Source organism: Pelobates fuscus, chromosome 2 (assembly GCF_036172605.1).
Source record: "Pelobates fuscus isolate aPelFus1 chromosome 2, aPelFus1.pri, whole genome shotgun sequence".
NCBI classification, from domain to species: Eukaryota; Metazoa; Chordata; class Amphibia; order Anura; family Pelobatidae; genus Pelobates; species Pelobates fuscus.
Window position 1 is genome coordinate 365,741,607 of NC_086318.1, and position 144,179 is coordinate 365,885,785.

General features: G+C 40.7%; 1 protein-coding gene across 1 annotated transcript; it reads right to left on the reverse strand.

The window, feature by feature from the left end:
- Positions 1 to 48,034: 48,034 nt before the first annotated feature.
- Positions 48,035 to 104,839, reverse strand: LOC134586350 (protein kinase C-like). Its single transcript, XM_063441822.1, has 10 exons — positions 104,552 to 104,839; positions 99,053 to 99,214; positions 97,805 to 97,926; positions 96,188 to 96,250; positions 95,501 to 95,636; positions 94,839 to 95,015; positions 94,097 to 94,225; positions 54,037 to 54,207; positions 52,462 to 52,553; positions 48,035 to 48,062 (listed from the first exon to the last, which is right to left on the reverse strand). The coding sequence occupies exons 1-10, from the start codon at positions 104,837 to 104,839 to the stop codon at positions 48,035 to 48,037; spliced, it is 1,368 nt and encodes a 455-aa protein (XP_063297892.1).
- Between the last annotated feature and the right edge of the window lie 39,340 nt (positions 104,840 to 144,179).

Consider the following 144,179-nt stretch of genomic DNA (forward strand, 5'->3'; position numbering starts at 1 on the left):
TGCAGCCGCCTGAGGCTCTCTGCAGAGCGCTCGGGCGGCTGCAGCAGAAGGGGGGCCGGCGGAGCTGGGGGGGATTTCCCCATTACCTGTCCCCCCCGCATGATTTGCTGGGGGGGATGCGTCCCCCCCATCCCCCCCGGTTCCTACGCCCATGCTCTTTTCCAAAAAAAAATCTTTAAATGTGACTCTTTCCTCAGCCCTTGTCATATTTCTTCCTGTTAAATCTTCTCATTGCTCTGACCCATATTTCCCCTCTCATCGTCCGGTCTCCATTTTAAGCATCGTCTTTTAAGACTTACATTGCAATGCAAGGTTCCAGTCTGAGGTTTCTTTTCAGGAAGCTGTCAAGATCACCACCATGCAGATACTCCAACACGTAGCATAGATGGGTCTGGTTGACAATAAAATACAATGGGATATACTTCACAACACAAACACTTAAACATCAAACAGAAAACTTGTTAAAACATAATTTCTCGTACTTTGCAATTATTTTTTCGATGGCAATCTAAATCCTAGAGCTGTGAAAACAAACAAACGATGGTCTGTTTAAGGAACCAACTGTAATGGAGTGCCTTTGATCACTGTGTTTATGCCATTTTGAGAAGAAAAAAAAACAGGCGGAAACATGAATGCCTTGATTTATAATCCTTAAAACCTATTAAGATTGGAATATATATATATTTAAAAAAAAAAATAACAGATAAATCAGAATGTAACCCAAAACTAACACTAGATGTTTTCTAAGAGTAAATTTGGTGATACCACTGATCACTCCTGAATAGGCAAATTCGCAATAATTTTTTGCTTCCCGTTAGCCTTGAAATATCGGAAATTCAATTCTTCACCTAAGTTTTGAAATATCGAAACTTCAATCAAACAGAGATTTTTACCTGTTAGCTGAAGACAGGAAGGTGAATTTGTAGTGTAGGATTATTCACCTAAGAGGTTTGCCTTAACGTGGCAGGTGAGTTTATAGTAGGCATAGTGCACAAGTAAAATTTAAAGCAAACATCTGCAGATATATTGCTGGTTGGTTTGTTAATGGAAAGTTGATTCATGACCATTAAGGAATTACCGGGATCTGAAACGCTCCATAGGCTTTGGTTAGGTAAGGACTTCCGGCTGCCATCTCCAGCACTCGACGTTCAGTGAGTGTCCTCTCGGAGGCTTCAGTGAGAAGGTCTTTCTTTCTCACTATTTTCAAAGCCACCACCTTCTTCGTTGTTTTATCCGATGCCAGGAAGACCTGAATGACACATAAATAAAAAGGCTTTCAGAATGTTGTGTCAATCCTTGTGTGATAACATATCTATTAGCATGATGTATTTGAAGGAAAACTGACACAAATGTTTTAAATGTAGCAAGCTATATTTACCTTAAAGGACACTATAGGCACCCTGACCAGTTCAGCTCATTGAAGTGATTTGGGTGCATAGTTCAAGGCTCCTTGACCCTGCAAAGGTAATTATTGCAGTCTTTAATAAACTACGATAATTACCTTTGAGGGTAAACTCCAACTCTAGTGGTTTTCTACCAAACAGCCACTAGAGGGACTTCCGGGTTATTAGGTGACATTTGGTCGCCTAACTGACGCTGGACGCCCACACGCTATGCATGAGGACATCCAGTGTCATGTTAAACCCCCTATGGTAGAAATACTAATGCAAGCATGGCCATTGCCGTGCATACGCATTAGGTCTTCCCTGCCGGATGACGTCAGCAGGGGAGGAGCAGAGGCAAACCCAAACCAGCGCCGACAGGGCTTTAACTCCTTCTGCAGCACGGGGGTGAGGGCTGTGAGGCAGGGGGAAGCTATGGTGCCAGAAAAACAACTTTGATTTCCTGGCACTATATTTTCCCTTTAAGAAACCTACGGTGTCGTTATTATATTATAGACATATCTTGTAAAATACATTACTATTTTGTTTTTTAGCCTTTCTCCTTTAAACTATCTTTAATATGCCCTATGATCTCATTACACCTAAGTTGATCAACAACACAACAGAGTAGCTGTGCACAAATCCAATCCCTGCCCTGTTTATATACTGAAGTCTGTACCAGATATGGCTGATTGAAGCTAATGTATCAGATAGATTGTGATAAAAGCATATTTATTCACAGTGTTTAGCATTCTAATGGTATACCTAAACCATTGGCACCACTTATAATTTATAGCAGCGATGGCGAACCTATGGCAGGCGTGCCACAGATGGCACGCTGAGCCCTCTCTGTGGGCATGCTACCATAGATCACTGCTAGGGTGCCCAGCGGTGTATTCACCGCGAGGCACTGCCTTATGGGCAGCACTGCCTTATGTTCTGGGGGACCCAAGAGCTGGCCGGCTGGCCACCTTTGGGCCCCCCCATGAGGCGGGCGGCAGCTTCTATTGCGCAGCAACCTCGCGCTGCTTAGTGATGCCGGGAGCCAGAATATGATGTCAGACCACTCACAAATCCACTCACTCTTTACTTGCTAAGGTGCTCCTCCAGCCTTTTAACAATACATACACTCATAGAAGGGCACTTACTGGTCATCTTAATTTGCAAACTTTATTCACCAATTGATTGATTTATTCACCAATTAATTATCTTGCGTATCTGCCCCCTGCCAAATTAAGAAGTAATGCGTGCACGCTCCAGACACAGACACAGGTTTCGGGTTAATGAAAAACTTGAGGAATGTTTATTCTGAGGGGACGTTATGCCCCTTATAAAGCAAAATTACATCATATGCATTGTCAGAGATAACATGGAATAATACATCAATAATTGGAGGTCTCCCCCAGATTCCAGCGCCATCTTGTTAATAAGGGTGTTAGTCGATGTCAAGGGGAAACTCCCTAGCGGCCATTTTAGGTAAATCACATATAAAGTTGAATAATGCTGATTGTAGTTATGCTGAGTAAATAGGCATTTTACTAACATAAATTGGGTTAATATTTTTGTCCACAACACCAATGTTCAGTAACTTTACAGTATCATCAACGTTTCAGTCCTAGTCCGGATGAGGACCGAAACTTTGATGGTATGGTAAAGTTACCGAACATTGGTGAATAAAGTTTGCAAATTAAGAAGACCAGTGAGTGCACTACTTTGAGTGTGTATATATATATATATTATTTTTTTTACCACACACGGAGAATATTGCTGTAATTGAACAGAATATTTTATTATAGTAGCGCACATCAGCTTTAGAAAATACACAGCAAAAATACAAATATCAGCACAAACAATAGCACAAACAAAAAGAGAATCCAGTGCATTGGTTCTTAACAGAGACCCAAATGTTACAAATGATACAGTATTAGCTGGATGACCCATTGTACATTCACATAATTAACACAGTAACTTCCTGTGTATTGTAGTATGTAAGGAAGTATACTCTATAAAGCTTTATTAAATCTTCAAAATGTGAAAATATCCTCTATTGCACTTCTATTTATTCAATCCATAAAACATAAGCATAGTAAATGTTTTCTTAAGTAGAAATGATTAAGTTTTCATAACAATAGACTGTGATACAGTTTCCATTGACATTTAGTAGAAATGTATCTCTCTCGCTATCCTACTGTATCTTTGAGAATGTCCATCATTCCTATCAGGTCATGTGACCAGGAAGTAGCAATTGTAGTGACAGTTGGAGTGGATTAAACTGGCCATAATTACAGTGAAAAATCACAACAAACACTATCAATTTCCAGTACTACTAACTAAATGACAATTAAATATCCAACAGAGGAACATGTAAGAAATATGGAATTTATTCACCAAAGAGTATGTTGATGTCAATTGAGAAGGCAATATTATTTGGGTTAAAATGGGTGAAGGCCTACTTTAAGCTAATTTTTTTCTTCCCATTACATACTGTTTAGTGAATTAACCCTCATCTACCTATTGTTCCTGTGTCACTGTGTAATTGTCTCATTTATTGTACATTTCCCCCCTTTCATAATATTGTAAAGTGATGCAGAATTAGTTGGTGCTATATAAATGCCAATAATAATAATAATAATGATAACCTTGTTTGGTTTTTAATACTGTGCACTGCCCATAGAACTAATCTTAAAATAAAGTAGAGACAAAATGGGAAGGTGGGACCTCCCACTTGAAAAGTGGGGGGAGGCAGGTTTCACTGAGATTACAACCTATTAAAAAATCATTCTTAAATAGAAGATATTTTAAATACAATTTTATTAGAAAAATGGTTAAAGGATTTATACCAAGTAATAATGGATGAAAAAATTATCTAAAATAAAAATGTGTAACAAAAAACAAACAATAAATGAAAGAAAGGGGGGCAGGTCTGGTCTTAATTATACCAGTGCTAGTCTAATTTGTAACGTTACACAGAGTTATGCCTGTATTACTCACCTAACCCTATCTAAACAACAGAATAGGTTTTATAACCTATCTCTGAATCTAATTTTTCAATAAATTTTCTCATTGATGCTAAAATAAATTGACATAAAGTTCAATCTTACAGGGGAGCAAACAGAATATATTAATATATTTTCAAGTTAAAACCAGCAATAGATTAAACAAAGTGACCACAATCAGAGACAAATCACATGTTTAAGCTTTTGAATATAAATCTTTAAATGATTTGATAAGGGTGTACATCCTATAACCAATTATTGAGAATTATATTAATCAATAATGTGTTACATCACCCCTAAAAATTCAGTTTCTTTTGTAAAAAATATATCTGCTGTGTAAATGGATATTTCACAAATTGCGTACCTTTCCATAGCCACCCTTGCCAAGCAGTCGGTGGAATGTAAATCTCTCCAGCGAAAGAGATGAATCCAAAGATGGACCTGGATCTTCTGGAGAGTTGCTGATTTCTCCATTAATTTCCTCTTCACTCGCGCGTTGTTTTCCTTCTTCATCTTTAGGTTCTTCTTTCTTCCTTTTCTTCACCTGTAGCTCTTTCCTGATGTCACTGTCCTTGTTGTCTTCTTTTTGTTGTGTTCTTCCTCTGCTCTCTACGTCTTCAGCGGTCCTCTTCTTTGTCTTCTTACCATCCATGTTTGAGTTTGATTATTTTAATCCACGAATTGTCGAATAAAATTTTTGCCAACTGTCACCAATCAAAATCGCTCTCAAAAGGTTTGAAGTGAAGTGGCAGGTGCATGAGCCAAGTTCTATGTCATGAGTTCTAAAGTGCTCTGATTGGTCAGAAACTGCATCGTGTTGTTTATTTTGTTTATTTTTAAATCCCAATGATTATTATTTTTATTTTCTATTCATCTTTTATAATAAATAATTCATATTTCTTAAAACTTTTTGTAAATGTATAATTTCAAATATATTTTAGGTTTAGTGTTTAGCTTCTCATCTATGTCATTTGTGCAGAGCTGGCAGTAAATATGGCCACCTCAGTAGAGATCTACATGTCCATTTTCTTACTCGGTGTCTGAGTGCGGCACACTAGGCCTTGTTACTGCACCAGGTTGTGTGCGTGCATCCTTTTGACATCTATATTTAATCTGTACAGTTGCTGCTCACTTAATTAGGAAATTGTATAGAGGTTTAATATGTACTTAAAAAGGACCTTGTCACCCACGCATTTTGTGAATGAAAGCTCCATTTTGAGTACTCGCTTTTTGTCCGACAGTCTCTTTGGTTATTACTGACCGATGCAGTATATCAGTTCATTCTGATTTGCGGCAGTGCATTTAGGTAACGTATTGCCCCACACAAAGTCCTCTATGCTGTTAGCATGTAGCAAATTACCACTTATAGGTATCAGCAATTTAGGGCAAGAACAGGCAATTAATGCCCTAAAAAAATTATCTTTTGTTTTTTTCTTGTTTTAGGTAAAGGGGCACCCTGAGCACCAATACTATTGCAGCTTAATATAGTGGTTTTGGTGCCTTGGTGCTCTCTTTGTATGGTGACAAGTATAACCATTGCCATTTATGAGAAAAAGTGGTGTTTATGTTTGTCAATCAGTGTGCCTCTAGTGACTGTTAATCGCATTGCGTTTAGAGGCATTTCCATGTAAAAACGTGTGAAGTTTTCTTTGTTTGACATCATGATGATGTCAAACTCAGTCAAGTCTCTCCATAGAGAAATACCGTAATGCATCTCTATGAAAAGAATCCTATAGCCAATTGCCATGCATGCACAGTAGGATCCTCAATGCTTTTCTATTGAGGGGTGTCCTGAATGTAAAAACCAATAAGAACATTTTAATGTTAAAAGTACTATATGTAATCATAAATGCTGCCTGAGCCACTATTTATTAGAGATTATAAATGAGGCAAAATATAGTATACAGGATCTGGACGCCTTGCCTGACAGTCCAGCTTAGTGCTAGCATTGGCACATGCCCCTTATCATTATAAATACTGGCCCCACAGGCAGGGGATTTCAGTAAATGGATTGTCTTGCTGGCCCTAATCCTAACTTGAACCCTAATCTTTTCAAATAGTGTTTTATTATTATTATTTTTTTGTAAAGAAAATAACGGTAAAAAAGTCAAAACAATTCATCCACAACTGTATATATAGTTAATGTTAGGGCCACCCAGAACTTCTTGCGGTAGTAATATCACTGCAAATTTGTGATCTCTATGGGAAAAGCAAGTCTTATGGCTTGACTGGTGTGCAGTTTTATGTTTAACATTTAACACAATGTTAAACAAAAATCTGCACACCAGTCACACAGACTTAAGGTGGAAGGGGTTTTCACTCACAATTTTCTCCCCACCATAACCTTTTTGGTTTTTGCAATATATAAGTAAATAGGACTCTAAGCCGTTATAGGACCGGGTCCGTCATGCTGGGGAAGCACTTAATGCCGGACCCAGTCCGTCATGCGCTCAAATTAACCCTAGATCGCTGCGGTGCTGGCGACCGCGGGTTTAACGCTGTTGCTAGGTGCCTGTGAGTCAGGGGCAGACCACCAACAGCAAATTGCGATGTCCCAGCCCACGTTGTCACAATGCTGCTGGGATATCAGATCCGCTTCCCTCCACCTCTTGTGGGTTTTTGAAGTGTAGAGAGATGGATCGTTGTTACATTGTGTCCCTGAAGTGAATTAATTTGTTTGAAGAGTTTCCAAATCCCATTTACCATGTTCTTTTAAAACAAAAAAATACATTTTCCCTGCTGATTGATCACTGGCAGCAGTGATCAAAATACAGATAACAGTACTTTACTGTGATTTTTTTGTTTTTTTTTACTCTCAGGGGTTAAATTAGATTTTTTAGTAACCCTAAGGGATTTAGTTAGTTGATGTGGGTGGAATTTAGTGGGAATTGGGGAATTTAGTTATAAGCTGATAAAAAATAAAAAATAAATAAAAAGTAAAAAAATAATGAAAGTTTAGTTATTTAGTTAAAGCTTATTCCCTTAATCCAAAATGCTTAGGAAGTATAGTGCAGAGGAGGCTTATGCCATGTTAGCGGTCGACTCAGAGGCGACTGACACTGCCTCCGAGAGTGATGCAGGGGACAGGCACTTTGTGCTAGATACTGCAGGACCATACATGGCGCAGATGACTGGGTACCCCCTATTAATTTTTCACCAGACATCCCAGAGTTCACTGCCAATCCTGGCATACAGGCTGACCTGTCTGGTTATAATATGCTGGATTTCAAGATCAGAGACAACATGGGTTTACTTCAGGGAGATCATGCCAAACTAATCTGATTGATTTTTTTGATTAGGTAACTAAAATAATAGATCAGGGTGGGGCACTAGACATTGCTTACCTAGATTTCAGTAAGGCTTTTGACATTGTTGCACATTGAAGGCTATCAATAAACTGCAATCTTTAAGTTTGGATTCCAATATTGTTGAATGAGTAAGGCAGTGGCTGAGTGATAGGCAACAGAGGGTTGTAGTCAATGAAGTATATTAGAAGCATGGTCATGTCACCAGTGGGGTACCTCAGGGATCTGTACTTGGACCCATTCCCTTTAATATTTTTATTAGTGATATTGCAGAACGTCTTGATGGTAAGGTATGTCTTTTTGCTGATGATACGAAGATATGTGACAGGGTTGATGTTCCAGGAGGGATAAGCCAAATGGCAAATGATTTAGGTAAACTAGAAAAATGGTCAGAGTTGTGGCAACTGACATTTAATGTGGATAAATGCAAAATAATGCATCTTGGACGTAAAAACCCAAGGGCACAGTACAGAATATTTGATAGAGTCCTAACCTCAGCATCCGAGGAAAGGGATTTAAGGGTGATTATTTCTGATGACTTAAAGGCAGACAATGTAATAGGAAGGAAATGCTAGCAGAATGTTTGGTTGTATAGGGAGAGGTATTAGCAGTAGAAAGAGGGAAGTGCTCATGCCATTGTACAGAACACTGGTGAGACCTCACTTGGAGTATTGTACGCAGTACTGGAGACCGTATCTTCAGAAGGATATTGCTACTTCAGAGAGAGTTCAGAGAATGGCTACTAAACTGGTTCATGGATTGCAGGATACAACTTACAAGGAAAGGTTAAAGGAACTTAACATGGAGGAAAGACGAGACAGGGAGGATATGATAGAAACATTTAAATATATAAAGGGAATCAACACAGTAAAGGAGGAGACTATATTTAAAAGAAAAAAAAAACTACCACAACAAGAGGACATAGTCTTAAATTAGAGGGGCAAAGGTTTAGAAATAATATCTGGAAGTATTACTTTACTGAGAGGGTAGTGGATGCATGGAATAGCCTTCCAGCTGAAGTGGTAGAGGTTAACACAGTAAAGGAGTTTAAGCATGCGTGGGATATGCATAAGGCTATCCTAATTATAAGATAAGGCCAGGGACTAATGAAAGTATTTTTAAAAATTGGGCAGACTAGATGGGCTGAATGGTTCTTATCTGCCGTCACATTCTATGTTTCTATGATTATATGCAGCTGTTCTTGGGAGTTGAGATTTTTGTGGAGGTAGTCACCCAGACTACTCCATACGCTGAGCAGTATCTGGCACACAATCAAGAGTCTCTTATCGCCAGGAAAGAGAGATGGAACCCAACCAGTGTGCCAGAATTGAAACAGTTCTGGGCACTGACAATGCTAATGGGCATAATTAAAAAGCCCACAATTAGAATGTATTGGTCTGAAAACCCAATTTGCAATACCCCCATTTTTTCCCCAGACCTCGAGTAGTAGGGACAGATATGAAGACATACTGTGAATTATCCCAAAGGTCATCCACAGTATGATTTTCTATATAAAATACACCCTCTAATTGCCCACTTTAATTGCCACTATCTATAACTCAAAAAATATATATTTCTATTGATGAATCCCTCATGAAGTTTAGGAGGAAGACTGGGGTTTAAACAGTACATCCCATCCAAAAGATCCCTATATGGGATCAAATTTTATAAACTGTGTGAAAGTAGCAGTGGCTATATGTAAACTTTCTGTGTATACAAAGAAAGGGATAGCCACCTTGATCCCCCAGGTTGCCCAAATATAGTAGGGACAAGTGGAAAAATTGTCTGGGACCTCATCATGCCGTAACTAAACAAGGGATATCACTTGTATATTGATAATTTTTATAATAGTATCCAAATTCTAAAAATGTTGCTTTGAGACTGTGGCCTGTGGCACTATTCGGAAGAGTCGCACAGGTTTCCCAAAGGCTCTAGAAGAAAGAAAAATAAAAAGGGGGGAAACAGCAGCTCTCTGCCAGAATGAACTGCTGGCACTAAGGTACCGTGATAAAAGGAGGTGTTCATCCTAATGCTGTGTCGCATGTCGTGGAAAAGGGGAAATTAAACGGGTGCCAGTCTGCATAACACATTACAATCCGCATATAGGGGAGTTGACCTGTCCGATCAACTGATGCAGCTGTATTTGATCATGTGAAAGACCAGGGCATGGTATGAAAAAGTGGGCCTATATATAATATAGACGGCAATCCACAATGCCTTTGTAATTTTTAAAAAGGTAAATGCTGAGCTGAAATGCACATTTCTATAATTTCCGTTTTAGCTCATTTCTGGGTTGCTTGAGTGCCACAGAGGGGGACCATCAGTGGAGCCTAGCAGAAGAAATGAGGCAGGTCACTTCTGGTTCAGTATTCCATCAATCCCCAGAAAGAAATCCCCCCAGAAAAGGTGTCGGGTGTGTTACAAGAGGGGCGTAATAGCGGAGACCAGATATTACTGCCCTGATTGCCCCTCTCAGCCCGGCCAATGTATTGGTTACTGTTTTAAAATTAACCACACCCAGGGCGAATAAGTAGAGCGGTTTTGGGGTGGGATTTTAGTCATCTGTTTGGTTACCGAATCTTGGCTTTGTCTCCCATTAATCCTGTCTTCTCTGATCCTTGACCTCGGCTTGTCCTATCGTTGTCCATTTTTCTTTACTCCTTTGACCTCGGCTTGTAACTTGACTATTCTCTGCTTGTATAGCCCGGCCATTCTAAGGACCGGTATTACAAGTTTCTCTCTCTGTGTTCTCTCTCTTTGTGGTCTGTCTGGGTTTTGGTTCCGGGATCCGTGACAGCGTTGCCAGGATGCAGATAAATGGGTACTACCCCCTGATAAGTTTACTCCAAATATTCTCACTTTCACAGCAAATAGTATGCACGTGTTCATAATTTGAATTGATGAGCTGCTTATATTTAAAAATAGATGCGGCCTTTGAGAGGTAATTTGCAATCATGAGCTGCTAAAATGAGACTTAGGCCCAGCATCCACTTTTTAAAAATATGAAATTGGTGTGTCTCAAATGTGCCCGTTCAACATCCACATATCCCTGAAAAAGGTACACATGGGGGTATTGTTGTACTAAGACGACATAGCTGAGCAACATATTAGGTGTTATGCTGCCGTAGCACACATAAGGATTGCAAAATATACAGTAACATCTCGAAGTGTGTATCAACAAGGCAGAAAAAATGCTAATTGCTACTAGTCTTGGTAAACTAACTAAAAATTATCCTACACCAAGGTTTCAAATATGAATGGTAGGCCTTTGAATGGTAGGCATTTGTGAGTTGTTGTTTTTAACAGTCAAACTGCTATAATGCCCCATATTGAAACATGGGCCCATCAAATGCGTCTCTCAAAATTCTACTGTAAATACTGAAATGGACAGGTCTCCAATATGGCACTGTAGCTTCACAAAATAGTGCCAAAGACATTCATTGGGAGTATCATTTTACTCAGAAGACTTAGATGAGCATAATTTTGGGGATTTGATCATAGTGGCACTTATCAAATATACAAAATGCCCAGCAAAAATGTAATCTGTATATAAAAAATGGCAAAATAATTTTTTACCACATACTTTGACATATATTGGTGAAAAAATGGGGGCATGTCAAGGCACAATATGCACCATATGAGATACCCTGGGGTGTCTACTTTTACAAATGGTACGCCTTTGTGTTTTTTGTTTTTTTTTACAGTTCTACTGCTATAATGTCCCATATTGAAACATGGGCCCATCAAATGCGCCTCTCAAAATTCTAGTGTAAATACTGAAATTAACAAGTCTCCTATATGGCAATGTAGCTTCACAAAATAGTGCCAAAGACATTCATTGGGGGTATCATTTTACTCAGAAGACTTAGCTGAGCATAATTCTGGGGATTTGATCATAGTGGCACTTATCAAAAATACAAAATGCCCAGCAAAAATGAAATCCGTATGTAAAAAAGGCAAAAAATAATAATTATTTTTTATTTTTTTTAAATTCTTTATTTTTGTGTGCATGAGTTAACACAGCAGCTTACATTACCACAATAGATTTTGTAACATTGTGACATTTCAGCATTCCACAAATACGGCATGGATGAAGAGCACATTTAAAAAAAAAAAAGAAAAAAGGGTATATCGATTAACATGCAAGGTTTAAATGGTTAACAATTATGCGGAACAATTAAACCGGAAACATAGTGGTCTAGGCTCGGTTATTACAAGGTTAAGCCGTGGTATGGCCGGTGTAAAGGTATGTGTGACGTGTGTGGGGTACCACGTGTGAGCTAAGTGCGTCTGGTGTAGTTTAACATATGTGCATACCCTCTGGATGCATTGTGAGGTTTTAGCGTTGTACTGAACGTTTCATATGTAGGTAAGTACCGTGGTGGTTAAGGCTCTTATCCTGTTTGCAGGGTGTTCTTTGTTAGTCGGGGAGCCTGACTGCTCGGTGTGTCATAGAGGGGCCTGTTGTAATTTCGCCACTCATGTGAGTGAGAGGATGAGCTTTGGCCTGTGAAGCTCTTGTATTGCTTGTGGTGTCTCGCTGAGAGTAAGGTGTGCGCGACAGGACACCGAATTACATGCTAGCCTAGTTATATAGCAGTAGGCTTATTGGTATCGTTGGCCCTCTAAACTATATGGGATGTGTAGGGTGAGTGTAGCCCCTGTGTGTTATCCCCTAGATTTAAGACAGGCAGTAGTGTAGTCGGTGCTTCAGTTTTAGATGCAGGTATGCCACATAAACAGGAGTAGGTCATGCGAGAACCAGGTTGGTAGCAACAACGTAGTACCAATAATGCAGTTTTAACATTATAGTAACGACACCTGGCTAATGAGCGAGTTGCCCCGCTGTGTCACTAGACAGCATAAGGAGAGACAGCAGAAATGAACAAGCTAAATGTGAAAAAACAGATTGCACGGAGTATGGCATTTAAAAGCAAAATTAGCTACTCAGGTCATCAAGTGAAGTTACCAGCCCGTTGTCAGTCCCATCAGCTAGCTCACCCGAGAACGAGCTGTCCCGGCTCCAGTTTTGCACGCTAGAAGGGTCTGGTTTTGCAGAGGTCTGTGATCTGGCATGTTGCAGGCTTGTCTCTGAGCGCTTGATCTCTGGGTACAAAGTCACAAGTCGCCCCGGGGTCCCAGCCGTGAGGGTTTGTCGGGCCCAGCAAGTCCGATGGCAGTCCTAGTGCTTGCAAGTGGCGTGATGCCTCCGGCAGGTCACGTATGGTGATGATGGTGTCCCCACGTGGGATCTGTAAAGAACGAGACTGACTCCAGCGATAGTTGATGGTTTTCTTGCGTAGGAGGGAGGTTAGAGGTCGGAGCGACCGTCGCCAAGCAAGGGTGCCCCCCGACAGATCAGCAAAGAGGGTTAAGGACATTCCTTCAAAATTGTAGGGGGTTTGCCCTCTGGCGGCCGCCATTACTGCTGCCTTGTCTCTGAGGGTCTGGAACTGTAGTATTATGTCCCCGGAGGCCGCGGTTGGTGCCTTGAGTGGTTTCGGGAGTCGAAATATGCCCTCTAGTAATATTGTTTTAGCCTGCTTCGGCCTGAGTATGGCTGCCAGAAGGCGCCTTGCGAAGTGTGGGAGTTCTTCTGGCGGCACCGTCTCCCCAACACCCCTGAGTTTGATGTTCCTTTGTCTCCATTTATCTTCTAGGGTGTCAAATCTGCTCTCGTGCTTTGCGCTCTGTTTCGTGAGCTCTTCCACCCGTTGTGTTACCACTTTAATTTGCTGTGTGTGGGTTTGCGTTGTGCGTTCCATCTCTCCGAGGCGGCCTATCAGGCCCCGCATGTCCTCTCGAATCAAGGCCACATCCGCCGAGATTTTAGTGTGGAAATCCGCCATGACCTCCCTGATGGCTGCTAGGGTGACTGGGGCGGCATCCGGAGATCCATTCGGAGGCGCTGCTCGCGTTGCCGGTTGCTGCATCATTGCCAACGCGTGGACTTCGTCTCCGTCCTCCGACATCCCATCGGAGAAGTCAGGGCAGCCGCCATGGAGGGACGCCATCGCAGACTCCTGGGCGCCATGCGCCTGCCGCCATAGGTCCCCAATGCTTCTCCCCTGCTGGGGTCGGTCGGGCTTCAGTTTTTTTGTTTTTTTGCCCATCAGGTGAGTGTTGGGAGCCGTTTGGGAGCCTTTTGGGCGTCTTTTGTTCGTGGGCCACCTCTATTTTAAGGGTTTTTTCCCGTTTTTATCCGGAGCTCTGAGGCCGTGCGTCTGTCCGCTTCGGTGGTTAGGCCACGCCCCCCCCCAAAATAATTTATTACCATATACTTTAACATATATCGGTAAAAAAAATGGGGGCATGTTAAAGCACAATATGCACAAATTAGATACACTGGAGTGTCTACTTTTACAAATGGTAGGCCTTTGTGGGGTTTTTTTTTTTTTTGAACAGTCAAACTGCTATAATACCCCAAATTGAAGCATAGGCCCATCAAATCCGCCTCTCAAAATGCTACTGTAAATACTGAAATGGACAGGTCCCCTATATGGCACTGTAGCTTCACAAAATAGTGTCAAAGATATACAATGGGGGTATTGTTGTAACCAGCAGATGTAGTTGAACACAAAATAAAGTTTTGTACAGGAATAGCACACACCAACTTTACGAAATCCACATGAGAAGATCTTTGTTATAAGTTTGAGTGTAAAAAAAACAAAAAAATCACAATTTTACTCCAATATTTAGCAGAGATTGGCGCTGAAAAAGTGTCAAAATAACCTTAGGTAAATACCCTGTGATGTGAACTTTATATAAATATATACTTTTGTGTGGCCATTTTGTTTTCTTTTATGGCTATTAAGCTTACAAGACAAACATACCAAATTCTAAAATCGCTCCAAATTAAAAGTTTATTTTACTCCTTGTGTTTTGTGACCTGTAACTACCAAAAAAACTTAAAATCCTAGACACATTATATATTCTGTAAATCAGAACAACTAAATTAATTTATTTTAATTACTTTCCTTAACCTGCACTGATTATGCACACATTATCATTGCAAAAACTGTAAAAAAAAATATTTTTAATTTGTTTGCATTTTTTATTTAAAAAAAAATTTAAAATGGGGGGCGGAGCCTGGCAGCCATCCTGTTCAGACGCCATCTAAACTTGCTCTCCCATAGCCAGAAACAATCCGTCGAATATCCCCTACACCAAGCACCATCAAGCAGCGAAAAATACCTGACGTTGAACAGCGTTCCTTGCTGCATCGATTGATGCCTTTTTTCCAACCACCCAAGCAGCACAGGCAACGGCGCAAATCCGCGGCCTACCGCGCATCGCCCATCCAGAGCCTGGAGGCCTACCTAGACGGAAGCCTACTCGGGTACCACGCACCCAACCTGAACCCGGACACCACGGGTATGGGCCGCCGATCAAACAAACCTGCAACAAGCGCGACCACACAAGCCAGGGATATTGGCGAGATGTGGCTCCGACCGGTGCAAACCGAAACGGCGCGCACCACACACCGCCCTCCTCCCGGGCAACCGTCCGAGCCTGACCGCGAGGAGCCGAATACAAACAGGACTCCCCTGGCGGAGCACACACCGCCGCAAGAGGCCCAGGACGACTCGGCCCCCACGACTAAAGGCGACTTGAAAACCCTCTGGACCAACATACAACAGCTGCTGGCGGCTGATGTCGCTATAGTCAAAAAAGACATACAGTCGGTCACAGAGAGAGTGACAACAGTGGAAGCTGACATTACCACCGTACAGGACACCGTGTCCACCCTCCAGGACTCGATTCAACGCCTACAGGCAGAGCAACATGTACTCGCCGGCCAAATTATGTCATTGGAAGACAAACAACGCCGGAATCATATCAAAATCCGGGGCATCCCAAACGCTGTCACGACAGAGGAAGTGCCGCAATATGTAAGGCGGCTACTTACAACACTGCTAGCCGCTAAAAAGATAACCCCGGACGGGATTTACAGAGTGACCAGCTCTACCCGCATACCACCCAACATGCCAAGGGATGTTATCATGCGCCTGGCGACAACATCAGACAAGATCCAAATAATGATCGCTATAAAAGGCAAAACACCTCTGGCCTTTGAGGGCTCTCAGCTCTCTTTTTTCCAGGATGTCACAAGAGCCACATTGTTAAGGAGAAAGTCATTCGAACCTGTGACAACGTCCCTGCGCAAGGCCGGCATCGCTTACAGATGGGGAAACACAGGCGCACTACTTGTCCATCACAACGGGACAGCACACCATCTCACAACCCCAACCGGAGCGCCCACCTTCCTGCGGACACTGGGACTACAATCCCCACAACTCACCTCCATGACCGCGAGCCAACCAGAAAGCTGGGAACAGGACGACGGCTCCACACACGACCAATCAACCACCGAGTCACCGACACCTACCACCTGACCCCGACCAGGGACTGAAACCAGGGGTAACGTTCACTACAGAGCAGGGACTGCCAGTGTGAAGACCTGATACCCGTGAGAGAGATGGGGTATCCCCCAATGAACACTCACACCCGTGACTTTGTCCCCATATAAATGGCACTGCTGCATCTCCCTGGTTTTCTTTTTCTTTTTCTTCCCCTTATTTTTTCTTATTTTTCCAAGTTCTCTCTTTATCTTAATGTTTTTCATGTTTTGCTGTACTGTATACGAGCCTCGGTGCTCCCATGCAATTATTCTTTCTTTACCTTGCAATGATAATCCATATGTATTGGCTCAGCACGTATTCATCCTCTACACATATGTCACTGAGGCACATCTAGACTGCAGCGACACACGATAGAGAGTTTATAGGCGCTTATTGTAGAATCTAGCCACTCCGCCTAACCCCCCCCCCCCCCTCATCCCCAGGGTTACAGGGGACACACAAGATGCCACACAGGGTGCATCGCTCTCCGGAACCACTTCCACACTAGCCAGACCACGAAAATCTACTATGTTCCGCTAGCGAGCACGCACGAGCATCCAAACCCACATACCTGCACTAACCTGGATTACACTCATACCACCCACACACCTGGAGTATCCCCTAGGGAAAGTAAATACACCCTACCAGACCAACCACAACACTACTCACCCTGGGCATGTCACTATACCTATTTGTTAAGAGAAAATGTGCTTACAAACTTGAAATATGAACGCTAACTCTAAATCATGTACCTGCTTGCTCCCATTTTACAAATATGCTCCGAACTGTACTTTGTACCCATGTTCTACCAAGCACAAAAAAATAAAGAATTAAAAAAAAATAAAAAAAATTACACATTTATATATGTATATTTTACATCAAATAATGACCCTTTTGTCCTTTAAAAACGGTATATAATATGTGTTGTTGCAATAAATTAGTAAAATGCAAATTACAGTTGAACGCAAACAACAAAAATATTCAAAAATTGCTTGTATCATTAAAGGGACACTCCAGGCACCCAGACCACTTCAGCTCATTGGAGTGGTCTGGGTGCCAACTCCCACTACCCTTAACCCTGCAAGTGTAATTATTGCAGTTTTTTTAAAACTGCAATATTTACCTTGCAGGGTTAAGTCCTCCCCTAGTGGCTGTCTATTAGACAGCCACTAGAGGACACTTCCTGCTTCATAGCACAGGTTTTCTGTGCTAGAGCGTCGCTGGACGTCCTCACGCTGTGTGAGGACCTCCAGCGTCGCTCTATTCCCCATAGGGAAGCATTGAAATTCATTTTCAATGCTTTCCTATGGGGTGCGCTAATGCGCATGCGCGGCATTGCCGCGCATGCGCATTAGGTCTCCTCGGCCGGCGGGCGAGATCAGTCTCGCCCACCGGCCGACGTAACCAGAAGGAGGAGCGGCGGGGGAGGAGGAAGCAGCGACGTGGGACCTGTCGCTGCCCCTGGTAAGTGACTGAAGGGGTTTTCACCCCTTCAGCAACTGGGGATTGGGGGGTGGGAGGGAGAGGGACCCTCCAGTGCCAGGAAAACGGATTGTTTTCCTGGCACTGGAGTTTCCCTTTAAGTGCAAAACACATTTTTAAAGCTGTGTTCTTAAGGGTTTAAAAACAAACATGAAACATAATCATTAACCTATAGAAAATAAAGTTATACTAATAATACACACATGATTAAATCTAACGGCCCATCGAGAAGAGTATAACAAATATTATATTGAAATTTTAATCTCCAGAAATCTCAGCATTACCCTTCGGTAAGGCACCCATCCCCTTTACAGATACCTAATCCTAAAATTAATCCTCAAACTTATCCTAAACATAAACCTAATATTTATCCTAATCCTAGTCCTTAATCCTACTCTAATCCTAAACAGAGGTTGATATAGAAACATAGAATGTGACAGTAGATAAGAACCATTCGGCCCATCTAGTCTGCCCAATTTTCTAAATACTTTCATTAGCCCCTGCCTTATCTTATAGTTAGGATAGCCTTATGCCTATCCCACGCATTCTTAAACTCCTTTACTGTGTTAACCTCTACCACTTCAGCTGGAAGGCTATTCCATGCATCCACTACCATCTCAGGAAAGTAATACTTCCTGATATTATTTTTAAACCAAAAGATGTTACCATATGTTGGTTGTTTTCAGTATGAAAGACTGATAGATTCCTGTTACACTGAAAATAGCACGCTCAATACATTGCAATTGATACTGAGCAACTAAGAAAGCCCAGCACAGATTAAAATAGCATTGGGACATAGCAAGGAGTCACTCCTCCAGGGTATGTTCAGATTTTCAAGGTCTCCCAAGCACCAGCTGCACCAGCTGCACCAGCTGTGCAATTGCTCAATCACATTGTTCTCAATAGATTTAAAGTGCTGTATGCAGAGCTGATTCTCACTAATTGTGGCCCAGCTGCGGAGCTGATAAACCACCTCCAGAGAAGGGACTCAATGCAGTGGACTACCCTTATCAGCCTTAAAAGTCAATAGGCTATTTGTGCCACAGTGCCCCCACGGGCAAAAGTTGAGTGTTAGGCTCTATTGCTTAATTTATAGCCGAACAGCGGCATCATAAGGGGAATGCTAACATGCATAGGTTATTTGTGTCACAGTTTGAGTCCTAGGGTCCAAGCCCGGAGGCGGCATAACACAAATGGTCTGCTGAAATTGTTCACATATTATATTTGATCTTTACCCTAATTTCTTGAGAACAGTTCAGCTCTGTTGTGGTTAAAAGCATCAAAGATATTAATATTACAGTCTTACGTTAACTGAACTGTACTGAAATCAGCATGATATCCGTTATATTAGTTTAAACAATCTTATTCTTTTACACATATTCTAGGCATGCTGCTTAGATACCAGCAGACGTTGCATACACTGTCGCTTACAGTATAGCCTAACTGCTGCAACATATGAAGGATAAACGCATAAGCTAACACTGGCTAAATGTACCTGATTTAATAATGCCCATATCGTTAACCGTAAACATACTAGACGCAACCTCAAGATACGCACGCTGATACGGAAAATAAATGCTTAGTTATCAGCAGAAATTGCACAATTTGATTTGCTTAGAAATGCTAAAATGCTTCGACAGGGACTAAAGTTTACTATTAATAGCTTACACACTAACAGCTAGCGTAACGCACTAGTTAATATATTTGATTTGATTAAAACTACGCAAAATAGATTGATAAGACCCAGACCAGGCAGCTAGGACTTAATGCTATGTTTATACTCCTTACCAAATGATTACAGGATTCTGCGTGCATGCATCTTCTAGTTGTTGCCTGAGTAACTCACCGGATAAATGCTACTAATGGCCTACGTATAGTTATAATGGTTAATATACAGCGCTAGTATACTGCTTTCTCACGCTTGGTCTGAAATCTGGACATTTCCGCAAAGTTAATATACGCTTAGCCTACAACATGGAATGATTGCTGAGAATTATTGGCCTCTGCACAGGCAACCATAGGATACCTTTAATAATCTATGCCATGACAGCCTCATACGACTAGGTATGACTAGGAGGAATTTATAGCCAGCACAATGCATACATATGCCGATTGAATACGTATGGCATCTTAACTGCCGCAAAGTTTAGGTACATTACATTTACTTAACTGCCTATTTATTTTGATGTCTATGCCTCTGAGCAGGCAACCAAATGTTATTTCTATGAATCCACAATGTGCCTGCTCACACTTTATTGCGACTCCAATAAAAATATAAAAAATAAAATTAAAAAAAACTGGCTCTAGCTGACAGAGGGGAGCCCAGATATGGACAGGTACCTGGGACTCCCTGGTGTGAGCAGGACTTTTAACCTCACACCACATTTTATTAACAGGAATTTAAAACCCCATTAAAATGCCCGTATGCAGCGCTCACTATGAGATCAGAAACCAGAGCATTGGTCAGTCAGGATCCACTAATTATAACCTCAGGTATCAAGTGATAAAAACATACAAAAATGTTGTATGTTTGTATTTACTTTTGTATTACACAATCATGTTACAGTGCTGCCGGCCACCTCAGGTGTTCCCTATTAAGGGTTGATAAGAGATTTAGAGAAATACCCCTCTCTGTCTCTTCAGAGATTTTGCCTTTTAGCTTAAAGCTGCAAGGTGAATTGTTAGTGTAGGACTCACCTAAGGGGGTTTACCTTGTTGTGGCAGATTAGCTTTCACTTTAATGGCCATTAAACTGATACTAAAAAAAACACTAGTTATGTAAATGTGCATAGAGATTTGGGATAGTGCGCAAGGAACTTTCTCTTTGGCCGTTATGCCAGGTATCAAATAATACTTGGGTTCTCAATTACCAGCAGAGAAATGATCCGTGCTGGTATAATATCGCATGATGTGATTATTTTTTCCTGACATTAAATACTTTAAATGTGACCGATGGACACAGACACATTGATACAGAGATACACTCCTAGAGATACACATGGACACGGACACAGACTGACACACATGCACAGATATACTGACACACATACACAGAAGCACAAACTGACACACATAGACATACACAGATACATGGACACTAGAACACTGCAACACGTGCAATACATACACTGACACAGAGACACAACTCTCACACGTACATGTGGTTCACCTTTCAAATGTCTTTTCTGTGGTCCGGTGAACCTTCCAGCAGCCCTGTCTCCCTCTTTTTTATGGCGGGAACTACCTGTGGTTCCAGTGCAGCCAGGAAGGGCTCTATAGCTCTTGCAAGAAAGACATGTGCTGGCAGGCCCCATGACCTGGTGAGGCCCTGGTGCATTTGCTTGGGAGTGAGAAGGTTTGCACTTTGTTTTGTAAAGCTCACCATCTTTACCTTATGGACTTTCACAAGGAAGGACAAGCCAGTTCGTGGAATAATCACTTTATAATTGCAAAAGCCAAGTTCTTAATTAAACCATAAGCAACCTCTTTTATAATGGATGATCTTAAGTAGGATGTATTTTGGAATGAATAGGTATTCTGTTTTAATATATAACTCGTAATATCATACCTTCTTTTAGCCTTAAAGTTCTGAGCTGGTAGAGATATTTTTTTTGTTTCTATATTTCAATGATGGCCCTTTATCACTATGGGAGGTTTTGTACATGTAAAATGCTGTACACTATGTTATTATTGCACCACAAACGGCTGTTAAAGGGATAATATTAGGCCTTCTTTAACCAATTAGATCATGGTATATATAAGTTTAAATTTCAACCCTCCGATGATTTACTTTTTAATAAAGTATTACTCAAGTATACTACGTGTAACAGTGAGATATATTACAATGTATTTGATATTTAAGATCTTTAATGACAACCCAGGCATGAGCGTTAATGATGCTGATGCGGTCATAAGCTCTCCATGTTGATGTTTTTAAGTATTAAGGCAATTGTGCAGCTCAGGAGTAGCTGTACTGGAGGAATATGCTCCTTCTAACAGCTGAAGGAACATCTCATCTGGTACTGATGGGGTTGAGAATGTAAGAAAGACTAGCCAGGTCATGGTGATAGGGGACTCTATTATTAAGAGAGTATCTAGGGTAGTTTGCTGCTCTGATCGTCTCAACCAGGCAGTTTGCTGTCTCCCGGGTGCTAGGATCCAGCATGTTTCTGACAGCGTGGATGGAATATTGGGAGGGGCTGGTGATGACCCTGCTGTCTTGTTCCATATTGGTACAAATGAAAAAGTCAGAGAATAATGGTGGGTCCTAAAGAACAAGTTCAGGGAAGTAGAAAGTAAACTGAAGAAAATGATCTCCAAGGTAGTATGTTACATGTTCAGTGCACTACAGTAAAAAGGCAATGGGTTATTCGAGAGGTTGATGCTTGGCTAAAGTCATGGTGTAAGAAGGTTGTTTTAGGCTTTTTAGAGCACTGGACGGATTTTGTGCTTGGTTACAATCTTTATTGTCATGGATATATTTTTGTTAAATAAACCATATCATTGTCTAATATGTCCTGTGTTGATGTTCATCTCAGGTTGAATTTACGTAATTTTAGGACCTGCTAAGGAACAGATGAATGTTATTATTTCCTGATATGTAAAACCATAGAATTGAGAGGACGTACTTTATTTTTCCCATGACTGTATATGTTAGTATCAAAATACACTTAGAATGAAAATGTTTATACGTAAATTATATTATATATATATATACATATATATATATATATATATAGAATATGATGGCAGATAAGAACCAATTGCCCAATCTAGTCTGCCCAATTTTCTAAATACTTTCATTAGTCCCTGGTCTTATCTTATAGTGTCAGGGTACCTGTGGTCTCTACCTCCGAAAGAGGTAGAGACTTAGCTGTTCCTCCATCCAGACGGACTGATGGCTCCCTTCCCCGCGGTCTATCCGGTCATGCTAGGCCGGCCGCGAGGGAGTGACTGCCTTTTACAGCATCTAGGCAGGAAGTAGTCATCAGGACACTCCCCCGGAACGACCTGTCAGTCAATTGCTGCAGGACCAATCAGGACGCCTCGGAGGCGTGGTTACTGCTCTGAACAGGGTATTTAACAGAGCTTCTTTCATTAGCTCATTGCCCTGTCGTGGTTCTAGCTTGTTCTAGTCACTCAGTGCTTGTGTATTCTATTATCCCTTTTGGTTTTGACCCGGCTTGTTTACCTTACTCTGCTTATCTCTGTTACCCTTGATTCGGCTTGTCTCTCGCTTACCTGTCTTCTGTTACCCTCGACCTCGGCTTGTCTTTGACCATTCTATACTGTACTACTTACGTTAGTCCGGCCATTCTAAGGTCCGGTATACGTATCTGGCTACTGTTTGTACTCTGCGTGTTGGATCCCTGTCCCGATCCTGACATATAGTTAGGATAACCTTATGCCTATCCCACGCATGCTTAAACTCCTTCACTGTGTTAACCTCTACCACTTCAGCTGGAAGGCTATTCCATGCATCCACTACCCTCTCTTTAAACTAATACTTCCTGAAATTATTTTTAAACTTTTGCCTCTCTAATTTAAAATGATGTCCTCTTGTTGTGGTAGTTTTGCTTCGAATATACTCCACTGACTACAAACATCTGTTGCCTGTCACTCAGCCATTGCCTAACCTATTCAACAATATTGGAATTCAAAAAGATAGTAGTTTATTGATGAGCCTGTTATGTGCAACAGTGTTAAAAACCTTACTGAAATCTAGGTAAGCAATGTCTACTGCATCACCCTGATCTATTATTTCAGTTACCCAATCAAAAAACTCAATAAGATTAATTTGGCATGATCTTCTTGAAGTAAACCCATGTTGTCTCTGATCTTGAAGTCCATGTGATTTTAGATGTTCAACAATCCTATCCTTTAATATGGTTTTTATCACTTTTCCCACTAAAAAAGTAAGGCTTACTGGCCTATAATTGCCCGACTCCTCCCTACTACCTTTCTTGTGAATTGGCACAGCATAATTTAATTTCCAAACTTTTGGAACTATTCCTGCTCTTTTAATAACTTTGGGTGTATCCCATCAGGCCCCATCGACTTATTTGTCTTTTTTATTTATTTATAGATATATACACCACATTTTTTTTCAATAATAAATATATATACATGTCAAAAATGACTATAAGGGTATATATAATGTAATTCTAAGTTTATATGTACATGTTATTTTTACATAATTAAGTGTTATTTTATTAATTATAAGTTGTGGGATCTTCCTGACAACTCAGGCAGTCTCGCTGCAGCTAGTGATATAAATTGCCAAACCATGTCATGTGATTGCGGTGTACAGGTACTCCTCATTTACCGACCGGGTTCCGTTCCTGCGACACGTTCGTAGAACGAATTGGTCGGTAAGTGAGGAGTCAAGGGATTCCCTGCTCTGTTGCGTTCTTCTATGCTCGGGGAAATATACTTGAACAATGACGAACGCAACAGAGCAGGGAACCACTCTAATCTATGCTCTGGGAAATCCTGCCCATCTCCATCATGTGATCGTAATTACAGGAGGTCCTCGTTTTGCGACCTACCTGTTTAACGATGGCTCGCACTTACGACCAGCTCTCTCGCCGGTAGTAATTGTGAGCCGTCGTGGGAATTAGACGAATTCCCTGCTCTGCTGCGTTCTTCTATGTTCGGGGACATTTCCCTGAGCATAGATTTAAGGGAGTCCCTGCTCTGGTCGAATGTCTGTGTTCAGGGACATTTTCCCGAACATAGACGAACGCACAAGAACAGGGAATCCCTTTAATCTATGCTCAGGGAAATATCCCCGAACATAGAAGAATGCAGCAGAGCAGGGAAACCGTCTAATTCCCACGACGGCTCGCACTTACCTGGCGAGAGAGCTGGTCTTAAGTGCGAGCCATCGTAAAACAGGTAGGTTGCAAAACGAGGACCTCCTGTAATCGCGATCACGTGATGGAGATTGGCAGGATTTACTGAAGGGAGACTGCCTATGTTTACAAGAGTGCAGACAGTTGTTTGATAGAATATTTAAGAAACAGCTTGGTTCGGTAGAGGATATTCACTGAAATTGTGCATTGTTGCAGTATGCCATACATATTGTCATAACAGAGGTTGCTGTAACATTTCATATTAACAAAAATGAACAATAACAGAAGAATAAGAAAGATTGCTGATATGCAATGAAATGATTGGTCTAGTTTTGAGTATAGATTAATGAGCTTTGTTTCACACCATCACCAATGACCCCATACCTACACAACGGAGCTTTTGAGCCGGGGCTGTGCGCCCGGGACTTCCAGGGCTTCGAGAACACAGGGGTGCAGAGATATGTCCATCTCTATGACAAAGGGACCGTTAAAACGAACACTTGAAAACACTAGCTCCACTAACTACAAAAGACGTATTTTGATACATACAGCTCAAAGACTTTGCCACAAGCCCCGAAGTCAAGAGAGCAGCACAAACCTCTATGACATTCTATGAACAAATGTGCAACGCAGAATCGGACCAGAAGGGACTGATTACAAACATATATGCACATCTGAGTGCACCAGACAAAAATTGCCAAAGACCCTATCTATATTGGCCAATGGGAGAGGGACCTGGGAGGTGATCTTGAGGGGGAGGACTGGGTGGACATATGGGAGGCGACGGCCAAGACATCGATCTGTGTGCTCCACCAGGAGCAATCATACAAAATGCTATTGAGGTGGTACACCACACCAGCCCAGCTATACAGGATGGGGAAAACCACGACGGACACATGTTTGAAGGGATGTGGGAGCAAGGGAACCTTTATACACATGTGGTGGGAATGCCCCGTGGTAGACGGATACTGGAAACGTGTGCAGACTTTACTGACAAACGTGATGGGAGGTCCGATAGACATGGACGCATGGTCCATCCTGATGTCTAGGCCTATAGACGGTCTCCCCAGAAAAGAACAACAGCTCCTTAACAAAATTACACTAGCAGCCAGACGGGCACTAGCCCAGAAGTGGCTGACACCCGCAGTTCCCACGGAAAATGACATTATAATGAAGTTAAAAGATACCTATTTGATGGACAAACTCACAGCCCAAATCAGGAACACTGAGAAAACATTCCAAAAAGTATGGCAACCTTGGGAAGAGTACATGACTGACTGAGGCTCACAGGAGCACACAAACACAGGGTGCTGGAGTGGACAGGGACAGGACCCGCCGCGCGCCCCTTCCCAACAGACCACTATTTACTTTATTTTCATTAAATTCCCTACTCCTCAAAAAATAATAATTATTTTTTTTTCTCTCCCTCTTCTCTTTCCCCACTCCCGCTTCCCGCCCCCCCCCCGCCCGCCTCACTATTGAAGTGAACAAGGTAATAGCGATCGCACAATATACTACACAGAGTGCGACCCCAACCCAGCCACATGGAATAGACTCCACTTCAAAACAGATAGAAGACAAGGCCCCGCCAGGCCGCAACAGCAAGGTACACCTATGTAAATGAACCAGTCAATAACAACCACTAGCGGGCCAATTGAGAAGGGAGGAGACGCAGGCCTACACCACAAAATAGGCAAACACAATGGTAACCGGCTAAAGAAACTTAGAATAAATGGGTTACCGAATAGTATACATACCACCTGCACTCTCATACACACCCACCTGGTGGGAAATAAGTACAGTCATATGCTCGTTCAACCTTCAGGCACCGACAGGAAATTGAAGGTTGTCTTAGACATTGCTATTTCTGTTCAGGATATGTTAGTTATTTCTGTTATAAGGATGAAATGAAAATTGGCTATGATCAGCCTGACAACTGTTAAACGGTAAACAACAACACTGTCCTCCTATGGAAATATGCACAATATACCTATGTTCCAAATTGATCAACTTACCTGCCAATGTAAACTGTAACGCTGTTTCATATGTCAAACTGAAAATAAAGAATTAAAAAAAAAAAAAAAGGCAGCCGGGAGGTGCCGAAACATTGGGGGCATTAGGGGCTCGTGTTTCTGCCATACTAGGCTTGTGAGAATTGTGGTAATTAATACGGTTTGCTTTCTTTTGCATTTATATTTTCACTTTGTATTTTTGCTTTATGCTTGTTGTACCGTTTATTGGTCTGATTTAAGTATTTGCATAACTCTATATAGTGATTGTAGTGTGCACTCTCTTTTTGTTATATAAGACATATGTTCACACACTCTGATATCCCTAATGGTATCTAATATCCCAGTCACGTTGTGTATTTTCTTCCAATATGTGACTATGGTTTTCTTGGTCTCGAGAAATACAAAGCATAGCAATTGTTTCTGGAGTTTGGCCATGTATGGTTGGAACACATGAAGTAATGCCATTTGTGAATTAGGGGTTATTTGGATCACTGTCAAGGTATGTACCATACCAAAGACCTCACTCCATAAGGGCATAAGATGTGGACAGGTCTACCACACATGCAGCATAGTTCCCCTCTCTCCGCATGCCCTCCAGTACACGCCTCTCGTCTTTTGTCCAGGGTGGTGTAATCTTGCTGGCACCATGTACCATCCTGCTATAATACATGTAATATCTGTAGCCAGCACTTTATTAGTACAAGGATCAAGATATACACTTGGGAAGAGTCATCTCACAAATTGACACTAGGTGCATAACCTTAGAACCAAGGACCTAGAGGCTTTAAATAAGGCGAGCATCCATTTTTTATTATATCCATATTAGATATAAAACTATGTCAGACATACTGCCCTATTGTGGTATTCCTGTGTTTTCTCTGAGTGACAAGTCTCTAGATAGAAGAGAGGTGGGGTGCAACCTGGAAAGGCACAAATATGCATTAAGTGAGCCTACATCTTGTGGCTCCATTACATGTGAGTGTGTTTACAGCCCATTATTCACAGTTACCAAGGACTGTAACCATTTGAATTATTTGATGTTTTCTCTGTTTTTATCTTTTAAATGCTGCTGTTTTAACATAGCCATTGTACTGCATAATATAAGGGGGTACGATTCTCCTTCCCAAACAGTGAGGTATGGAACTAGACTCTTGGAGAATGTTTTATAGTAAAGGGCAAAAAAGCTGTCCAGGTCTGGAATTTTCAAAGTAGGGAGTTTTACAAACAATTTCTTCCTCTGTAATATGTCCCTCTAGTGCAGGGCTGCCTAACAGGTAGCTTCCCAGATGTTGCGGAACTACAACTCCCATGATGCTTTGCATTCCTTTAGAATGCATTTAGCATGACAAAGCATCATGGTAGTTGTGTGTGAGTGTTTGACTGTCAGTGTGTGAGTGTCTGTGTGTGTCAGTGAGTGAGTATATGTCTGTCAGTGAGTGTGTGTCTGTCAGTGAGTGAGTGTATGCCCGTCAGTGAGTGTCTGTGTGTGTCAGTGAGTGAGTATATGTCTGTCAGTGAGTGTGTGTCTGTCAGTGAGAGTCTGTGTGTGTTTATGTGTGTCTGTCAGTGAGTGTGTATGTCTGTCAGTGAGTGTGTGTCGTTAGTGAGTGTGTGTGTCTGACAATGTATGTCTATCAGTGAGTGAGTGACATGAGGGGGTGGCAAAATGGATCTTTTTCCTGGGGCAGCAGAAATCTTTGCACCGACCCTGTTTGGATTGCTGCTAAAATTTCAGTATTGGCTATGTTTGATATTGCTTTGAGTTTATAACCATACAAACATTTTAAAAGCAATTGTGTATGAATATTGTTTTCCTATTTTTTTTAACTTAATTGAGTCTGACTTTTCTTTTCAGCCAGTGTGTATGCTTGATCTTTTGTGTGTTTGTTAATGAGAGTTTATTTGTGTACATTTATATATGTATATCCTGCTCTTTGCATATGAGATTACTTCTATGTAAGGTTAATATTGATACCGAAGAAACTGACGGAAGCCGAGCACAGAGAGATGGACACAGGTTTCTTCAGGAAGGAAGAGATACTTTATTCGATTCACCGACCGGGACTCAGAGGGATTAATAGAACCATACGGTACCATGATGGGGAAATTAGGGAGGCATGTACTGTAAGGGATTAGGCAGGTTAGGGTGCAGACTGATGAGTAAGATGATCATGTGGCGGTCTGGAGATTAATATATTCTAATGTGAGGAGCTCCCACTTTAAGATTCAATATTTATAATATTATTATTATTTTTTTTTATATAGCACCAACAAATTCCGCAGCAATGTACAATATACAATATATATATTGTATTATATAAAGTATGCAGCTGTCCTCAAAATCCTCTTGCCAATTCCCACATGTATTCAGTTATAGAAAAAATATGAGTTTGCACAAAATTAATTAACAGCATAACCGTAGAATCTCAATAAATAATACTTGATAATAAACAATATTAATCTGCTTCCAAGTCCAGTATAAATGTTGTGATCTCTGTGACTCTGTCCTCTCTTGGTTTTCCTCCTATCTCTCCCAACGCTCATTTAGTGTCTCCTTTTCCAAGGATACCTCCTCCCCTCGCCCTGTCTCGGTTGGAGTTCCCCAAGGCTCTGTCCTTGGTCCCCTTCTATTTTCTCTTTATACTGCCTCTCTTGGAAAACTTATTGCCTCTTTTGGATTCAACTACCACCTGTACGCTGATGACACTCAGATATACCTCTCCTCACCGGACCTCTCCCCGGCCGTCCTGCAACGTGTCACTGCTTGCCTCTCTTCCATCTCTGACTGGATGTCGTCACGCTTTCTCAAACTTAACCTCTCTAAAACTGAACTCCTTGTCTTTCCTCCTCCTAATACTGATCCTCCTCTCTCACTCTCCCTTCAAGTCAGTGATATCCACATAAGTCCATCCCTACAAGCGCGCTGTCTTGGCGTCATACTTGACTCTGGTCTCACCTTTGAGTCTCACATCCAGTTTGTTGCCAAGTCCTGTAGGTTCCAACTCAAAAACATAGCCCGCATCCGCCCCTTTCTTACGCAAGATGCTACCAAGGAGCTTGTCCATGCTCTAGTAATTTCCCGCATGGATTACTGTAACCCTCTCCTGATTGGTCTCCCCAAAAGCCATACTGCCCCGCTACAGTCTGTAATGAATGCTGCAGCTAGACTGATTTTCCTATCCAGTCGGTCCTCTCACACCTCGCCCCTCTGCCAGTCCTTACATTGGCTCCCTGTATCCTATAGGAGTCAATTCAAAGTGCTAACCCATACATTTAAAGCACTGAACAATTCCAGCCCCTCTTATATCTCTTCACTGATCCAGAGGTATGCCCCTCCTCGTACCCTCCGCTCTGCCCGCGACCACCTCCTGACCGCTGCTCGCACCCGTACGGCCAACTCACGCTTGCAGGACTTCTCACGGGCGGCTCCTCTCCTATGGAATAACTTGCCTACTGCCATCAGACTCTCCCCTAGTCTTCAATCATTTAAGAAGGGCCTTAAATCCCATCTCTTCAGGAAAGCGTATGGCCTCCCAGAGTAATCTCTCCCTTACATACCTGTCCCTATGGGATAGTGCTTTGCTCTCTCCTCCAGCTCTGCTTCACTCCTACTTGATATTTCCTATCCTAATGTTTCTAATACCCCACCTCCTATAGACTGTAAGCTCATTTGAGCAGGGTCCTCTTCAACCTATTATTCCTGTAAGTTTTCTTGTAATTGTCTTATTTATTGTTACATCCCCCCCTCTCAAAATATTGTAAAGCGCTACGGAATCTGTTGGCGCTATATAAATGGCAATAATAATAATAATAATAATAATAATAATAATCTGAATTGTTTTAGTTTTAGACTAGTTTTAGTTGACTAAATCTAAAAAAATTTAGTCGACAAAATGAACACTGGTTCCAGCACTTGATAGGTTAAATTCAAATTTAAAATAAACAACCAAATAATCCTCTTTCCAGTATTCCAGCACTTAAGGAGTTAAGTACCATATCAATAATCTCTACAAGCAAAAACGGCTTAAATATAGCTGGATAAAAGCCACCACCATAAACCTCTAAAAAATATTGTTGTGGACCAAACCAAGTGTTTGATGATTTGAATATCTGCCCCTAACCAAATTATTTATATTTAATGCGTGCACGCTCCTAAAGTAAATTCACACCGGACACAAGTTTCTGGTTGCTGAAAGAACTTCAGGAATGTTTATTCAGGGGGCCGGCATGCCCCTTATAAAGCAAGAATACATCATATGCAAAACTATAGATAACAGAGAAAATACATCAATAATTGGTTAGGCGTTAAGTGTTTTATCTAATGCACATTCTACAAGGCGTGATGTCACTGTCATCACAGGATTTTACTCCGGATTCCAGCGCCATCTTGTTACACAAGGTAGTTAGTCGATGGGAGGGGTTGCCTCTAGTAGCCATTTTGAGTAAATATTGAATATGAGTATGAGTAATTAGGCATTTTACTAATTCTAATTTGTGTCCATAACAAGATATGTTCACCTTATCTGGGGCTCACTCTCAGTCCCTCATATAGAAAAGTATATGTAGTGGTTTTATTCTGCTTCGGGGTTTCCTATTGAAAAATAAAAATCCAATATTGATGAAGTGAGCCCGGCACACACACCCTTAAGTGCCGACTCTCACCTGCTATCGGAAATATAACCCACCCCAGGTTATTTTAGAGGCTGGGGAGGAATTAGAGAGGCTAGGAAACAGGTTTGAGGAATTAAAGAGGCGCTAAATGTTTTCGATACAGATACACTGATTCAATGAATCTCTGTGAGGAGATGCTGACTGGCACAGCGCAGCGTTTTGCTGTTAATGCAGAATAGCTTCCCAATGATTTCCTATGGAAAAAGATCATCAAGAATCATCAATAAAAGTAATGAAGGCTGTGCCAGGTGGGCCAGGCGCGGCGAGACCAGGATGGCATGGGAGAAAAGGTGAGTAAAATATGTTTTTATTTTCCACAGAGAGGGGGCCGTTTACCTAAACAGCCACTTTAGCAGGAATGCATGTTTCCCTTGTCCTTCATTAACAACCCGTCCGTAGCTTCTGCTGATATATACTTGTTCAAACCTGACTTATAAGTGGAGCATTAAGGAACACTCCAAGCTCTCTCTATTGGTGCTTGCAACACCCAACATTAAAGCTGAAGGGTCCTGAGAGAGCGTGCCTGCCGCATGCTCCACCACTTCCTTGTCAATTGGCAATATCACTTTACAAACAATAATCTGCTATTTCTGCTCACATATGGGTAGGCAAGTTCAGCCTGTTGATCTGTATGTATCTATTCAAAAATATTCCTCTCACTTTCTTTCTCTCTAGCAGAAACTGAACATTACATTCAGAAAAGTGGTTGAATTAGCACATGGGTGTCCATGTGAGCAGTAACGCCGCGCCAAGGCTTCAACCCTTGTTACTGGACATTCACACACCTTTCACATCTCTTTTCACTCACTGAATCACACACCTTTCATTTCTCAGTCATAACCAATACAAGATGCACACACAAACTCTTACACAGCCATCAATTTCTGTCTCTCTCTAGCAGAAGCAGGACATTACAGTGAGAAAAATGGTTGAATTGGCACATGGGTGTCCATGTGAGCAGTAACGCCACACCAAGGCTTCAAACGCTGTTACTGAACATTCACACACCTTTCGCATCTCTTTTCACTCACAGAATCACACACCATTTATTCCAAATTCATCAACAATGCAACACATACACACAAACACACTTTCATCAATCCATCCAACCACCAGGCATCAATTCATCCATGCATCCACCCCCTCTCAAACATATCTCTTCACTCACTTAATCACCTATAATTCTTTTTTCTTTAAATTAGTGGTGGAACTAATGTAGAGAGGACTGTGGTGCAAGAAATTGTTTTGGACAGGTGACAAAAATAATTCTTGCACCACAGTCCTCTCTACATTAGGGGAGCCTTCCCCCAGCACAAGGGTGGCTGAAAGGTAGATTCCCATCTGTCATGCATCTCCCACAGCAACAATTTGACCATCCTTGCTGGGTTTACTTTGTGGAAATGTTGTGTGTGTTTGAATGTACGCTTATTTTTTGTATGGAGTGTGTGTAAAGTGTTGGTATTTGAATGCAGTTGTGTATTTGTATATATTATTGCCTCTTGGAAGCAGTGGCATACTTGTGTGTAGAGTGTTTGAATACAGGGGTGTGTGTGAGGTGTTTGTGTTTGAATGATGGGGTATATTTGTGTGTAGATTTGGTGTTTGAATGTAAAGGTGTGTTTGTAGACAATGGTGGTGTTTTAATACAGGGGTATGTTTGTATGCAGTGTTGATGTTTGATTGCAGGGGTGTGTTTGTATGTAGTGTTGATGTTTAGATCTGAATGTTTGATATATACACAAATACTAAAGCACAGATACACGTATACACTGATATGTACATATACACATAAACATTGACACACATATGCACTCATATACCATCACTGTTACACACACAAATACAGCCACACACAGATAAACAAACATACTGGCACACCCATACAGACAGGGCTGACCTTATTCCCATTCCCCCTCCCACAGTGTGTATACGAATACAAAAAATATATTTAATCTTACTATGTGTGTGTCAATGTGTTTGAATGCTGGGCAGGGGAGGGCTGGCAGCCTTAGGCCTGGGGGGCAAATCCAGTCAAGTGGCCCATTGCACCAAGAGGAGAGTAAAAACACCTTTCCCATGTGATTGAAAGTGTGTGTGTGTGTGGGGGGGGGGGGGGGGGGAGCCGTCACCTAAACAGACAATCAATTACAGGCACACACACTTGCTGATTTGGCACACACTAAAAAACACACACTCACTGACAGGCACACGCACACACTCACTGACAGGCACACAGACACACACAGAAAGACACATTGTTACAGACATAATGACATACACAGGCATACTGGCTGACACAGACAAATTGGCACACACACAGAGACATACTTGCACACAGACATACTGACACACACACAGAGATACATACTGTTACTCACACAGAAAGACACACTGTTACAGGCATACTGGTACTCACACAGACAGACATACTGACACACACACACACAGGCATACTGGCTGACACACAGAGACATACTTGCACACACATAGACATACATACTGACATACACACAGACAGACATACTGATGCACACACACACAGACATAATGATGCACACACACAGACATAATGATGTGCACACACAGACATAATGATGTGCACACACACAGACATACTGACGCGCACACACACACTGACATACTGACATACTGACACACACAGACATACTCATACAAACACACTCAAACTTTACACTTTTAAAACCAGTGGACAGGGGCTGAGTAAGGGGACAGGGCTGTGGGGGACAGGGGGTGGTAGTGGAGGGTATAAGCTGTAATTGGGGGTTTAGGAAATGTATGGGGGGATAGGGGCTGAAGCAAGTCGATGGCTACAATTTGGGAAAGGAGCTGTGGTGTGCGTAATATGGGTTGCAATTGGGGGAGAGGAGCTGTAGTGGAGATGTTATGGGGCTGTGGTGGGGGGCATGGGGCTGAGGAAGGGGACAGGAGCTGAAAGGGGGGAAAGGAGCAGGGAAAGGGTGGGACAGGGGCTGACCAAGGGGACAGGGTCTGAGGTAGGGGACATGGGCTGACTTAGGGGACAGGGGCTGAGGAGGGTGGACAGGGGCTGAGGTAGGGGACAAGGGCTGAGGTAGGGGACAGGGGCTGAGGTAGGGGACAGGGGCTGAGGAGGGGGACAGGGGCTGAGGAGGGGGGACAGGGGCTGAGGAGGGGGGACAGGGGCTGAGGTAGGAGCTGACTAAGGGGACAGGGGCTGACGAAGGGGAGGTGGGGACAGGGGCTGAGGTGGGGACAGGGGCTGACTAAGGCTGAGGTGGGGGCAGGGGCTGAGGTGGGGACAGGGGCTGAGGAGGGGACAGGGGCTGAGGAGGGGACAGGGGCTGAGGAGGGGACAGGGGCTGAGGTGGGGACAGGGGCTGAGGAGGGGACAGGGGCTGAGGAGGGGACAGGGGCTGAGGTGGGGACAGGGGCTGAGGAGGGGACAGGGGCTGAGGAGGGGACAGGGGCTGAGGAGGGGACAGGGGCTGAGGAGGGGACGGGGCTGAGGTGGGGACGGGGCTGAGGAGGGGACAGGGGCTGAGGAGGGGACAGGGGCTGAGGAGGGGACATGGGCTGAGGAGAGGGCAGGGCTGAGGAGGGGGCAGGGCTGAGAAGGGGGAAGGGCTGAGGAGGGGTGGCAGGGGCTGACTAAGGGGACAGGGGCTGAGGAGGGTTGACAGGGGCTGAGGAGGGGTGACAGTATGTGTGTCAGTATTTCTCAGTGTATGAGGAGAGGGCAGGGCTGGGGAGGGGGGGACAGGGGCTGACTAAGGGGACAGGGCTGAGGAGGGGGGGCAGGGGCTGAGGTAGGGGACAGGGGCTGAGGTAGGCGCTGACTATGGGGACAGGGGCTGACGAAGGGGAGGTGGGGACAGGGGCTGAGGTGGGGACAGGGGCTGACTAAGGCTGAGGTGGGGACAGGGGCTGAGGTGGGGACAGGGGCTGAGGAGGGGACAGGGGCTGAGGAGGGGACAGGGGCTGAGGAGGGGACAGGGGCTGAGGAGAGGGCAGGGCTGAGGAGGGGGCAGGGCTGAGGAGGGGGAAGGGCTGAGGAGGGGTGGCAGGGGCTGACTAAGGGGACAGGGGCTGAGGAGGGTTGACAGGGGCTGAGGAGGGGTGACAGTATGTGTGTCAGTATTTCTCAGTGTATGAGGAGAGGGCAGGGCTGGGGAGGGGGGGACAGGGGCTGACTAAGGGGACAGGGCTGAGGAGGGGGGGCAGGGGCTGAGGTAGGGGACAGGGGCTGAGGTAGGCGCTGACTATGGGGACAGGGGCTGACGAAGGGGAGGTGGGGACAGGGGCTGAGGTGGGGACAGGGGCTGACTAAGGCTGAGGTGGGGACAGGGGCTGAGGTGGGGACAGGGGCTGAGGAGGGGACAGGGGCTGAGGAGGGGACAGGGGCTGAGGAGGGGACAGGGGCTGAGGTGGGGACAGGGGCTGAGGTGGGGACAGGGGCTGAGGAGGGGACAGGGGCTGAGGAGGGGACAGGGGCTGAGGTGGGGACAGGGGCTGAGGTGGGGACAGGGGCTGAGGAGGGGACAGGGGCTGAGGAGGGGACAGGGGCTGAGGAGGGGACAGGGGCTGAGGAGAGGGCAGGGCTGAGGAGGAGGCAGGGCTGAGGAGGGGGCAGGGGCTGACTAAGGGGACAGGGGCTGAGGAGGGGTGACAGGGGCTGAGGAGGGGTGACAGTATGTGTGTCAGTATTTCTCAGTGTATGAGGAGGGGGCAGGGCTGGGGAGGGGGGGACAGGGGCTGAGGAGGGGAATAAAAAATAACACTAAAGTGTATTTCCCCCGTCCCTGAGTCTTACCTTAGGCCAGGGAGGGGTGGACAGCAGCCAACAGGAGCAGCAACCAGCAGCAGCAGCCAGTGAAGGGGGGGACAGGGGCTGAGGTAGGGGACAGGGGCTGAGGAGGGGACAGGGGCTGAGGAGGGGACAGGGGCTGAGGAGGGGACATGGGCTGAGGAGGGGACATGGGCTGAGGAGGGGACATGGGCTGAGGAGGGGACATGGGCTGAGGAGGGGACATGGGCTGAGGAGAGGGCAGGGCTGAGGAGGGGGGCAGGGGCTGACTAAGGGGACAGGGGCTGAGGAGGGGTGACAGGGGCTGAGGAGGGGTGACAGTATGTGTGTCAGTATTTCTCAGTGTATGAGGAGGGGGCAGGGCTGGGCAGGGGGGGACAGGGGCTGAGGAGGGGAATAAAAAATAACACTAAAGTGTATTTCCCCCGTCCCTGAGTCTTACCTTAGGCCAGGGAGGGGTGGACAGCAGCCAACAGGAGCAGCAACCAGCAGCAGCAGCCAGTGAAGTCAGCCTTTCCTGATGATGTCAGGAGGAGGGGCCGTGACTTCCTCTGCTCTTCTCCCAGACTCCCCAGCGGTCCTGTGAGAAGAGCAGTGGAAGTCACGCCCCCTCCTCCTGACATCATCAGGAGAGGCCGGCCGACTCCACTGGCTGCAGACTGCAGGAAGAGTGAGGTAAGTTGAAAAATCTAAGTCCTCAGCCAGAGGCAGGGGATTCAGATTTTTCCTTTTTTTGCTGGGTGTGGGCGGCCCTGGGTTTAGGGTGGCCTGGGGGGCAATTGCCTCCCTGCCCCCCTTCCCAGCCCGCCCCTGATGCTGGGGCATATGTGTGTCTAGAGTTTTTGTGTGTAAATGTAGAGACTAGTGTGTGAAGGGTTAACATTCTTAAAAGGGTGTGTGTGTGTGTGAATGCAGGGGTGTTTTGTACGGTGTGGCACTGTCTGTAGGAACTAAATGGCAAATTTGTACCCCTCATGGTCTGTAGCCCATTCCAAACTCCCAATAGTTGGTAGCCCATTAATGTCCATCAATGTCCCATAGCGAGTAGCCCTTTCTTCTCCCCTACTTGTAACTGGTAGATGTCTATTCTTTGCTCTCGGTAGTTAGTAGCCAATTTCCCCTCCCTTATAGTTGATAGCCTATGCTCCCCCTTCCCATAGTTAATAGCTAATTCAAAGCCTCTTCCTCCAAATAGCTGGATCCCATTCTCCTCACACCCATTAGTAGTATCCCTTTCTCTCCAGCATAGATAATACCCGCATTCTATCCTCCATAAATAGTACTCCATTCTCCTCCTCTCCCCCATAAATATTACCCCACCCCCCCATAGGTAGTATCCTATCTTCTCCCCCATAGGTAGTATCCCATCCTCTCCCCCATAGGTAATATCCCACCCTCTCCCCCGTAGGTAGTATCCCACCCTCTCCCCCGTAGGTTTTATCCCACCCTCTCCCCCGTAGGTAGTATCCCACCCTCTCCCCCATAGGGAGTAACCTATCCTCTCCCCCATAGGTAGTATCCTATCCTCTCCCCTATAGGTAGTATCCTATCCTCCCCCCATAGGTAGTATCCCACCCTCTCCCCTGTAGGTAGTATCCCACCCTCTCCCTATAGGTAGTATCCCATCCTCTCCCCTGTAGGTAGTATCCTATCTTCTCCCCCATAGGTAGTATCCTATCCTCTCCCCCATAGGTAGTATCCTATCCTCTCCCCCATAGTTAGTACACCACTCTCTTCACCATAGGTATTACAGCTTTCTACTCTAATCACACCTATAGATAGTCACTGATTCTCCTCCTTTCTCCCACCCCAGCCATTGAGGATGAAGCTATCCCCTGTACCTGCTTGAGAGCCTCCTGAAGTTTGTGCAGTCCTTCTTAGGGAAACTCTGCGCGGCTCGAGCTACCGTTTGACTGATGACATCAATTCCGTCTGCCACACGGAGCTGCCCTGATCAGGTACCGCAACCATTTCCCCGGCACAGGCTCTGCTCCTGGAACCTCTGCCGGCTTCATTACAGCCCCAAGAGCTGTGTCAGCCGCTGGAGTGTTCGTTTTGCCATGGCGCCATGTGCGGCCACACAGCTCGAACACGCCAAAGACCAGCCCTGCACACAGATACTCACATAGGCACACACACACAAACACACTGGTAAACATTGACATACACAGATATCGATACATATCTATCGTCTTCATTCTCCCGCACGGTATGTAAGCTGGGTGAAGCTGGGTAATAATTTTCTCCCAGCGCTGGACACCGACATTAAAGGGGCCGGGTCACGCTGCTAAATGGGTGGACTACCCGATGGACCCCCCAAACCCTGCAGGCACTGGTGCAGCCACACCAGCTACAGTGGCGGTAATTTTGCCACTTTTTTTAAGCCCATTTCTGGGCTATCTTTAATTTAAAAGTTACTGGCTGGGTTATTGGAAATGTCATGCTTTTCATTTGTTTAAGAGCAGTGGCTTGTATGATTCTACAACTCATATTATCACATTACTTCCAAATTGAGTGAGGGGCAAGACAAGCATTACATATTTACTAGACCTGGGCATCCCTAGTAGTGTAAATTTAAGATGGATGTGAGATACTACGGAGCACATTACTATTAAGGAAAAGTATCTCCACTGGCACATAGTGCTGGTGGCGAAGAACTCCTGGTAGTTTAATTATTTGAACAGGCACCTACATACAGGGCCAGACTAGGACAATAATTCGGCCCTAGCATTTTAAGGCAGAGCAGCTCAATACTAGTCATCATTGGCACACACTGACCCCAAAGTGTGCATGTCAGGACATTTCCCTTACAGGGCAGCCCATTTGCAGGGCTCTTATAAAGAGCACTCACATGGGAAAAAATGTCCTGTGTTTGACACAGTGAAAGCTATTCTTATGATACACGTCTTTTGTGTTTGCTGGTGACTTGTGTCTGGTTTCTCCATGAGTGGGACACAAACCAGAGATCATAAGAGTGACAGTGTTAAAACAGGGTAGAGTGTGTGTGTGTGTATGTGTATACGGAAGAGACTACATGTGATGTTGTATCCATATGGAGGTTGCTTGTGTTAATGTGTGTTGGTTAGGCTGCATATGGTGCAATGTGCATGTGGGATTGTGTGTATGTCAGTGTGGATGGGGCTGTTCGCAGTCTAGTGTGTGTCTGGATAGTGCAGCAGTGTGTACCGGTTGTGTGGGGAATGGGGTTGTAGTGTATTTGTAGATAGGGATTATACAGAATTTGTAGCGGGGATAGGGAATGTAATGTGTATGTGTGTGTGTGTGTAGAGAGACTCTAGTATATGGGAGGATATGGGCTATACTATGTCTGTGGTGGATAGGGGGTGCACTGTGAGGGAGTAAGGGACTTTGCTGTATAGGGTAAGGCTGCACAATGAGAGGTAAGGAGTAGTAAAGGGGTGTACAGTAAGGGTTATGGGTGCTGCAATGTGTAGGGTAAGGGGCTGCACTGTGGGGTGGTAAGGGACTGGGTGTTGCACTGTGGGGTCTGCACTGTGGGGATAATGGGCTTTATTGTGTGGGTAAGGGGCTGCACAGTGGGTTGGTAAAGGGCTGTATAGTGGGGGGGGTAGGGGATTGCACTCAGGGCTAAGGGGCTACACAGTGAGTGGGTAAAGGGCTGTACTGTGGAGGGCTCTGTGGGGGTGGTTAGTGGCTGCATTGTGGGGGTATAAAGGGCTGTACAGTGGGGGGGATGGAGAATGTACTGTGAGGGATAAGGGCCTGGACAGTGGGGTGATACAGGGTTTTATAGTAGTGGGAAAGTGGCTGCACTGTGGGGTTTAGGGGCTGTACTGTGGAGAGGTGCTCATAATATTGGCATACAGTAGTAAATAATTATATTAATTTGTTACGATCCCTTCTCTTTGACTTACCTTGGGCCAGGAAGGGGAATGACCCCAGGGGTCCTCTTGGGCGCACTGCACCAGCAGCGGTGCTCTATCATTGCTTCGGTAACCCACAGATATGCTCTGATCACTTCAGGGAGCATTTCACTGCATGCTCCCCATCAGTGCAGAGGCTTGATCTCCCTGACTACTGTGGAACCCTTTCTTTGCCGACCGCGCAATGTTCTCCTTGCACTCAGCCCTGGAGGGGCCGGCAGGGAGATGATGTGATCTCCCTGGTCAGCCCCAGTCCATGGCCATCGTGAACCATCAGCATTCGCCCTGTTTGCCCGATGGCCAGTCTGGGCCTGCCTACTTACTGAAGTTTATGGAAATGGAGACTGTGCAAAAACTTTTTTTTTTATTTTAAAAATTAGAATGAAAAGAAATGTGGGGCATTTTAAATTAACGTTGACCTAGTATTAAAAAAAGCAGTGCGGCAGCTAGCTTTGTGCAGCTTCTTTCCACCACAGTCAGTTTGTAAGAAAAAATGCAAAATGAAATAAAATTCACAGCAGCCAGTTACTTTCACTATTTGCTGCTAAAACCAAATTAAATGAAATCTCACTCACAGCAGTTTAATTCACTGCTGGTTGTGAATGAAAAAAAAATAACACAACCAGTTAATTCACTGCCTGTGCAAAAAATAAAACCTAATACTGACAGAGCAGTTACCCCACTGCCTGTATAGTTAAAATAAAATAAAAAGAAAAACACTGACAGAGCAGTTACATCACTGCCTGTACAGACAAACACAATCCAAATCTCACTGACACAGCCAGTTACTTCACTGACTGCACAAATCATAGTTTAAAAGAAAGTAAACACTGACTGTGATATTGATGTTACAGCACTATCGCTTTCTAGGTAAACGAAAGGTGACTGGAGTACAACTAAAACGCTGGGCAGGTCTACCCTCATCCCTTTCAGCTTGGAGCTCTCTACCCACAGCCCAGGAGACAACGTAACGCTGTAACTTTACCTTTTCTTCACGGTCCCTCGTTGTCAGGGAAAGAGATGTTGAAGAAAATTCACAATGCTGCAGTAGGCTAGGAGAGGGTGTTAAAAGAAAATCCAAGAAACAACTGCCGCTGCTCTGGTGGAATAGATGGAGTAAATGCTTCGTATTGAGATGTTAGGGTCTCCTGTATTACTCGTGATATTAAGCTCTCCAGTGGTGGCTATAAAGAGAAGACATAAGAAGTTACTGTAGTATTTACACATTGTACAACAACTCCAATAAGAGTTACCATTCCTAGAAAGCAGTATAAGAACACCAATACGGATGTAAAAGATGGCGGAGTGAGATTGCAGAATGCCAAAAGCTATATGGATAAACTGGTGTAATTTTCCTATTATCACAGTGTTCTAGCCATAGTGCCAATGAACAAAAGGAAAAATTAAAGGCTAGATTGCTTCAAGAAACACTATAGTGTTAGGAATGCAAAACTGTTTTCCTGACACTACAGTCTCCCTATGCTTCCACTGCACCCAGGCCATGAGCACTTACCTGATTCCAGCGCTAGGGTCCCTGGGTGCTGGATCGGGGTCCTCTTTCTTCAACCTTCCACACCGTGCTTTCCTATGAGGTTTTTCAAGATAGTTGGGTACAAAGGGACAGGCACAGCTGTTTGGTTAGGGACAGCGGTGTATGGATATGGCTGGAGTGGACACTTTAGAGCTTGCAGTGCTGCCAAGTTTAGATATTGTTTGTGTTTCTGGGCCAATTACCCCATAATACTCAGATATACATAGTCCCAATCACAACCAGTAATCCACGATCACACCATATTAGCCCTTTGATCGTCCCTCTTATCTTTTCATAAACTAGTCACTCATTTTGTTACATTGATTTTTCTGGTCTCTGTTTGAAGTTTCCGTATACTTACTGTTCTTAGCACAAAGGGGGGATCTAGCCTGCCAGCCTCCAGCTCATCCCAGTCAATGGACTGGAACAAAGGATGGAATCGGATGCTGCTAGCTGCCCCCAAGCGCTGAGATGGATTTTTGCACAGGAGCTGCAAATGGAAGAGTAGAATGTCAACAATAAAACTGCCACTGCCTTTGTTCATTTACTAAAACACATGCAAACACAATATAGATATCTGTAAATCTGTATGCAGTATCACAAGGTTAAAGGGACATTCTAAGAATCAAAGGTGCAAGATTATTACTAGTACACTCGCTTTTATCTCCACTCGACTTCATATGTTGAATGCAGTGTTTAAGGTTCTCCTGCTCTCAATAGGAGACACTACCTAACCCAGCATCAGTTCCCGATTCTCTCTAGTTTTAGTCATTTTATCACTGTGTTCTTCTTGATTGTTTAGTTGTGTATATATTTCATTCCCTGAAATCCCCTCCTTAAATATTATCCTGTCTTATACGACTTTAAGGAATCTTTCCAGCTATGGACTGCTGGTATGAGCTATAAGCATTTGACTGAATTAATATATCTTTTATCTTTTTTTTTCGATATTACCATATATAGACACCATTGTCATGTATGGCCATTCCGTGTCACTCTTTGTTAATAGTTTTCTATAAATATATGTTCTTTTTTTTTTTAGCTGTGCAAAGAGTAAGTTTTTCATAGAATTGTTATCTTTTTCAGGACATTAATCTAGACTGCCGGATCATACACACCTTTTTCACGAGATCTTTGACCTGTTTTCTTTGACACTCAGGGTGGTCTGTGGTGTCATGAAGCATTGTTTGGGCAGCATTTGGATTTTTTGGAAATGCTCTCTTGGCCAGTTTATGAAGGATTAGACCATAGGCCCACCAATCTACTGCAGCATTGTATTTTCTTCCTTTCCGCATCTGCCAACATAATTTCAGAAATTATTAGTCAAGTGTTTCCTTACAGGAAAGAAGGTATAACTGTCAAATATCATGCTGTTCTTATCGTCTGCCTATTAAAATAGGCAACTTATAAAAAATATATATTTCACTACAAATGTGCAATGATTCGGAGCAATATGACTGGTTGGGAAAGAATAGACAATCACTGAAGGTGTTTTTCAATTTAAAAAAAATGTCTTTAAAGTTTGGAGGACCAAGCCAAGCACTATTGCCATCAGCCATAATAAATAAAGATGTTAACCCATGCTTATTATAATATCAACCATAATACCTTATTACAAAGGAGAATAACATGAGCATTGATAGAAATGTTGAATTCTAGTTCTTCATCTTCATAGCTATAAAGATCTGTTTAGCTACAGAGTGATTGTTGCTCTTGGTGAGGTGTAATATGATCAAGTCATGTAGCCTCAAACCCAAACAGTAGCCATGGTCAATCCTACCTCTGGAGCCATATAATCTACAGTGCCTGCGTAACCCTTTGCTTTCCTCTTGCCGTGCATCTCCAGCGCCAGTCCAAAGTCGCCTATCCTGATGTGACCCGCTTCATCCAGCATGATGTTCCTTGGCTTTATGTCTCTGTAGAGAGAAATATCATAAGATTTATAGTTTATTGAAGATCTGTCATAAACAGGTCGTTTACATGGCTTACTAATAGTAAAATACTGGAAGTATGTACAAATCTATTTATGAGCTATAGCCAATCAATGAAATAATGCCCCATCAATTCACAGATAAATGAAACAGGCTGCTTATACCTGAATTTAGGAGACAATTGAAAAAAGGATTTTGTAATTAAGTTGTAATTAATGCAGTTTTCTACGTTTCTCTTAACCCCTTAAGGACCAAACTTCTGGAATAAAAGGGAATCATGACGTGTCACACGTCATGTGTCCTTAAGGGGTTAATCAGGTGGACTAGAAATGACCATTCTGCTTCTTTCTTTCTTATCCTGCCCTTCCTTTTTTCTGCTCTGCCCAACACGAGTACATGTTTTTATCAAACGTAAGTAAAAGGAAAGGTAAAAATGTAGCTAAACAATATGGATAAAAAAAGGACAGCACAGTGTAGAGAGAGCAAGATTATAAATATATCGCTTAACGAAGATGTGTTTACCGATGCACAATGTCGTGTTGGTGGAGATATTGGAGTCCACACGCAATCTCCGCAGCGAGGAATCTAATAAACAAGAATTCAAATATTAATCAACAAAGTATTTAATATAAAATGAACTTACTTCTTAAAATTAGATCTTCCTAAATGAGCTGACCTAGGGAAAATCCACTGTAATAATTTATATATATATAAAATCAGAGCTCTCTCCTGCCTACATTATTCACTTTTCTTACTGTCACATATACTTTTTCTAGTGTTACTGGTGTGAATACTTTTTATTATCAAATATGTTTCTATTGCAAACTTCAATAATATTTATCTGTATAACACGTGTATACCTTGTTAGGACATCTATACCATACATAGCAGGCATCTTCTTATCCCTTTTATTGACTAGCTTCCTTTATATTTGCTATTACTCATTGTGGCAATTTTCCATCCATTTACATAGCTCTTACATGTTCGGTTGTATGCAAAATGTCTTGTGCTTATCTGTTGTTCATATTGTTGCCTAGTTGGAAAGATACGGCGGGGTTATGACGTGCTGACGTGCTCTGCGTGCGGCGTCGTTGTGACGGAGGAGGAGGGGCAGCCACCAGGGATGGCGGGCGTCGAGGCGGCCGTTCCGAGATGAGCCGTCCGTGCTCCCGCTGCAGCCTTGAGGAGTCATTACGGTTTGCCGACGGGGAATAAACTCTGCCTGATTCCCCCCTGTCTCCAGCCTTGACAGAGAACTATCCGCTCCCTTCTCTAACTAAAAGATAAAGGCAATCTACCGGAGGAAACACTCTCCCTATATGCCCTCACAAGGTTGCGGTGGCCGCTTCCCACGTGGCAAACGCTGCTCCTCTGACCAAGGATTTGTGTTTTTCTCTAATTTCTCTATTTGTCTACTGATACATCCTGAATGGGAATGCACACTATTAGTGTATTAGTGTACAACTAAACCCCACCAAAAGGCAGCCAAATTATTTCATATATCTGAGTTTGTGGGGCATATTCATATTTTTCTTTTTTCTCAACACATTTTTTACATACATATTTTTGTGTGCCAATGTATATATAAACGGGGTAATTGTATACCACTGTGTAATCTCAAACGCAACGCTAAGTTTGTCTATACAATCATAATTAAAGAGCAACCATACTTACTGGTGTGCAACCTTAACCCGGATTTATTTTTTCTTCAATATGGCTTCAAGAAAACCTAATGACACTAAGATCTCATCAAGAAAAGATAAAAAAGATCTTTCTCAAGACAAATCAATGAGCATTTATTTTTCGCCGCAACAGAATAAAAAGCCTAAATTGACAGTGAATGATACAGACACTAGCCTTGATATTCCCGAGGCTGAGGGCAGAAAATCCGTTGAAACAGATTTACAAACTATATTACAAACTACCCTCAGAGCGAACTTGGATGAAATAAAGACCGAATTAGCTACAACTGCAACAGCAATTAAAACAGAAATTAAACAAGAAATAAATGCTCTTGCTGCTAATATGCACAGAATAGAGGATCAATTCAAAGCAATGGATTTTCAAGTTAAAAGTCTTATGCAAGAAAGTACGAATGCCCAAATCAAGATTTCGGCATTAGAACTTAAAATAATTGACTTGGAAGATCGCAGTCGGCGTAAAAACTTACGTTTCAGGAATATACCTGAGAAAGACTCTCAAGAAGATCTAAAAAAAAACTTGCTGGATTTCGTAGAAGTTCTGGGTATTGTGTTTGATCCACACGATCAAATAATAGATAGTTGCCATAGATTATCTAAACCCCAATCAATTCAGAAAAATCTTCCACGGGACATCATTGCCTGTTTTGTTTCATATGAATTTAAAGAATCTATTCTGCGGTCAGCCCGAACAAATCAAATCAATTCTGGCTGTTATCAAAATGTACAGGTGTTTCGGGATCTCTCCTTTGAAACCAGACAGAAAAGGAAAACCTTTAGTTCTGCAACCCAAATACTTAGATCTCACAACATAAGATACAGGTGGCTACACCCCTTGAAACTTTCGCTGACATATGAAGACAAAAGAGAGACTTTTGATACCAATATGGACTTGGTTGAATGGCTTAAGGGCAAGAAATTAATGCAGCAGCACCATTAAGTGGTTAAAAATACAACGCATATGGGGAGAAATGAAGTGTTACGCTGGGGAAGGGGGGGGGGGGAAGGGTGGGGAGAGGGGATAAGGGCATCAGGGAAAAAAAAAAAAAACAAGAAAAAAAAAGAGAAACTAGGAGAGTGATTATTATTCAGGGAAAAAGCAGAAAGTAGAAAGTAAGAGAAAAAAAAAAAAGAAAAAACTCCCTTAAACAATTGCTCAATGGTACTATAATACGGATAATGTCCCACTCCTCGAATACAACAGCCTATATATATTATAAGTGATATACTTACGGTAGTCTGTTTTACTACCATTGGATAATACTGTATGATACGTTAACTTACCTATACTCATTATTATTAGATAATACTGTATGATACGTTAACTTACCTATACTCACTATTATTAGAACGTCTAGGCTGACGGCCCCATAGGGGATCAGACTACAGAGCTATCACAATTAGCCATGGTTACTCAATAGCTTACTCAATAGTTATAAACAGGGGGGATGATAAGGTGACTGGGATTTTATTTTTTTAAGACGATTCACTAGATGAGAAGAAAAGTATGATTTAAATGTTTGATCCAATATAGATTCACTATTTACTTTTTAGTACTTGTCTGTATGTGCAGATTAATAATTACTCTGCTAATGCAGATTCACATGGGAAACTGTAAACTCACAGATAAACTTAAGATGTCACGGTATATTGGTATAGGCAAGTTGATATACATTAGCACTCTATAAGCCATTTGCAAATTAAACTGCTATGGCCTATATATATTTAGACACGGTATTCTATAATATAAATAATTGTTATAGTCATTGAATTTTGTTTTACTACCATAAGACAACACTGGGTGTAAATATGAAAATGGGTAAAGGGAAAAGAATGTTAATTTGTCAAAGTTTAAATTTATCACTATTCGGAAACAACTATGGAAGGATGTTCGCCGGGATAGATTAGATAGAAATCTGCTATGCATACTCATATAAATGTGCACAAACAATCTGCATGGGCACAATGGTATTATATCTGTATGATAACTTCATTCTTTAAAATGTTAATGCTGGTGGGGATACACGAATTAAGGTAAAATAAGACATTTTTTTTTTTTTTTTTTTGAAGCATGTAATTTATACCCATCGCTATTTTACTTTATTAGGATGTGGGGGCAGATGGGTAAGCAGCCGATTAGAATATGAAGTTGAGAAATCATGGCACGATTACCTAATGGTGATATATATTGGGAGGTGATAAGTCGACTCTTAAAGGATCGTACCCAGAAATGGGGAGGGGACAAGTTTCCCACCATTGTTCATGCCTCATTAACGAATAACAAAAAAAGAGGGGTTGCAGTTATTTTTAATAGTAATCTCAATGTTGAAATTAAGTATATTGAACAGGATACAGAAGCTAGATTTATAATTATTGTCTGTGCCATTGATAATACGGTCTATACTTTAGTCAATGTGTATCTGCCGAATGTAGATCCTATGGCTAAATTTTTGTCTATAATGAGCCAAGTTGATAAAGTGCACAAAGGCCATCTAATTATAGCTGGGGACTTCAACTGTGTCAGTGACCCTAAAATGGATAAGTTGTATACATTTGGCACTCTAACTGATAAAAGAACTATTAAGCAGGCCAAAAAACTCCATACTATCTGCAAACAATACAACCTGCATGATATATGGAGAATATTGCATCCAACCGACAAAGATTACTCTCATCAATCTTGTGTACATGGATCATATTCTAGGATTGATTTTTGTCTATTGGATGCAAATTCGATTTCTTTATGCAACACAAGTGAAATTAAAGATAGTATTTGGTCAGATCATAGTTTTATATTAATGGAGCTCGGAAATAAATCTCCCCCAGTCCGAAATATTCGGAGACTGAACGATGCTCTTATTAATGATCCAAAGAGCAAGGAGGAACTAACCCAATTATTAAAATATTTTTGGCAGGAGAACAGCTCCTCCGATACATCTCCAGCAAACAATTGGTGTACACATAAATCAGTTATGCGCGGATATTTAATTAAATTAGCCCACATTATGAAGATCAATACTGGAAAGACCTTAAGTGATTTGTATATTGAGTTTTATAATCTATCGAAACTTAATAAACAGAATCCCTCTGCAGAAATAAACACAAAGTTAAAAGGGTTACAAAAACAAATAAATCTAAGGTTGAACAGAAAATTAGAACAAATATTCATAAATTAAAACTAAATAATTACTATACGGGGAATAGAGCAAATAAAAATCTGTCCAAACGATTACAAAATTTCAACGCAAAAAATAGAGTCGAACAACTGACAGACGGTCAAAAGGTTTACTCGACCCCTTCTTCAATAGGGGAAAGATTTAACCAATTCTATGAGGATTTGTATAATTTAAAACTGTCCCCTAAGGTTAATGATATTAAAAAGTATTTACTTGACACGCAAATACCAAAAGTTACATATCAGGATTTATTCAACTTAAATAAAACCATTTCGGAGGACGAAGTTCAGTTCCAAATAAATAGATTACCCATAAATAAAACTCCGGGTCCGGATGGTTTTACAAATTTATATTATAAACATATGCAGTTTTTATTGATTAAACCTCTAACGGATATGTTCAATCAAATAGCCATAAACGAGTCTTTTCCAACGGAACTACTACAAGCAAATATCATTCCTATATTAAAACAAAATAAAAGTAGTACCGATCCCAGCAACTACAGACCTATAGCGTTAATTAACGTAGACATGAAGCTATACGCGGCTATAATCGCGGAGAGAATCAAGTCTATAATTACGACCCTGATCCATCCGGACCAGATTGGGTTTGTACCGGGTAGGTTAGCATCCAGTAATACTAGGAGAATAATAGATATTGTAGATTTGGCCAATAGAGATCAGTTGCCCCTCCTGGCCCTGTCTTTAGATGCTGAAAAAGCATTTGACAGGGTCGGGTGGGGTTACTTAGCTGAAGTTCTTACTGCTTTCGGGCTTACAGGTTGGATACACAATGCCATAATGGCTTTGTATTCTGCTCCTTCTGCACGCACTGTGGGCCCCAACATTACTGCAGGGTGGTTTGCTCTTAAAAATGGTACGCGACAAGGGTGCCCACTCTCCCCCTTGTTGTATATTTTGTCCATTGAGCCTTTGGCTATTAATATCAGGAACAACCCACGAATTAGAGGTGTTCAAATGGATACTCTGGATGTCAAAATATCTCTCTATGCGGATGATGCGTTACTTACGCTCTCCGCTCCAGAGTCGTCTCTGAAATTCTTAATGTTTGAAATTGACAGATATTCCATTATTTCAAATTTTAAATTAAATATTAATAAATCCACAGTAATGTTCATGAATATGAGCAGTGAACAAGTCACTACCTTAGCCGACACTTACAAATTCATATGGACAGATTCAGAAATAAACTATTTGGGACTAGTTATAACTGCTAACCCAGCCGGAATAATGGAGAGGAATATTTTGATTTTCATTCGCAACATGAATCTTAAACTTAAAAAATGGAGAAATTTAGAAACTTCATGGCAGGGTAAAATCAATATTATAAATTCATACATTTTACCTAAATGGCTATATTTGTTCTCCATGATACCACTCAAAGTCCCTCTACCCTGGTTGGCAATGATTCAATCTAGTTTTAACAATTTTATCTGGAACTATAAAAAACCCAGAATTACTCAAAAGATCCTAACTAAAAAGTTGAGCAATGGCGGTCTAAATTTCCCTAGCATTGTATATAGTTACCAAGTGAATATTATTAGGCATATTTATCTTCTCCAGGATCCTAAACAGGTCTTTGAGCCCTGGTATATTATAGAATCCAAAGTGGCTCATTTGGATAAATTACAACATTCTTTGTGGACAACTACAAAGACTTCCCTTAAAAACTCTCCTCTAACTAGCTCGTTGATATTATCCCAGATGCTGGGAGAATGGCTAAATATTAAGAAAAAACTAAGCATAAATAATTCCATCCCGAAAACATGTACGCTGGACATATTGGAAATATTGATAGAAGATTTCTCGTTAAAGCACTGGAATAATGTTGACAAACTGAGGATTGCAGACATTATGCAGGGAGATAAGATCGTACCTTTCCAAAGCATTATAGATACTCACCATATTCCAGGTGGAGAAATCTTTACTTATCTTCGCTTAAAAAATTTTATCCACAAAAATGTTATCAAATCATCTAATATATTTGCCAAGAAATTGGAATTTATTTTTCGAAGCCAAGCCATCAGAAAGATTGTGTCTGTGGCAGCGTCCTTGTTGGAGCTGTTTAAAGAATCCCCTCACAGACTGATTAAAAGGTGGGAACTAGAATTAGATTTGCAGATTTCTGTAGAGGAGTGGAACTCCTCTCTAACTATGGTAAATAAATATATACACTGCCTTAATCTGTCTGAGTGCCATTTTAAAGTTTTATATAGATGGTACTATACTCCAGCCAGACTGGCCAGAATATATGATTCTACAGATCCAACGTGTTGGAGATGTGGAAGTCAGCCAGGTACTTACACACATATATGGTGGACCTGCCCTGCGGTTAAATATTTATGGTTATGGGCGTTTAATATCTTTACAGCCATGACGACAAATAGAATTGAGGAGAATGCCGCTGCGGCCCTCTTACATTTAAACCTGACTTTCAATTCCCAGAAGGATGTTTGTTTTGCCATTCATTGCCTAGTCGCCGTCAAAATCATTATTGCGCGACATTGGAAATCTTCAAAGCCGTTTGACAAGCGACTATTGATTGATCAGATCATGTTCCAAATGTCAATGGAATATGAGCTGATCAACAATTCGACTTTTATGTCGAAGAAGCAACAATGGTACAAAGATTGGTTAAAAAAATACAAGGGTTTATTTGGACACTCTTCTAGCTAGACAGCTTATTATATTTGTATTTTATTGTGAAGTATTTGTTGGCCTTACTATGGGATAAATCAAATAGAATATAAAATAGATGTGGATCTAAATAAACGATTATGTGCTCTAAATTATCTGCTCCAAAATTTGGTGATGGTCTTTTTTTTTTTTTGTTATTTATGCTGGTTCCGATGGGATCATTATGACACTATCTTTCTGTACAATGTCAAATAATGTGTAATAATTTATTCAAATATTTATTTGTTTGTAACACTGTACATGAATTGAATCTCTTAAGACCCAACATAATTGTCTTTTTTTTGTGAAAAAGGAAAATGTTTCAATAAAAATTTATTAAAAAAAATATATATATACCATACATAGCAGGCATCTTCTTATCCCTTTTATTGACTAGCTTCCTTTATATTTCTCATTGTGGCAATTTTCCATCCATTTACATAGCTCTTACATGTTCGGTTGTATGCAAAATGTCTTGTGCCCATCTGTTCATATTGTTGCCTAGTGTTATGTGTAAAATCAGTATTATATGTTATGAGTCTATTTAGCACCAGTTGCAGTAGGTTTTTGTCTATTTTGAGCTCCTCGGTATATCTATATCTTTGATCTGCCTCTAATTACAGTTTTTTTTTCTTCACCAGCTTGTCTTTCTCACTCTCAACTGTCTATCACTGTATGAAGTCACACACCGGCATACTTGCTCTAATTTCACATGTTGATCACTGGTTGCATGCAGCACACACTGTGATTTCACTGTTTACCCTTAGACACTTCAATCACACGCAGCCACAGTCCTCTATCTCCTGCATCTCCTCCTATTTGTCGATTCTCGGCTTCTACATTTGATGATCGATTGGACTCATGTACAGATATGCTTTAGCTGAGATACTTTAGTAACAAGCCTTCACTCTTTCTACCCTTTCCTCCTTGTGTATATGTAGTTGTTTTTATACCCCGACACTCTTTGTTATACATTGTATGCTTGTTTCTTAGCAACACTAGGTGTATGTGCCCACACATTTCTACATCATCACGCAAACATGGGTTCATACTGAGTTAGCATTTTGTAGAATATTTATATTCAGAGTATATTTATTGTATATATATATATATGTTTTAGACTCACTGATGTTCCTAATTTTTCTAAATTCTTTATCTATGGCATTCACCAGTGTCTACCAAACAATGCTAATAGTAGAAAACGTGGTGGTGGGCAGCTGTATATTGTTTATTGATAACTGTCTCCTTTCACTCCCACCCAAATTAATTCCTTTCCAATCCTCCTGTCAATATATACAGTGGCTCGATGTTGAGAATTGTACTTCTGTTCTTTTAATAGAAAAACATTATTTAACATTGTTCCATAAACTTTAATGATATTTTTAATCTGTGAATGTTTATGTTGGGTGATTTGGTCATTATTTAAACTATTAGTATTTTATTTGAAACTTCAGGGTTCCTTTACCGACCCTCTTTTCCCCAAAAAATCTTTAAATGTGACTCTTTCCTCAGCCCTTGTCATATTTCTTCCTGTTAAATCTTCTCATTGCTCTGACCCATATTTCCCCTCTCATCGTCCGGTCTCCATTTTAAGCATCGTCTTTTAAGACTTACATTGCAATGCAAGGTTCCAGTCTGATGTTTCTTTTCAGGAAGCTGTCAAGATCACCACCATGCAGATACTCCAACACGTAGCATAGATGGGTCTGGTTGACAATAAAATACAATGGGATTTACTTCACAACACAAACACTTAAACATCAAACAGAAAACTTGTTAAAACATTATTTCTCGTACTTTGCAATTATTTTTTCTATGGCAATCTAAATCCTAGAGCTGTGGAAAAAAAAACGATGGTCTGTTTAAGGAACCAACTGTAATGGAGTGCCTTTGATCACTGTGTTTATGCCATTTTGAGAGGAAAAAAAAACATGCGGAAACATGAATGCCTTGATTTATAATCCTTAAAACCTATTAAGATTGGAATATATATATATATTTTAAAAAAAAATAACAGATAAATCAGAATGTAACCCAAAACTGACACTAGATGTTTTCTAAGAGTAAATTTGGTGATACCACTGATCACTCCTGAATAGGCAAATTCGCAATAATTTTTTGCTTCCCGTTAGCCATGAAATATCGGAAATTCAATTCTTCACCTAAGTTTTGAAATATCGAAACTTCAAACAAAGTGCAAGAGTTCAGAATGTTGGCAAATACAAAATTATAGCGTTTTGGCATCAAGTTGAGATTGGCGCATTGAAACATAATTTTTGTTCTTGCCAGCACAAACATGATCCTCTGCATTGAAGCTGACCTGAGAACCCTCTGCAACGACTCCTAGGGTTGAGTGTGCTGATTCTCTTTGTTCCTGAGTGATGGAACATTCCTTTGCCACTTTTATAAGTGTCACTGGTGCCAGGAATCTAGCAATCCCTCTGACACTGCACTTGAGAGTTCAGCACTTTTAGTGCTTAAGGGACTGAGCATCTCTCTAGTACTGTAACTGCTATTCACATCAAGTTAACAAAATACATAGCACAAACACAATTAATATTGAAAACTTTGAAAGAAATGTTTAAAATATAGCCATGTGAAATATGCAAAGAACACAAAATAAGTACAAATTTGAGCATTCCATATGTAGCCTAATGGATAATGCAAAAATTACTCTTTCTAATTATGAGTTGCTAATCTTTCTTAATCTGGATGGAGTTAGTGAACGAGCTAGGTGTGGGTTAGAAACTATACAAAATCAAGTCCTGTGCTTAAACGCCCACTACTCCTGGCAGCAGCAGTGACTATGGTACACATCAGCCCCAATACATACAATATAAAACAAAGCAAAAGAGTTACTTGCTCACTATCCCAAATCCCTGTGGACATTTAAATAACTGGAGGCTTTTTAGTATCACTCAAAAATACCCTTCTTTATCTCATTAGAGATTTTTACCTGTTAGCTGAAGACAGGAAGGTGAATTTTTAGTGTAGGATTATTCACCTAAGAGGTTTGCCTTAACGTGGCAGGTGAGTCTATAGTAGGCACAGTGCACAAAGTAACTTTTTTTCTTTTGTATATATTGGTTAGAAACCAATTTGCCACAGAAAATTTAAAGCAAACATCTGCAGATATATTGCTGGTTGGTTTGTTTATGGAAAGTTGATTTATGACCATTAAGGAATTACCGGGATCTGAAATGCTCCATAGGCTTTGGTTAGGTAAGGACTTCCGGCTGCCATCTCCAGCACTCGACGTTCAGTGAGTGTCCTCTCGGAGGCTTCAGTGAGAAGGTCTTTCTTTCTCACTATTTTCAAAGCCACCACCTTCTTCGTTGTTTTATCCGATGCCAGGAAGACCTGAATGACACATAAATAAAAAGGCTTTCAGAATGTTGTGTCAATTCTTGTGTGATAACATATCTATTAGCATGATGTATTTAAAGGAAAACTGACACAAATGTTTTAAATGTAGCAAGCTATATTTACCTTAAAGGACACTATAGGCACCCTGACCAGTTCAGCTCATTGAAGTGATTTGGGTGCATAGTTCCAGGCTCCTTGACCCTGCAAAGGTAATTATTGCAGTCTTTAATAAACTACGATAATTACCTTTGAGGGTAAACTCCAACTCTAGTGGTTTTCTACCAAACAGCCACTAGAGGGACTTCCGGGTTATTAGGTGACATTCACGCTATGCATGAGGACATCCAGTGTCATGTTAAACCCCCTATGGTACTAATACTAATGCAAGCATGGCCATTGCCGTGCATACGCATTAGTCTTCCCTGCCGGATGACGTCAGCAGGGGAGGAGCAGAGGCAAACCCAAACAAGCGCCGACAGGGCTTTAACTCCTTCTGCAGCACGGGGGTGAGGGCTGTGAGGCAGGGGGAAGCTATGGTGCCAGGAAAACAACTTTGATTTCCTGGCACTATATTTTCCCTTTAAGAAACCTACGGTGTCGTTATTATATTACAGACATATCTTGTAAAATACATTATTATTTTGTTTTTTAGTCTTTCTCCTTTAAACTATCTTTAATATGCCCTATGATCTCATTACAACTAACTTGATCAAAAACACACCAGAGTAGCTGTGCACAAATCCAATCCCTGCCCTGTTAATATACTGAAGTCTGTACCAGATATGGCTGATTGAAGCTAATGTATCAGATAGATTGTGATAAAAGCATATTCATTCACAGTGTTTAGCATTCTAATGGTATATCTAAACCATTGGCACCACTTATAATTTATAGCAGCGATGGCGAACCTATGGCAGGCGTGCCACAGACGGCACGCTGAGCCCTCTCTGTGGGCATGCTACCATAGATCACTGCTAGGGTGCCCAGCAGTGTATTCACCGCGAGGCACTGCCTTATGGGCGGCACTGCCTTATGTTCTGGGGGACCCAAGAGCTGGCCGGCTGGCCACCTTTGGGCCCCCCCATGAGGCGGGCGGCAGCTTCTATTGCGCAGCAACCTCGCGCTGCTTAGTGATGCCGGGAGCCAGAATATGATGTCAGACCACTCACAAATCCACTCACTCTTTACTTGCTAAGGTGCTTCTCCAGCCTTTTAACAATACATACACTCATAGAAGGGCACTCACTGGTCTTCTTAATTTGCAAACTTTATTCACCAATTGTAGAGAAAAAGATGAAAAAAACTGTATAAAAGGCGCTTATAAAATATTGAAAATAGTGTAGATGCTACAACACTCTTGTGTGTGTCCCTCACACCCACCTCAAATTGTAGAAACTAGAAGAAAGGTAGAAAAGCCAGAGGCAGTTCACCTATATGAGGGGAGCATACAGTGATAATAATGGATACCTACCCTATAACAAGGGTCGTCTAGTCCTGATATTGTTGCAGTATCACTTTAAATTCAGCGTATATATACATAGAAAGAAAAACATATACAGGGAAATAATAGTGCAAATCTGTTTGGTAATTAACCGTTGTGCAGTGATCAAAACAGAATGCTAACTCACATTTTTTAGAGCCTAAGATGGGATAGGCTCAAATCACTTGCGCTTTAGTACCCTCTGGTGGTACTTGTCCCCTTTTTTTGAAGCGTTGGTGGAATCCCTCAGAGATAAGAGATACAAAGAAAACGTAATAGGAGATAATATAGTGTAGTAACTTAGGTTATAAAGGTGAGTATACTGTATCTTTAAATAGGTGCTCACCTTATTCAGAGCCAGGTACTCGGCTCTGAGTTTACCAGCTTGAGTGTCAATGAGGGAGACACTTTCCCTTCTTGGAGCAGGTTTGGTGAAGATCAGAGAAGACTTGAATTAAAAATAAAAATGTATTTTGCCAGCAGGCAGTAAAATACAAACAAATAAAATAGAATAAAAAAATGTCCCATAAATATCCTTCACTTCCGAGATGCGTTTCACCCTACTTGAGGGCTTTCTCAATCGGTGTTCTATTATTAAACATTATTCCTTTCCTTGCTATGCAAACATAACCTATAATGAGAAGATATTAACTGTTCAACTGTCTCAGAACCGGAATACATTACCTCCTTTGCTTCCCATGGCCATTGGTCTCCCATATTAGTACCTCCACACACATAGCAGTTGGTTACATTAAGACTACCAGCAATGCTCTCGGCTAGATCTATAAATAAGTTTTTCGCATTATGGGGGATCTTATTTTCCACACTCATCTCCTCATAGAAGGAATGAAAGACCTGATGAGTCTGGGTTGCCACAGTATCGGTCTCTATTCCTATAAATAATATTGTCTCAGGATCCAAACCTGTTCCATATATCTGGAACCCAAATAAGTTACCAAACCTATCTATAAATCGTTCTGGGTCATTGATAAGTATATGGACTGGGTTACACTCCCTGGACTTACAATATGGCTTGGTAGGCAACTTAGTGACGATCATATCCTTATCTACTGTCTGTCCCCAGGTTGCCCACCCCACACAGGACCAATACGGACAATAATTGTATTCTTTATTTGGGCATTTTGGATCTATATATCTATACTTACTACTGGGGCAAATATACTTATCATTAGACCCATACGTTCTTTCCCATTTAAGATCACCACATACATTCCACGGTTTTCTACCACCTGATATCGCCTTACATGCATCAAATAGCAAAACACCTGGAGAATGTACGGTTTCTAGTATGGTCTTATTTATCAGGGTCCCCTGTGAGTCTCCATTCCGAATAGTCAACCAAATTGTACGGGGTTGATACTCAGGGCTAAAACACTTAGGTTCTCCTGCTCCTAAATGGCATACACTATAGTCTATGCCTAAGTATCTACACTTAGATACATGTCCTTTACACTCATACTGTGAATGCCAAATAAGGGTTTGGGAAATGTGATTGCCTGTTTTCGTAGTCTTAATGCAAACCTCGCAGCCTGGTGTGTTGGTACCTCTACCTTCCTGAATAATTAAAAACACACACATATATACATTATTAAACACATCACTCCTGACATCTTCTTTCTAACTCTTCGACCGTGCGATGGCACCTCAGCTTCCAGGTATGTGAGGGCTGCAGGGAATGGAGTCCTTCTGATCATCACTTTCCTTCACAGAGATCCCTTCAAGACACTCTGGCTATGTAACGTAGGCAGGTGGTCAGGCTTTATTATGGCTGTCAAAACACCTACTTGCTGATCTCTTGTTGATGTTCCCTTGTAACAAAACTCTTCGCAAAAATCACTTTCAATCCAACTGGGTCACTTTCTTCAACCGGATCTTGCAGGGATTCTCAGGATCTTGTGTAGCTTGCCAAGAATCTGCTGCTGCTGGTTTAACCCTGGAGTGATGAATCCACAGAGTCACTTCGGCCACCTTTATAGCTGTTGGGGTTTACAAAAGAACAACATAAGGACCCCTCCACTTTGTCCCCAACGGTACACTGTTCCACTCCTTTATCCAAACTTGTTCTCCTGGATGATCAGAATGGACAGGTGGATAAATATTCACAGGTAACCTATCTTGTACCCATTTCTGTACCTCCTCCATAGTTTTACCCAACTCTACAATCTGCTGCCGGGTAATTCCTTCTCCCAACTGACTCAAATCCCCCCTTAAGTTACTAAGTACGGGAGGTGGACGCCCATACATAATTTCAAAAGGTGAGAGACCCATCCTTCTGGTAGGTGTACTATGAATGCGCAACAGAGCTATTGGCAAAAGAACATTCCACTTGAGTTGAGTTTCTTGACACATTTTTGCCAATTGGCTCTTAATAGTTCTGTTCATCCTTTCCACTTTCCCAGAACTCTGAGGCCTATATGCTGTATGAAGTTTCCACTTAATACCAAGCATATGAGTCAGTTGTTGTAGACACTGGTGAACAAAATCGGAAGAGAGGAGTGTATACCGCGCCTAGAGGTATTAGTATAAAAAATTATAAAAAATTATACATACATATAGTCGATGTAAATTTTGACAATGGATGGTAACCTCAAAATAAAAAGCAAAACATAATAGTGCAATACAGTAAATAAACAAGAAAGGTCAAATAAAGCTATACACAGTCCACTCACATGGGGATGAGCTATAACAGAGCTCAGCTGTGATGCGCCTGGACGGTATAATCCCCGTCTCGGGATATATGGTGGTATTGCTTCAGGGATTTTCCAAGGTGCAGTGGTGCGTAGATCATAAAATCCAAAAATAAAAATATGGCAGCATATGGTGAAGTACGTACTGATAGAGTGGTAACAAGTATAAAAGGTATTATACTTACAATTTCTAGAGCATATAACCTGCTCTAGTATAGACAGCCTAGGTGGTATAATCCCCACCAGGGATATGCAGGATCCAGGGAGTAGAAGGTAATAATAATTAAATAATAATAATAATAATAATTAAAAATATATATAAAAGTAGGCTAAAAGAAGTACTTTAATATATAAAACAAACAGGTATAATTACAAGTTATCATCATGGGTGACTTTAATCTTCCTGATGTGAATTGGAAAACAAAAATAGCTACTTGTGCCAGGAGCACACATATTCTAAACTCCCTACTGGGATTGTCTCTAAAACAAGTCGTTGAGGAGCCAACTCGTAAAGAGGCCATACTAGATTTAGTGTTAACAAATGGAGATTTGGTATCAGATATTACTGTAGGTGAAAGTTTAGGATCCAGTGATCATCAGTCAGTGTGGTTTAATATAAGAACAGTGACTGAGTCACACCACACAAAAACAAAAGTTTTAGACTTTAGAAAAACAGACTTTTCTAAAATGAGAATATGTGTAAAGGAGTCATTATCAGACTGGAGCAATTTATATGGAGTCCAAAATAAATGGGATTATTTAAAAGTTGCACTACTGAAGGCAACAGAAAATTGCATTAGGCTTGTCAGTAAAAGCAAAAAATTCAAGAAACCACTGTGGTACTCCGCAGATGTGGCCAAAATAGTAAAAAACAAAAAGTTAGCATTTAGTAATTATAAAAAAAACCAGAGTGAGGAAGACAGAATGACCTATAAGATTAGGCAGAAAGAGGCTAAGCAAGTTATAAGAGCTTCCAAATCCCACACAGAAGAGAAAATAGCACAGTCAGTAAAAAAGGGGGGACAAAACTTTTTTTAGATACATAAATGAGAAAAGAAAAGTAAAACAAGGATTAGTTAGATTAAAAACAAAAGAAGGAAGGTATGTAGATGAGGATAAAGGTCTAGCTGACTGCCTCAATGAATATTTTTGTTCGGTATTTACAGATGAAAATGAAGGAAAGGGACCTCTGTTAACAAAAAGGATAAATGAGTCATTTATTACACGTGAGTTTACAGAGGAAGAGGTTCTATTTCAACTGTCAAAAGTAAAGACAAATAAGTCAATGGGACCTGATGGAATACACCCAAAGCTATTAAAAGAGCTTAGTGGTGTACTAGCAAAACCATTAACAGATTTATTTAACCAATCATTGAAAACAGGAGTAGTCCCAGAAGATTGGAAGTTAGCGAATGTTGTGCCCATTCACAAGAAAGGTAATAGGGAGGAGTCGGGCAACTATAGGCCAGTAAGCCTTACTTCAGTAGTGGGGAAAGTGATGGAAACCATGTTAAAGGATAGGATTGTTGAACATCTAAAAACACATGGATTTCAAGACCAGAGACAACATGGGTTTACTTCAGGGAGATCATGCCAAACTAATCTTATTGATTTTTTTGATTGGGTAACTAAAATTATAGATCAGGGTGGTGCAGTAGACATTGCTTACTTAGATTTCAGTAAGGCTTTTGACACTGTTGCACATAGAAGGCTTATCAATAAACTACAATCTTTGAGTTTGGATTCGAATATTGTTGAATGGGTAAGGCAGTGGCTGAGTGACAGGCAACAGAGGGTTGTAGTCAATGGAGTATATTCGAAGCTTGGGCTTGTCACCAGTGGGGTACCTCAGGGATCTGTACTTGGACCCATTCTCTTTAATATTTTTATTAGTGATATTGCAGAAGGTCTTGATGGTAAGGTGTGTCTTTTTGCGGATGATACTAAGATATGTAACAGGGTTGATGTTCCAGGAGGGATAAGCCAAATGGAAAATGATTTAGGTAAACTAGAAAAATGGTCAGAGTTGTGGCAACTGACATTTAATGTGGATAAGTGCAAGATAATGCATCTTGGACGTAAAAACCCAAGGGTAGAGTACAAAATATTTGATAGAGTCCTAACCTCAACATCTGAGGAAAGGGATTTAGGGGTGATTATTTCTGATGACTTAAAGGTAGGCAGACAATGTAATAGAGCAGCAGGAAATGCTAGCAGAATGCTTGGTTGTATAGGGAGAGGTATTAGCAGTAGAAAGAGGGAAGTGCTCATGCCATTGTACAGAACACTGGTGAGACCTCACTTGGAGTACTGTACACAGTACTGGAGACCCTATCTTCAGAAGGATATTGATACCTTAGAGAGAGTTCAAAGAAGGGCTACTAAACTGGTTCATGGATTGCAGGATAAAACTTACCAGGAAAGGTTGAAGGATCTTAACATGTATAGCTTGGAGGAAAGACGAGACAGGGGGGATATGATAGAAACATTTAAATACATAAAGGGAATCAACACAGTAAAGGAGGAGACTATATTTAAAAGAAGAAAAACTACCACAACAAGAGGACATAGTCTTAAATTAGAGGGACAAAGGTTTAAAAATAATATCAGGAAGTATTACTTTACTGAGAGGGTAGTGGATGCATGGAATAGCCTTCCAGCTGAAGTGGTAGAGGTTAACACAGTAAAGGAGTTTAAGCATGCGTGGGATAGGCATAAGGCTATCCTAACTATAAGATAAGGCCAGGGACTAATGAAAGTATTTAGAAAACTGGGCAGACTAGATGGGCCGAATGGTTCTTATCTGCCGTCACATTCTATGTTTCTATGTTTCTAAGTATAAATAAAAGTCCACTTTACGCGTTTCGCCTCACAGGGCTTCTTCAGAAGTGTGCACTGAACTGGTGAACAAAGGCTGGACCATTATCTGATCCTATAGAACATGGTAGTCCATATCGGGGTATTATTTTTTGCAACAGAAATCGCACAACTTCTCCTGCTTTCTCTGTACGAGTGGGACATGCTTCGACCCATCCTGAGTAGGTGCACACAGCTACCAGTAGGTAATGATGTCTGCCGGATTTAGGCATTACCGTGTAGTCTATTTGGAGATCGGACATAGGGAGCCATCCCATGAATTGGACTCCCGGTGGTTTCACTGGACCTTGCCTTGCGTTGTTTTTGGCACATAACACACATCTTCGTACAATGGCTTGAGTCAAGTTGGACAATCTTGGTATGTAGAAATGCTTCCTAAGAGATTCTTGCATACTATCTCTCCCGGAATGTGTCCCATTGTGATAGTTCTGAACAATTTCTACAGCTAGCAATGCTGGAATAACTCTCCTTCCATCTTCTAACTGATACCAATTATTCTCCAAGTATTTTCCAGCTTCAGTCTTTAACCACTCTTCTTCTTGAGCTGTATAAACTGGAGTCCACTGAGACAGAGGGGTCGGTATGAGAGCAGCTATATACTCCACATATTCCTGTTGTCCCGATTCAGTGGCACGCTTGGCTGCATTATCTGCCATCCGATTTCCTTTCACCACATCACCATCACCTTTCAGATGCGCTCGACAATGTATGATACCAACTTCCTTCGGCTCCCATACAGCTTCAAATAGTTGTAATATCTCCGCTGCGTACTTGATTTCTTTACCCTCTGAGTTCAGTAGTCCTCTTTCTTTATACAAGGCTCCATGGGCATGAGTGGTTAAAAACGCATACTTTGAATCCGTATAGATATTTACTCTCAATCCTTCAGCCAATTGTAACGCTCGTGTGAGTGCGATTAATTCTGTCTTCTGTGCCGATGTTCCTTTTGACAATGGCCGAGCTCCTATCACCTTGTCTATGGTTGTCACTGCGTATCCTGCGTAGCGAATCCCTTCTTTCACGTAACTACTACCGTCTGTATAGTACTGGACATTGGGGTTCTGGATGGGAAAATCACGAAGGTCCGGTCTGCTTGAGAACACTTCATCCATCACCTCCAGGCAATCATGTTGACTCTCAGTAGGTTGTGGCAAAAGGGTAGCTGGGTTCAAGGTATTGACAGTTTCAAGATGCACTCTCGGGTTCTCACATAACATGGCTTGATACTTAGTCATACGGCTATTGCTAAACCAATGATTGCCTTTATAGTCTAGCAACGTCTATACTACGTGCGGGACTCGCACGTAGAGTTCCTGACCCAGAGTGAGCTTATCAGCTTCGGCTACCAGCAGGGCAGCGGCAGCTACGGCTCTTAGACAAGGTGGAAGACCACTGGCCACTGCATCCAGTTGTTTAGACATATATGCAACAGGTCGTTGCCATGATCCCAAGTACTGTGTCAGTACTCCCACAGCCATCCTTCTTTGCTCGTGTACATATAAGTAGAATGGACGTGTATGATCAGGTAGACCTAATGCTGGGGCGCTCATCAATGCTTTCTTAACATTCTCAAATACCGAAACTGGCCGTAAATTTCAGGCCTACCCAATACAGTCACGTGTACACGCTGCACCAGATTAGGATCAAGACTACCAAGACTACCACGTGGAGGCCATGCAGCCACCATGGCAGGCCATTCCCTACTACATAAAGTAGTCAGGCGTGTTGGGGACATCTTTACTCCAAAATCATGTACATTGTATCCCTTTTTAAAGTTCTTTAACATACATTCTAAGGGATCAAAAGGTATCCCTTTTTAAAACTTTTTTTTCATACATTCTAAGGGATCAATGATCTTTGAATCCCACGCACCCATACTTAGCAACGGAGCGTTGTCTCCAACAGAAGCAAAACAAACACACTTCCAACAGTCACACTCGTTCCCCTTGGCAACAGCACCACGTGGTACAGTTACTAGGCCAAACACACACAACAAAACATACAGGGAATTCTCGTACACACACAGCTGTTACACCAGTCACTAAATAACTATTACTGTACCTTTTGGCGAGACTATACAATCACCCACGTTATAATTCTTAATATTTAAATTACCCGTCTATAACACACCCTAGTAACATCGTCTTTACAAACAGTAGTTATAGTATGGTTAGCATTGGTTAAAGTACAATTTTAAAGTCACAGTTCAGTAAGTAGTTGTTATGATGTTAAACATACAACATAAACGACAGTTATTAGTGGTTATTTACAGTATCAGTAATTATAATACATGGTTATGGTACCGTGCGCTATGATACAATTACACACTATTCACACTCTCGCTAGACGGCAGAGCTCACACTATCTAGCAAGATATACACTCTACTACAATAATTTTTAACAAATTTACAGTTTCCCAACTAATCTTTTGCCCAGTACCTCGAAGGACTACCTAAAACAATTTACATCCGTTTTGGTTAGCCGTCGCTGCCCAAGCACCACAAATAGCGAACAAGAGGGTGGAATTTACACAGAACCCTCTTAGTCTATCTACTCAATCAATAGTCTAGTGGGTTCCAAATTTACACGCCTTCCCACTTAGCAAAGATAGGTTGAGATCTAGCGGACAGAATATACACCAGGCTCCGCTTAGTCTCCCGGTCCCTCCGACCTAGCGAACGGAATATACACCCTAGATACGCTAGTCTAGACAAGACACCGGTGTCCGGCTTGGGCTATTTACACAGGACCCAGCCTGACTCCAAACCAAGATTAAACGGGCTGACTACAGGGCGTTTAATTATGAGCGGTGCGCCTTCGCTCCTTCCCTCTACTGAGGGGGCCAATTCCATACACAATACAAACCCCTTATGGGCCTACCGCACAATCGGTATCCAATACCCCTAGTGGGTCCACCATCTAAAACAGTAGTCGTCTTACCTCCTTGTTCCTGAACCTGAGTTCACACTCATCGACGGGGGCACCCCAGCACTTACTACGTAGAGGCCGATGATCTCCTGGACAACAGACCAGTGGCGCCGAGACGAAGGGAGGTCCACGCAAAAGTTCAGGGGTGCAGCCGTAGGGAGCGTGGACAAAGATAGACCGTCTCACGCCTCTGCTCTCAGCTACCGTTGAACAATGAGATTCCCGGCAAATGCACCAAATGATACCGGAGAAACTGACGGAAGCCAAGCACAGAGAGATGGACACAGGTTTCTTCAGGAAGGAAGAGATCTTTATTCGATTCACCGACCGGGACTCAGAGGGACTAATGTCACCAAAAACAGCTAAAATCTGAGCCCTGATCGTACAGTGTAGGCACCTTATATATATTCTTACCCAATCAACAGAATAGAGACTAAATTCCTGTTTGACCACATGGCTTGCCCAGCACAATGGAGGAGGGGAATACTCGTATATCCTGTATTCCTGCACATGCTCAGTACATTGATGACAGTATCCTAGCTACGTGTAGCTAACTAACTGACACAACATACACATATGCCACGTGGAAATCTCTGCCTACTAAATTTATTTTTACCGCGATTCCACCACAAAGGAACAGATGATTGTTATTATTTCCTGATATGTAAAACCATAGAAATGAAAGAGGACGTACTTTTTTTTCCCCATGACTGTATACGTTAGTATCAAAATACACTTAGGATGAAAATATTTATACGTTAATTATATTATATATACCGTATATACTCGAGTATAAGCCGAGTTTTTCAGCACACGGGGTCATAGTGCGGCTCTCGCGAGACTTACACTGGGAGCTGACAGAGGAGCTGCACGGACCGGCGCGGAGGAAGAGGGAGCTGACAGGAGCTGCAGGACAGGTAAGTAACCGCTCTGCAGCCCCCACAGCCCCACACTGAACTACCAATGCCACTGGACCACCAGGGAAGGAGAGACCCCCTCCCTGCCATGTATCAAGCAGGGAGGGGGGACGAAAAAAAATATTATTAAAATAAAATCATATATATTTAAAAAAATAAAAAATAATATATAATAACCCATTATTATAAATATATTATATTATATCCATCATTAATCACTGAGCTGGGAGTGGAAACCTGTCATTATATAATAATAATATAATAACCCATTATTATAAATATATTATATTATATCAATCTATTAATCCATCATTAATCACTGAGCTGGGAGTGGAAACCTGTCATTATATTATAATAATATAATAACCCATTATTATAAATATATTATATTATATCAATCTATTAATCCATCATTAATCACTGAGCTGGGAGTGGAAACCTGTCATTATATAATAATAATATAATAACCCATTATTATAAATATATTATATTATATCAATCTATTAATCCATCATTAATCTCTGAGTTGGGAGTGGAAACCTGTCATTATATAATAATAATATAATAACCCATTATTATAAATATATTATATTATATTATATCAATCTATTAATCCATCATTAACCCCTTATGGACGGAGGACGGTTCAGGACCGTCATCGGCATTTTTCCATTGCCGACCGCTGACGGTCCTGAACCGTCCTAACTTTAAGATTTACTTACCCGATCGCCGTCGGTTCCCCGCGGCGATCGGCGGGCTCCCGTTGTGGGGAGACTGCCTGCAGCCCAGACAGTCTCACCATGGCAGATTAGGACCCCTCTGGCCATGTGATCGCTCAACAGGGCGACCACATGGTCACAATAGGGCTGACAGGCAGTCTCCCTGCATGTGTAAAATCATTAAAAAAAATAAAGTTAAAGTTAATAAAAAAATAATAATTATATATGTGTATATATATATAGAAATGATATATAGACATATATTATACCTATATAATATATGTCTATATATCATATATATATATATATATATATATATATATATATATATATATATATAATGTCATACTAAGTGTATTTTTATATTAATATGTACATATATTTGATGTAGAATTATTAAAAATCTTTATTGAACCTGTATTGAATTATTGTACTAACTCCATTTTAACCTCACACTGTGACAGACCCTCCATTTTAAACTACATTACATGACAGAATTTCCCAGCAACATTTAGTACAATGAACAGAGACTGTATTTTTCTATAAAGACATGCCTACCCCAGGAATTGCTGAATCTCCTGTAATTTGCAACATAGTATAATCTGAAGGCCATGAGAGCACTGTACTAATGAAATGTTCTATTCATAAGAGAACCTTGCACCTGATCACAAGACTGACATCACTAACTACGTAAAATGACGCCCAAGCCCCCCTTTCCACCGAGTAAACCTCATGCTGGGAAAGATGGCGCTTGAGCCATCCGTCCACACCCGTGTCCAGAACAACACCACCTCTCGGTGGGAGGACACCTAGCTAACCACTTAGTTTTTGAACCAATTAATCATATTGATGGGTGGAAACTAACACAGACACTTAACAATTAATCCAATTAATGATGTTTATTTACTGATATCTCGATAATCAATGATGATGCAAAATTCCCCTTAAAAGGGCCTGCGAGCCCGCTCTTGCTTCACTTGCCAATAAATTTCCTCGAAGTTATTTTAACCTGAACTCCGTGTGTCAGTCTGAATTACTTCTGCGTATACGCAATTTAATTTTCTCTAAATTGGACAGGAACAGATAGACATTTAAACATCTTTGTTTATTTCTAAATTACACTATAACATATTAATATAAAAATACACTTATAATTAAATTACACACATATATATATAATATATATAATAACTATATATATTGTATATATATATTATTATAAAATACAAATAAGTAATTTAAATTAAATTAAACATGTAAAAATAATAATAAAAATGTAAAAAAATTATATATCTATACGAAATTTTATTCTAACTGTATTTTGATATTAATATATATATTTATATCAAAATACACTTAGAATAAAATTGTGTATATATCTATGTATATATAAATAAATAAAAAGAATACAAACTATTCATATGTCCATATACAAAATTACATAAATAATTATATAAATATACACGTAGACTTCAAATATATAAATATGCATATATATTTAAATTCTACGTGCGTATTTATGTAATATTTTTACATAATTAAGTTATTTTATTGATTGCAATTTAAGGGACCTGCCTGTCAACCCAGGCCGAAAGTCCAGAGAATTTAATTTGCTATCACTGTATTTTACCCTGTAACGTTCTACGACACCCTAAAACCTGTACATGGGGGTTACTGTTTTACTCGGGAGACTTCGCTGAACACAAATATTAGTGATTCAAAACAGTAAAACATATCACAGCAATGATATTGTCAGTGAAAGTGACTTTTTTTGCATTTTTCACACACAAACAGCACTTTTACTGATGATATAATTGTTGTGCTACATTTTCCAGTTTTGAAACACTAATATTTGTGTTCAGCAAAGTCTCCTGAGTAGAACAGGACCCTCCATGTACAGGTTTTATAGCGTTTTTGAAAGTTACAGGGTCAAATATATGGGTCAAATATTTTTACATTGAAAATGGCCAGGTTGGTTACGTTGCCTTTGAGAGCGTATGGTAGCCCAGGAATGAGAATTACCCCACCATGATGGCATACCATTTGCAAAAGAAGACAACCCAAGGTATTGCAAATGGGGTATGTCCAGTCTTTTTTAGTAACCACTTAGTCACAAACACTGGCCAAAATTAGCGTTCAATTTAGTTTTTTACTTTTTTCACACACAAACAAATATGAACGCTTTGGCCAGTGTTTGCGACTAAGTAGCTACTAAAAAAGTCTGGACCTACCCCATATTGAATACCCTGGGTTGTCTACTTTAAAAAAAATATGTACATGTGGGGTGTTATTCAGCGATTTATGACAGATAATAATGTTACAATGTCACTATTGATACATTTTAAAAATGTATGTTTTGAAACCGCAATATCCTACTTGTACTTATAGCCCTAGAACATGCAAAAAAATAGCAAAAAGCATGTAAACACTGGGTATTTTTAAACTCAGGACAAAATTTTGAATCTATTTAGCAGTTTTTTTTCATTCGCTTTTGTAGATGAGTAAAAGATTTTTCACATAAAAGTCAAAAAACATGTATTTTTTTCAATTTTTCATCATATTTTTTCATTTTTAAAAAATTACATGAGATTATATAAATAATGGTATGTAAAGAAAGCCCCTTTTGTCCTGAAAAAAACAATATATAATTTGTATGGGAACAGTAAATGAGAGAACGGAAAATTACAGCTAAACACAAACACCACAAAAGTGTAAAAAGATGCCTGGTTGCAAATGTACAACATCGCAAAAACAGTCCGGTCCTTAAGGGGTTAATCACTGAGCTGGGAGTGGAAACTCATACACACACTGCACTCATACACACACTGCACTCATACACACACTCCACTCATACACACACACTGCACTCATACACACACACTGCACTCAAACACACACTGCACTCATACACACACTGCACTCATACACACACACTGCACTCATACACACACACACTGCACTCATACACACACACACTGCACTCATATACACACACATTGCACTCATATACACACATGCTGCATTCATACACACACGCTGCATTCATACACACGCTGCACTCATACACACACACACTGCATTCATTATATACACACAGTGAAAATAAATATTCAATTAGTATAATTTTTTTAGGATCTAATTTTATTTAGAAATTTACCAGTAGCTGCTGCATTTCCCACCCTAGTCTTATACTCAAGTCAATAAGTTTTCCCAGTTTTTGGGGGTAAAATTAGGGGCCTCGGCTTATATTCGGGTTGGCTTATACTCGAGTATATACGGTACATAGAATGTGATGGCAGATCAGAACCGATTGCCCAATCTAGTCTGCCCAATTTTCTAAATACTTTCATTAGTCACTGGTCTTATCTTGAGTCTAGGATAGCCTTATGCCTATCCCACGCATGCTTAAACTCATTTACAGTGTTAACCTCTACCACTTCAGCTGGAAGGCTATTCTATGCATCCACTACCCTTTCTGAAAAGTAATACTTCCTGAAATTATTTTTAAACCTTTGCCTCTCTAATTTAAGATTATGTCCTCTTGTTGTGGTAGTTTTGCTTTGAATATACTCAATTGACTACAACCATCTGTTGCCTGTCACTCAGTCACTGCCTTACCCATTCAACAACATTGGAATCCAAACTTAAAGATTGTAGTTTATTGATGATGCTGTTATGTGCAACAGTGTGAAAAACCTTACTGAAATCTAGGTAAGCAATGTCTACTGCACCACCCTGATCTATTATTTTAGTTACCCAATCAAAAAACAATTAATTTGGCACGATCTCCTTGAAGTGAACCCATGTTGTCTCTGATCTTGAAGTCCATGTGATTTTAGATGTTCAACAATCCTATCCTTTAACATGGTTTTTATCACTTTTCCCACTACTAGAGTAAGGTTTACTGGCCTATATTTGCCCGACTCCTGCCTACTACCTTTCTTGTGAATTGGCACAGCATAATTTAATTTCCAAACTTTTGGGAGTATTCCTGCTCTTTTAATGTGTTGGGTGTATCCCATCAGGCCACATCAACTTATTTGTCTTTTTATTTATTGATATATATATATTGTCACGATTCGGGGAACCCAACACGCTAACGCACACACAGATACACACACAGAAAGTGTGCAGTACCGGACCTTAGAGTGGCCGGGCTAAGCACACACAGAATAGTCAGGAGATAAGCCGAGTAAGGGGAACCAGAAAACAGAATAACGAGAAACAAGCCGAGGTCAAAGGGTAGGAGAAAGTCACAAAGTCAGTATAACAAGCCAGGGAGTACGTAACCAGAAAGCACACGTTCAGAATCAATACTCTAAAGCAAAGACCACAACAGGGCACTGAGAGACAGGAAAGGTAAGTATAAATATCCTTGCCTTAATTCTGATTGGATAACTTCCAATCAGAATTAACAAACACACGTGGGGGGTATCTATACCCCCCACTGTGATTGTTGTACTGTCGCTTTAACGCCGGGTCACGTGAGTGACCCCGGCGTACTGATATGGGTGCCGGCTCCCAGCGTGCAGCGCTAGACATGCTGCCGCTGGGGGGAGGAGGAGGAGAAGACGCCAGCGGCGTGTCAAGAGGAGAGGATGCCGCTCGCCGACCGGTAAGAGGAGGGGGGACCGCTGCCCGCGGAGCCCTGACATATATATATATATACACAAATATTTGTTTTGAATAATAAATATATATACATGTCAAAAATGACTGATTCAATATATATATTTATATATATAATGTAATTCTAAGTTTATATGTATATGTTATTTTTATATAATTAAGTGTTATTGTATTAATTATAAGTTGTGTGATCTTTCTGACAACCCAGGCAGTCTCCCTGCAGGTAATGATGTAAATTGCCAAACCATGCAATGTGATTTCAGTGTACAGGTACTCCTCACTTACCGACCGGCTTCCGTTCCTGCGACCTGTTCGTAGAACAAATTGCTCGGTAAGTGAGGAGTTAAGGGATTCCCTGCTCTATTGCGTTGTTCTATGTTTGGGGAAATGTACTTGAACAATGACAAACGCAACAGAGCAGGGAATCCCTCTAATCTATGTTCGAGGAAATTATAGAAACATAGATTAGAGGGATTCCCTGCTCTGTTGCGTTCGTCTATGTTTGGGGAAATATCCCCGAACATAGAAGAACGTAGCAGAGGATGGAATCCCTCTAACTCCCACGACGGCTCGCACTTACTACCCCGCGAGAGAGCTGGTTGTAAATGCGAGCCGTCATAAAACAGGTAGGTCGCAAAACGAGGACCTCCTGTAATCGCGATCACATGATGGAGATTGGCAGGATTTACTGAAGGGGGACTGCCTATGTTGTGGGATTTTTTGAAAATCATTATATAATATTTAAGTAGTGAATTGATGTGTGTACGCTCATCTTTTTTATGGATATAGTTTTGGACTTCCTGTCCTTTTAAACTGTTGATGTGTATTTAAAGGAGAAATTATTTCCTTACATTTCTTTGTATTTATTCATTAAACTCCCAAATGTCGGTAGCTTAAATTCAAATGGCAAAATTATGGCTGCTGATTACTTGTAAGTTGGAGATTTTGTCCATATCGGCTATTTATGCCTCACTTTTGTGATTTGGATTTTCATTTGCTTCAAGTCAGAGTATCATGAATTAACCCCTGTAATGTCTTATTAAATAAGTGAATTATCACAAATGTCATAAATATTGTCTAACAAAGTCTGTGGATTTTCTCAAAAAACAACTTTTAGTCATTCTGACCTTAAAGTCTATGATGCTAAAAAATGGGATTTTGGAAGAAGCATCGTACAATATTTAACTAGTGAATTGATGTGTTTAACCTGCATATTTCTTTTTCCGTTTGCAATTTTATAAATATTTTTTGTTTGTTTCTGTTAGCATGAGTAAGACACACAATGTGCAAACAATTGGTAGAATAATATCCTTTTTTATATAGTAATTCCAGGCAGAGTCTTTTCAAAACCATGATTAACCCCTTAACGCCGTTACGGCGTTCCATGCCGTCGCGCTTTAAATGGGCTTTGAAGCCGTTGCGGCGGCATGGAACGCCGTAACGACTTTCTGCCCCAGGAGCCAGGAGCCAGGAGGTACTCACCTCCGCCGCGATCCTCTTCTGGAGGGCTGCCTGACAGCCCAGGCAGCCCTCCCACGGCAAATGAGGCCCCCAGGGGCCATGTGATCGCTCTCAAAGAGCGATCACATGGACCCCTGTAGCTGGCTATGGATTTGCCAGCAGGGGGGCTGTCTGAAATATCAGACCCTGCTGGTAGGAAGAATAAAAAAAAAAAAATTAAACGTGTAAAAATAAATTAAAAGTATTTTTTTATATATATAATATGTATATATATATTATATATATATATAATATATATACATATTATATATATGTAACGTCATACAAAGTGTATTTTAATACTAATATAAGTATATATATTAGTATTAAAATACACTTAGAATGACATTACATATATATAATATGTATATCTATTATCTATATCTATATATATATATATATATATATACATATATATATATATATAAATATATATATATATTTATATATATATATATAATAGATCTACATATATATATATTATATATATATATATATATATACGTATAATTAAAATAATAAACAAAATAATAAAATAAATAAATAAAATATTGAAACTAAATTTAATATAAATTATATATCCATGTGTAATTTCATTCTAACTGTATTTTGTTATTAATATATATATATATTGGTAACAAAATACACATAGAATGACATTCTATATATATATCTATCTATATATAAAATACAAATAACCACAAATATATATATATATAGATAAATACATATGATTACATAAAAGATTAGTATACACGTAGAATTTAAATACATATATATGTATACCGGTATATATTAAAATTCTACATGTATATTTAAGTAATCTTTTAACATAATTATGTGCCTGACAACACAGGGAGAAAGTGCAGAGAATTTAATTCGCAAGCACTATATTTGACCCTGTAACTCTCCAAGACACCATAAAACCTGTACATAGGGGTTACTGTTTTACTCGGGAGACTTCGTTGAACTCAAATATTAGTGTTTCAAACTGGTAAATTGTATTACAACGATGATATTTTAAGTAAAAGTGACTTTTTTGCATTTTTTACAAACGAACTGCACTTTTATGGACTATATTATTGTTGTAATATGTTTTACTGTTTTAAAAAACTAATATTTGTGTTTAGTGAAGTCTCCCAAGAATAACAGTACCCCCCATGTACAGGTTTTATGGTGTTTTGGAAAGTTAGAGAGTCACATATAAGGCTTGCATTTAATTCTTTTCACATTGAAATTTGCCAGATTAGTTATGTTGCCTTTGAGAGCGTATGGTAGCCCAGGAATGAGAATTATCCCCATGGTGGCATACCATTTGCAAAAGTAGACAACCCGAAGTATTGCAAGTGGGGTATGTCCAGTCTTTCTTAGTAGCCACTTAGTCACAAACACTGGCCAAATATTCATTTTTTGCTTTTTTCACACAAAAACAAATATGAACGCTAACTTCGGCCAGTGTTTGTGACTAAGTGGCTACTAAAAAAGACTAAACATACCCCACTTTCAATACCTTGGCTTGTCTACTTTTTCAAATGGGGGTAATGGGGGTAATTCACATTCCTGGGCTACCACACCGTCTCAAAGGTAACATTACTAATCTGGCAAATTTCAATTTGAAGATGGAACGTTCTATATTTGACCCTGTAACTTTCCAAAACACCATAAAACCTGTTAATGGGGGGTACTGTTGTACTCGTGAGACATCGCTGATTACAAATATGTGCATTTTTTTGCAGTAAAACCTAACAGTATTATGACATTCACAGCTAAAATGGCAGACAGAAATACAAATTTTAAAAAAAATCTTATTTTCTCACATTTTTTTAAATTTTATTCATAATAAATTATGTTCCATATATGAATAGTTATTGATAAATTAAAGCCCTGTTTCTCCTGAACAAAATGATATATAATAAGTGTGGGTGCACTTAATGTGACAGCGGTGAATTACGGCTGAACAGACATATAGTGCAAATTCCAGTTTTTGTTTACGTTTTCTTTTGATCAGAACGTGCACTATTGACTCTGTCCTGAAGGGGTATAGTTTACAAGAGTGCAGACAGTTGTTTGATAGAATATTTAACCCCTTAAGGACCAAACTTCTGGAATAAAAGGGAATCATGACATGTCACACACGTCATGTGTCCTTAAGGGGTTAAGAAACAGCTTGGTTCGGTAGAGGATATTCACTGAAATTGTGCATTGTTGCAGTATGCCATACATATTGTCATAACAGAGGTTGCTGTAACATATTTCATATTAACAAAAATTAACAATAACAGAAGAATAAGAAAGATTGCTGATATGCAATGAAATGATTGGTCTAGTTTTGAGTATAGATTAATGAGCTTTGTCCCATGCCTAAACACCCTTTAAAAAGGCAACCAGGAGGTGCCGAAACGTTGGGGGTATTAGGGGCTCGTGTTTCTGCCATACTAGGCTTGTGAGAATTGTGGTAATTACCGTATATACTCGAGTATAAGCCGAGTTTTTCAGCACATTTTTTGTGCTGAAAAACCCCAACTCGGCTTATACTCGAGTCAATAGTCTGTATTATGGCAATTTGCATTGCCATAATACAGACTGGGGGAGAGGGGGGCTGGCAGAGCTGTAACTTACCTGTCCTGCAGCTCCTGTCAGCTCCCTCCTCCTCCGCACCGTCCGTTCAGCACCTCGGTCAGCTCCCAGTGTAAGTCTCGCGAGAGCCACGGCTCTCGCGAGACTTACACTGGGAGCTGACAGAGGGAGCTGCACGGACGGCGCGGAGGAGGAGGGAGCTGACAGGAGCTGCAGGACAGGTAAGTTACAGCTCTGCCAGCCCCCCTCTCCCACCCACTGAACTGCCAATGCCACTGGACCACCAGGGAAGGAGAGCCCCCCTCCCTGCCATGTATCAAGCAGGGAGGGGGACGAAAAAAAATTAGTAATAATTTAGTAATATTATTAGTAATAATAATTTAGTAATATTATTAGTAATAATAAAAAAAGAATAATTAAATAATAAATAATAATACAAAAATAATAATAATTAAATTAAATTAAAAAAAATTAAAATAATAAAAAAAATAAAAAAAATTGCCCACCCCCCTCCAAGGCTCTGCAACACACACACACACACACACACACACACACACCACTCATACACACACACTGCACTCATACACACACACTGCACTCATACACACACTGCACTCATACACACACTGCATTCATACACACGCTGCATTCATACACACGCTGCACTCATACACACGCTGCACTCATACACACGCTGCACTCATACACACACTGCATTCATTATACACACACTGTAAATAAATATTCAATTAATATTTTTTTTAGGATCTAATTTTATTTAGAAATTTACCAGTAGCTGCTGCATTTCTCACCCTAGTCTTATACTCGAGTCAATAAGTTTTCCCAGTTTTTTTGGGTAAAATTAGGGGCCTCGGCTTATATTCGGTTCGGCTTATACTCGAGTATATACGGTAATACGGTTTGCATTCTTTTGCATTTATATTGTCACTTTGTATTTTGCTTTATGCTTGTTGTACCGTATATTGGTCTGATTTAAGTATTTGCATAACTCTATATAGTGATTCTAGTGTGCACTCTCTTTTTGTTATATAAGACATATGTTCACACACTCTGATATCCCTAATGGTATCTAATATCCCAGTCACGTTGTGTAGTTTGTTCCAATATGTGACTATGGTTTTCTTGGTCTCGAGAAATACAAAGCATAGCAATTGTTTCTGGAGTTTGGCCATGTATGGTGGGAACACATGAAGTAATGTCATTTGTGAATTAGGGGTTATTTGGATCACTGTCAAGGTATGTACCATACCAAAGACCTCACTCCATAAGGGCATAAGATGTGGACAGCTCCACCACACATGCAGCATAGTTCCCCTCTCTCCGCATGCCCTCCAGTACACGCCTCTCGTCTTTTGTCCAAGGTGGTGTAATCTTGCAGGCACCATGTACCATCTTGCTATAATACATGTAATATCTGTAGCACTGTTGCCAGCACTTTATTACTACAAGGATCAAGATATACACTGGGGAAGTGTCACCCCACAAATTGACACTAGGTGCATAACATTAGAGCCAAGGACCTAGAGGCTTTAAATAAGGTGAGCATCCATTTTTTTTAAATTATATCCATATTGATACCGGATAAACTGACGGAAGCCAAGCACAGAGAGATGGACACAGGTTTCTTCAGGAAGGAAGAGATCTTTTTTCGATTCACTGACCGGGACTCATAGGGACTAATGTCACCAAAAACAGCTAAAATCTGAGCCCTGATTGTACAGTGTAGGCACCTTATATAGACATATAGCTCCTCCTATAATCGGTTCAACCTACATGTACTCTAACCCAATCAACAGAATAGAGACTAAATTCCTGTTTGACCACATGGCTTGCCCAGCACAATGGAGGAGGGGAATACTCGTATATCCTGTATTCCTGCACTTGCTCCTTACACTACTGATTGTATCGTTGCCACGTGCAACCAACCGACCGATACATCAGCATATGCACGTGCACATACCACGTGGCAATCTCGGCCTACTAAATTTATTTTTACCGAGATTCCACCACAATATTAGATATAGAACTATGTCAGACATACTGCCCTATTGTGGTATTCCTGTGTTTTCTCTGAATGACAGGTCTCCAGATAGAAGAGAGGTGGGGTGCTACCTGGAAAGGCACAAATATGCATTAAGTGAGACTACATCTTGTGGCCCAATTACATGTGAGTGTGTTTACATCCCATTATTCATTATTACCAAGGACTGTTACCATTTGCATTATTTGATGTTTTCGCAGTTTTTATCTTTTATATGCTGCTGTTTTAACATAGCTATTGTACTGCATAATATAAGGGGGTAATATTCTCTATGGCGAAACCAACTTCGCCACTGTGAACTGGAGAAGCCTGGTTGCTAGCCTCCTGCCCAGTGATTATGGCCCTGGGAGATTGGGCCCTTTAAAAACAGTGTTCGCCCCTTTAATTATTATGGGAGAAGGATTGGCACTTACTAGAGGGCACTTCGGATGCAGCCGAAGTGCCGAAGTGTCGGAGTTACCGAAGTTGTCGAAGTCATCGAAGTGACCGGCATCGGACAAAGGACCACGTGGCGGCGGCCATTTTAACTTCAAACACCGCCGACCCGTACCATCGACTTCACTTCGACACTTTGACTAAAGTCGAAGTACCGAACACACTTCGAACGGGACTTAGCCGTTTTTATACCAGGAATGGACCGACCGCACAGCCCAAAGCCATGGAACTATTTTGGGCAAGAAAAGGTGCTTGCGGTCGGTCATAAAAGGACTTCCATGTAACTTTTTATTTACTGAAGGGATTGGTATGATTTTTGAGAATGTGTATGTTTAAAGTATGCTGAGTCTGAATATGTGATTTTTATGTGGATGCGATGTATGGTTTTAAAGTTATGAAAGTTGTGTAAAAGTATATTCTAAACTGTATGCATAATGGGATTATGTATCACACTAAGGGGAGGGGATGTGTGGGATGTAACATCTATGTCATTGGTTCTTTTATGCCTCCCCCTGGGTGTGGCCTGCATGTGTGAGATGGAAATAAAAGCCAGGCTGGATGAGCCAGTCCAGAGTTCCTGTTTAACCCTCAAAGCGATGTGTCGTCTCGTTCTTGGGGGAAATTGGATTGTGTGCTGACTGCCAGGAGTGTAAGCGGATTATATGCTTTTCTTATTCAGCTGTTCCAGTTTGGAGTGCTATTTTGTATCCAGTTCGGGAGTTTGGTGTTCTGCAGTAGCTGTGCCTGTCTCTCAGAAAGGGGCATATCGCCTAAACGGATTTTAACCCCTTGTCTGCTGAAACGGTCTGCAACATTCTCCTTCCCAAACAGTGAGGTATGGAACTAGACTCTTGGAGAATGTTTTATAGTAAAGGGCAAAAAAGCTGTCCAGGTCTGGAATTTTTAAAGTAGGTTGTTTAACAAACAATCTCTTCCTCTGTAATATGTCCCTCTAGTTCAGGGCTGCCTAACAGGTAGCTCCCCAGATGTTTCGGAACTACAACTCCCATGATGCTTTGCATGCCTTTAGAATTCATTTAGAATGACAAAGCATCATGATAGTTGTGTGTGAGTGTTTGACTGTCAGTGTGTGTCTGTCAGTGAGTATCTGCCTGTGTGTGTGTGTGTGTGTGTGTGTATGTATGTCAGTATGTATGTATGTATGTATGTATGTGTGTGTATCTGTCAGTGAGCGAGTGTATGTCCATCAGTGAGTGTCTGGCTGTGTGTATGTGTCAGTGAGTGAGTGTTTGTCTGTCAGTGAGTGTCTGTGTGTGTGTGTGTGTGTCAGTGAGTGAATGTCTGTCAATGAGAGTCTGTGTGTGTGTGTGTCTCAGTGAGTGATTGTATGTTTTTCAGTGAGTGTCTGTGTGTGTGTCAGTGAGTGTGTGTCGTTAGTGAGTGTGTGTGTCTGCCAATGCATGTCTGTCAGTGAGTGACATGAGGGGGCGGCAAAATGGATCTTTGCCTAGGGCAGCAAAAATCCTTGCACCGGTCCTGTTTGGTTTGCTGCTAAAATTTCAGTATTGGCTATGTTTGATATTGCTTTGAGTTTAGTATAATAACCATACAAACATTTTAAACGTAATTGTGTATGAATATTGTTTTCTATTTTTTTTTAACTTAATTGAGTCTGACTTTTCTTTTCAGCCAGTGTGTGTGCTTGATCTTTTGTGTATTTGTTAATGAGAGTCTATTTGTGTACATTTATATATGTATATCCTGCTCTTTGCATATGAGATTACTACTATGTAAGGTTAATATAACACTTTATATCAATCAGAAGATTTGGTGTTATAATGTGATTCATATGATGACCTTCTTCGATAGACTTTCCATCAGTCTCCAGTCCTTTAAAAAAATCATAAAAAAACTCACTTCTTCAGGAAAGCATGCAAACTAAACTGCTAACAGCTTCCCCTCTCTGTACCCTGATTCCTCTCCTGCAACTGTACAAAAAATAAAACCCAAAAAACAAGCCCTCGGTGAATACTATCGTAGCAATCTTAGTTTTCTACTCTAGCGTTACCTTTTCTGTCACTATACCCCACTCCCTCTAGCATGTAAGCTCACTGAGGCCCTCTGTCCCTGTGCCTCCATCTTGTCTAGTTTTACCTACGTGTTTGTCAGTCCACCCATTGTACAGCACTGCAGAACCTGTTGGCACTTTATAAATAATAATAGAACATTTTATGGTGGTACATTGGGCAAATTTGGGGAGGGGACATTGGGTGAAGGTTGAGGTGGGCAATAGAAGGAGCTATGGTGGGACTTACATTACAATATAGGAGGGAGGTTATCAAATTTTAAGGTCCTTCTCATTTGTCACATAGCAACATCCCTGCCATAGAGTTTAGCTGGTGGCACACTGCCACTCACTCTATGTAGGCATGCATGGCTGGTCAACCCTCCTGCCCACACAGCCCACACACTAACTCCTAGCTGTCTGTGTACATCTCTTATTGCTCTTTTGAGGAGGAGGAGGAGGAGGAGTTATAGTCATTACTTCCTCCCAGCCTGCCTGGGCTCCTTCTAATCTCTTTCCAGGGCAGAGTTATGAAATAGGTTATGAATAGGAGAGAATAAAATAATGTAAATCATGAATATGAATATGAAGGGGTAAAACATGGGAGTGAGAGGTTAAAGATTGTGAAGGATGTGTGATGGGGTTATACAATTTAAATGACAGCCTGCAGAGGTTTTAGATACATTATTTGGATGTCTGGGGGGATCAGGTGGCAGATTTGAGAGGGAATAGGAAAGATTATACACTAAATGGTGAGGGTTTAGGTGGCTGGCTGGAGTGGATTTAGGTATTATTAGAACCATACGGTACCATGATGGGGAAATTAGGGAGGCATGTACTGTAAGGGATTAGGCAGGTTAGGGTGCAGACTGTTTGATGATTAAGATGATCATGTGACGGTCTGGAGATTAATATATTCTAATCTGAGGAGCTCCCACTTTAAGATTCAATATTTATATTATTATTATTATTTATATATAGCACCAACAAATTCTGCAGCAATATACAATATATATATTGTACTAAATAAAGTATGCAGCTATCCTCAAAATCCTCTTGCCAATTCCCACATATATAGAAAAAATATGAGTTTGCACAAAATTAACAGCCAATGTTCCAGCCAGTGTTAATTTTGGCACCAAATTTCTATTCAGTTTTATTCATAGTCTTTTGACTAAAAAGCCATTTTAATCGTATTTAAGTCATCTGAATTGTTGGAGTTTTAGTCTAGTCTTAGACGATTAAATCTCCACTGATGGGTTTTGTTAAAGTCTCTATCTGTCTCTTTTTCCCCTTCCCCAGCCTCTATGTGCCTCTTTGTGTCCTCCCAGCCCCTCTAGGTGTATCTCTCCCAAGCCCTGGTGTGTCTCTTTTGCCCCTTCCACAGCCCATCTGTGCAGTATTAATTTTGGCGGCAAATTTCAATTTAGTTTTAGTCATAGTGTTCTGACTAAAAAGCCATTTTAATTTTAGTAGTATTTAAGTCATCTGAATTGTATTCGTTTTAGTCTAGATGTAGTCGACTTAATCTAAAAAAAAAAAAATGTGTCTACTAAAATTTGGCTAAAATTGTTAGTTGACAAAATGAACACTGGTTCCAGCACTTGATAGGTTAAATTCAAATTTGAAATAAACCACCAAAGAATCCTCTTTCCAGTATTCCAGCACTTAAGGAGTTAAGTACCATATCAGTAATCTCTACAAGCAAAAACGGCTTAAATATAGCTGGATAAAAGCCACCACCATAAACCTCTAAAAGATATTGTTGTGGACCAAACCAAGTGTTTGATGATTTGAATATCTGCCCCATACCAAATTATTTATATTTAATGCGTGCACGCTCCTAAAGTAAATTCACACCGGACACAAGTTTCTGGTTGCTGAAAGAACTTCAGGAATGTTTATTCAGGGGGCCGGCATGCCCCTTATAAAGCAAGAATACATCATATGCAAAACTATAGATAACAGAGAAAATACATCAATAATTGGTGAGGCGTTAAGTGTTTTATCTAATGCACATCCTACAAGGCGTGATGTCACTGTCATCACAGGATTTTACTCCGGATTCCAGCGCCATCTTGTTACACAAGGTAGTTAGTCGATGGGAGGGGTTGCCTCTAGTAGCCATTTTGAGTAAATATTGAATATGAGTATGAGTAATTAGGCATTTTACTAATTCTAATTTGTGTCCATAACAAGATATGTTCACCTTATCTGGGGGCTCACTCTCAGCCCCTCATATAGAAAAGTATATGTAGTGGTTTTATTCTGCTTCCGGGTTTTCCTATTGAAAAATAAAAATCCAATTTGATGAAGTGAGCCCGGCACACACACCCTTAAGTGCCGACTCTCACCTGCTAACGGAAATATAACCCACCCCGTGTTATTTTAGAGGCTGGGGAGGAATTAGAGAGGTTAGGAAACAGGTTTGAGGAATTTGAGGCGCTGAATGTTTCCGATACAGATACACTGATTCAATGAATCTCTGTGAGGAGATGCTGACTGGCACAGCGTTTTGCTGTTCATGCAGAATAGCTTCCCAATAATTTCCTATGGTAAAAGATCATCAAGAAGCATAAAAAAAGTCATGAAGGCTGTGCCAGGTGGGCCAGGCGCGGCAAGACCAGAGTGGCATGGGAGAAAAGGTGAGTAAAATATGTTTTTATTTTCCACAGAGAGGGGGCCGTTTACCTAAACAGCCACTTTAGCAGGAATGCATGTTTCCCTTGTCCTTCATTAACAACCCGTCCATAGCTTCTGCTGATTTATACTTGTTCAAACCTGACTTATAATTGGAGCACTAAGGAACACGCCAAGCTCTCTCTATTGGTGCTTGCAACACCCGACATTAAAGCAGAAGGGTCCTGAGAGAGTGTGCCTGCCGCATGCTCCACCACTTCCATGTCCAATGACAATATCACTTTACAAACAATAATCTGCTATTTCTGCTCACATATGGGTAGGCAAGTTCAGCCTGTTGATCTGTATGTATCTATTCAAAAATATTCCTCTCACTTTCTTTCTCTCTAGCAGAAACTGAACATTACATTCAGAAAAGTGGTTGAATTAGCACATGGGTGTCCATCTGAGCAGTAACGCCGCGCCAAGGCTTCAACCCTTGTTACTGGACATTCACACACCTTTCACATCTCTTTTCACTCACTGAATCACACACCTTTCATTTCTCAGTCATAACCAATACAAGATGCACACACAAACTCTTACACAGCCATCAATTTCTGTCTATCTCTAGCAGAAGCAGGACATTACAGTGAGAAAAATGGTTGAATTAGCACATGGGTGTCCATGTGAGCAGTAACGCCGCACCAAGGCTTCAACCGCTGTTACTGAACATTCACACACCTTTCGCATCTCTTTTCACTCACAGAATCACACACCATTCATTCCAAATTCATAAACAATGCAACACATACACACAAACACACTTTCATCAATCCATCCACCCACCAGGCATCAATTCATCCATGCATCCACCCCCTCTCACACATATCTCTTCACTCACTTAATCACCTATAATTCTTTTTTCTTTAAATTAGTGGTGGAACTAATGTAGAGAGGACTGTGGTGCAAGAAATTGTTTTGGACAGGTGACAAAAATAATTCTTGCACCACAGTCCACTCTACATTAGGGGGGCCTTCCCCCAGCACAAGGGTGGCCAAAAGGTAGATTCCCATCTGTCATGCATCTCCCACAGCTACAATTTGACCATCCATGTTGGGTTTACTTTGTGGAAATTTTTTGTGTGTTTGAATGTACGCTTATTTTTTGTATGGAGTGTTTGTAAAGTGTTGGCATTTGAATGCAGTTGTGTATTTGTATATATTATTGCCTCTTGGAAGCAGTGGCATACTTGTGTGTAGTGTGTTTGAATACAGGGGTGTGGGTGAGGTCTTTGTGTTTGAATGATGGGGTATATTTGTGTGTAGATTTGGTGTTTGAATGTAAAGGTGTGTTTGTAGACAATGTTGGTGTTTTAATACAGGGATATGTTTGCATGTAGTGTTGGTGTTTGATTGCAGGGGTGTGTTTGTATGTAGTGTTGATGTTTGGATTTGAATGTTTGATATATGCACACATACTAAAGCACAGATACACATACACACTGACAAGTACATATACACATACGCATTGAAACACATATGCACTCATATACCATCACTGATACACACACACTGACACACACACAAATACAGCCACACACAGATAAACAAACATACTGGCACGCCCACACAGACAGGGCCGACCTTATTTTATAAGTACCAATCCCCCTCCTACAGTGTGTATCAGAATACAGAAAAAATATTGAATTGTATTATGTGTGTGTCAATGTGTTTGAATGCAGGGGCATATGTATGTCTAGAGTTTTTGTGTGTGAATGTAGAGACTAGTGTGTGAAGGGTTAATGTACTTAAAAGGGTGTGTGTGTGTGTGTGGATGCAGGGGTGTTTTTTATGGTGTGGAACTTTCTGTATGAACTAAGTGGCAAATTTGTACCCCTCATGGTCTGTAGCCCATTCCAAACTCCAATAGTTAGTAGCCCATTAATGTCCATCAATGTCCCATAGGGAGTAGCCCTTTCTTCTCCCCTACTTGTTATTGGTAGAAGCCTATTCTTTGCTATTGGTAGTTAGTAACCCATTTCTCCTCCCTTATAGTTGATATCCTATGCCCCCCCCCCCCTCATAGTTAATAGCTAATTCAAAGCTTCTCCCTCCAAATAGCTGGAACCCATTCTCCTCACACCCATTAGTAGTATCCCTTTCTCTCCAGCATAGATAATATCCACATTCTAGCCCACATAAATAGTACTCCATTCTCCTCCTCTCCCCCATAAATATTACCCCACCCCCTCAAAGGTAGTATCCTATCCTCTCCCCTATAAGTAGTATCCTATCCTCTCCCCCATAGGCAGTATCCCATCCTCTCCCCCATAGGTAGTATCTCACCATCTCCCCTGTAGGTAGTATCCCACCGTCTCCCCCGTAGGTAGTATCCCGCCATCTCCCCCGTAGGTAGTATCCCGCCATCTCCCCCGTAGGTAGTATCCCACCGTCTCCCCTGTAGGTAGTATCCAACCGTCTCCCCCGTAGGTAGTATCCCACCGTCTCCCCCGTAGGTAGTATCCCACCCTCTTCCCCGTAGGTAGTATCCCACACTCTCCCCCGTAGGTAGTATCCCACCCTCTCCCCCGTAGGTAGTATCCCACCCTCTCCCCCGTAGGTAGTATCCCACCCTCTCCCCCTTAGGTAGTATCCCACCCTCTCCCCCGTAGGTAGTACACCACTCTCTTCACCAGAGGAATTACAGCTTTCTACTCTAATCACACCTATAGATAGTCATTGATTCTCCTCCTTTCTCCCACCCTACCAGCCATTGAGGATGAAGCTATCCCCTGTACCTGCTTGAGAGCCTCCTGAAGTTTGTGCAGTCCTTCTTAGGGCAACTCTGCGCGGCTCGAGCTGCCGTTTGTCTGATGACATCAATTCAGTCTGCCACATGGAGCTGCCCTGATCAGGTACCGCAACCATTTCCCCGGCACAGGCTCTGCTCCTGGAACCTCTGCCGGCTTAATTTCAGCCCCAAGAGCTGTGTCAGACGCTGGAGTGTTAATTTTTCCATGGCGCCATGTGTGGCCACACAGCTCGAACACCCCAAAGACCAGCCCTGCACACAGATACACACGTTGGCACACACACACACACTGGTATACATTGATACACATATATCAATACCAAAGTTGTAATTTACATATCTGTCGTCTTCATTATCCCGCGCGGTATGTAAGCTGGGTGAAGTTAATAATTTCCTCCCAGCGCTGGATGCCGACATTAAAAGGGCCGGGTCACGCTGCTAAATGGGTGGACTACCCGATGGACCCCCAAACCCTACAGGCACTGATGCAGCCACCCCAGCTACAGAGGCGGTAATTTTTCCACTTATTTAAACCCATGTCTGGGTTATCTTTAATTTAAAAGTTACTGGCTGGGTTATTGGAAATGTCACGCTTTTCATTTGTTTAAGAGCAGGGGCTTTCCACGAATCATATTAGCCCATTACTTCCAAATGGACTGAGGGGCAAGACAGGCATTACATATTTACTAGACCTGGGCATCCCTAGTAGTGTAAATTTTAGATGGATTTGGCATACTACAGAGCACCTTACTATTAAGGAAAAGTATTTCCACTGGCACATAGTGCTGGTGGCTAAGAACTCCTGGTAGTTTAATTATTCGAATAGGCACCTACTTACAGGGCCAGACTAGGACAATAATTCGGCCCTAGCATTTTAAGGCAGAGCAGCTCAATAGGAGTCATCATTGGCACGTACTGACCCTAAAGTGGGCATGTCAGGACATTTCCCCTACAGGGCAGCCCATTTGCAGGGCCCTAATAATGAGCACTCACTTGGGCAAAAATGTCCTGTGTTTGACACAGTGAAAGCTATTCTTATTATATAAAACATATACAGCATAATATGCATTACCATTTTCTCATATTGCAATTACGTGATAAAATTTTCAAGTGTATACATATCTAACATACAAAACATTAACTATACATTAACAAAGATAAACAAAAAGTCCAGACTGAGGGCTCTCTTGAGTCAGATTAGATTTTAATTTAGTAATTTTACATTCCTATTATAGTATCTAGCTATCTTTATATCAAATGTAAGCAGGGTTTATCTATAGACTAATTTTCCTGTATGATACCTAGCCAGTTTTTCAAAGTACTTGGTTCTTTAACTATCCCTATCTCCATTTTCAACTGATAGATTAATTGTGATTTTACTTCCTCCCATATTGGGATTTCTCTGGCTTTCCATTTCCTAGCAATTGATGTTTTAGCTGCTAACAGTGTATGAATTATCAAGACAACATATTGATCCAAATTCTGAGACATATATAGATGTAACAAAAATAACTGTGGTTTCTTGTCGACCTTAATTCCTGTCCATGATTCAATATTCATAGTTACCATATCCCAAAATCTTTTTATCTCACCACATTCCCACCATATATGTAGCATTCCTGCCTTATGTTCCCCGCAGCGCCAGCATTTATCCGATGCATCCGGGTACATTTTAGCAAGTTTATCTGGCGTTAAATACCATCTATTCATGATTTTGTATTGGAGTTCCACTAGGTTCAGACAGTGTACATTTTTTATGGTCAAATTCAGTGCTTTCATCCAGTCATCGTAACTTATGTTATTGTCTATTTCCTTCTCCCATTTTGATATCACTAGACCAATAATTTCTTCCGGGTCAGTTTCGATTAAATTAAAACACTTTGAGACTAACTTTTTAATAATAGTATGGTCTTTTAATAATTTTTCCAGTATTAAATGTTTCGCTGAATAATTTTTTAATAAGTGCTCTTTAAGATACCCCTTTATTCTCATATAGGTAAATATCTCTTTAGCTTGTAGCTTATATTCGTCTGTTAAGGTATTAAAATCTTTTATCTTACCATTATCTATTATATTGTTGATTTTGTTAACCCCTGCATTGATCCAGCTCTGGATGTTTAGATCCATTATATTTTTTTGCAGCTGTCTAAAATCAATGCTAGTAAGCAGTTTGTCTTGTAAGTCTAGATCTTTTCTTAATTTATACCATATGGGGATTAAATTGTTTAGGATCAAGCCCTTATCATAATTACCCTGTCTAAGGTTTTTTCTATGATCTGTCTTCCAGAAAAGAGAATATATATCCTCCTTTATTTCATCGTTAAGTAGACTCTGTTCCATTTTAAACCAGATTTGTTCTTTTGCTAAATCGGATTGGGTTATTATTGCTTGTGCTATGTTACAAACTCTCCAAGTATGATTTAATTGTGGGATTCCCAGTCCACCCGATTTTATCTTTAACTTTGAATGGTTTCTACTTAATCTAGGACGTTTTTGACCCCAAATAAATTTATTAATAATTGATTGTGCTAAAGATAGCCAGCTTTCTGAACAGTAAAGGGGTAGCATGCGGAAGAGATACACCCACTTTGGGTATATATAGAATTTTATAATATTTATTCTCCCCCACCATGATACTTCAATTCCCTTCCAATTATTCAGGGTTTTTGCTGTATCTTTCATTAGCCTTAAAAAATTTTGTTCCATCATATTATTCGGTTCATTAGTAATTTCTATGCCCAAAACTTCCATGGTTTTTTTTTCACAATTAAATCCGAATTTGTCAAATAACTTTTGCTTAATATTTAACGTGAGATTGAATGAAAGTGCTGTAGACTTGCTTAAGTTTAATTTATATCCTGGATAGAATGAATATTCCTCTATAGAATCCATGACCTTTTACATGGATTTCACGGGGTTTCTCAGAGTAAGTACCACATCGTCTGCATACATTGTAAGCTTTAATGATTCCTTCTCTAGTTCTATTCCTTTTATAGAGTCATCAGCTCTGATTTTGTGTGCTAATGGTTCAAGACTAATCAGGTATGATATTGGGGACAGGGGACAACCCTGTCTTGTTCCATTTGTTAACTGGAACCATTCGGAAGAAAATCCGCTTCCCACTACCCTAGCCGTTGGAGTTGTATATAAAGCCATGATAGCCCTGGTGATATTACCTTGAATTCCAAAGCCAGATAGGGCTTTCTCCAGAAACTCCCACCTTACCCTGTCAAAGGCCTTTTCGGCATCTAATGACAGGGCAAGGAGGGGGATCTTGTGTCTGGTTGCCAAATCTGCCACATCTATAAATCTCCTAATATTAGAAGTTGGGGCTCTACTGGATATAAACCCCACCTGGTCTTGATGAATAATACTTGTTATTACATTAGATAACCTGTCTGCTAAAACAGAAGAGTAGATTTTAATATCGCTGTTAAGTAATGAAATAGGTCTATAATTTATTACTAATTCCAAATTTTTCCCAGGCTTTGGAATTGGAACTATGTGGGCTTTTAACAGTTTGCTGGGGATATTTCCGTATGACATAAAGTCATTAAATAGTTTGGTAAGAGGTTCTATTATATTACCCCTAAAGGTTCTATAAAAGCAGTTACTAAACCCGTCAGGTCCTGGTGCTTTTTTTGATTTTAATTTTTTAATTGCAGATTCTACTTCATTTTGTAAGACAGGTTCATTTAATACTTCCAGTTGAGCCTCTGTTATACACGGGAGTTTGAGTTCTGTAAAGAATTTGGAAATATCATCAGTATTGTTTCCCCCGGGTAGATTATATAGTTCTGCGTAATATTTTTGAAATGCGTTACCGATCTTCTCTGGCGACAGGACTACTTCTTCTCCGTTTATTTTTATTTTAGAAATAATTTTTTTAATTTTTTCCTTTTTTAATCTATTTGTTAGTAGTTTATCCGCTTTATTCCCTTTATAGTACCAGTTTCTTCTTAAACGTTCTAACGCAAGGTTGGATTTGTTTATCAATATATTATTAATACTCTCTTTTATTTTTCTTAATTCTTTACTTATTTCAAACGATATTTTTTTTTAATTCTGTTTTTCCAATCTATCATGATCTATATAAAGTTGTGCCAAGTTTTGTAAGTTTCTTTTTTTTTCCTCTGTGCCCATTTTTATAAAGCTTCCCCTGATTGTACATTTAAACGCACACCAGAGCGTAGATAAGGAGATCTCAGAATTATTATTTTCTCTGAAATAATCTTCTATAGCCTTTTGTATTGTGTCCACATTTTGGGTTTTTTTTAACAAGTATTCATTCAATCTCCAGTTAGATCTAGTTTTGACAAATTCTTCTTTGATTTCTAAAATTAGAGCATTATGATCTGACCATGGGATATTAGTGATCAGAATTTTCTTGACCCTTCTAACAATATTTATTTCTGTCAATATGTAATCTATTCTTGAATATACCTGATGCGGGAAGGAAAAACAAGTATAATCCCTTTCCATAGGATGCCATATGCGCCAAATATCCATAAGACCTGCCTTTTTAATTACCTCGTTAAATTTTTGGGAGGATTGTTCTAACTGTCTCTTGTTCTCATTTTTTTTTTATTTATTTCTGTCCATATCAGGGTCTAGTATACAGTTGAAGTCTCCCATATATATTATTTCCCCTTGTTTAATTTTTTCGACTTTATTCACCAGTTTATTTAAAAACCTTATGGGAGCTTTATTGGGGGCATATAGATTTACAATTGTGTATCTCTGATTGTTTATCTCTCCAATTATTATGAGAGTCCTTCCTTCGTCATCTGAAACTTGGTGAATTAACTTAAAATCTATCTTCGCAGAAATTATAATTGCTACTCCTCTTTTCTTGTTCTTGGGCATAGAGGATCTAAAAATATGTGGGAACTCTTTTGAGCTAAACCTATCTTTGTCATTTTTTAGCCAGTGTGACTCTTGTATTCCACATATATGTATTGACTCCTTCCTAATAAAATCGGTGAGGATAACTCTTTTCTGCGGTGTATTTAACCCCCCTTACATTGAGAGATGCTATTCTAAGCATAACTTAATTCTATCTGACCCCTTTCCCCTCAGTCTGGACAACCAAAAAATAACATAACATACAAGACATTGCACCCCTACATTTAACATTAAAATAAATGGTTCCTTTCCCATAGGAGCCATAAATATCCCTGCGTTCCTTCCCCCTGTATGTCAGGAGGGAAGAAATTTACAGATTAACCACCCTATATGGTTAGGTGATGGGATATACTAACAATTCTATCAAACGTGTAAGAAATCTGCGAGTTACCCTGAGTTCAAGCGGGGATAATAATATGAATGAGAAAAAAAAAAAAAAAGAGAAAGAGAAAAAAAAAAAAAAGAAAAAAAAATTTGCTTTACATTCTTTACCTAGATTCCTTCTCTCTCCTTTCCCCCTGTATTATTTATCTTTAGTGCTCATGTCCAATATTATTTACTTAAAGTGTAATAAACTCTCTCTGTTTATTATTTATTTAATTTCCCTATCCTTCTCCCTTACTATTTATACTAATAATATCTATTTTTTCAGTGCTCAAGTGCTCCCCTCCCTTGAATTTTACTTCTTTTTACCTGGAACAACTATCATATGGATTCATATTTAGAGTCCTGTAGGGACTTGGATCTCATTGCCCTCATAATTTCTTGTTTAAGTCTATATGAGTTTAAAGCTGCAATGACGTCTCTTGGATGCTGGGTTGGAACACACACACACACTGGTATACATTGATACACATATATCAATACTATAGTTGTAATTTACATATCTGTCGTCTTCATTATCCCGCGCGGTATGTAAGCTGGGTGAAGTTAATAATTTCCTCCCAGCGCTGGATGCCGACATTAACCCCCTAAGGACACATGACATGTGTGACATGTCATGATTCCCTTTTATTCCAGAAGTTTGGTCCTTAAGGGGTTAAAGGGGCCGGGTCACGCTGCTAAATGGGTGGACTACCCGATGGACCCCCAAACCCTGCAGGCACTGATGCAGCCACCCCAGCTACAGAGGCGGTAATTTTTCCACTTATTTAAACCCATGTCTGGGTTATCTTTAATTTAAAAGTTACTGGCTGGGTTATTGGAAATGTCACGCTTTTCATTTGTTTAAGAGCAGGGGCTTTCCACGAATCATATTAGCCCATTACTTCCAAATGGACTGAGGGGCAAGACAGGCATTACATATTTACTAGACCTGGGCATCCCTAGTAGTGTAAATTTTAGATGGATTTGGCATACTACAGAGCACCTTACTATTAAGGAAAAGTATTTCCACTGGCACATAGTGCTGGTGGCTAAGAACTCCTGGTAGTTTAATTATTCGAATAGGCACCTACTTACAGGGCCAGACTAGGACAATAATTCGGCCCTAGCATTTTAAGGCAGAGCAGCTCAATAGGAGTCATCATTGGCACGTACTGACCCTAAAGTGGGCATGTCAGGACATTTCCCCTACAGGGCAGCCCATTTGCAGGGCCCTAATAATGAGCACTCACTTGGGCAAAATGTCCTGTGTTTGACACAGTGAAAGCTATTCTAATGATACATGTCTTTTGTGTTTGCTGGTGACTTGTCTCTGGTTTCCCCATGAGTGGGGCACAAACCAGAGATCATAAGAGTGACAGTGTTAAAACAGGGTAGAGTGTGTGTGTATTTGTATGTGTATACAGAAGAGACTACATGTGATGTTGTATCCATATGGAGGTTGCTTATGGTGTTAATGTGTGTTGGGTAGGCTGCATATGGTGCAATGTGCATGTGGGATTGTGTGTATGTCTGTGTGGATGGGGCTGTTCGCAGTCTAGTGTGTGTCTGGATAGTGCAGCAGTGTGTGCCGGTTGTGTGGGGAATAGGGTTGTAGTGTATTCGTAGATAGGGAATATACAGAATGTGTAGAGGGGGTAGGGGATGTAATGTGTATGTGTGTGTGTGTGTGTGTGTAGAGGGACTCTAGTATATGGGAGGATATGGGCTATACTATGTCTGTGGTGGATAGGGGGTGCACTGTGTGGGAGTAAGGGACTTTGTTGTATAGGGTAAGGCTGCACTATGAGAGGTAAGGAGTAGTAAAGGGGTGTACAGTAAGGGTTATGGGTGCTGCACTGTGTAGAGTAAGGGGTTGCACTGTGGGGTTGTAAGGGACTGAGGGCTGCACTGCAGGTATAATGGGCTTTATTGTGTGGGTAAGGAGCTAAACAGTGAGGAGGGGTAGGGGATTGCACTCAGGGGCTATGGGGCTAAGGGGCTACACAGTGAGTGGGTAAAATCCTGTATTGTGAGGGGCTACTGTGGGGAGTAAGACTGCTCTGTGGGGGTGGTAAGTGGCTGCATTGTGGGTGATAAGGGGCTGTACAGTGGGGGGAATGGAGAATGTACTGTGAGGGATAAGGGCCTGCACAGTGGGGTGATAAAGGGTTGTATAGTAGTGGGAAAGGGGCTGCACTGTGGGGTTTAGGGGCTGTACTGTGGAGAGGTGCTTAAAATATTAGCATACAGTAGTAATTAATTATATTAATTTGTTACGATCCCCTCTCTTTGACTTACCTTGGGCCAGGGATGGGAATAATGATCCCCAGTGGTCCTCTTGGGCGCACTGCACCAGCAGCGGTGCTCTTTCGTTGCTTTGGTAACCCACCGCAATGCTCTGATCACTTCAGGGAGCATTTCACTGCATTCTCCCCTGCAGTACATAGGCTTGATCTCCCTGACTACTGTGGAACCCTTTCTTTGCCGACCGCGCAACTTTCTCCTTGCACTCCGACGTGGAGGGGCCGGCAGGGAGAGGATGTGATCTCCCTGGTCGGCCCCAGTTCATGGCCACTGTGACCCATCAGCATTTGCCCTGTTTTCCTGATGGCCAGTCCGGGCCTGCCTACTTACTGGAGTTTAGGGAAACTGAGACTGTGCAAAAACATTTTTTTTTAATTCTAAAAATTAGAATGAAAAGAAATGTGGGGCATTTTAAATTAACGTTGACCTAGTATTAAAAAAAGCAGTGCAGCAGCTAGCTTTGTGCAGCTTCTTTCCATCACAGTCAGTTTGTAAGAAAAAATGCAAAATCAAATAAAAAATCACAGCAGCCAGTTACTTTCACTATTTGCTGCTAAAACCAAATTAAATGAAATCTCACTCACAGCAGTTTACTTCACTGCTGATTGTGAATGAAAAAAAATGACACAACCAGTTAATTCACTGCCTGTGCAAAAAATAAAACCTAATACTGACAGAGCAGTTACCCCACTGCCTGTATAGTTAAAATAAAAGAAAATAAAAACAGTGACAGAGCAGTTACTTCACTGCCTGTACAGATTAACTAACAAACATACAAATAAAAAGAAAAACACTGACAGAGCAGTTACATCACTGCCTGTACAGACAAACACAATCCAAATCTCACTGACACAGCCAGTTACTTCACTGACTGCACAAATCATAGTTTAAAAGAAAGTAAACACTGACTGTGATATTGATGTTACAGCACTATCGCTTTCTAGGTAAACGAAAGGTGACTGGAGTACAACTAAAACGCTGGGCAGGTCTACCCTCATCCCTTTCAGCTTTTTTGGTCTACCCACAGCCCAGGAGACAACGTAACGCCGTAACTTTACCTTTTCTTCACGGTCCCTCGTTGTCAGGGAAAGAGATGTTGAAGAAAATTCACAATGCTGCAGTAGGCTAGGAGAGGGTGTTAAAAGAAAATCCAAGAAACAACTGCCGCTGCTCTGGTGGAATAGATGGAGTAAATGCTTCGTATCGAGATGTTAGGGTCTCCTGTATTACTCGTGATATTAAGCTCTCCAGTGGTGGCTATAAAGAGAAGACATAAGAAGTTACTGTAGTATTTACACATTGTACAACAACACATCCAATAAGAGTTACCATTCCTAGAAAGCAGTATAAGAACACCAATACGGATGTAAAAGATGGCGGAGTGAGATTGCAGAATGCCAAAAGCTATATGGATAAACTGGTGTAATTTTCCTATTATCACAGTGTTCTAGCCATAGTGCCAATGAACAAAAGGAAGAATTAAAGGCTAGATTGCTTCAAGAAACACTATAGTGTTAGGAATGCAAAACTGTTTTCCTAACACTACAGTCTCCCTATGCTTCCACTGCACCCAGGCCATGAGCACTTACCTGATTCCAGCGCTAAGGTCCCTGGGTGCTGGATCGGGCTCCTCTTTCTTCGACCTCAGTGTGATCTGGAAACCTAATGTGGATTAACAGTGAGCCCCACCCCAGCATTAGGCCTTCCACACCGTGCTTTCCTATGAGGTTTTTCAAGATAGTTGGGTACAAAGGGACAGGCACAGCTGTTTGGTTAGGGACAGCGGTGTATGGATATGGCTGGAGTGGACACTTTAGAGCTTGCAGTGCTGCCAAGTTTAGATATTGTTTCCAATTACCCCATAATACTCAGATATACATAGTCCCAATCACAACCAGTAATCCACGGTCACACCATATTAGCCCTTTGATCGTCCCTCTTATATTTTCATAAACTAGTCACTCATTTTGTTACATTGATTTTTCTGGTCTCTGTTTGAAGTTTCCGTATACTTACTGTTCTTAGCACAAAGGGGGGATCTAGCCTGCCAGCCTCCAGCTCATCCCAGTCAATGGACTGGAAGAAAGGATGGAATCGGATGCTGCTAGCTGCCCCCAAGCGCTGAGATGGATTTTTGCACAGGAGCTGCAAATGGAAGAGTAGAATGTCAACAATAAAACCGCCACTGCCTTTATTCATTTACTAAAACACATGCAAACACAATATAGATATCTGTAAATCTGTATGCAGCATCACAAGGTTAAAGGGACATTCTAAGAATCAAAGGTGCAAGATTATTACTAGTACACTCGCTTTTATCTCCACTCGACTTCATATGTTGAATGCAGTGTTTAAGGTTCTCCTGCTCTCAATAGGAGACACTACCTAACCCAGCATCAGTTCCCGATTCTCTCTAGTTTTAGTCATTTTATCACTGTGTTCTTGATTGTTTAGTTGTGTATATATTTTATTTCCTGAAATCCCCTCCTTAAATATTATCCTGTCTTATACGACTATAAGGAATCTTCCCAGCGATGGACTGCTGGTATGAGCTATAAGCATTTGACTGAATTAATTTATCTTTTTTTCGATATTACCATATATAGATACCATTGTCATTTATGGCCATTCCGTGTCACTCTTTGTTAATAGTTTTCTATAAATATATGTTCTCTTTTTTTTTTTAGCTGTGCAAAGAGTAAGATTTTCATAGAATTGTTTTCTTTTTCATTAATCTAGACTGCCGGATCATACACACCTTTTTCACGAGATCTTTGACCTGTTTTCTTTGACACTCAGGGTGGTCTGTGGTGTCATGAAGCATTGTTTGGGCAGCATTTGGATTTTTTGGAAATGCTCTCTTGGCCAGTTTATGAAGGATTAGACCATAGGCCCACCAATCTACTGCAGCATTGTATTTTCTTCCTTTCCGCATCTGCCAACATAATTTCAGAAATTATTAGTCAAGTGTTTCCGTACAGGAAAGAAGGTATTACTGTCAAATATAATGCTGTTCTCATCGTCTGCCTATTAAAATAGGAAACTTATAAAAAATATATATTTCACTACAAATGTGCAATGATTCGGAGCAATATGACTGGTTGGGACAGTATAGACAATCACTGAAGGTGTTTTTCAATTTTAAAGAATTGTCTTTAAAGTTTGCAGGACCTAGCCAAGCACTGTTGCCATCAGCCATAATAAATAAAGATGTTAACCCATGCTCATTATAATATCAACCATAATACCTTATTACAAAGGAGAATAACATGAGCATTGATAGAAATGTTGAATTCTAGTTCTTCATCTTCATAGCTATAAAGATCTGTTTAGCTACAGAGTGATTGTTGCTCTTGGTGAGGTGTAATATGATCAAGTCATGTAGCCTCAAACCCAAACAGTAGCCATGGTCAATCCTACCTCTGGAGCCATATAATCTACAGTGCCTGCGTAACCCTTTGCTTTCCTCTTGCCGTGCATCTCCAGCGCCAGTCCAAAGTCGCCTATCCTGATGTGACCCACTTCATCCAGCATTATGTTCCTTGGCTTTATGTCTCTGTAGAGAGAAATATCATAAGATGTATAGTTTATTGAAGATCTGTCATGAAACAGGTCGTTTACATGGCTTACTAATAGTAAAATACTGGAAGTATGTACAAATCTATTTATGAGCTATAGCCAATCAATGAAATAATGCCCCATCAATTCACAGAGAAATGAACAGGCTGCTTATACCTGAATTTAGGAGACAATTTAAAAAAGGATTTTGTAATTAAGTTTTAATTAATGCAGTTTTGTACATTTCTCTTAATCAGGTGGACTAGAAATGACCATTCTGCTTCTTTCTTTCTTATCCTGCCCTTCCTTTTTTCTGCTCGGCCCCACACGAGTACATGTTTTTCTCAAACGTAAGTAAAAAGCCTCTTCTTCGTGTAAAGTTGAAACGGTTTGTATAATGCCCTCTTACAGGTGAAGTGTGAGAGCAAAAAATCTTAACTCACCTGAGAGAAAGGTAAAAATGTAGCTAAACAATATGGATAAAAAAGGAACAGCACAGTGTAGAGAGAGCAAGCTTATAAATATATCGCTTAACGAAGATGTGTTTACCGATGCACAATGTCGTGTTGGTGGAGATATTGGAGTCCACACGCAATCTCCGCAGCGAGGAATCTAATAAACAAGAATTCAAATATTAATCAACAAAGTATTTAATATAAAATGAACTTACTTCTTAAAATGAGATCTTCCTAAATGAGCTGACCTAGGGAAAATCCACTGTAATAATTTATATATATATAAAATCAGAGCTCTCTCCTGCCTACATTATTCACTTTTCTTACTGTCACATATACTTTTTCTAGTATTACTGGTGTGAATACTTTTTATTATCAAATATGTTTCTATTGCAAACTTCAATAATATTTCTCTGTATAACACGTGTATACCTTGTTAGGACATCTATACCATACATAGCAGGCATCTTCTTATCCCTTTTATTGACTAGCTTCCTTTATATTTGCTATTACTCATTGTGGCAATTTTCCATCCATTTACATAGCTCTTACATGTTCGGTTGTATGCAAAATGTCTTGTGCTTATCTGTTGTTCATATTGTTGCCTAGTGTTATGTGTAAAATCAGTATTATATGTTATGAGTCTATTTAGCACCAGTTGCAGTAGGTTTTTGTCTATTTTGAGCTCCTCGGTATATCTATATCTTTGATCTGCCTCTAATTACAGTTTTTTTTTTTTTTTACCAGCTTGTCTTTCTCACTCTGTACTGTCTATCACTGTATGAACTCACACACCGGCATACTTGCTCTAATTTTACATGTTGATCACTGGTTGCATGCAGCACACACTGTGATTTCACTGTTTACCCTTAGACACTTCAATCACATGCAACCACAGTCCTCTATCTCCTGCATCTCCTCCTATTTGTCGATTCTCGGCTTCTACGTTTGATGATCGATTGGACTCATGTACAGTTATGCTTTAGCTGAGATACTTTAGTAACAAGACTTCACTCTTTCTACCCTTTCCTCCTTGTTTATATGTCGTTGTTTTTATACCCCGACACATTTTGTTATACATTGTATGCTTGTTTCTTAGCAACACTAGGTGTATGTGCCCACACATTTCTACATCATCACGCAACATGGGTTCATACTGAGTTAGCATTTTGTAGAATATTTATATTCAGAGTATATTTATTGTATATATGTTTCAGACTCACTGATGTTCCTAATTTTTCTAAATTCTTTATCTATGGCATTCACCAGTGTCTACCAACCAATGCTAATAGTAGAAAACGTGGTGGTGGGCAGCTGTATATTGTTTATTGATAACTGTCTCCTTTCACTCCCACCCAAATTAATTCCTTTCCAATCCTCCTGTCATTATATACAGTGGCTCGATGTTGAGAATTGTACTTCTGTTCTTTTAATAGAAAAACATTATTTAACATTGTTCCATAAACTTTAATGATATTTTAAATCTGTGAATGTTTATGCTGGGTGATTTGGTCATTATTCAAACTATTAGAATTTTATTTGAAACTTCAGGGTTCCTTTACCGACCCTCTTTTCCAAAAAAAATCTTTAAATGTGACTCTTTCCTCAGCCCTTGTCATATTTCTTCCTGTTAAATCTTCTCATTGCTCTGACCCATATTTCCCCTCTCATCGTCCGGTCTCCATTTTAAGCATTGTCTTTTAAGACTTACATTGCAATGCAAGGTTCCAGTCTGAGGTTTCTTTTCAAGAAGCTGTCAAGATCACCACCATGCAGATACTCCAACACGTAGCATAGATGGGTCTGGTTGACAATAAAATACAATGGGATATACTTCACAACACAAACACTTAAACATCAAAAAGAAAACTTGTTAAAACATATTTCTCGTACTTTGCAATATTTTTTTCTATGGCAATCTAAATCCTAGAGCTGTGAAAAAAAAAAACGATGCTCTGTTTAAGGAACCAACTGTAATGGAGTGCCGTTGATCACTGTGTTTATGCCATTTTGAGAAGAAAAAAAAACATGCGGAAACATGAATGCCTTGATTTATAATCCTTAAAACGTATTAATATTGGAATATATATATACATATATATATATATTTATATTCAAAAAAATAACAGATAAATCAAAATGTAACCCAAAACTGACACTAGATGTTTTCTAAGAGTAAATTTGGAGATACCACTGATCACTCCTGAATAGGCAAATTCACAATTTTTTTTGCTTCCTGTTAGCCTTGAAATATCGGAAATTCAATTCTTCACCTAAGTTTTGAAATATCGAAACTTCAAAGTGCAAGAGTTCAGAATGTTGGCAAATACACAATTATAGCGTTTTGGCATCAAGTTGAGATTGGCGCATTGAAACATAATTTTTGTTCTTGCCAGCACAAACATGATCAACTGCATTGAAACTGACCTGAGAACCCTCTGCAACGACTCCTAGGGTTGAGTGTGCTGATTATCTTTGTTCCTGAGAGATGGAACATTCCTTTGGCACTTTATTTTTAGTGTCACTGGTGCCAGGAATCTAGCAATCCCTCTGACACTGCACTTGAGAGTTCAGCACTTTTAGTGCTTAAGGGACTGAGCATCTCTCTAGTACTGTAACTGCTATTCACATCAAGTTAACAAAATACATAGCACAAACACAATTAATATTGCAAACTTTGAAAGAAATGTTTAAAATATAGCCATGTGAAATATGCAAAGAACACAAAATAAGTACAAATTTGAGCATTCCATATGTAGCCTAATGGATAATGCAAAAATTACTCTTTCTAATTATGAGTTGCTAATCTTTCTTAATCTGGATGGAGATAGTGAACGAGCTAGGTATGGGTTAGAAAGTATAAACCAATTTGCCACAGAAAATTTAAAGCAAACATCTGCAGATATATTGCTGGTTGGTTTGTTAATGGAAAGTTGATTTATGACCATTAAGGAATTACCGGGATCTGAAACGCTCCATAGGCTTTGGTTAGGTAAGGACTTCCGGCTGCCATCTCCCGTTCAGTGAGTGTCCTCTCGCAGGCTTCAGTGAGAAGGTCTTTCTTTCTCACTATTTTCAAAGCCGCCACCTTCTTCGTTGTTTTATCCGATGCCAGGAAGACCTGAATGACACATAAATAAAAAGGCTTTCAGAATGTTGTGTCAATCCTTGTGTGATAACATATCTATTAGCATGATGTATTTAAAGGAAAACTGACACAAATGTTTTAAATGTAGCAAGCTATATTTACCTTAAAGGACACTATAGGCACCCTGACCAGTTCAGCTCATTGAAGTGATTTGGGTGCATAGTTCCAGGCTCCTTGACCCTGCAAAGGTAATTATTGCAGTCTTTAATAAACTACGATAATTACCTTTGAGGGTAAACTCCAACTCTAGTAATTTTCTACCAAACAGCCACTAGAGGGTTTTTAGGTGACATTTGGTCGCCTAACTGATGCTGGACGCCCACACGCTATGCATGAGGACATCCAGTGTCATGTTAAACCCCCTATGGTAGAAATACTAATGCAAGCATGGCCATTGCCGTGCATATGCATTAGGTCTTCCCTGACGGATGACGTCAGCAGGGGAGGAGCAGAGGCAAACCCAAACCAGCGCCGACAGGGCTTTAACTCCTTCTGCAGCATGGGGGTGAGGGCTGTGAGGCAGGGGGAAGCTATGGTGCCAGGAAAACAACTTTGATTTCCTGGCACTATAGTTTCCCTTTAAGAAACCTACGGTGTCGTTATTATATTACAGACATATCTTGTAAAATACATTAGTATTTAGTTTTTTTAGCCTTTCTCCTTTAAACTATCTTTAATATGCCCTATGATCTCATTACACCTAACTTGATAAAAAACACAACAGAGTAGCTGTGCACAAATCCAATCCCTGCCCTGTTTATATACTGCATTCTGTACCAGATATGGCTGATTGAAGCTAATATATCAGATAGATTGTGACAAAAGCATATTCATTCACAGTGTTTAGCATTCTAATGGTATATCTAAACCATTGGCACCACTTATAATTTATTGCAGCGATGGCGAACCTATGGCACGGCTGGCCACCTTCGGGCCCCCACACGAGGCGGGCGGCATCTTCTATAGCACAGCAACCTCGCACTGCTTAGTGATGCCGGGAGCCAGAATATGATGTCAGACCACTCACAAATCCACTCACTCTTTACTTGCTAAGGTGCTCCTCCAGCCTTTTAACAATACATACACTCATAGAAGGGCACTCACTGGCCTTCTTAATTTGCAAACTTTATTCACCAATTGATGTGGAAACAATCAATTAATTGATTACCTTGCGTATCTGCCCCCGGGCCAAATTAAGAAGTAATGCGTGCATGCTCCAGACACAGACACAGGTTTCGGGTTAATGAAAAACTTGAGGAATGTTTATTCTGAGGGGACGGCATGCCCCTTATAAAGCAAAATGACACCATATGCATTGTCAGAGATAACATGGAATAATACATCAATAATTGGAGGTCTCCCACAGATTCCAGCGCCATCTTGTTAATAAGGGTGTTAGTCGATGTCAAGGGGAAACACCCTAGCGGCCATTTTAGGTAAATCACATATAAAGTTGAATAAAGCTGATTGTAGTTATGCTGAGTAAATAGGCATTTTACTAACATAAATTGGGTTAATATTTTTGTCCACAACACCAATGTTCAGTAACTTTACAGTATCATCAGCGTTTCAGTCCTAGTCCGGATGAGGACCAAAACTTTGATGGTATTGTAAAGTTACTGAACATTGGTGAATAAAGTTTGCAAATTAAGAAGACCAGTGAGTGCACTACTTTGAGTGTGTATATATATATTATTTTTTTTTACCACACACGGAGAATATTGCTGTAATTGAACAGAATATTTTTATTATAGTAGCGCACATCAGCTTTAGAAAATACACAGCAAAAATACAAATATCAGCACAAACAATAGCACAAACAAAAAGAGAATCCAGTGCATTGGTTCTTAACAGAGACCCAAATGTTACAAATGATACAGTATTAGCTGGGTGACCCATTGTACAATCACATAATTAACACAGTAACTTCCTGTGTATTGTAGTATGTAAGGAAGTATACTCTATAAAGCTTTATTAAATCTTCAAAATGTGAAAATATCCTCTATTGCACTTTTATTTATTCAATCCATAAAACATAAGCATAGTAAATGTTTTCTTAAGTAGAAATGATTCAGTTTCCATAACAATAGACTGTGATACAGTTTCCATTGACATTTAGTAGAAATGTATCTCTCTCGTTATCCTACTGTATCTTTGAGAATGTCCATCATTCCTATCAGGTCATGTGACCAGGAAGTAGCAATTGTAGTGACAGTTGGAGTGGATTAAACTGGCCATAATTACAGTGAAAAATCACAACAAACACTATCAATTTCCAGTACTACTAACTAAATGACAATTAAATATCCAACAGAGGAACATGTAAGAAATATGGAATATGGAATTTATTCACCAAAGAGTATGTTGATGTCAATTGAGAAGGCAATATTATTTGGGTTAAAATGGGTGAAGGCCTACTTTAAGCTAATTTTTATAATTCTTCCCATTACATACTGTTTAGGGAATTAACCCTCATCTTCCTATTGTTCCTGTGTTACTGTGTAATTGTCTCATTTATTGTACATTTCCCCCCCTTTCATAATATTGTAAAGCGATGCAGAATTAGTTGGCTCTATATAAATGCCAATAATAATAATAATAATAATAATAACCTTGTTTGGTTTTTTTTTTTTTTTTTGTCAATCTTTCTTTTATTAGAGGCAAATAAGATGGGATACAAAAGAGAAATTGGGGGAAACGTTCACATGAATTACAGTACAGGGTCAGTACAGCAAGATTAAATGACATTTCCTGAATTGCGGTGCCTCAATTTTTTTTTTTTAAATGTTTGTCGTTAAAACCTTAGTTAGGGAATACAGGCTATGGATCATAAGATCCGGTAGGTGACATGCTAACATATTAGAGGTCCTACAGTTGGTGTTACATGTGTATATAAGAAGCTCCCAGGTTAAAGTAACAGCGGTGGAACATTTGGTTAAATGTTATAAGTATCGATCAGTTAAATAAAATGCAGGCTATGGATCTGAAGATCCGGTTGGGAACATGTTAAAATATTAGAGGTCAAACAGTTGGTTTCACATGAGTAGACAGGAGGCTAACAATGTAAATCAAAATAGGCAGAAAAGTAGAGAACTTACAGTGCCTGACATATCACTACTCAAAAAAGGTACAGTAATGCTTACAATGTGATTTGCAGAACTTGTGGTGAACTTAATAACATTATGTAGGAATGACAAGCTTTACACCCATGTTGTGGACTGAGGCTTGGGTTACAAAATAAAAATTAGGCTGAAGGTACAGTAGTTTGCTAACTAAGTGACTGTTAAATATAACATGCCGTTAAGTCATTGCTAAAGTAAATGAGCATATTAGATTACATATAACTTCCTCGGCATGTGTCTGAACTAATGATAATTAGGCTGTAACAGATTTATTTAGCAGGAGCTGCATAGGGTTAACTGAGATTAGAGACTGCAGGGGTCTCTCAAAACGGCAAGAAAATGCTCTGTTATGCAAGCTGAGTTGTCCTGCCGCCTGCAACGCTAAGCAGTTCGAGTCCAGTTTAACCCACACCATCTCGGCAGAGAATGAGTGAGGGTCCCATAGTCCCCAGCAAGGCCCCAAACCTTGAAGCTTGGTCTGTAGCTGCATCTGTCTTTATCCTCTTCGGGAGTGGCCTGCACGTGTGGTGGGGTGGTGGTGTCCGTGCTGGTGCTGAGGTGCCCCTGCCCTTTCGGTGCCCACTCCCCGGGTGTCTGTAGGTGGGTTTCGTCGCTGGTGGCGTCGCTGTCGGTCCCTGATATGCTGCTGAGGTCTCGGGACTGTCCTGCGTTTTCTCGTTAAGGGGATGGCATGGGTTCCTGGTTCCCGGATCAGGTGAGTGACTAGTGTGGGGGACGTATTTGGCGTGGCTTCTCTCATGCATATGTGGGTCCGTGCGTTTGTCCATACAGCCAGTCGTCTGTTCAGGTCCGTGGGGTCGCTTGCCGCTGCGGATCGTGGCGGCCTTTCTGGGCGCCTGCGGAGGGTACCTGTAGTGGAGGCGTCGGGTTTTCGGACGGAGCCATGTGGCCACCAGCTTGGCAGCCAATCTGTGAGCCATTCCGCGATCGTGCAGCATTGCCCGGAGGCTCGCGCAGAGCCGATCGAGTGCCAGTAAAGGGTCCGTTGCTTGTCGGGCACGTGTGCTCCGCCTCGTGGGCCTACGATAGACGGCCATCTTGGCTTCGTCTCCGTCTAGAGCCTCCTGCAAGCGGGTTTTCAGGTCGCCAGTTTTCTGTGTGGGTCCATAGATTGCGGGTGATTGGACCGGGTTAACCCCCACCGGTCCTGGGGGGGGAGGAGAGGCCCGATACTTCAGGTGCCGCACGCTTTGATGAGTAGGGAGAGCGGCCGCCTCTCCCCTGCACCGCGTCGTGTAGGCCCCAAGCCTCCGATCTACCGATCCAGCGTTCTTTCCGGGTGTGTGGGGTATCATTCTGCTCCCCGTCTTTGGCGTCGTCGAGTAAGGTAAGTTGGGGTTCAGGGTCTGGGATTGTCCCCCCGTTTTCCGCTGTAAATCAGGACCGGGCTCGGGAGCTCATAGATTGTGCGTCTAGTCGGCTCCCCGGTCAGGCTCCGCCCCCCCCTTGTTTGGTTTTTAATACTGTGCACTGCCCATAGAACTAATCTTAAAATAAAGTAGAGAGAAAATGGGAAGGTGGGACCTCCCACTTGAAAAGTGGGGGGAGGCAGGTTTCACTGAGATTACAACCGATTAAAAAAATCATTCTTAAATAGAAGATATTTTAAATACAATTTTATTAGAAAAATGGTTAAAGGATTTATACCAAGTAATAATGGATGAAAACGTGTGCTAAAATAAAAATGTGTAACAAAAAACAAACAATAAATGAAAGAAAGGGGAGCAGGTCTGGTCTTAATTATACCAGTGCTAGTCTAATTTGTAACGTTACACAGGGTTATGCCCGTATTACTCACCTAACCCTATCTAAACAACAGAATAGGTTTTATAACCTATCTCTGAATCTAATTTTTCAATACATTTTCTAATTGATGCTAAAATAAATTGACATTAAGTTCAATCTTACAGGGGAGCAAACAGAATATATTAATGTATTTTCAAGTTAAAACCAGCAATAGATGAAACTAAGTGACCACAATCAGAGACAAATCACATGTTTAAGCTTTTGAATATAAATCTTTAAATGATTTGATAAGGGTGTACATCCTATAACCAATTATTGAGAATTATATTAATCAATAATGTGTTACATCACCCCTAAAAATTCAGTTTCTTTTGTAAAAAACATATCTGCTGTGTAAATGGATATTTCACAAATTGCGTACCTTTCCATAGCCACCCTTGCCAAGCAGTCGGTGGAATGTAAATCTCTCCAGCGAAAGAGATGAATCCAAAGATGGACCTGGATCTTCTGGAGAGTCGCTGATTTCTTCATTAATTTCCTCTTCACTCGCGCGTTGTTTTCCTTCTTCATCTTTAGGTTCTTCTTTCTTCCTTTTCTTCACCTGTAGCTCTTTCCTGATGTCACTGTCCTTGTTGTCTTCTTTTTGTTGTGTTCTTCCTCTGCTCTCTACGTCTTCAGCGGTCCTCTTCTTCGTCTTCTTACCATCCATGTTTGAGTTTGATGGTTTTAATCCACGAATTGTCGAATAAAAATTTTGCCAACTGTCACCAATCAAAATCCCTCTCAAAAGGTTTGAAGTGAAGTGGCAGGTGCATGAGCCAAGTTCTATGTCATGAGTTCTAAAGTGCTCTGATTGGTCAGAAACTGCATTGTGTTGTTTTTTTTTGTTTATTTTTAAATCCCAATGATTATTATTTTTATTTTTTATTCATCTTTCATAATAAATAATTCATATTTCTTAAAACTCTTTGTAAATGTATAATTTCAAATATATTTTAGGTTTAGTGTTTAGCTTCTCATCTATGTCATTTGTGCAGAGCTGGCAGTAAATATGGCCACCTCAGTAGAGATCTACATGTCCATTTTCTTACTCGGTGTCTGAGTGCGGCACACTAGGCCTTGTTACTGCACCAGGTTGTGTGCGTGCATCCTTTTGACATCTATATTTAATCTGTACAATTGCTGCTCACTTAATTAGGAAATTGTATAGAGGTTTAATATGTACTTAAAAAGGACCTTGTCACCCACGCATTTTGTGAATGAAAGCTCTATTTTGAGTACTCGCTTTGTGTCCGACAGTCTCTTTGGTTATTACTGACCGATGCAGTATATCAGTTCATTCTGATTTGCGGCAGTGCATTTAGGTAACGTGTATGTATTGCCCCACACAAAGTCCTCTATGCTGTTAGCATGTAGCAAATTACCACTTATAGGTATCAGCAATTTAGGGCAAGAAAAGGCAATTTATGCCCTAAAAAAATTATCTTTTGTTTTTTTCTTGTTTTAGTTAAAGGGGCACCCTGAGCACCAATACTATTGCAGCTTAATATAGTGGTTTTGGTGCCTTGGTGCTCTCTTTGTATGGTGACAAGTATAACCATTGCCATTTATGAGAAAAAGTTGTGTTTATGTTTGTCAATCAGTGTGCCTCTAGTGACTGTTAATCATACTGCGTTTAGAGGCATTTCCATGTAAAAACGTGTAAAGTTTTCTTTGTTTGACATCATGATGATGTCAAACGCAGTCAAGTCTCTCCATAGAGAAATACCGTAATGCATCTCTATGAAAATAATCCTATTGCCACTTGCCATGCATGCACAGTAGGATCCTCAATGCTTTTCTATTGAGGGGTGTCCTGAATGTAAAAACCAATAAGAACATTTTAATGTTAAAAGTACTATATGTAATCATAAATGCTGCCTGAGCCTCTATTTATTAGAGATTATGAATGAGGCAAAATATAGTATGCAGGATCTGGACGCCTTACCTGGCAGTCCAGCTTAGTGCTAGCATTGGCACATGCCCCTTATCATTATAAATACTGGCCCCACAGGCAGGGGATTTCAGTAAATGGATTGTCTTGCTGGCCCTAATCCTAACTTGAACCCTAATCTTTTCAAATAGTGTTTTATTATTATTTTATTTTTTTAAGAAAATAACGGTAAAAAAGTGAAAACAATTCATCCACAACTGTATATATAGTTAATGTTAGGGCCACCCAGAACTCCTTGCAGTAGTAATATCACTGCAAATTTGTGATTTCTATGGGAAAAGCAAGTCTTATGGCTTGACTGGTGTGCAGATTTTTGTTTAACATTTAACACAAGAGAAAACAAAGAGAAACTGGAAGCTAAAGGGAAACACTCAATAGGTGGGGTTAACCCACAGTAAACTACCAAAGAAGTAACAGGCAAGAGGAGAAACTGGAGTGCCCTTAAGAAATTAATTAAAATGTAACTTTTATTAATACGATAATAAAAAATGACTGAAAAGTGTTTAAACATCAATAAAGTAATAACATATTGAATGTGTAAAAATTCATCAGCAATTTGTAACCCCGTGTGTCTAGGACAGCGTAGTGCCTCAATCCTAGCACCTAAGGATCTAAAGTGATGAAGTAACAGATATTAAGTGTATAAAGATTAATCAGCAGATTTAGACAACAAATGTCCAGGACGGCATGGTGTCTCAAACCTAGCACATAAAGATATCTAAAGTTGTAAACCGAACATAATTGTGGTAAAATACTACATATAAAAGTTCAGTTTAAACATGCAGATGGATCAAACATATAGGTATATAATAGATGAAACACACAGAGGATCTGTTCAAAACTTTTCAGAGTGCCTCTGACACATGTTCATTGCAACAAAACAATGTTGCAGTTAATGCTTGGTAAAAGTAGCTAATAATGCTAGATCACAATATAGAGCTTAAATAGCTCTGATGCATATTCATTGCCACAAAACAATGTTGCAGTTCATGCTTGGTAAAAGTAGCTAATAATGCTGATCACACTGTAGAGCTGAGATAGCTCGAGCTGAATCACTCAATCTGTTAGAAAAAGCGGGAGCTAGACTGTCAGGACTAACCTATAATAATAGGTATGGAACTAATACAGCTGCTTATCGGAAAAAGTGAATAGCCACCCATCTCTAGAGAATAAAGAGGATGGAGGCTAGTTCAAAACGTCTGCTCACGAGCTAACAGAAAAACTGCTCAGGATTCATGAAGGAATGTGGAGATACCGGTCAGACTCCACACTTACAGCTGTTGCTGTGAATCCCCGATGGCCCCTGACGCGCGCGTTTCGCCACAACTCATCAGACTTCAGGTGGAAGGGGTTTTCAATCACAATTTTCTCCCCACCATAACCTTTTTGGTTTTTGCTATGTATATATATATATATAAATATATAAATATATATATATATATATATATATATATATAACAAAAAATAGCAGTGACTGGGTTGCACTCACGGTCTTTTGTAGAAAAGGTATAACTTTATTCCATAAGTGGTAGAGAAATCGACGTTTTCGGTCCACACAGGGACCTTCCTCAGGATCAAATGACAGATCCTGAGGAAGGTCCCTGTGTGGACCGAAACGTCGATTTCTCTACCACTTATGGAATAAAGTTATACCTTTTCTACAAAAGACCGTGAGTGCAACCCAGTCACTGCTATTTTTTGTTCTATCTACATCCCCATGGGATTTGGCACCCGGCAAGTATTATTTATACTATTTATTTATTTACTTCAAGCAAGAGTGCATGGAATCTTCTATTTTTGTATATATATATATATATATATATATATATATATATATATATATATAAGAAAATAGGACCTTAAGCCCTTAATGACAGATGACGGACCGGGTCCGTCATGCTGGGGAAGCACTTAACGCCAGATAACGGACCTGTGGGTTTAACGCTGTTGCTGGTGCCTGTGAGTCAGGGGCAGACCAGCAACAGCAAATCGCGATGTCCCAGCCCACGTTGTCACAATGCTGCTGGGATATCAGATCCGCTTCCCTCCACCTCTTGTGGGTTTTTGAAGTGGAGAGAGACAGATCGTTGTTACATTGTGTCCCTGAAGTTAATTAATTTGTTTGAAGAGAGTTCCAAATCCCCTTTACCATGTTCATTTAAAAAAAAATAACCCTTTTCCTGCTGATTGATCACTGCCAGCAGTGATCAAAATACAGATCACAGTACTTTACTGTGATCTATTTTTTATTTATTTTTTACCCTCAGGGGTTAAATTAGATTTTCAAGTAACCTTAAGGAGTTAAATTTTAATATTTAATTGTATTAATTTGTGATTTAGTTAGTTGAGGTGGGTGGAATTTAGTGCTAAGCTGATAAGAAAAGAAAACAAGTAAAAATAAATAAATTAAAGTTTAGTTATTTAGTTAAAGTTTATTCCCTTAATCCATAATGCTTAGGAAGTATAGTGCAGAGGAGGCTTATGCCGACCAACACTGCCTCCGAGAGTGACGCAGGGAGTGATGCAGGCGACAGGGACTGTGTGTAAGATACTGCTGGACCATCAGGAGAAATCGCCGATTCCCCTAATGCTAAAAAAATGGCGCAGATTACTGGGTACCCCCTATTAATTTTTCACCAGAAATCCCAGAGTTCACTGCCAATCCTGGGATACAAGCTGACCTGTCTGGTTATAATGCGCTGGATTGTATGCAGCTGTTCTTGGGAGATTAGATTTTTGGGAAGATAGTCACGTAGACTAATCCGTACGCTGAGCAGTATCTGGCACACAATCAAGAGTCTCTTGTCGCCAGGAAAGAGAGATGGAACCCAACCAGTGTGCCAGAATTGAAACAGTTCTGGGCACTGACAATGCCAATGGGGATAATTAAAAAGCCAACAATTAGAATGTATTGGTCTAAAAACCCCATTTGCAATACCCCCATTTTTTCCCAGACAATAAGTAGTAGGGACAGATATAAAGACATACTGTGATTTATGCACTTTAGTGACAATTCCCCCCAAAAAGTCATCCACAGTATGATTTTCTATATAAAATACACCCTCTAATTGCCCACTTTAACAAAAAAATTGCCACTATTTATAACTCAAAAAATATATATCTCTATTGATGAATCCCTCGTGAAGTTTAGGAGGAAGACTGGGGTTTAAACCATACATCCCATCCAAAAGATCCCAATATGGGATAACATTTTATAAACTGTGTGAAAGTGGCAGTGGCTATGTGTACACCTTCCGTGTATACAAAAGAAGGGATAGCCACCTCGATCCCCCAGGTTGCCCATATATAGTAGGGACAAGTGGGAAAATTGTCTGGGACCTAATCATGCCATTACTAAACAAGGGATATCACTTGTATATTGATAATTTGTATAATAGTATCCCACTTCTAAAAATGCTGCTTTGAGACTGTGACTTGTGGCACTATTCGGAAGAGTCGCACAGGTTTCCCAAAGGCTCTAGAAGAAAAAAAAATAAAAAGGGGGGAAAGAGCAGCTCTCTGCCAGAATGAACTGTGATAAAAGGAGGTGTTCATCCTAACGCAGGGTCGCATCTCGTGGCAGAGAGGAAATTAAACGTGTGCCAGTCTGCATACCACATTACAATCAGCCTATAGGGGATTGACCTGTCCGGTCAACTGATGCAGCCGTATTTTATCATGCGAAAGACCAGGGCATAGTATAAAAAAGTGGGCATATATATAATGCAGGCGGCAATCTACAATACCTTTTGTAATTTTTAAAAAGGCAAATGCTGAGCTGAAATGCACGTTTCTATAATTTCAGTTTCAGCTCATTTCTGGGTTGCTTGAGTGCCACAGAGCCTAGCAGTGGAGCCTAGCAGAAGAATGAAGACAGGTCACTTCTGCTTCAGGATTCTATCAAGCCCCAGAATGAAATCCCCCAGAAAAGGTGCAGGGTGTGTTACAAGAGGGGCGTAATAGCTGAGACCAGATATTACTGCCCTGATTACCCCTTTCAGCCCGGCCAATGTATTGGCCACTGTTTTAAAATGAACCACACCCAGGCCGGTTTTGGGGTGTGATTTTAGTCATCTGTTTGGTTACCGAATGTTGGCTTTGTCTCCCGTTTATCCTGTCTTCTCTGATCCTTGACCTCGGCTTGTCCTTTTTCTTTACTCCTTTGACCTCTGCTTGTAACTTGACTATTCTCTGCTTGTATAGCCCGGCCATTCTAAGGACTGTTATTACAAGTTTCTCTCTCTGTGGTCTGTCTGTGTTTTGGTTCCGGGATCCGTGACAGCGTTGCCAGGAAGCAGATAACTGGGTACTACCCCCTGAAAAGTTTACTCCAAACATTCCCCCTTTCACAGCAAGTAGCATGCACTTGTTCATAATTTGAATTGATGAACTGCTTATATTTAAAAAATAGGTGTGGCCTTTGAGAGGTAATTTTCAATCATGAGCTGCTAAAATGAGACTTAGGCCCAGCATCCACTTTTGAAAAATATGAAACTGGTGTGTCTCAAATGTGCCCCTTCAAAATCCACATATCCCTGAAAAAGGTACACATGGGGGTATTGTTGTACTAAGACGACATAGCTGAGCAACATAAAAGGTGTTATACTGCCGTAGCACACATAAGGATTGCTAAATATACAGTAACATCTCGAAGTGTGTGTCAAAAAGGCAGAAAAAATGCTAATTGCTATTAGGCTTGCTACAAACTAGCAAGAAAATTATCCTACGCTAAAAATGTAATACGTATGTAGAAATTGCGAAAAAACATTTTTTACCACAAACTTTGACATGTATTGGTGAAAAATTGGGGGCATATCAAGGCACAATATGCACCATATGAGATACCCTGGAGTGTCTACTTTTACAAATAGTAGGCCTTTGTGGGGGGCTTTGAACAGTCAAACTGCTATAATACCCCAAATTGAAGCATAGACCCATCACATCTGTCTCTCAAAACTCTCTCTAAATACTCTCTCTAAATACTGAAATGGACAGGTCTCCTATATGGCACAGTAGCATCACGAAATAGTGTCAAAGATATACAATGGGGGTATCGTTGTACTCAGCAGATGTAGCTGAACACAAAATAAAATTTTGTACAGGAATAGCACACATAAACTTTACAAAATACACATGAGAAGATCTTTGTTATAAGTTTGAGTGTCAAAAACCAAAACAAAAATCACAATTTAATTCCAATATTTAGCAGAGATTGGCGGTGAAATGTCTACGTAAAAATTGGCAAAATAACCTTAGGTAAATAGCCTGTGATTGAAGTTTATATAAATATATAATTTTGTGTGGCCATTTTGTTTTCTTTTATGGCAATTAAGCGTACAAGACAAACATACCAAATTCTAAAATCGCTCCACATTAAAAGTTTATTTTACTTCTTGTGTTTTGTGACCTGTAACTATCAAAAAACCTTAAATAAATGTATTTATTTTTTATTACTTTCCTTAACCTGCACTAATTATGCATACATTTTTATGGCAAAAACTGTAAAAAACAAACAAAAATGTTTTCCCTTTTTTTTTTTTTACTTTTTTCATATAATAAATAAGCATTTATATATGTATATGTTACATCAAATTAAAGACCCTTTTGTCCTTTAAAAAAGTATATAATATGTGTTGCTGCAATAAATTAGTAAAATGCAAATTGCAGTTGAACGCAAACAACAATAAAATGCAAAAATTGCTTGTCATTAAGTGCAAGACAAGCTTTTGAAACTGTGTCCTTTAAAAATAAACATGAAACATAAGCATTAACCTATAGGAAATACAGTTATACTAATAATATACACATTATTAAATAGCTACAAATCTAACGGCCCACCGAGAAGAGTATAACAAATATTATATTTACACTTTAATCTCCAGAAATCTCAGCATTCCCCTTCGGTACGGCACCCATCTCCTTTACAGATACCTAATCCTAAAATTAATCCTCAACCCAATTCTAAACATAAACCTAATATTTATCCTAATCCTAGTCCCTAATCCTACTCTAATCCTAAACAGAGGGTAAAATGATGTCATCTTTTGGCTGTTTTCAGTATGATAGACTGATAGATTCCTGTTACACTGAAAATAGCACACTCAATACATTGCAATTGATGCTAAACAACAAGGAAAGCCCAGCACAGATTATAATAGCATTGGGACATGCAAGGAGACCCTCCTCCAGGGTCTGTTTAGATTCTGGGGGTCTCCCAAGCACCAGCTGCACCAGCTGTGCAATTGCTCAATCACAGTGTTCTCAATAGATTTAAATGGCTGTATGCAGAGCTGATTCTCACTAATTGTGGTCCAGCTGACAGAGTGGAGCCCCAGGTATTGAATGATACCTGAATCTCCCTGTTGTGATCACTGATTTAACCCGACACACTACATTACTTTATTTAAATCTCCATTCCAAAGGCTGTATGCCACACTGACTTTAGCGCTTCATACGGCTTATCTGTGTCCACTAAAACTGGCTCCAGCTGACAGAGGGGAGCCCAGATATGGACAGGTACCTGGGACTCCCTGGTGTGAGCAGGACTTTAACCCTGCTCACACCACATTTTATTAACAGGAATTAAAAACCCCATTTAAATGCCCGTATGCAGCGCTCACTATGAGATCAGAAACCAGAGCATTGGTCAGTCAGGATCCACTAATTATAACCTCAGGTATCAAGTGATAAAAACATACAAAAATGTTTGTATTTGCTTTTGTATTACACAGCCATGTTACAGTGCTGACGGCCACCTCATGTGTTCCCTATTAAGGGTTGATAAGAGATTTAGAGAAATACCCCTCTCTGTCTCATTAGAGATTTTGCCTTTTAGCTTAAAGCTGCAAGGTGAATTGTTAGTGTAGGGCTCACCTGAGTGGTTTTACCTTGTTGTGGCAGATCAGCTTTCACTTTAATGGCCATTAAAGTGATAATAAAAAAACACTTGTTATGTAAATGTGCATAGGGATTTGGGATAGTGTGCAAGGACCTTTTGTCTTTGGTCTTTATCCCAGGTATCAAATAATACTTGGGTTCTCAATTACCAGCAGAGTAATGGTCCGTGCTGGTATAATATCGCATGATGTGATTATTCCACCACGAGTCCTTAAGGGAAGGACAACCATGACAAAATAAACCCGTCGTTAAGGAGTTAAACACTGGTACAGAGTTTGAATTACCTTTAAGCTTTAAATAAAAAAATATTTTGAATGGAAACCTATCAATAGGAATTTTGTGGTGATCTAATATGTTTTCCTGACATTAAATATTTTAAATGTGACAGATGGACACAGACAAATTGATACAGAGATACGCTCCTAAAAATACACACTGGCACACACACAGACTGACACACATGCACAGATATACTGACACACATACACAGAAGCACAAACTGACACACACAGACATGGACACTAGGACACTGCAACACGTGCAATACATACACTGACACACAGACACAACTCTCACACGTACACCTTGGTTCACCTTTCAAATGTCTTCTCTGTGGTCCGGTGAGCCTCCCAGCAGCCCTGCCTCCCTCTTTTTCATGGTGGGAACTACCTGTGGTTCCAGTACAGCCAGGATGGGCTCCATGGCTCTTGCAAGAAAGACATGTGCTGGCAGGCCCCATGACCTGATGAAGCCCTGGTGCATTTGCTTGGGAGTAAGGAGGTTTGCACTTTGTTTTGTAAAGCTCACCATCTTTACCTTATGGATTTCCACAAGGAAGGACAAGCCAGTTTATGGAATAATCACTTTATAATTGAAAAAGCCAAGTTCTTAATTAAACCATAAGCAACCTCTTTTATAATGGATGATCTTAAGTAGGATGTATTTTGGAATGAATAGGTATTCTGTTTTAATATATAACTCGTAATATCATACCTTCTTTTAGCCTTAAAGTTCTGAGCTGGTAGAGATATTTTTTTTGTTTCTATATTTCAATGATGGCCCTTTATCACTATGGAAGGTTCTGTACATGTAAAATTCTGTACACTATGTTATTATTGCACTGCAAACGGCTGTTAAAGGGATAATATTAAGTCTGCTTTTACCAATTAGATCATGGTATATATGTTTAAATTTCAACCCTCCGATGATTTACTTTTTAATAAGTGACTATCATTACTCAAGTAAATTATGTGTTACAGTGAGATATATTACAATGTATTTGATATTTAAGATCTTTAATGACAACCCAGGCATGAGCGTTAATGATGCTGATGCGGTCATAAGCTCTCCATGTTGATGTTTTTAAGTATTAAAGCAATTGTGCAGCTCAGGAGTAGCTGTACTGGAGGAATCTGCTCCTTCTAACAGCTGAAGGAACATCTCATCTGGTACTGATGGGGTTAAGAATGTAAGAAAGACTAGCCAGGTCATGGTGATAGGGGACTCTATTATTAAGAGAGTATCTAGGGTAGTTTGCTGCTCTGATCGTCTCAACCAGGCAGTTAGCTGTCTCCCGGGTGCTAGGATCCGGCATGTTTCTGACAGCGTGGATGGAATATTGGGAGGGGCTGGTGATGACCCTGCTGTCTTGTTCCATATTGGTACAAATGAAAACGTCAGAGAATAATGGTGGGTCCTAAAGAACAAGTTCAGGGAAGTAGAAAGTAAACTGAAGAAAAGGATCTCCAAGGTAGTATGTTACATGTGCCGTGCACTACAGTAAAAAGGCTACGGGTTATTAGAGAGGTTGATGCTTGGCTAAAATGAAAATCCAGCGCACTCCCTTATCTACTAAACAGCTACTTTGGTGCTGCCAGATTTTGCTAGTTTTATTAAAAACACCTAATCTAATGTATGATCATATAATGTAACTAAACACCCATTGTTTTTTTGCCTAGTTTAGATATTTTTAATAATACTATCAAAATCTGTCAGCACCAAAGTAGCTGTTTAGTAGATAATGGAGTGCGCTGGATTTTCATTTTTACTGTACTTATTGACCCCCAGCAGCATCCCATTTAAGCATGTTTAGGTGAGTGCAGCCAGCCCCTTGTTTTCTCATAGATACTTGGCTAAAGTCATGGTGCAAGAAGGTTTTTTTTTTGGCTTTTTAGAGCACTGGACTGATTTTGTGCTTGGTTACAATCTTTATTGTCATGGATATATTTTTGTTAAATAAACCATATCATTGTCTAATATGTCCTGTGTTGATGTTCATCTCAGGTTGAATTTACGTAATTTTAGGACCTGCTAAGGTGATACCGGAGAAACTGACGGAAGCCAAGCACAGAGAGATGGACACAGGTTTCTTCAGGAAGGAAGAGATCTTTATTCGATTCACCGACCGCGACTCAGAGGGACTAATGTCACCAAAAACAGCTAAAATCTGAGCCCTGATCGTACAGTGTAGGCACCTTATATAGTCATATAGCTCCTCCTATAATCAGTTCCACCTTCACGTATTCTTACCCAATCAACAGAATAGAGACTAAATTCCTGTTTGACCACATGGCTTGCCCAGCACAATGGAGGAGGGGAATACTCGTATATCCTGTATTCCTGCACATGCTCAGTACATTGATGACAGTATCCTAGCTACGTGTAGCTAACTAACTGACACAACATACACATATGCCACGTGGAAATCTCAGGCCTACTAAATTTATTTTTACCGAGATTCCACCACATTCCCCCCTTTGATGCCTCTGATATTTCATAATTCCAGATGCATCACTTAATCAGGGTTTAGTAAAATAGAGAATGGTGGTGAGAGCACTCAAATAGAAAGACAGATAAAAAATCAGATAATATTACCCACTTGTATGATAACACTAAAAGGGAGAGAAAACACAATATAGGGTAATAACGTCAGATTGAAATAAACTTAGAACAAAGGGGGCAAATTGCACTCACAAACGAGGGGCCAATTAGAAGCTGGCCCAAGCTACACGCCTTGAACAGAAGAAATCTCCCAGAGACTGGAACAGGGACGAATTGTAGAGGGTGTCTTCCCAGGGTAAGTGCAACACACAGGAACGCAGGTTGTAGATTGCACACCAAATTTAATATAAATTTCAAACAAAATAGACGAAATTATTACAAAGGAAAGTCCCATAAAACTTGCAGTAAATGTCCCAAAAGACGTCCTCCGGGTCCACCTTACGCGTTTCGGCAAAAAGCCTTCATCAGAGGTGCTATCTTCTGTTCTGTCACAAAGTCCTTTATAAGCCTTATTCTTGGCGCCGTTTTTGCCGATCACCGGCACTTCTCTTCCGGGTTCCGGCGTCAGGACGTCCTGCGTCATCACGTCCTGACGCTGCTGCTGGTTTCGGCGAGAAGGACGTGTAGGAAACGTCCTCCATTAAAATCAATACAATTACAACTTAAAACGTCAAAAATTATAAAAAAACGTCCCTCAAACTTCAAAATAATGCAGGGGGGGGGGGGGAAGAAAGAGGAACATATATACAAAAAATTATTAAATACAGCTTACATTAAAAATGAAGATAATATACATATTACTAATGTATAAAACTATATCCCTAAAAATGTAGTAATTTAGACAAGTTTAATTCTTTTTTAGATGTCAACAGATTTTTAAGGAAATTAAGTCTTAAGAAATTTTTTAGGGACTCAAGTGAAAATAAAACAAACGAAAGTAATGACTCTTTTATTCATACTGATTTTAAGAAAAAATCTTCATTTTACCCAATTAACTATAAATCTGACGTAATGAGAACTTTTGAAAAACTATGCTGTACAGACATTAAAAAGATAAAACCCATTAGCAAATTTCAAGAGAATTTAACGAAAGAAGAGAAATTAGCAATGAAAGATCTAAAAACAGATAAATCAATCGTTATTAAACCAGCGGATAAGGGAGGGGGGGTGGTCGTATGGGATAAAAAGAGCTATTTACAAGAAATCAATAGACAGCTTGAGGATGAGAAAACATACAAAGAATTAAAACATAACCCCCTTCCGGATATTCAATTAAAATATAAAGAGCTTATAGATGAAGGCGTAGAAACAGGGATCCTAACCAAAAAGGAGTATGAATTTTTAAATATTAAGTACCCTAGAATCCCTGTGATCTATATATTACCTAAGGTGCATAAAGATACTGAAAATCCCCCAGGGAGACCGATTGTATCGGGGATAGGGTCCCTTTTATCCCCTTTATCCCAATATATAGATCGTTTCCTCCAAAAAAAAGTAATAGGATGTCCAGCTTACCTAAAAGACACCATGAGTCTCCTCCAAATTTTAGATGATTTTATTTGGGAGGAAGATTTTATCATGGCAACGTGCGACGTTAAGAGTCTGTATACAATTATAGATCATGAAAAATGATGTGAGGCAGTGAAATTTTATCTTGAAAAATCAGGAGAAATGGACAGTATTCAAGTGGATTTCTTAATTAAATGTATTTATTTCATTTTAAATAACAATTTTTTCTGGTTTGAAAGCAAGTTTTACCTACAGATTTTAGGAACAGCAATGGGGACCAGATTTGCCCCGAGTTATGCAAATCTCTTTATGTCTTTTTGGGAAGAACAAAATATCTATTCCCAATCAGAACACGGGGCAAATCTGGTCCTCTATAAAAGATATATTGACGACATTTTTATAATTTGGAAAGGGAATAGGGAATCCCTAGAGAATTTTATCCTCACTCTTAACTGCAATTCCTTTAATATTAACCTATCACATGAAATCAGTAGGAAAAGTGTCAACTTTTTAGATCTTTTAATTTATATCGAGAATAACAGGATTAAAAGTAAAACATTTTTTAAGAGTGTGGACATTAACAGTTTTATAGATTTAAAAAGTTGCCATTTTAAACCTTGGTTAACTAACATTCCGAAAGGCCAGTTTTTGCGACTTAAGAGAAATTGTACAGAAGAAGAGGAATTTTTTAACCAGGCCAAAATTTTAAAGACAAAATTTATTGAGAAAGGGTACATTAAAGAGGATTTAGACACCATTGAAAGAGAAATTGCGGAAAGAGACAGACAGCCTCTACTAAAATATAAAGAGAAAAAAGACCCTAATGAGAGACAATATCAGAATGAGGTGATCCCTTTTATTTTTAATTTTAGCTCAAATAATGGAATTTTACAAAAAATAGTTAGAAAACACTGGTATGTTTTAAAAGAAGATTCAGATGCAGTTCCGTTTTTAGGTTTTAAACCAAAATTTATTTTTAGAGGGGCTAATAATTTTAAGCAGTTATTAACAAATAGTTTTTTAGATAAAGAAAAAGCAGAAAACAAATCATTTTTGAAGGGGAGTAAAGGTTTTCATTATTGTGGTACATGTCAAGGTTGTAGTTTTAGAACAAATAAAAATAGAAAAATCTCTCAGTTTACCTCACTAGTTACGAAAAAAGAATATAAAATAAATACGTTTATAAATTGCTCGAGTAAGGGAGTAATTTATTTGCTTACTTGCCAATGTGGTTACCAATATATTGGTAAGACCATACGTAACCTTAAAACCAGGATTAGAGAACATATATACAATATAAAACGCAAATTTTTAAATCATAACGTATCAAAACACTTTGCTGAGGTACACAATGGGGACCCAAGAGGCATAGAGTTTATGGGAATCGATATTATCACAGCACATTGGAGAGGGGGAGACAAAGAGTATAATTTAGGATATGCTGAGATGAAATGGATGTTTGAAATGGAGACCATGGTTCCCAATGGGTTAAATATCGATTTTGAAATTAACAAATACATCTGAGTATCCATTTGGGGACCGTGGTCCATAAGCGGTTAAATATATTAATGTGTTTTATATATTTGTACTCAATTTGCACTAACTCTACCTTTATTTTATTCTCCCCATGTGATTTGGATTTTACTACATTTTTAGGGATATAGTTTTATACATTAGTAATATGTATATTATCTTCATTTTTAATGTAAGCTGTATTTAATAATTTTTTGTATATATGTTCCTCTTTCTTCCCCCCCCCCTGCATTATTTTGAAGTTTGAGGGACGTTTTTTTATAATTTTTGACGTTTTAAGTTGTAATTGTATTGATTTTAATGGAGGACGTTTCCTACACGTCCTTCTCGCCGAAACCAGCAGCAGCGTCAGGACGTGATGACGCAGGACGTCCTGACGCCGGAACCCGGAAGAGAAGTGCCGGTGATCGGCAAAAACGGCGCCAAGAATAAGGCTTATAAAGGACTTTGTGACAGAACAGAAGATAGCACCTCTGATGAAGGCTTTTTGCCGAAACGCGTAAGGTGGACCCGGAGGACGTCTTTTGGGACATTTACTGCAAGTTTTATGGGACTTTCCTTTGTAATAATTTCGTCTATTTTGTTTGAAATTTATATTAAATTTGGTGTGCAATCTACAACCTGCGTTCCTGTGTGTTGCACTTACCCTGGGAAGACACCCTCTACAATTCGTCCCTGTTCCAGTCTCTGGGAGATTTCTTCTGTTCAAGGCGTGTAGCTTGGGCCAGCTTCTAATTGGCCCCTCGTTTGTGAGTGCAATTTGCCCCCTTTGTTCTAAGTTTATTTCAATCTGACGTTATTACCCTATATTGTGTTTTCTCTCCCTTTTAGTGTTATCATACAAGTGGGTAATATTATCTGATTTTTTATCTGTCTTTCTATTTGAGTGCTCTCACCACCATTCTCTATTTTACTAATTGTGTTCTTTCTAGTGGTTTATTGTGGCCCACTAGGGTGATTGTAGCACCAGAGTGCAGATTATCTTTTCACCGTATACTTTTGTATTTTACTTAATCAGGGTTTGCTTACACCTCAAGTTGCCATAAACCAGACTAGACTTTGCGACTCTCTAGAAATACGAACCCCTCAGCATTCCTCTTCCTGTACGTGTTCTCCTTGATTTAAAGCCTCGTACCTGCAAACAGCCATTATCTGTGCAGCAGCCTTTCTTTCTGCTATATTCTCTATAATGCTCTGCACAGACCTAACTATCAAAGGAATCAGACACGGCAGGAAGAGGCACAGCATCAAGGTTAGCATGACTCCACCTACCAGTGCCTTGAGTCCTCCAAGCTGCTCGTACCAATTACCAAACCAACTACTCGGATTATACCCTTTCCATACTTGAGTAGGCACATGTGCTAGTTTAACCATATGGCTAGTAAGCTCAGCTATTGCTTGCCCTTCATCATCTATTTGAAGACAACAATTGCTTAGATTAAACTTCCCACATACACCTCCCTCTACTGCCAATAGGTAATCCAAGGCTAATCTATTCTGGTAGACGGCTGTCCTCATCCTAGTGCTTTGCTAGGAGATTAAGCGCTTGTGATGTTTCATTGGTAATTATCTCAACCACTGCCTGTAATCTTATGATACGGTTGAGCATGTATATTGGGGTTCTGTATCCATAAGTACCATCCTCTGCTCACGTAGCTGGCCCATAATAATCTATAATACGCTGGGGAGGCCACTCATTATCTTCCCAGGTACCTATCTCTAGGGGTCCCCTTTTCTTCCTATGATTCACATCATATACTTTTACTCCCAAAGTCTCTCCTGTTTCAATTGGCAACAAGAAGAAGGATGGTTTGAGCATACCTAATACACATGCCCCTTCCCAGTCCTGTGGTAACTCCGAATAGGCTTTCTTACCACAGATCCAGTACAAATTTACTGGGGCTTTCCAACTAGATGTAGCAGATAGGTCAAACCACACATCCTTTAAACTGGTATAACTTGCAAACGAATTAGGTGGTTCTGAGACATTTGAAGCTGACCACCAAGTTGTATCTTTTGTACTATCATTATAAGCTTTTTGCCCTAGACAAGTCAATTCTCCTACAGATGTATTAAACATTATTCCTTTCCTTGCTATGCAAACATAACCTATAATGGAGGTCTTTAATCGCCACTCCGATTTACCTCTAACACTCACTTGATAATCAGTTTGAGAAGATATTAACTGTTCAACTGTCTCAGAACCGGAATACATTACCTCCTTTGCTTCCCATGGCCATTGGTCTCCCATATTAGTACCTCCACACACATAGCAGTTGGTTACATTAAGACTACCAGCAATGCTCTCGGCTAGATCTATAAATAAGTTTTTCGCATTATGGGGGATCTTATTTTCCACACTCATCTCCTCATAGAAGGAATGAAAGACCTGATGAGTCTGGGTTGCCACAGTATCGGTCTCTATTCCTATAAATAATATTGTCCCAGGATCCAAACCTGTTCCATATATCTGGAACCCAAATAAGTTACCAAACCTATCTATAAATCGTTCTGGGTCATTGATAAGTATATGGACTGGGTTACACTCCCTGGACTTACAATATGGCTTGGTAGGCAACTTAGTGACGATCATATCCTTATCTACTGTCTGTCCCCAGGTTGCCCACCCCACACAGGACCAATACGGACAATAATTGTATTCTTTATTTGGGCATTTTGGATCTATATATCTATACTTACTACTGGGGCAAATATACTTATCATTAGACCCATACGTTCTTTCCCATTTAAGATCACCACATACATTCCACGGTTTTCTACCACCTGATATCGCCTTACATGCATCAAATAGCAAAACACCTGGAGAATGTACGGTTTCTAGTATGGTCTTATTTATCAGGGTCCCCTGTGAGTCTCCATTCCGAATAGTCAACCAAATTGTACGGGGTTGATACTCAGGGCTAAAACACTTAGGTTCTCCTGCTCCTAAATGGCATACACTATAGTCTATGCCTAAGTATCTACACTTAGATACATGTCCTTTACACTCATACTGTGAATGCCAAATAAGGGTTTGGGAAATGTGATTGCCTGTTTTCGTAGTCTTAATGCAAACCTCGCAGCCTGGTGTGTTGGTACCTCTACCTTCCTGAATAATTAAAAACACACACATATATACATTATTAAACACATCACTCCTGACATCTTCTTTCTAACTCTTCGACCGTGCGATGGCACCTCAGCTTCCAGGTATGTGAGGGCTTCAGGGAATGGAGTCCTTCTGATCATCACTTTCCTTCACAGAGATCCCTTCAAGACACTCTGGCTATGTAACGTAGGCAGGTGGTCAGGCTTTATTATGGCTGTCAAAACACCTACTTGCTGATCTCTTGTTGATGTTCCCTTGTAACAAAACTCTTCGCAAAAATCACTTTCAATCCAACTGGGTCACTTTCTTCAACCGGATCTTGCAGGGATTCTCAGGATCTGGTGTAGCTTGCCAAGAATCTGCTGCTGCTGGTTTAACCCTGGAGTGATGAATCCACAGAGTCACTTCGGCCACCTTTATAGCTGTTGGGGTTTACAAAAGAACAACATAAGGACCCCTCCACTTTGTCCCCAACGGTACACTGTTCCACTCCTTTATCCAAACTTGTTCTCCTGGATGATCAGAATGGACAGGTGGATAAATATTCACAGGTAACCTATCTTGTACCCATTTCTGTACCTCCTCCATAGTTTTACCCAACTCTACAATCTGCTGCCGGGTAATTCCTTCTCCCAACTGACTCAAATCCCCCCTTAAGTTACTAAGTACGGGAGGTGGACGCCCATACATAATTTCAAAAGGTGAGAGACCCATCTGTAACGAGTATATACCCCTACACGCAGGATCCAGCCTAACAGAAGACAGTACAGAGGAGAGATACGTCTACCGGACCTTAGAGTGGCCGGACTCGACGTAATAGGATAAGACAGAGTCAGGAACGATCCGAGGTCAAGGGCACAAAGAGACAGCGTAAACGAAAACTAGCCGGGGACTGGTACACAGGAATCAGCAAGCCGGCAAACAGTACAGAAAAGGATAAAGCGAAAACGAAGTCAGAATACAAAGCCAAGGTCAAATACGGAGAAACACAACTGAACACAACAAGCACTAAAGGGAACTGTAGCAGAAACCACGATAGGGCAAGGAACTAAGGGAAAAGGGTAAGTATAAGTAGCCTTCAAACTAATGTGATTGGCTCCTGTCACTTCCACTCCCCCAACAGGTAAGTGTATGGGGTGATTGGCATGACAGGAGCCAATGGGAGCCTTTTTGCAATTTAGGCTCCCACTGTCTCTTTAAGAGCGCGCCCGAGATTCGCGGCGCGCTCTTAGCTGCAGGCGGGACACGTGACCGCTTCTCGCGGTCACTGCCCGCCTTCCTGTCAGAACAGTCGGACGAGCCGCGCGCGGCTCGTGCAGCCGCAGGACCGCGCGCGGCTTGAAGAGAGGACCGCGTCCGGCCCCCGGATAAGGTAAGTACCGCTACAGTACCCCCCCCTGAGGACACGCCCTCCGGGCGGGCAGGACCAGGCCTGGCAGGAAAACGCGAATGGAAAGAACGTACAAGGCGGGGAGCATGAACAGCATCCGCAGAAATCCAACTGCGCTCCTCAGGCCCATAACCCTTCCAATGTACCAAGTACTGAAGCCGACCCCTAAGAAAACGAGAGTCAATAACAGCAGATACTTCGAACTCCTCATGACCCTCCACAGAGACAGGAGGGGGAGGGGGAGTATGCCGGGTATAGCGGTTGTGTACGTAAGGCTTCAACAAAGAGGTGTGAAATACATTGGGTATACGCAGATTCTTAGGCAGACCCAAGGCATAAGAAACGGGATTAACCTTATGTATAATGCGATAAGGACCAATGAAGCGGGGAGCCAATTTCATAGAAGGCACCCGGAGGCGAATATTCCGTGTGGAAAGCAAAACCCTGTCCCCCACAACATAGGAAGGAGCCGCTCTGCGATGCTTGTCAGCCTGAGCCTTCTGGCGGGCAGCAGAGTCCACCAAAGAACGCTGAACCTGCTCCCAAGTATTACGCAAACCAGCCAAATGCTCATCCAGAACTGGCATGCCCTGAGAGGAGAATGCAGCCGGAAGAACAACGGGATGCTGGCCATAGACAACGTAAAAAGGGCTTTTGCCGGAAGAATCATGAGTGGCATTATTCCGAGCAAATTCAGCCCAAGGAAGCAGGTCAGACCAATTGTCCTGATGGTGAGACACAAAACAACGGAGGTACTGCTCTAGAGACTGGTTGGCACGTTCAGCAGCTCCATTAGACTGGGGGTGGTAAGCGGAAGAAAATGAGAGGGAAATACCCATCTCCGAACAAAAGGCTTTCCAGAACCTGGAAATAAATTGGCTACCCCTATCGGATACAATAGATAAGGGAATACCATGTAATCGAAACACTTCTCTAGCGAAGATAAGAGCCAATTCCTTGGAAGTGGGCAACTTGCGAAGAGACACAAAGTGAGCCATTTTGGAAAACCGATCTACTATCATTAGGATGACTGTGTTACCCTTCGAAGGGGGTAATTCAACAATAAAATCCATTGATAGATTAGACCAAGGTCTCTCGGGAACGGGCAACGGATGCAACAGCCCACAAGGAACTCTACGAGAGGTTTTCATACATGCACAAGTAGTACAAGCACTTATATAGTCAGTAACATCCTTACGTAAGGTATCCCACCAGAAATACCGAGAAACGGCTGACACTGTTTTGGAAATACCAGGATGTCCAGCAGTCTTAGTATCGTGATAAAGTGACAGAATATCCCGTCTCTCGGGAATGTCAACGAACAATTTATCATTAGGCCTCTCGCTGGGTGCCATGCCTTGTTTCGCTTGTATGGCCTGCAAGAGGGACGAGGAAATAGACAATATAGTAGTTGCTATTATCCTGTCTGGGGGAATGACAGGAGTGACATCAATCTCCTGTTTGTCAATAGTCTCGAATTGTCTGGACAGGGCGTCCGCTTTAGTGTTCCGGTCACCTGGCCTATAGGTGATTATATAATTAAAATGAGACAAGAACAGTGACCACCTAGCCTGCCTTGAAGACAATCTTTTAGCTTCGCTAAGGTAGGATAGGTTCTTATGATCTGTAAATATGAGAATAGGATCCTTAGTTCCTTCTAGCAAATGTCTCCATTCTTTGAGTGCTAAAATGATAGCAAGGAGTTCGCGATTACCCACATCATAATTCCTCTCTGCCTTGGACATTTGTTTAGAAAAGAAGCCACAAGGATGCAATGGCTTGTCAGGAGACTCTCTTTGGGATAAGACAGCACCTACCCCTATATCGGAAGCATCAACCTCAAGTATATATGGCAATGAGGGGACAGGATGCTGTAAAATAGGGGCAGAGGCGAACGTAGTCTTAAGAAAGTCAAAAGCCTGAAGTGCCTCAGTAGACCAGACACGTGTATTGCCATCCTTTTTAGTCATACGAGTTATAGGCGCTACTATAGACGAAAAACCTTTGATAAAACGTCTATAATAATTAGAGAACCCCAGAAAACGCTGGATGGCTTTCAGACCTTGCGGCAGAGGCCATTCTATGACTGCAGCGAGCTTCTGGGGATCCATCCGAAAACCCTCGGCGGAAATCAAATACCCTAAAAACTGGACCTCGGACTGGTCGAATAGACATTTTTCTAATTTGCAATAAAGACCATTAGCAAGAAGGGTCTTCAGAACTGTTGTAACATGTCTGTGATGAGCGTGAATGTCTGTAGAATATATTAAAATGTCATCCAAGTACACAATAACAAATGAGTGAATAAAATCCCTTAAGACATCATTAATAAATTCTTGGAACACTGCTGGGGCATTGCAAAGCCCAAATGGCATGACGGTATACTCATAATGACCTGACCGAGTGTTAAAGGCTGTTTTCCATTCGTGGTCCTTTTTAATACGTATCAAATTGTATGCTCCTCTAAGATCTAATTTGGTGAATACCGTAGCATGTTTGAGCCTGTCAAACAATTCTGTTATTAGAGGTATAGGGTAAGCATTTTTGATGGTGATCTTGTTAAGACCTCTATAATCAATGCAAGGTCTTAAATCACCTTCTTTCTTTGATACAAAGAAGAACCCCGCTCCAGCCGGAGAAGAGGATCTTCTAATAAATCCCTTGTCTAATGACTCTTTAATGTACTCCTCCATGACACGGTTTTCTTGAACCGATAGGGGGTACACCCTGCCCTTAGGAGGTATAGTACCAGGCAACAAATCAATAGCACAATCGTAGGGTCTGTGAGGCGGTAATTTGTCAGCCTCTCTTTTATCAAAGACAGTCTTTAAAGTTAAATACTGAGAGGGTATAGTCGTAGATAAAGGAGGAACAGTAGGAACGTTAATAGAATTCACAGGCGTGACTTCAATAGTACATGACTCATGGCAGGCTTCACTCCATGATTTTATCTGCCCTGTCTCCCAGTCAAAAATGGGATTGTGGGCACGTAACCATGGATACCCTAACACCAACTGTGAAGAGGGAGAGGTGATGACCTGGAACCGAATGGTTTCATAGTGTAGAACCCCTGTGTACATGTGTAGCGGTGCAGTCTCGTGAGTAACAACAGGAGATATCAATGGTCTACCATCTATGGCCTCAACGGCCAAGGGTATCTCCTTCTCTCTGATGGGAATATTGTTTCTCTTTACAAAACCAGAGTCTATAAAGTTCTCGGCTGCCCCAGAATCAACCAGGGCGTCTATGTTTTCAACTATACAACTCTCTCCCATATGTAAAGAAACAGGGAGAAGCAGTCGGTTAGGAGGCAAAGTAGGAGACTTAGAAATCACACCCAAGGCCAGTCCCCTATAAGGTCTTAGGTGCGAGAGTTTTCCGGGAGCAGAGGACACTCCTTTACCATATGGTCTCTCTTACCACAATATAGGCAGAGTCCCTCCCTTCTCCTATGTAATTTCTCAGTATCTGAGAGTTTGGCAACCCCTAATTGCATAGGTTCCTCTTCAGGTACTTTAACACTCTCCGGTATATTAACTCTGGGTTGAATAGGTGTAACAAAACGTCTATTCCTGTTCTTAGTATAGAGCCTGTCACGAATCCTATTATCTATATCGATGAGGTAGTCAATAAGGTCCTCTAAGGCAATAGGAAGCTCCTTAGCTGCTACCTCATCCAATATAGAGTCTGATAAACCTTCCATGAAGGCCGTAGTTAACCCATTATTGGTCCAATCGACCTGTGAGGCAAGGGTACGAAACTGTATAGCGTAATCAGCCACAGACCTAGAACCCTGTTTAACCCTCATTAATGCTCTAGCGGCATTCTTAGACCTTTTCATAGTATCAAAAGTTCTGCGAAAAGCTGTTAGGAAACTGTGAAAGTTATGCACCATAGGTCCATTAGCCTCCCAAATAGGGTTTGCCCATTCAAGTGCTTTGTCGGTAAGTTGGTGCATAAAGAACCCAACTTTAGACCTCTCTGTGGGAAATGAACGTGGATACATTTCAAAATGAAACTCTATTTGGTTAATGAACCCTCTGCATGTCTTAGAATCCCCTCCATACCTAGGAGGAGGCGTTAAATGTGCTGTAGCGTTAGGCATAGTCGATACTTCAGGAAGCAGGGGTGCAGGAGGGTTAGGTGCGGTTGCTGGAATGGTTCTAGCTAAGAGCGTCTGGAGAGCCTGAGCTATTTGATCCATACGGTGATCCTGCTCTACAAATCTAGCCTCATGGGTCGCCATCTGTTGAGCTAAATCTGCGGGGTCCATGGCCCTATCGTAATGTAACGAGTATATACCCCTACACGCAGGATCCAGCCTAACAGAAGACAGTACAGAGGAGAGATACGTCTACCGGACCTTAGAGTGGCCGGACTCGACGTAATAGGATAAGACAGAGTCAGGAACGATCCGAGGTCAAGGGCACAAAGAGACAGCGTAAACGAAAACTAGCCGGGGACTGGTACACAGGAATCAGCAAGCCGGCAAACAGTACAGAAAAGGATAAAGCGAAAACGAAGTCAGAATACAAAGCCAAGGTCAAATACGGAGAAACACAACTGAACACAACAAGCACTAAAGGGAACTGTAGCAGAAACCACGATAGGGCAAGGAACTAAGGGAAAAGGGTAAGTATAAGTAGCCTTCAAACTAATGTGATTGGCTCCTGTCACTTCCACTCCCCCAACAGGTAAGTGTATGGGGTGATTGGCATGACAGGAGCCAATGGGAGCCTTTTTGCAATTTAGGCTCCCACTGTCTCTTTAAGAGCGCGCCCGAGATTCGCGGCGCGCTCTTAGCTGCAGGCGGGACACGTGACCGCTTCTCGCGGTCACTGCCCGCCTTCCTGTCAGAACAGTCGGACGAGCCGCGCGCGGCTCGTGCAGCCGCAGGACCGCGCGCGGCTTGAAGAGAGGACCGCGTCCGGCCCCCGGATAAGGTAAGTACCGCTACACCATCCTTCTGGTAGGTGTACTACGAATGCGCAACAGAGCTATTGGCAAAAGAACATTCCACTTGAGTTAAGTTTCTTGACACATTTTTGCCAATTGGCTCTTAATAGTTCTGTTCATCCTTTCCACTTTCCCAGAACTCTGAGGCCTATATGCTGTATTAAGTTTCCACTTAATACCAAGCATATGAGTCAGTTGTTGTAGACACTGGTGAACAAAGACTGGACCATTATCTGATCCTATGGAACATGGTAGTCCATATCGGGGTATTATTTCCCGCAACAGAAATCGCACAACTTCTCCTGCTTTCTCTGTACGAGTGGGACATGCTTCGACCCATCCTGAGTAGGTGCACACAGCTACCAGTAGGTAATGATGTCTGCCGGATTTAGGCATTACCGTGTAGTCTATTTGGAGATCGGACATAGGGAGCCATCCCATGAATTGGACTCCCGGTGGTTTCACTGGACCTTGCCTTGCGTTGTTTTTGGCACATAACACACATCTTCGTACAATGGCTTGAGTCAAGTTGGACAATCTTGGTATGTAGAAATGCTTCCTAAGAGATTCTTGCATACTATCTCTCCCGGAATGTGTCCCATTGTGATAGTTCTGAACAATTTCTACAGCTAGCAATGCTGGAATAACTATCCTTCCATCTTCTAACTGATACCAATTATTTTCCAAGTATTTTCCAGCTTCAGTCTTTAACCACTCTTCTTCTTGAGCTGTATAAACTGGAGTCCACTGAGACAGAGGGGTCGGTATGAGAGCAGCTATATACTCCACATATTCCTGTTGTCCCGATTCAGTGGCCCGCTTGGCTGCATTATCTGCCATCCGATTTCCTTTCACCACATCACCATCACCTTTCAGATGCGCTCGACAATGTATGATACCAACTTCCTTCGGCTCCCATACAGCTTCCAATAGTTGTAATATCTCCGCTGCGTACTTGATTTCTTTACCCTCTGAGTTCAGTAGTCCTCTTTCTTTATACAAGGCTCCATGGGCATGAGTGGTTAAAAACGCATACTTTGAATCCGTATAGATGTTTACTATCAATCCTTCAGCCAATTGTAACGCTCGTGTGAGTGCGATTAATTCTGTCTTCTGTGCCGATGTTCCTTTTGACAATGGCCGAGCTCCTATCACCTTGTCTATGGTTGTCACTGCGTATCCTGCGTAGCGAATCCCTTCTTTCACGTAACTACTACCGTCTGTATAGTACTGGACATCGGGGTTCTGGATGGGAAAATCACGAAGGTCCGGTCTGCTTGAGAACACTTCATCCATCACCTCCAGGCAATCATGTTGACTCTCAGTAGGTTGTGGCAAAAGGGTAGCTGGGTTCAAGGTATTGACAGTTTCAAGATGCACTCTCGGGTTCTCACATAACATGGCTTGATACTTAGTCATACGGCTATTGCTAAACCAATGATTGCCTTTATAGTCTAGCAACGTCTGTACTACGTGCGGGACTCGCACGTAGAGTTCCTGACCCAGAGTGAGCTTATCAGCTTCGGCTACCAGCAGGGCGGCAGCAGCTACGGCTCTTAGACAAGGTGGAAGACCACTGGCCACTGCATCCAGTTGTTTAGACATATATGCAACAGGTCGTTGCCATGATCCCAAGTACTGTGTCAGTACTCCCACAGCCATCCTTCTTTGCTCGTGTACATATAAGTAGAATGGACGTGTATGATCAGGTAGACCTAATGCTGGGGCGCTCATCAATGCTTTCTTAACATTCTCAAATGCCTTCTGCTGTTCGATGGTCCACAGGAAGGGATCGTGTTCTGTGCCTTTTATGGCTGCATAGAGGGGTTTCGCCAATATCGCATAACTGGGAATCCATATCCTGCAGAAGCCTGCTGCCCCCAAGAACTCTCGCACTTGTCTTCTATTCTTGGGTGTTGGTATTTGGCATACAGCTTCTTTTCTCTCAGGCCCCATTATCCTTTGACCTTCAGAGATATGGAATCCCAGATACTTGACAATTGGCTGACACAACTGAGCTTTCTTCCTGGACACCTTGTATCCTGCCTTCCAAAGAATGTGCAGTAAATCATATGTTGCTTGCTGGCATATCTCTTTTGTAACTGCCGCTATCAACAAATCATCTACGTATTGTAGTAGTACACATTCTCCTGGGATGGACTTGAAGTCTAGTAAGTCCTGACTTAATGCTGATCCAAATAGGGTAGGTGAATTTTTAAACCCTTGGGGCAATCTTGTCCAAGTCATCTGGCGTTTCGAGCCCGTTACAGCATTTTCCCATTGGAATGCAAAGATACACTGGCTTTCTGTAGCAATTCGTAGGCAAAAGAAGGCATCTTTAAGGTCCAAAACTGTAAAGTAAGTAGCCCCGCCCGGAATTAAGGCAAGGAGGTTATATGGATTGGGCACAACTGGATGTATACTTACTACTGCATCATTGACTGCTCTCAAGTCCTGCACAGGGCGATACTCATCTGTCCCAGGCTTTTGAACAGGCAACAATGGGGTGTTCCAGGGGGAAGTACAGAATTTTAGGATACCATACCTTATGAACTTATCCAAATAGGACTGTATGTTCTTCTTTGCCTTTTGGGGAATATGGTATTGTCTTAGGCTCACTGGATAAACCCTAAGTTTTAGTTCAATCCGTATAGGTGGGATATTGCGAGCAAGTCCTGGTGGGTTACTCTCTGCCCACACTCCTGGTATATTAAACAAGGATTCATCACTCTTAGGGTTTTGGCTGGTCAACACTGTATAAAGTCGCCACTCTTCTTCCTTCGGTATTGATAATGTCATTATACCTGAGGGTCCATTAAACTTCAAGGATGTTGTTCCGTTAGGCAAAAATTTTATCTGTGCTTGTAACTTCGACAACAAATCTCGTCCTAGAAGTTGGACTGGACATTCAGGCATGTAAAGGAACTGATGTTTTACTATGTGGCCTCCCAGTCGACTTTTAAGAACCGGTTTAGCAGCACTCCTCCCAGTTGCTCCTATTACAGTGATAGTTCTTCCTGAAGGAGGAGCGACTAGGTTAGTCACCACAGAATGTTCAGCACCAGTGTTGATCATGAAAGAACTCCTTTTTCCCCCTATTGCTACATCGACCATAGGCTCCGCTCGGCCAAGGGGGATGGAGCCCGGTCGGTATCAATAGTCCTCCATGACAGTGTCAGCCAAACCCACAAAGTCTCTATCTTCTCTTTCTCAGGGTCTCTGCGCTGCTGGGTAATACCTATCCCCATGAACGCTTCCTCTATTATTCCCACCATTTCCTGCAGGGCCTCCTCTTCCTCTCGCTCTGCCTCTATAATTATTACTATATCCTGCCCTTGTTCTATCTCTCTCATATTGTTCTCTCTGTGGACACTCACTTCTCCAATGCCCTTCTTCCCTACAGTATGCGCATTGGTTCCTACTTAAAGGCTCCCTATTCCACTTATTCTCGCTTTTCTCAGTTCCCCTATACACTTCCTTTTCCCTTCTATCTACACCCGCGATAGCTACTGCTAACATATCTGCTTTCCTTCTCATCTTTCGTTCTTCTTCCTTTTTCGTCTCTGTCTCCCTATTCATATAAACCTTATTTGCTATCTCCATTAGTTGAGTTATAGACATCCCTACAAACCCTTCTAACTTTTGTAATTTTCTCTTTATATCTCCATAGGCCTGGCTGACAAAGGCAGAGTTAACCATCCGGGAATTCTCAGGAGCCTCTGGATTAAAGGGGGTATACAACTGGTATGCCTCCAATAATCGATCATAAAAGGCACTGGGCGACTCATCACATTTCTGCAATACCTCAGCCGTCTTTGACATATTGATCGCCCTTTTCCCTCCGGCTTTCATGCCAGCAATAATGGCGTCCCTGTAAGCTCTTAAATGGGTCATATCTGCGCCATTAACATTCCAATTCGGATCTGCGTTTGGATAATGGGCTGCGGTCCATGCTGCCGGGTTGGCCTGATTTTGAGTACGGGCCACTTCTTCAAGCTCTTTAATTGCCGCCTGATTTATCCGAGTTCTTTCCTCGTTATTGAACAATGTCATAAGTAATTGCTGGCAATCAGCCCAAGTGGGATTATGTGTCTGGATTATAGAGGTAATCAAATCTGTCATGGCTTGAGGTTTATCTGTGTAGGAGGAGTTATGGTCTTCCAGTTGAATAAGTCAGTAGTGGTAAAGGGAACATAGACAAATACGGGATCAGCATGTTGTAACTGACCCTCACCGTTAATATGTGTCGGGCCCGGTGTCAGTCAGAGAGGCATTTGATAATGTCGGGGTTGGAAGGTACCGGTCAGTTGTCGGGTTAGTATGGGGCTTCGTTGAGGAAGGTCAGTTATGGGTTCCGGTCGAGGGGTTGTAAGACGAGGGGAAGGGGACGCTTTTTCTTTACTGAAGGGAAGATCAGTAAGTAGAATATTCCGGGCCGGGCTGGGAGGAGCCTGACCAGGAACCAGAATTTACGCCAAATCTGGATAGGTGGGGTTAAAAGGGGTAGGTACCGGAAGGGGAGGGTTTAAAACAAGTGGGCTAGACTCTGAGCTAGAGGAGGGGATAAGTGGAGACAATGGAGCAAGGGGAGTAGTATTACTAGCAGCACCTCCTCTTCCTTTTCCTGTAGATGAGGAGTAAGGGGGCGGCATAGGGATCTCTGACTCAGGGGGCGTGTCCAGAATGGGCGTAATCACGGCCTTGGTGGACAAACGAGTTCTGGCCAACATGAGGCGAGATTGCTCCTCGTGGCATACCCTGATCCATTTTGGGAAGTCATTTACGGCCCGCTTCCAATAATCGATATACGGAAACTGGCCGTAAATTTCAGGCCTACCCAATACAGTCACGTGTACACGCTGCACCAGATTAGGATCAAGACTACCAAGACTACCACGTGGAGGCCATGCAGCCACCATGGCAGGCCATTCCCTACTACATAAAGTAGTCAGGCGTGTTGGGGACATCTTTACTCCAAAATCATGTACATTGTATCCCTTTTTAAAGTTCTTTAACATACATTCTAAGGGATCAATGATCTTTGAATCCCACGCACCCATACTTAGCAACGGAGCGTCGTCTCCAACAGAAGCAAAACAAACACACTTCCAACAGTCACACTTGTTCCCCTTGGCAACAGCACCACGTGGTACAGTTACTAGGCCAAACACACACAACAAAACATACAGGGAATTCTCGTACACACACAGCTGTTACACCAGTCACTAAATAACTATTACTGTACCTTTTGGCGAGACTATACAATCACCCACGTTATAATTCTTTTTTTTTTTTTAATTCTTTATTTTATTGGTGCTTTATGAGGTTTCATGCATGGTATTGACTTTAACAGGAGGCGAGCCCGTCAGTTTACAATAACATGTATATCGCAGTTTTTGTCAAGATGAACAGCACACAATTTTTACTTTTTATCCAGGTTACATAACAGTTGTAAATAGTAGTGCTTACATTTGCTCCTGGGCTTATGGCCCGTTTGGAGTATCTCTAGTCCACATTGTTACACCTTTAATTTGGGGTTACATGTTCGAATTTCTTATGAGATAATGTGCTACTACGTGTAAGTGCACTAAGTTGCTGTTCCCATGAGTGGTCGGGGTTAATGAAGCCGGTAGTTTCGGGTGTAGTGTTGTCTCCCGTTTTGTTTTAATCGGCCAACGTTTTCCGGGAGTGTGAGTGCCCCTAACCGAGGGGGCAGCGGGGGGGAGGTGGTTAAGTGGGGAGCGTGTGTGGAGCCTCCCCATGATATTCTAGTTCTGCTTGGTTGTTCCCAAGTCTGGTCTTGGTGGTGTTCCTAACCATGTGGAGTGTGTATTTGTACAGGCCATGGCATTAAAAATGAAGGGTAAAACGAAAAATACAATAATAACAGAACAATATTAACTGAACAGTATGCATGCTTAATAGTTTCCGGCTTAGCCGGGTTGGTTCTGTTCGTATGCGGTCGTTATCAGGTCCCGGATTCCGTTCGTGGGGAGCGAGGGATAAATGGTCTTATGGTGGCCGGGTCTCCCATCTGGGATAGTCCTGCCTGAGCGGTTGTCTGGGATGCATCCGGGAGTCCCAGGGTCGTGAAAATTGCAAGTAAGTCCGCTTCTGATGTAGCTCTGTGGGTAGTCCCGTCGTGTGTGATTAGCAGTACCCTCGGCATACCCCATCTGTACTGAATGCCTGCCGTCCTCAGGCGGCCTGTTAGGTGTTTTATCGACCTTCGCCAATGTAACGTTGCTCTGGTTAAGTCTTGGAAGAAAAGTAACTGGGAGTTTTCAAATGGGAGAGGAGTTTTGCCTCTGATTGCCGCCATTATTGCTGCTTTGTCCTGTGATGTAGCACAGCGCAAAATAACGTCTCTTGCCTCTGCGGCCGGTGTGTTGTTCCCCGTTGGTAGGCGGTACATGTCCTCTAGTGTGAGTTTCCGGCCCGTTGATGGTGGTAAAATAGTGGATAAGAGCCTCCTGATGAAGTGGGGCAGCTCCTCTGAGGTGATTCCTATGGGCACCCCCCTTAGCTTTATATGGTTGCGGCGCAGGCGGTCTTCCTGGGTGGCCACCTGTGTCGCTAGTGCTTGGTGTGCTTTTTGCAGGGTTTGCAAGGATTCTGTAAGATTTGACACCCCACAGGTCAATGTTTGCATACCCCCCTCCACAGCACTCACCCAATCCGTGGTTTGGCGTACAGTTGCCTTTAGGGTACCAATGTCCGCGGCCAGCAAGGATTGTATCTCTTGCATCCATTGCTGCAGGTCATGTTTTGTGGCGAAGGTGTCGTCGTCAGGGCCCGTGTGGGTCTGGGGTGTGTTAACTTGCTTTTCTTCTGTCCCAGGCTCTGGTGAGTGGGTGTTCCGCGGCCTTGCTGGTGGTGGGTGTTCTGCTGAGTTTTCTGCGGCGGCCATTTTGGAAGGTGCTTGTCGTTGTAGCATCTCCCCGATGTTTGGTTGGTCTGCGGCCGAGGCCGGGTGTTGTTTCTGCGTGCGGCGCCCCATGGAGGCAGAGGTGCCGCTGTGTGTTGGGGTTTCTGTTTCCTCCGAGACCTGGTAGTAGTGTGTCCCGAAGCCGTCCAGGAGAGTCTCCAGGCCGTATCTCGTGGGTGTGAGGTAGGCCCGATTTTTCTGTTTCACCCTTCTTGCCTTTGTTTGGTGGAAGAAAGGCATGGGTCGGTTCCTCTCGGTTTACCAGAACACTTGGTGGGCTTAAAATAGTTATGTGAGTTGGGATGCTTGTGATATTCGCTGAGTAAGCGTTTCAAGGTCGGGAGCCGATGGAGATGGCGTCCGTTCAGCTCCGCTCCCAAACCCCGCCCCCGTTATAATTCTTAATATTTAAATTACCCGTCTATAACACACCCTAGTAACATCGTCTTTACAAACAGTAGTTATAGTACGGTTAGCATTGGTTAAAGTACAATTTTAAAGTCACAGTTCAGTTAGTAGTTGTTATGATGTTAAACATACAACATAAACGACAGTTATTAGTGGTTATTTACAGTATCAGTAATTATAATACATGGTTATGGTACCGTGCGCTATGATACAATTACACACTATTCACACTCTCGCTAGATGGCAGAGCTCACACTATCTAGCAAGATATACACTCTACTACAATAATTTTTTAACAAATTTACAGTTTCCCAACTAATCTATTGCACGATCGGTATCGGTATCCAATACCCCTAGTGGGTCCACCATCTAAAACAGTAGTCATCTTACCTCATTGTTCCTGAACCTGAGTTCACACTCATCGACGGGGGCACCCCAGCACTTACTACGTAGAGGCTGATGATCTCCTGGACAACAGACCAGTGGCGCCGAGACGAAGGGAGGTCCACGCAAAAGTTCAGGGGTGCAGCCGTAGGGAGCGTGGACAAAGATAGACCGTCTCACGCCTCTGCTCTCAGCTACCGTTGAACAATGAGATTCCCGGCAAATGCACCAAATGATACCGGAGAAACTGACGGAAGCCAAGCACAGAGAGATGGACACAGGTTTCTTCAGGAAGGAAGAGATCTTTATTCGATTCACCGACCGGGACTCAGAGGGACTAATGTCACCAAAAACAGCTAAAATCTGAGCCCTGATCGTACAGTGTAGGCACCTTATATATATTCTTACCCAATCAACAGAATAGAGACTAAATTCCTGTTTGACCACATGGCTTGCCCAGCACAATGGAGGAGGGGAATACTCGTATATCCTGTATTCCTGCACATGCTCAGTACATTGATGACAGTATCCTAGCTACGTGTAGCTAACTAACTGACACAACATACACATATGCCACGTGGAAATCTCTGCCTACTAAATTTATTTTTACCGCGATTCCACCACAAAGGAACAGATGATTGTTATTATTTCCTGATATGTAAAACCATAGAAATGAAAGAGGACGTACTTTTTTTTCCCCATGACTGTATACGTTAGTATCAAAATACACTTAGGATGAAAATATTTATACGTTAATTATATTATATATACCGTATATACTCGAGTATAAGCCGAGTTTTTCAGCACACGGGGTCATAGTGCGGCTCTCGCGAGACTTACACTGGGAGCTGACAGAGGAGCTGCACGGACCGGCGCGGAGGAAGAGGGAGCTGACAGGAGCTGCAGGACAGGTAAGTAACCGCTCTGCAGCCCCCACAGCCCCACACTGAACTACCAATGCCACTGGACCACCAGGGAAGGAGAGACCCCCTCCCTGCCATGTATCAAGCAGGGAGGGGGGACGAAAAAAATAATTATTAAAATTAAATCATATATATTTAAAAAAAAAAAAATAATAATATATAATAACCCATTATTATAAATATATTATATTATATCCATCATTAATCACTGAGCTGGGAGTGGAAACCTGTCATTATATAATAATAATATAATAACCCATTATTATAAATATATTATATTATATCAATCTATTAATCCATCAATAATCACTGAGCTGGGAGTGGAAACCTGTCATTATATAATAATAATATAATAACCCATTATTATAAATATATTATATTATATCAATCTATTAATCCATCATTAATCACTGAGCTGGGAGTGGAAACCTGTCATTATATAATAATAATATAATAACCCATTATTATAAATATATTATATTATATCAATCTATTAATCCATCATTAATCACTGAGCTGGGAGTGGAAACCTGTCATTATATAATAATAATATAATAACCCATTATTATAAATATATTATATTATATCAATCTATTAATCCATCATTAATCACTGAGCTGGGAGTGGAAACCTCTCATTATATAATAAAAATATAATAACCCATTATTATAAATATATTATATTATATTATATCAATCTATTAATCCATCATTAACCCCTTATGGACGGAGGACGGTTCAGGACCGTCATCGGCATTTTTCCATTGTCCATCCGTCCTAACTTTAAGATTTACTTACCCGATCGCCGTCGGTTCCCCGCGGCGATCGGCGGTGCTCCCGTTGTGGGGAGACTGCCTGCAGCCCAGACAGTCTCACCATGGCAGATTAGGACCCCTCTGGCCATGTGATCGCTCAACAGGGCGACCACATGATCACAATAGGTGTCCATGTGTCTGCTTGCAGGGGGACTGTCTGTGCTGACAGGCAGTCTCCCTGCATGTGTAAAATCATTAAAAAAAAATAAAGTTAAAGTTAATAAAAAAATAATAATTATATATGTGTATATATATATATAAATGATATATAGACATATATTATACCTATATAATATATGTCTATATATCATATATATATATATATATATATATATATATATAATGTCATACTAAGTGTATTTTTATATTAATATGTACATATATTAATATAAAAATACACTTATAATTAAATTACACACGTATATATATAATATATATAATAACTATATATTGTATATATATATTATTATAAAATACAAATAAGTAATTTAAATTAAATTAAACATGTAAAAATAATAATAAAAATGTAAAAAAAATTATATATCTATACGAAATTTTATTCTAACTGTATTTTGATATTAATATATATATTTATATCAAAATACACTTAGAATGAAATTGTGTATATATCTATGTATATATAAATAAATACAAAGAATACAAACTATTCATATGTCCATATACAAAATTACATAAATAATTATATAAATATACACGTAGACTTCAAATATATAAATATGCATATATATTTAAATTCTACGTGCGTATTTATGTAATATTTTTACATAATTAAGTTATTTTATTGATTGCAATTTAAGGGACCTGCCTGCCAACCCAGGCCGAAAGTCCAGAGAATTTAATTTGCTATCACTGTATTTTACCCTGTAACGTTCTACGACACCCTAAAACCTGTACATGGGGGGTACTGTTTTACTCGGGAGACTTCGCTGAACACAAATATTAGTGATTCAAAACAGTAAAACATATCACAGCGATGATATTGTCAGTGAAAGTGACTTTTTTTGCATTTTTCACACACAAACAGCACTTTTACTGATGATATAATTGTTGTGATACATTTTCCAGTTTTGAAACACTAATATTTGTGTTCAGCAAAGTCTCCTGAGTAGAACAGGACCCCCCATGTACAGGTTTTATAGCGTTTTTGAAAGTTACAGGGTCAAATATATGGGTCAAATATTTTTACATTGAAAATGGCCAGGTTGGTTACGTTGCCTTTGAGAGCGTATGGTAGCCCAGGAATGAGAATTACCCCCATGATGGCATACCATTTGCAAAAGAAGACAACCCAAGGTATTGCAAATGGGGTATGTCCAGTCTTTTTTTAGTAACCACTTAGTCACAAACACTGGCCAAAATTAGCGTTCAATTTAGTTTTTTACTTTTTTCACACACAAACAAATATGAACGCTTTGGCCAGTGTATGCGACTAAGTAGCTACTAAAAAAGTCTGGACCTACCCCATATTGAATACCCTGGGTTGTCTACTTTAAAAAAAATATGTACATGTGGGGTGTTATTCAGCGATTTATGACAGATAATAGTGTTACAATGTCACTATTGATACATTTTAAAAATGTATGTTTTGAAACCGCAATATCCTACTTGTACTTATAGCCCTAGAACATGCAAAGAAATAGCGAAAAGCATGTAAACACTGGGTATTTTTAAACTCAGGACAAAATTTTGAATCTATTTAGCAGTTTTTTTTCATTCGCTTTTGTAGATGAGTAAAAGATTTTTCACATAAAAGTCAAAAAACATGTATTTTTTTCAATTTTTCATCATATTTTTTCATTTTTAAAAAATTACATGAGATTATATAAATAATGGTATGTAAAGAAAGCCCCTTTTGTCCTGAAAAAAACAATATATAATTTGTATGGGAACAGTAAATGAGAGAACGGAAAATTACAGCTAAACACAAACACCACAAAAGTGTAAAAAGATGCCTGGTCGCAAATGTACAACATCGCAAAAACAGTCCGGTCCTTAAGGGGTTAATCACTGAGCTGGGAGTGGAAACTCATACACACACTGCACTCATACACACACTCCACTCATACACACACACTGCACTCATACACACACACTGCACTCATACACACACACTGCACTCATACACACACACACTGCACTCATATACACACACATTGCACTCATATACACACATGCTGCATTCATACACACACGCTGCATTCATACACACACGCTGCATTCATACACACACGCTGCATTCATACACACGCTGCACTCATACACACGCTGCACTCATACACACACACACTGCATTCATTATATACACACAGTGAAAATAAATATTCAATTAGTATAATTTTTTTAGGATCTAATTTTATTTAGAAATTTAAATAATTTTATTTAAAATAATGGTATGTAAAGAAAGCCCCTTTTGTCCTGAAAAAAACAATATATAATTTGTATGGGAACAGTAAATGAGAGAACGGAAAATTACAGCTAAACACAAACACCACAAAAGTGTAAAAAGATGCCTGGTCGCAAATGTACAACATCGCAAAAACAGTCCGGTCCTTAAGGGGTTAATCACTGAGCTGGGAGTGGAAACTCATACACACACTGCACTCATACACACACTGCACTCATACACACACTCCACTCATACACACACACTGCACTCATACACACACACTGCACTCATACACACACACTGCACTCATACACACACACACTGCACTCATATACACACACATTGCACTCATATACACACATGCTGCATTCATACACACACGCTGCATTCATACACACACGCTGCATTCATACACACACGCTGCATTCATACACACGCTGCACTCATACACACGCTGCACTCATACACACACACACTGCATTCATTATATACACACAGTGAAAATAAATATTCAATTAGTATAATTTTTTTAGGATCTAATTTTATTTAGAAATTTACCAGTAGCTGCTGCATTTCCCACCCTAGTCTTATACTCAAGTCAATACGTTTTCCCAGTTTTTGGGGGTAAAATTAGGGGCCTCGGCTTATATTCGGGTTGGCTTATACTCGAGTATATACGGTACATAGAATGTGATGGCAGATCAGAACCGATTGCCCAATCTAGTCTGCCCAATTTTCTAAATACTTTCATTAGTCACTGGTCTTATCTTGAGTCTAGGATAGCCTTATGCCTATCCCACGCATGCTTAAACTCATTTACAGTGTTAACCTCTACCACTTCAGCTGGAAGGCTATTCTATGCATCCACTACCCTCTCTGAAAAGTAATACTTCCTGAAATTATTTTTAAACTTTTGCCTCTCTAATTTAAGATTATGTCCTCTTGTTGTTGTAGTTTTGCTTTGAATATACTCCATTGACTACAACCATCTGTTGCCTGTCACTCAGTCACTGCCTTACCCATTCAACAACATTGGAATCCAAACTTAAAGATTGTAGTTTATTGATGATGCTGTTATGTGCAACAGTGTGAAAAACCTTACTGAAATCTAGGTAAGCAATGTCTACTGCACCACCCTGATCTATTATTTTAGTTACCCAATCAAAAAACAATTAATTTGGCACGATCTCCTTGAAGTAAACCCATGTTGTCTCTGATCTTGAAGTCCATGTGATTTTAGATGTTCAACAATCCTATCCTTTTACATGGTTTTTATCACTTTTCCCACTACTAGAGTAAGGTTTACTGGCCTATAGTTGCCCGACTCCTGCCTACTACCTTTCTTGTGAATTGGCACAGCATAATTTAATTTCCAAACTTTTGGGAGTATTCCTGCTCTTTTAATGTGTTGGGTGTATCCCATCAGGCCCCATCAACTTATTTGTCTTTTTATTTATTGATATATATATATTGTCACGATTCGGGGAACCCAACACGCTAACGCACACACAGACACACACACAGAAAGTGTGCAGTACCGGACCTTAGAGTGGCCGGGCTAAGCACACACAGAATAGTCAGGAGATAAGCCGAGTAAGGGGAACCAGAAAACAGAATAACGAGAAACAAGCCGAGGTCAAAGGGTAGGAGAAAGTCACAAAGTCAGTATAACAAGCCAGGGAGTACGTAACCAGAAAACACACGTTCAGAATCAATACTCTAAAGCAAAGACCACAACAGGGCACTGAGAGACAGGAAAGGTAAGTATAAATATCCTTGCCTTAATTCTGATTGGATAACTTCCAATCAGAATTAACAAACACACGTGGGGGGTATCTATACCCCCCACTGTGATTGTTGTACTGTCGCTTTAACGCCGGGTCACGTGAGTGACCCCGGCGTACTGATATGGGTGCTGGCTCCCAGCGTGCAGCGTTAGACATGCTGCCGCTGGGGGGAGGAGGAGGAGAAGACGCCAGCGGCGTGTCAAGAGGAGAGGACGCCGCTCGCCGACAGGAGGGGAGTTGGAGATTTTGTCCATATCGGCTATTTATGCCACACTTTTGTGATTTGGATTTTCATTTGCTTCAAGTCAGAGTATCATGAATTAACCCCTGTTATGTCTTATTAAATAAGTGAATTATCACAAATGTCATAAATATTGTCTAACAAAGTGTGTGGATTTTCTCAGAAAACGACTTTTAGTCATTCTGACCTTAAAGTCTATGATGCTAAAAAATGGGATTTTGGAAGAATCATCGTACAATATTTAACTAGTGAATTGATGTGTTTAACCTGCATATTTCTTTTTCCGTTTGCAATTTTATAAATATTTTTTGTTTGTTTCTGTTAGCATCAGTAAGACACACAATGTGCAAACAATTGGTAGAATAATATCCTTTTTTATATAGTAATTCCAGGCAGAGTCTTTTCAAAACCATGATTAACCCCTTAACGCCGTTACAGCGTTCCATGCCGTCGCGCTTTAAATGGGCTTTGAAGCCGTTGCGGCGGCATGGAACGCCGTAACGACTTTCTGCCCCAGGAGCCAGGAGCCAGGAGGTACTCACCTCCGCCGCGATCCTCTGCTGGAGGGCTGCCTGACAGCCCAGGCAGCCCTCCCACGGCAAATGAGGCCCCCGGGGGCCCATGTGATCGCTCTCAAAGAGCGATCACATGGCCCCCTGTAGCTGGCTATGGATTTGCCAGCAGGGGGGCTGTCTGAAATATCAGACAGTCCCCCTGCTGGTAGGAAGAATAAAAAAAAAAATTAAACATGTGTAAAAATAAATTAAAAGTATTTTTTTTATATATATATTATGTATATATATATATTATATATATATATATATATATATATATATATATATATATATATATAATATATATACATATTATATATATGTAACGTCATACAAAGTGTATTTTAATACTAATATAAGTATATATATTAGTATTAAAATACACTTAGAATGACATTACATATATATAATATGTATATCTATTATATATATATATATATATATATATATATATATAATAGATCTACATATATATATTATATATATATATACGTATAATTAAAATAATAAATAAAATAATACAATAAATAAATAAAATATTGAAACTGAATTTAATATAAATTATATATCCATATGTAATTTCATTCTAACTGTATTTTGTTATTAATATATATATATATATATTGGTAACAAATACACATAGAATGACATTCTATATATATATATATCTATCTATATATAAAATACAAATAACCACAAATATATATATATATATATATATATATATATATATAGATACATACATATAATTACATAAAAGATTACATTAGTATACACGTAGAATTTAAATACATATATATGTATACCGGTATATATTAAAATTCTACATGTATATTTAAGTAATCGTTTAACATAATTATGTGCCTGACAACACAGGGAGAAAGTGCAGAGAATTTAATTCGCAAGCACTATATTTGACCCTGTAACTCTCCAAGACACCATAAAACCTGTACATAGGGGTTACTGTTTTACTCGGGAGACTTCGTTGAACTCAAATATTAGTGTTTCAAACTGGTAAATTGTATTACAACGATGATATTTTAAGTAAAAGTTACGTTTTTTGCATTTTTTACAAACGAACTGCACTTTTATGGACTATATTATTGTTGTAATATGTTTTACTGTTTTAAAAAACTAATATTTGTGTTTAGTGAAGTCTCCCAAGAATAACAGTACCCCCCATGTACAGGTTTTATGGTGTTTTGGAAAGTTAGAGAGTCACATATAAGGCTTGCATTTCATTTTTTTCACATTGAAATTTGCCAGATTAGTTATGTTGCCTTTGAGAGCGTATGGTAGCCCAGGAATGAGAATTACCCCCATGGTGGCATACCATTTGCAAAAGTAGAAAACCCGAAGTATTGCAAGTGGGGTATGTCCAGTCTTTCTTAGTAGTCACTTAGTCACAAACACTGGCCAAATATTCATTTTTTGC

What these genes read in the sequence shown, in the direction of transcription:
- LOC134586350 (XM_063441822.1), bottom strand. Translation starts at nt 104,839, where the DNA reads ATGGATGGTAAGAAGACGAAGAAGAGGACCGCTGAAGACGTAGAGAGC. An exon ending in GCAAGGGTGGCTATGGAAAG is followed by an intron (nt 99,215 to 104,551) that starts GTACGCAATTTG and finishes TGTGTCATTCAG; the next exon opens with GTCTTCCTGGCATCGGATAA. An exon ending in CCCCCTTTGTGCTAAGAACA is followed by an intron (nt 54,208 to 94,096) that starts GTAAGTATACGG and finishes TGTGTCATTCAG; the next exon opens with GTCTTCCTGGCATCGGATAA.